This window comes from Castor canadensis, chromosome 14 (genome assembly GCF_047511655.1).
Source record: "Castor canadensis chromosome 14, mCasCan1.hap1v2, whole genome shotgun sequence".
Taxonomy (NCBI): Eukaryota; Metazoa; Chordata; class Mammalia; order Rodentia; family Castoridae; genus Castor; species Castor canadensis.
Window position 1 is genome coordinate 10,733,454 of NC_133399.1, and position 144,179 is coordinate 10,877,632.

The window sequence follows — 144,179 nt, forward strand, 5'->3', positions numbered from 1 at the left end:
CCCACCACTGACAAATGGATTAAGAAAATGTGGTATTTATACACAATGGAATTTTATGTAGGCATGAAGAAGAATGAAATGTTATCATTTGTTGGTAAATGGATGGAATTGGAGAGCATCATTCTGAGTGAGATTATCCTGGCCCAAAAGACCAAAAATTGTATGTTCTCCCTCATATGTGGACATTAGATCAAGAGCAAACACAACAAGGGGATTGGACTTTGATCACAAGATAACAGCGAGTACACACAAGGGAGATATGAGGATAGGTAAGACACCTAGAAAACTAGATAGCATTTGTTGTCCTCAATGCAGAGAAACTAAAGCAGATACTTTAAAGCAACTGAGGCCAACAGGAGAAGGGGACCAGGAACTAGAGAAAAGGTTAGTTCAAGAATTAATTTAAAAGATAACACACATATACAGGAAATCAATGCGAGTCAACTCCCTGTATAGCTATCCTTATCTCAACTAGCAAAAACCCTTGTTCCTTCCTATTATTGCTTATACTCTCTCTACAACAAAACTAGAGATAAGGGCAGAACAGTTTCTACTGGGTAGCAAGGGATAAGGGGGTTAAGGGATGGCAGGGGGGTAAGGCAGTGGGCAGGGGGAAGGGGGAGAAATGGCCTAAACATTGTATGCACATATGAATAAAATAAAAATTAACAAAATAAAATAAAATGTGGGAAATAAGGGAGGGATGGTAAGAATGAGTAATAGACGGGATAAAAGTACATATGTGCTTGCGTAGTAAAAGTGTAATGAAACCTCCTTGAACAATAAATACATGTTAAAACTCAAGTTGAAAATCACGTAAGTGTAGGTTATATATGTTAATGAAACACAAAAGAGAGAAATAAAGAATCCAAGTTTGAGCCTGGACGTGTTTCTCAAGTGGTAGAGAGTGTGCCTAGCAAAGTGTGAATCCCTGAGTTTAAACCTCGATACCCCCCCAAAATTTAAATAAATAAATAAAAACCCATCCTAACTTAAGTAGAAAAGACAATGTATTGATCAGGACAACATGTAATTCGTTCCTCCATTGCTAAATTAATACCTGGCTAAATTATGATAGCACAAACTTTTTTTTCCAGGTAGGTACTTTACTACTTGATCCATGCCTACAGCCCCACAAACTTGGTAAAAATAGTGATTTCAGATGACAGCATAAGAGGTTACTGAGATGTGGTAAGAAGCAGGTGTCTGTTCTGGAACGTCTGGACTGGTTCGGCTAAATGCAATTAGACCCAAGGCTTGGCCAGGTCGGATTAAGGGGAGGAAGCCTGGACTGGGCAGATCAGTGAGTGGAACCTGTCATTTGTGTTCCGCAGTCAGGGAGCCGACAGGTCTTCTGTCACTCAGGCTTGAATAGGGAGGGGCCTGGACCATCAGCCAATCAGGAACGCTGATCTGTGAGGCGCTGTCCAATGAGGAGCGCGGATATATGGAGACATCGCGGCGCAGAGCAGGACAGTCTTTACTCCGAGCCACCATGGTTGAGTCCGGCTTTCGTGGTGGCAGTTCCCAGGTGTCCCAGCTTCTTTGGTTCTGCGTTATTTGAGCACAGGAGCCTGGGGACGATGCTGTGAAGATGGGACATGGTGAGATTTAGGTCGGCGTCGTGCGGCAGCACCGCGGGAAGGCAGCAGAGGTGGCGGACGCGGCCTTCTGTGCAGCCCCGGGCTGAAGTCCACATCCGCCGCTGGATCCGCTTGGCCCTCGCTCCTGTGGGCCGCAGGGTGGGGCTGGGCCAGAACCGCGGCTGGCGTTGTCCCCTTTGGGATGCGAGCGGCCACCTCAGCCGCCCAGAGCCCTGTGCACAGCTCGGCCCTGCGTGTCCCCAGGGGCGCAGCGAGGGTGGTCACGGTGGCTCCCGCCTCGTGCGGGTCTCTGCTGGGGAGTTGGGAGCGTGTCCCCGGGTCTCTTCCTTATTGGTGCCCGGTTTTCTTGAATCTGCAGGGTTGGGGAAGCATGTGAATTCCAAGACCAGTCCCCAGGCCATGCTTGTGCCCACGGGCTTGAACCCCGATTCCCAAGTCTTCACCACATCCTCCACTGGCCAGGAAATGGTGGTCCCTGTACACCATGGCTGATGGACCCTCTGTGACAAGTTCTCACTGTTTCTAGATGCGATTTTAAAAAGGAAAAGCTGATGGCGGGAGAAGGGACAGTATTGGATGGGATGTGGCAACAGGGGTGCAGCAGCTCGTGTTGGGTCAGACACTGGTAGAAAGGATTTAGGGTGGCGATGGGGTTCCCCCATCAAGGATTATTAAAAGCAAGCCAAAGCTAGGGAGGACACCAGCTAGATGCATTTTGAACCAAGCCAGTGATTTCTGAGGCGGTTCCTACCTAAAATCACAACATTAATTACAGCATGAGGTCTGGGCCTCACGTTTGTGCAGGCTTTAGAACTGGCCCAAAAAGCCAAGGACAGTAGATTCACAAACTGGGTGACCGAATATGTCACGGAGAGGTTAAAACCAGGGCAGGGAAGGTTGTAAAACCTCGAGGTCACTGTCAGTTTATTGTCTGTCTCTAGAGAAGTTTTCAGTCACTTCTGGTTTTGTTGGCTTCAGCTGCTTCTGCTGATCCTGCTTGTCACTGATAATTGTGTGGGGGCGATATGTCCCTTAGAACTTTTAAGTTGAGGGTGAAGTGGCTGTTCTATCTAGGGAAGAGGAAACAGGATTGAGAGATAGTGTGTGTGGAGGGGGGACAGGATGGAGGAATCAATGTCAGTTCCAGGATCAAGAAGGTTATCCCCTGAAGTCAGCCTGTCTTTAAGGGAAGTCCTGTGCTGGCTTAGGCTTATGGTAGGCCAGAGATTCCAGGTTTGGAGAAAGCAAGAACCTTCAGGAAAGTTGGCTTAATTGATTGCATTTTTTAAATGAATTTAGCCAATCATGTTTGCTTGTTTGTCTTTTTAGACAGAGATGTCACTTTTGACCATTGATATGTTTGTTCCTTCTGAAATACATGTTCATTTTCACATATTTTTAAACCTTTGTGTTATGTTCCGGATGCTAAATCTAGGGTAGTCTTTTCAGCAAAGACTTTCATTTATTCCTTTTTCAAATGTTATAGTAAAAGCAGATTAAAAAGGAATGGTTTTAGCAATTAGAAAAAAAAGTACATATTTGGAGTTTGGCCATTAAAAATTAGTTACAACAGTGGGAGAAAAAAGCACAGAAACAAGTTGTTCATTTTACAGACCTCCCTCCCCACCACAAAGCCTGTTGCTTGCTTACCAAGTCAGAAAAGAAACATAGTTGATTCACAAACTGGAGGTTTGAACTTGAGTAAGACACTTATAAAAACCTAGACAGGGACAGTGTCCTCCTCAGCCCGTGTGTGACTAGGCACAGCACAAGAGACTGAAAAAACTCAACAGGGGAAGACTGGACACTCAGGGATTGGGAGTATAAGCACTGCACTTATGGCTCAGGGATTTGGGGAGAAGGATAAATAATACCTACTTGGAAAAGAATTGGAGAAGAAAACCAGCAATGGCAGTGTTGGGGACAAGGAAAGAGGCAGGGCCAGGAACAGGAGCATTTCTCATCACTAACCTAACCTGGGAAACTATAAGGGACCCTCTTCTACTGGCCTTAAGAGGAAGCCCAGATGGCTGGTGGGAGAATCCACAGAGGGAAGAGAAGAGGGGGACAAGAAGCCCCTTCCTTTCTAGGAACAAGAAGGCAGTCTGGACACCAGGTCCAGGCAGTGACCTCACAAGGACATCACCATTTTTGCAACTTAGATCACCCACCTGCCCCCACCACACTTAGTGCTGACTGATGCAGAACCTCTCTCCAGCCCTGTGGGAGTGGATGGCTCTGCACCCTGGGGCCTACCTCTTCTGTGTCTCCTCCTTTGGAGGCAGCAATAGCCTCTGCTCCCTGCACCTGGGATTCCTGCCTCTCAGAAGTACCCACAGCGTACCCTTCCTGGGCAGTGTTCTTGTCACTGCAGATGCTGATATCCCCCGGCTCTTTCTCTTCCTCTGTGGGCGAGGAGACAGAAGAATCACCCAGACCCTCCTTCCTATTTCTTCTGAAGGACAGGCTGCTCAATTTGAAAGGCTTCTTGAAGGAGAATTTCTTCTTCTTCTTAGGGATGTTCTTAGGGGGAACCTTCCCCTTGGCTCAGCGCCCTGGCTTAGGGTTACTGGCTCAATGACATCACCAGTGGCCCCAGCTGCCTCATCTGTTCCATTCACTGGAATGAACCATTGTTTATTCCATTATGTGTCCATAAGTGTCCATTGTTCTTCACCAGGCCATTTGCCCTCTTGGGGGAAGTGCCCGCAGGTTTATCAGCAGTCCTTGTTGCCCTGGGGAGCATTGGAGCTCAGTTTGCCCATGATGGAGGTCTGGTGGGAATGGCAAACACCCAGTGCTGCTCTGGTCTGGGATCACAGTGGATAGTTCAGAGGGTGTGGGGGAGTGTTGGCACCTGAGGTTGAGTGTGTTGGGAAGATACCAAGCTGCAGCTGGGATCCAGTATGTCCTGCTATTTGTCCAGGCTGGCTTTGAATCCAAATCCTCCTGATCTCTGCCTCCCAAGTAGCTAGAATTACAGTCAAGAGCCACAGGCAACTTGTAATATCTTTCTTTTTTGTAGTGATATCAGGTGAATCCCTAGCCCATGTTAATTTTCCATGTTACAGTGAAATGTTCTTAACCTTATTCACTGTTTTATATAACTGATCTCATGAACTCATATTTCCTATTCAATTAAAGTTTTTTGTGGGGATGGTTCAGTTTTTTTTTAATTTAGATTATTTTGTTGTTGTTGAACTCAGAGCCTCACACTTGCTAGGTAGGTACTCTCACCTGTAGAACCACTGTCCCAGTCCTTGTATATGATGGGTTTTTCAAAATAGGGTTTCAGAAACTATTTCCTGGGTGTGGCTTCAAACTGCTATACTCCTGATGTCTGCCTCCTGAGTAGCTGGAATGACACATATAGCCATGGGCATGCTGGCCCAATTGAAGTTTGGATCCTTTGAACATTCTGTCTGCATTTCTCACAAGTCTTTGTACTCAAGAGTGTTTTCTTCCCACCCATCCCAGAATCGAAACTAACCAAAACTAGGAGATCACCTTTATGTACCATACAAAAATCAAACCTAGTTACACTGTCTAGGAGAGTCACTAACTTTATAAGGCTTTCTGTGAGCAAACATAAATTCAGGAAGTTTTCTAGATCTTTAGTGTTGCTTTTTTCTACATGAACAGCATTCTGTGAGCCTGACCTTCTCCTTCTGTAAGCTGACGGCACACTGTGGAACAACCGGAACAAAAATGCACTGTTTGAACATGGATGAAAACCGTGGTAATCTCTGTAGCAACCTGGACATTTTACATTGTTCCAAGATAGGAATTTGGGCTTTGAACTGATATTTTCTTTTTAGGTTTTTTCTTTTCTGCTTCCAAGGACAGATGGAATAAATCTCTAACCAAATGTGTGGCAGTCCTTTTCAAGCCTAGCCGATCTGGATCACTCAAGTGACAGCCATCTAGAGCAAGAAGCACAGGAGCAAATATGGTACTGGGGCTTGAACTCAGGGGACACATTAGTGAAAGCTTTCCCACAAGCCTGAGAGACATAGTGTTTCTCCCCTGTGTGGAGTCTTCCATGTCTTTGAAGGGACTTGGAACAAGCAGAGGTTTTTCTACAATGCTTACATGCATAGGGTTTCTCTCATTTGTGAATTCTTTCATGCATAAGAAGGGAACCAGAATGAGTAAAGGCTTTCCACATTGCTTGCATACATAGGGTTTCTCTCCATTGTGAAGTTGTTCATGTCTTTGGAAGGAACTGGAAGAAATGAAAACTGTTTACATTCCTGTAGTTTCTCTCTAGTATGCATCTTGTCCTGTATCTGACTGGAGCAGAGACATCTAAAGGTGTCATCACAGTGTTTATTGTCACAGACTTTCTCTCCACTGAGGGTCATGTCATGCGTCTGAAGGCACTCAGGAGACCTGGAGATTTGCCCAGGTCATACAACTTCTCTCCATATTCCTAATACTCGTTGGATTTGTGTCACATGACAGATCTGTGGGGGATATTTACTGAATGCAAATATTTGAATATTTGAAACAAAAATAAATTCATACAAAGACTGGTACCAATGTATAATGCATTACGTATCTGTACTGTATTCCATTATAGATATGGAAGTACTTCAAGATGGCAACTTTTGTAAATGTAAAATAGACATTCAGTGTTTTCCAGATACCTGTGTGGGAATCAGTATTACACTACCATTAATGAATGCCACTGTTTAGAACATAGCTGTCTATGTACCATGTTGCAGGGGAACCAGTTGGATCATGATCACAATTTTTTGAGAGATATTGTGTGCATGTGTGTTGTAGTTGTCAGGGTTTGAACTCATGACCTGTGGCTTTCCACACAAGCATCCTACAATGCCATCTGCCTATGTTTAGAAATTGTTACAGATGACAAAACCAACATGTCTTTAGGTGAATCATTAACAAAATCTTTTTTTAATCAATTCTTTTTTATTGGGTTATATCATTATACCTGGGAGATTCTCATGATCATCACAAATGAATGCAAAAGTCATAATCGGACACTTCAGTCCTTTGAAAATCACATCAGATGGAGGACAGGGACCAGGTAGCAATGGAGGGAGTGCAACAACAAAGGCACCAATGAATCACATTAAGGACAGCACAGGTGTATAGTATTTGCCAAAGAGGATTTATTTGGCTCACCTGGACACCTACCTTCTGCATCCAAGTGGTTTCTCAAAGTCATGCAAATGTTTTTTGTAAATGCAGTGCAGCATTCTGTCATTGGTACTGTGATGAGTAGAAACTGACTAAAATTAAGTGTAGTTTACCATCCAATCCTTTCTCTGTACACATCTGATTCAAAATACCCACATGGAGAAGTGTTGGCAGTGAAATTTTTTCTAAGGGGGAAAAATCATCATAGTTCTTATTCTGCCATGTTCTATGAATCCTGTCCCCTGCCTATGTATATCACTACATTATATGGGAACTCATCTTAAATATCCCTTCCTCAGCAAATGTCTTTACTCCTACTTCAATTAGCTTTATTGCTTTCTTGAAGACTTTAGTCATAAGAAAGAAATTGTTCTGAATACTGTCACTGTAGTTTTATCAATTGTTACTCCTTAAATAATGATATTCCCTCTTGCAATGAGATTAGCTTTAATTTCTACACAGCCTCTCTGAGGTGTGGACCTATAAGGTTTGTTCTGAGACCCCTGGTATTTACAAAGGTGACAGTCACTTTAGAATGTTCCGTATGTGTTCTTGATGAGTATGTAGAGTAACAGGTTAGGGAAAAGAGAACCAAAATGATGTCCTCATCCACTATCTGAGTGAATTCTGGAAGACTCTCTCAAATGAATAATTTAAATTGAACAACGTAACAGGGTCTCAGTTGGATTGAAGAAAGGGACAGTTACAGTGCTTGACAAGATAGTCTGCTGGGAAACAATGGCCCATCCCTTTAATCTTGGTTACATAGGAGTTTGATATTGGGAGGCTTCTGCTTCCAAGCAGCTGGGCCAAATAGTTTAAGAGACCCTCCGGAATAGAATAGAATATTGCTGGGTGCCAGTGGCTCATACCTATAATCCCAGCTACTCAGGAAGCAGAGATTAGGAGGATTGCTATTTGAAGCCAGCTTGGCAAAATAGTTCATGAGACCCTGTCATGAAAAACCCTTCACAAAAAAGGGCTGGTGGAGTGACTCAAGGTATAGGGCCTGAGTTCTAACTGTAGTACTGCAAAAAAAATTTCATATTGATCATGGAAACTGGAAACACTGAGCCCCTCTGTCAGTCTAGCTGATGAGGTCCATGCCACCGAAGTTGCAGGCACCATTGTACTTTGTGTTCAAACATTTCTAAGAATACATTGTCTCAGTGTTGCAGGGCACCAAAGCTTTCAGAAAACAAGTTTATTAAGATTGCTGGTAGAAACTCAGCAGACCCGAGTCCAAAGACTGAGGCCTGAGAACAAAGGGGCCTTCCTTATATACCATTTAGAGCAGGTTACAGAAATGGGGAGAACAGCTTGTCCCATGCATAGTCATATGTCATTTCATTGGCTGCTCTAACCTCTGGGGCACGTGACCTTTCTCTAGTCTCCAGCTAACTCCTGTTTTTCTTTGTTTCCTTGTAGCACTTATTAACTCTCATTATCATTTATTATCTCCCTTCCACCTCCATGCCTTCCTGCCACATCAGGAAAAGTGGTTTTTGTTTCTTTTCTTTATTCTATTTTTTTTCCTTGTGGGAGTGTGGTTTCAATCAGGGCATTGCTCCACCACCCCTTGTACTGTTGTCAAATGGCAAGATACAGAATTAGCCTCCATACTGTACAACCAATGTACCAATAAGAAAATGGAATATATATATATAATTTTATATATGTATTATATATAACATATATTATATATATTTTATATATTACATATATATTATATATATTACACATATTACATATATATTATATATAATATGTGTAATATATATACATTAATATTATTCATCCATAAAGAAAAATGGAATTATGTAATGTGCAGGAAAATGGAAGGAGATAGAGATCTTCATGTTAAGTAAAATGAACAAGTCTCAGAAAGAAATACCATATGTTTTACATAAGCATAATCTTGAATTTTTACATGAATGTGCAAGGGGGAATTTTTGAGGTGGAATCCACTGGGAAAGATAGAAAAGGCATCATGAGAGGGTGAGGATGAAGGGGTGCATTATACACATCCATGGAAATAGCACAATGAAGCCCATTGATCTAAAAGGCAGTGAGGGAGGTGAGGGAGGAGAAGAAAGTGTAATAGGCATGATGAAAGTACATTTTGGGATTGTATGGTACAATCACACTGAACCCTCCTGTATAGCAATGTACACTAGTAAACACATATTGAATATCAAATGGAAATCCAGAACATATGTATAGATGGTATATGTTAACAATAAACAAAAAAGAAGGGATGAATAATTCAGCTTGGTCCTGGAAGTTTGACTCAAGCAATACAAGCATGGCTAGCAGCAGGAGGAAAATGTAATTCATTCCTTTTGGCTAAATTATTACCCAGTTCATTTATGGTAGCACATTTTTCCCAAGGCAGACACTTTATCACATGAGCCATTCCTCCAAAACCACAAACTTCATAAAAGTAGTGATTTGAAAGAAATCAAAAGATGGTAAGACACATGCTAAGAAGCAGGTGCCTTGTCTGGAACTTCTGGACTGGTTCATCTCAATGCAATTATACCCAAGGCTGGACCAGCTTTGCCCAAGGGGAGGAATGCTGGACTAGGAGGAACAACGAGTGTAGTCTGTCCAAAAAGCAATCTATAAACTCATTAGTAACTATCCCTCAGAGAGCTCTTACACACACAAGCAAGATGAGTGTCCAGAATATGCAGAGAACCTGTGTAAATATAAGAAATGTGGCAAGCCTCCAGGAATTTCACGTGCCTTCAGAATCATGATTGTAGACAAACTCCATGACAATAAACAGTGATGATGACTTTGGGAGTCACAGTTCCCATCAGATAAACAAAAGGACTCCTGTTAGAGATAAGCCACAGAAATGAAAACACTGTGGGAAAGCCTTTAGTACTTCTAGTTACATTGAAACATACGAAAGAATCAACACTGAAGAGACACCTTACATATTTAAGCACTGTGGAAAAGCCTTGTTGTCTTTGACTCAAGTTCAAAATGGGAAAAAACTCACAAGGGACATAAACCCTATCACTGCAAGCAATGTGGGAAAACCTTCATTAATTGACATTCGAGCATGTAAATGATGTCACAGTGGAGAGAGGCTCTTTGTATGTGAGCAATGTGGCAAACTTTATTTGGCACAATAGGATTTGAAGACATGAGTGAATACACCCTGGAGAGAAAATATAAATGCAAACAATATGAAAATTACTAACCTTGTTCTGGTTACCTTAATAGGCATGGGTGGACTCATACAGGAGGCAATCCCTAAACAGAGAATGTGGGAAGGCCTATCATCACATGAACTTTCTAGCAGATATGGCACTGGTTAGGAAAGGGATGTAGGTACCATGCAAAATGGGAATGCCTCTAGTAATCTCTGTTGACTTGAAGAATATGAAATAACATACTGTGGTGAGAAATCCTCACTAGAAGGGATGTTACAAAGTCTTCATGTAAGAACACACCCAAGATGAAAACCTTTTTAATGTTAAAAAGACAGGAAAGTTGCCATTTAAAACAAATACTTGTTGTATTTTTTTTAACAGGAAAAGGCAACCACCAAATGCTCTCATGTGCCAGGCATGGGTGATTCACTCTTGTTATCCTAGCTACTCAGGAGGCAGAGATCAGGAGGATGGCAGTTCCAAGCCAGCAAATAATTCAAGTGATATCATCTCAAAAATTCCATTATAAAAAATGGCTGACAGAGTTACTCAAATGGTGGAGGGTAGAGCGCCTGCCTAACAAGCCTGAGACCCACAGTTTAAACCCCACTACCACCCGAAAAAATTCTCAGAGGTACAGTTTTAACTTAATTACTAATAAGTGCCTGCCTTGGTCAGTGATTCAAGTTTATCCTGTTGTGTTTTGTTCTCTTGCACACCACCATGCTCCTCAACTCTCTGTCACTGGAATGAGAGATGGAGTCTTTGAGAAGTAGACATGCAGCTTCTCAGATGTCCCACAAAGACAGGAAAGACCCAGAAGGCCAACACGATTTCCATTCTCAAAGCCGTGTTGAGAGATGCATTATTCTCTACTATGAGCAGATTCTGGTTCTCAGGCACATATTCTGTGTTGTTCATAAATAGCTTAGAGAATGTGTTCAGGGATGGGGACTTTTTTTGATGGCAGTAGGTGTGAGTTGTATACCTGAGGTTTATCAGGTAGCCACATCTACTACTTGAGTCACTCTGCCATCCTTTCTTGTTTTTGTTTTGAGATAGGGTCTCCTGAACTATTTGCATGGGTCTGGCTTTTCACCAAATTCCTCCTGGTCTCTACCTCCTGAGTAGCTAGCATTACATGCATCAGCCACCAGTGCCAGGCAGGTGGGTCCTTTGATCAGTATTGAAGTGATGAGGTCTAGGCCTCAAGGATGAATGCCCCTCTTTATAGGGACTGGTGTAATGAGCTTCAGTTGTGTTATCCAATCACATTCTGATGGAAGGATTCGACATAAAGACCCTCACCAAGTCCTGGTGCCATGTCCCTGGACTTTCCAAATCTGAAAATTAAGAGAACACATTTCTAGAGTTTCCTCCTATAAGAGTAGGCACCTTTCGGCATGCACCATACTGCCTGACATTTCTAGATGTATTTATTGAGTGCTTTGGCAGATCTGGTAAAGATCTAATACATTTCTTTTTGCCCAGGTAGAGCCACATGACATTTCTGTATGACTGTACACTCCTACAGTTCCTTGGATCGCTGCATAGCTATAGTAATGATCATGCTCGGGAGTTATTAAAGCTATATTTTCTTTTAGATTAATTCTCTTGGTTATGGAAAATCAATTAGGGGTCCAGAAATTTAGAAAAACTGAAAATTTATCAAGCTGTAGAATCCTATATATACAACTCTTAATAGATCTTCAATTTGTAGAATGCTGAGGAAATTACATAATCTGAAGGAAATGTCATAAGTGCTCTATGTATTGTTTTACTACCAACTGATGTTTTAGGGGTAATATTATGGTTTTTCTCAGGAACTTACACTTCCTATGTTGGCACTCTACCATTTTCACAGCTGTAGCAGCTCTATTTTTGTTCTTGTGTGTGTGGCGGGGGTGGAATTCAGGGCTTCCAGGTTGCAAGGCAGGCCCTAAAGCCTCATCTCCAGTCCATTTTGGTGTGGTTATTTTGAAGTTGGGTTCTCTGGAACTATTGGGCTGGTCTGCCATTGAACGCCAATCCTTACTGATCTCAGCCTCCCACATAGCTAGGATTTCATCTGTGAACCCCTGGCACCTGTCACTAGTGGCTCATTCTTAAAGTGAGTCTCTAGACTACTTGTTTTCTCCCTTAAAAAGAAATGTTGAGGTGACAAAATCTTGTCCTTTTATTCAAAATAGTTTAATAGTTTTATTGAGGTTTTTTCTTCTTTCATTTTGAACCATGTTGGTCAATGTGTAACTGGACTTGCAAGTGGTTTTAGAAATGGGTTATGGACAGATGCTGGGGCAGATTTGATATGATTACAGGAGAAGACTTTTTTTCTCTGAATCAAACTTGAAGGGCAGTTCTGATGAGAACCTGGGCAGAACAGCTGTCAAGATAGTCTGGGAACTCATACACAAGTGGCTTTGAATAGCATGTGTGTAGAGATACAGACAGAAGAGGCCACTTTTATGAGGCCTCAGAAGTGAGGAGGTCTTGTTGCAGACTGGGATAGAAATGGTCATCATTATTACCATGTGGGAAAGCATTTGGCTGAAACATTTCCGGGTCCTAGAACTTTATGGAGTGGAGAACATCTGAGTGATGAAGGGGGATAATTGGCTGAAGAAACCCAAGCTACAGTGTTGGTTGGATGATGGCTTCTATTTTTGGCTTCTAGAAAAAGGTAAAAAGAGAGAAACTACATAAAGACATGTTATGCTATGTGTAGTGATGCTTGCCTGTGACTTCAGCACTTTGAGTTCATCCAGGTTTGCACTGAAATGCCCTGCCCACCTCCAAAAATTCTGATATTCAAGGAGAAGAAGAAAGTAAAGATCTGAAAACTCTAAGCCTAGCTATGTATCATAACAAGTATTGTAGCCAAGAAACATCCGTAAGGTGATTTTCATGGATGGAAAGAAATCAAAGGTTCTTACATCATGCAGTGGAGGAAGAGTTTTCTTTTTATTTCTTATCACACTTTGCCATTTAGGACTGAGAAGAAAATATAACTGTTGTCCTCTACCCTGTGCTTCTCTTACCTCAAAATTCTCCTCCTTCCTTCTTTCTTGTGTCTTTGAGATTTAGTTATTTCTCATCAACCATTAACTTCCTGTGAGCATTGTTTTCAGACCACTTCCTGGCCACTTGTTTTTCTTTCATTAAATTTTGACCTCAAAACACACACACACACACACACACACACATACACATATATACAAAATTGACCTCAATATCTCCAATTCCTTCTTCAATCCTGTAAGTTTCAGGGGTCAGAGGGTTTTGGTTTCTCAGTCACTTCCTTTCACAGTAAATTTTTCGTCTCTACCCACTCCAAATCCCACATGCATATACACTTCTTTTCCACCACACCTTCCCAGTGTTTTGGTACTTCGCACTGCAGGATGTCTGGTCCTTAGATCCCATTCTTACTCATCAGACATCAGCTCATTTATCCTAACACTTCCCTTCCTTTCCAGCTTACATTTTCTGATCCACTATTACAGTTTCTGCCTTCCAAAAATACTCAATGTTCTTTCACTCTTTCTCGCCATGTTGTATGTTTTGTAAAATTTAATCGATGGTGTGACTTTTCTTGCCATTTCCATGAAAGGCAACCTATGTGATGACAAAATGTAACCACAAATGGTTTCTCAACACAACTCCATCATTCCACATGTTTTTGAAACCTTTTACAAACTTCTCCTTTCCTCCTCATTTCAGCTGACTACCCAGTGTCATGAACACTGAAATCAAAGGACAGCATATTCCCTTCGTCCTCAAAATTAAAGATACAAACCTATTTGGAACAGTACTAATTCCCCTCTTTCTCACTATTAAAGTGAAAGAAATATTTCTTCCTTGTTGACATGTTACTATCTCCATCCATCAAGATGTCAGCCCCTCTCACTTCAAAATGCCTTTGCTGGATTCCTCCTACTCTTTCTCCATATCAGTGTTTCCCTAATTTAGCTTTGTTTTCCACCTCTACACATCCTTACCTCCAGAGCCCTTCCTCTTCCCCTCCCCTAGTCAGTGCAGAGCCCACAGGTGGCTTGTTAATGCTGTCTCCACATTGTCATTGAATTCATGCATTGTTCTCAAATCAATTGTACTCAGGCCACTTCACCAAAACTCCTTTTGTCAAGACCACCAACTTCATGCTCCTAATAGCAAACATTAATGTTAAATTTTTTACTGAACACCTAACAGCATCTTGTGGCATCTTTAATACAATAGGAACCCAGTTGTCTACAGTTGCCCAATGCAGAGTATCTCTAACTGGGAGAACCATGTTAGCACCTGCAGACTTCCTGTCAGTTCCCTAGACACACATTTCTGTTGGAGATGTCCAAGTAACCTCAGGCCAGCACAAAAGCCTCTACTCTTCCCTGGCCTACTTCATACATGGACTTGTGCCTCACTTCTACTAACTGAGATGTAAACTTAACACTCTTGATGATCTATCAGCATAGGGGATAGATGTAAATAATCTTAGCTAAAAGCTCAGTAATAACTAAAGAAAATGAACTCATAACCATTCCAGCAAGCCAATATTCTCATGTGTGGACATGAATCATCAGTAGCTCAAATTCCCAAAGTTTATCCTTAAGGAATGGTTTGTAGTCTCACTTTGCCCATTAGGGATCTCCTTTAGGCAGATAATGACATGAAAACATAAGTGCTTTCTTTAATTCTTAAGAATTAATAGTGAGGCATTTCTCCAACTTTCATTCTTACGTGTGTCTAAGTGATATACACATCATAGATGAGACAACTCAGTTGGGTTATTCATTTGGTTTTGTGTAATATCAGTATTAAGGTGGTGTTCATAAATTGAAATGATTAAATAGATTCTGTCACAGGACATTGTTCTACAAATGTCAGTCACAGTGTATGGTGTATTGTAACATTGCATATGATGATAACAACCAAGCAAATAAATATAATAGTATTATCAGGTGTACATGGAAGAGAAAGTGGTCTTTGGCTTGCATAAGAACTTAACATGTGAAACACTGGAGGGCCACTGGGCTCATTTTATCTTCATGGGCAGGACATCACCTCAGCATCATCTTTAAATAGTAATTCTCAAAGCTAGGCATAGAGGACAGTCCTTTTTTTCTTTAGGAAGTACTGGACCTTGAATTTATTACCTAGTGCTTGTTAGGCAGGCATTCTATTCTTGAGCCACTCCACCAGCAAATATAGTCTTTGAGTTCAAGTTTGAAATTGAATCCTTGATACTGGACCTCCTGTACTTGGGGTCTTTTTGTCCTGCGCTTGTAGTTTAAGAACAGAGCATTAGCCTGGCACTGGTCTTCATGCCTGTAGTCCTAGCTTACCAAGAGGCAGAGATCAGGAGGATAACTGTCCAAAGTCAGCCAGAGAAAATAGTTGGTAAGACTCTATCTTGAAAATACTAACACAAAATAGGCAGGTATTTGGCTTATGTGGTAGAGTTCCTGCCTAGCAAGCAGGAGGCCATGACTTCAAATCCCAGTACTACAAAAAAAAAAACCAATAAAACAAAAACCTGAGGTCATGCTCAGAGTGACTGTTATCACAGCAGTGGAAGAAGATATGCTCTCTCATGTTCATGCTGATATAGATGGGGTAGCAGGTTGTGGTGATTCAGAGTCCTTTGGATTGCAGGAACAAGGAAGGTTTAAGAAGTATGTGAGTAGCTCTTTCTACCATCTTTCCATGCCATCGTGTGGTGACCATGGTTGTCCTGGCTGATGGTTTGAAGAGCATCACTCTTCTGAAAAAAGAGGTAAAAGCCTGGTCCTAACTGGGACACATTCTAACATCACTGTCTGGTTTCTGTGATGCTGAAGGATGGTTAGATATCATATTTCAAATCATTGATGATCACAGAGCTGGGAAAATTGTTGTCAACCCCATAGGAGGATTAAGCTCATGATCACCACCCATTTGAAGTGCTGCTCAAATCTAGAAAAATGGCAGAATCATCTGCTTCCTTCTTGTTGGTCTGGTTGCATTGAACAGACCACCTCAGCTGGCACAGAATGTAGAAGGAAGGTGAAAACAAACCACAGGGGAAATTCTGGGACTCTTTTTTGGGATGTAAAACATGAATGCAAATAAAATGCCTGAAGGGTTAAAAAAATGGGGGTGTAACATAGATTTACTAACTTTTTCTATTATGCCAATTCAGGAAAACAAAAAAACAATTAAAACCTACTGCTAGAAGAATATTTATGATAATAAGAGTGAGAATATAATCTGAGAATGAAAAAGGAAAATTTACTATACATATTTCAAATGTGAAAATCTTTCTCCAGGTTATTCTTTTCCATGTTGCACTGTGCACCAATAATCACTCCATCAGAGTTTTGTTATGCCACATGGAATCAATGCTCCATCACACAGCTTTGTAAAGCTGTGCTGGCCAGGAATCTGTGGCTTCCACCTGTAATCCTAGCTACTTGGGAGGCAGAGCTCAGCCCAGGCAAATAGTTCATGAGACCTGATCTCAGAAAAAAAAAAATCACAAAAAGGGGCTGGTGGAGGTGCTCAAGGTGAAGGCCCTTAGTTCAATGCAGGAGGAGGGGGGGTGAGGGGGAGGAGGAATCTCTGACTCCTAAGTAAAGATAGTTTACAAGTTCTTGAATCATCTCATTAAAAAAGAGGACTTTGAAGTCTGGACCAAGAACACCTCTTGAACCAGAGTTATGGAAGCTATGATAGCGTTTTAGAGATTTGTGGGAAAACATAAACATCATAGAAGAGAATTTTGGATAATAGTCCAGATTGTTCAAGTATGGATGTCTCCTTCCACTATCTACTGGAGGTGTGTAAGGGAATTGGGAGTTTATGTAATAGAGCTCCCCCTCCTCCTGGAATGCTTTTTTGGGGAGCCTTGAAAAACAGAAAAGAGTATCCCACACTGTACAAGCTGGAGAGGAGTTCCTGGAAAACTCCAGCCTCTCTCCACTTGTATCAAGTGTGCATGGAAACACATTGGTGTTATCCGCTAGGATGTGATGTGGGTGTCAGTGAAGGGGAAGTGGTTGTTCTTGGCATTTATCACACTGAGGTGCTTGGCCATCTTTCTGCCAGGGTCCTGGAGCTGTGCCTACTTCAGGTGTGGTTGCAGTCAACAGCTGGTACATATAATCATGTAAGAAGCTCTGTGTTCCCCTGCCTGCAGGAGCCTGGGGATGAAGCTGGATGGCCCAGAAAGCTGGGAAATGGTGATATTTTGGCTGGGGTTGTGGAGCAGCTGCAGGGGACTGAAAGAAGCAGTGGTGGACTCCCCTCCTGCACTGCCTTGGTATGCAGTCCGCCTTCGAAGCTGACTCTGGTAGACCCTTATTCCTCTGGAGTACATTGTGGGGCTGGGCTTGAATCAGGACTTGTATCTGTCCCATTGTGAATGCATGTGGCCACCTTGACTCCTGGAGCCCTGTGGGCAACTCAGCATCTCAGCTCCCAGTCCCTAAATGCACTGAAATGGCCGTTGGCACTGTGATGTCGATGACATGCAGCTCCTGCCTCATGTGCAGCTGGGGGATGGGGCTCTGTGCAGTGGATTCCCTGTGTCCTTGCCTTGGTGGCACCAGGTTTTCCTGAGTCTTCAGGCCACACTCTAGGCCACACTCTGACACTGGCCGTGAACACAGAGTCTCAGGTCCTCCCCATGTAGCCCAATGCCCTAGAAAGTACACAATAGCCAGAGTAAGAAGGGAGGGGATGTTGTGACCGTTTGGGTTGTCAAGGTCACTGGTCCACATTGTTTCTAGACCTGGTTTTAGAAAGGAAAAGCTGGTGAAGGGACAGAGACCCCTATTTGAATAGTGTGTGGCAGCAGGGGAGGCAGAGATTCTAGGTTCCCAAGTCTCTAGGGTGAAGCAGAGGAGGGCTGTGCTTTCCAGAGAGGAGCAAACAGGAGGTGGGTAGAAATCAGGTGGGTGGAGGAGGAGGGTGGAGGGGAGCATCAGATTCTGGACCAGAGGACTTTGAACCCTGAGTTCAGCATAATGGACAGGTTTTCAACTGCCTGAAGCTAATGTAGGGCTAGAAGAAGTAGAAAGTTAGGCTAAGTTTGTTTCTTAATTCTTGATTCTTGTCAGCATTCAAGAATTGGAAATCCAGAAGTCATGTCTGCCCATGTGGTAGTTATGACAAAAAAAAAAAAAAAAAAGGTTTGGCTCTCTGAGTTCAAAACAGGAAGGGCATTTCACTGTACTTTCTGCTGCTCCTCAGCAGAAATTCCTGGCATTGAAACTTCTTTAATCACTACTTTTTGCCAGGATTACAGACTTTGGGTTATGTGGACATCTCCAGCTCTTGTCTTTGCAAACACTGAGTTAGTGTCATCAGAGTGTGATTTGTGCCAGTTGAGACTGATAGAGAGAATATACTTTTGGACTCTACCAAGTGGAGAAAAGGCTTTGTGTATTTGGCCATTGATGTTTCCATGCAGTATCAAGTATTTGTTCTTTGTCCCACTTTTAGGCACAGAGTTCTTACCTTCTGGAGCTTCCCAGTAAAAGGGGTGTCTTTGGCTATTCTTTTTTTTCCCTAGTACTGGGGCATGAACTCAGGGCCTAAACATTGAGCCCCTATACCAGCTCTTTTTTTGTGATGGATTTTTTTCAAGATAGGGTCTCACGAACTACTTCCTGGGCTGGATTCCAACCATGGTGCAACTGCTCTATGCCCCTGAGTAGCTAGGATTACAGATGTGAAACACTGGTACGCAGGCTTTAGTTTTTCTTAATAAATTTTCTTAATAAATTCCCAACCAACAGTGTTTGATTCTTTATTGAAGAGCAAGGGTGGTGTCTCACCCTAAGCTTAGCATGTGATGTGTCTAACTTCTGAATGTGCATTCACTGGGAAATTTGTCTGAATGTCTGGCTTCTGCTCTTTATTTTTTTGTCCAATTTTTTTCTATGACATATCAGTCTGCTTAAACATTTCAGAATTTCTGTCATTACTTACTGTAAGATGGAGATTTTCTTCTTTTGAGCTTGAGTATATATATTATTGAGGACTGAAAAGGCAAAGAGAATTATTGAAATACATGATTTGTTTTATAGGAAGATGAAGCGAGAACATAAACATCAATATAAACACAGGTGAATAAATACATCATGTGTCACTTCTGGCGTGTCTCCTTGATGTCATCTCCGTTTGCACCAAGGTGAGACCAACAGATGAATATTTGAACTTTCCTTATCACTTTACCTTGTGTTTATCACTAACAGGAATTTTTTAGTTGTTTTTACCTTTTGAATTTTGAATTGCCATTCACATAGCATTTGTGTGATGCCAGAAGTTTTTTGGTATTCGTTTTACCTTAGTCTCACATGTATGATGTAAGAAATGACACTTTTAATGTGCCAACTGAAATTGAATACATTCGTAATGTGCAGCAAATTTTGAAAATATTATGGAGTCACTAAATTCAGCCAACAAGATAATTAGTATTTCCTACACCTGTGATTTCATCATGGAGAGAATACTTATCGTTAGTGTTTAAGTGATTAGCTTTTTACATACAGTTTCACATGATTTTTTGTATTCTAATTTTAATTTTTTTTTGGTGACAGTGAAGTCTGTACTGAGAGCTTCACACTTGCTGGGCAAGTGGTCTTACCTTTTGAGCCTCTCCACCAGCCCTGTATTCCCATTTTAATTGGGCATTTTGTGCAATATTCTTATCTCCTGTCCATGCAGACATCAAGTATACTTGCTTCTTAAATTGCTTTAGTGATTCCCCAGTCACAGGACAATGCATTTACAACTTATCTAAACCCAGGTTAAAATAACACTGTGGTCTATCAGGATGAGGGCAGCAACCTAAGAGTTCCCACTCCTCCTTTCCACTCTCCACAATCATTACTAGCTTTTTGTATTGTGTTATATCCTGACTTAATTATATTTTGGCCATTTTTCAATACTATTTTGATTATTTTTACTCTGTATACTAGTACATTTATATGGGATATATTACAAATATTTTTGTTCTACTTTATTATTTGTCTTTTAGTGCCAGTAATTTTTATACAATTAAATCTCTCTATTTCTCATGGATTATTTTTCTCCTCATGAAGAAACTGTTATTACACCCAAAGTGCATTTGAAACTTCCTTCTTGTAGAGTTTAAGTTTTATCTTTCTGATGTCTATTTATAATTTGATTAATGTCCATGGAGTAGATGGGTATACTCTTTGTTCCCATTAAGTACCAGTTCATAGTTACATCATGTGTTAAAGTGATTGTAATTTCTATCACCAGTGTTCCCTGCCTGCTCTGTTTTGAATCAACTGTGTACATGTGTGACAGCTGGAGAAAGTGCTTTACTTATGCATGTTATATTCTTTAATGTGTTAGTACTGTAGTGTCTGAATACCAGAGTTTCAACATCTTTTATGTAAATGGAATTCACCCTCACTCTCTGGCCCAAGGATTTTTTTTTTGGTGGAACTGGGGTTTGAACTCCTGGCTTCATTCTGTCCAGGCACTGGACTGCTTGAACCACTCCTCCAGCTCATTTTGTCTTGCATATTTTCAAGATGAGATCTCAGGAACCATTTGTCCAGGGCTGGCATCAAACCAAGATTCCCCTGATTTCTGCTTCCTGAGTAGCTAGGATTACAGGCATGAGCCTCCAGTGCCAGTTAGGTCCTACAATTTTAAATGGTGTTAGGCATTATTTTGTCTGCAAAATTCAGGAAGTTAGTGGAGTGGGAAGGAGGAGTGGGGAACTCTATAATGTCACTGCCCTCTCCCAAACAGGGCACTGTATCATCTTAACTTGTATTTAGGTTAGTTGGAAATGCATACTCCTATGACTGGGGAATCACGGAAACAACATAGGAAGCAAGTATACTTGATGTCCGCATTAATGGGAGATAAGAGAATCACATAAAATGCCCAATTAAAAAGTCAAAATTTTTGTGAGGGAATTAGAGCATTTTCTTGATATGTGTGAGGGGTGATGTCTTCATGTCATTGTGTTGTGGCAATATAGTCAGAGGAGAAACCAAGCAACACTTGGAGGAGTGGAGAACTCAAATTTTAATTTTATGCTAGCGGGCTCAGACATATACCTGTGTCTGAGCCCCGAACAAAGGATTCACAGGATATTTAAAAGGCAGTGCAGGGTATCAGGTTACAAGGAATGTGCTCTCCCATAAAGTAGGGCTAGTAGTGGGTTAGAGACCTAAGGTTTAGATAAGAACAGCAGGGGAGGCCTGCTTTGGAAAGTTTATTTACAAGTGGAGACAAAGGAAGGCAGGAATGGGTGCTTATCTCTGCATGGTGCCTTTCATCTTGGTCCCAAACTTTTGCATGGCTCTAATGGGCAATTCCTCACAGCTCTGTCCGAGGTTACAGCTTTTAATTGACAGTTTACCATGTTTTACAACCCTCTTCAGTTGAGATCTTCCTGAGGACATGTGCCATCATTCCTCTTACTTCATTGTATTTTGACATTCTGTAATAAAAATTCTAACATATTTCTTTTCCCAGAATGAATTAGTCTTCATGAGTTATATCATATTTACATTTGATCCTTAAGAAGCCACTTAGAAGGTTTCAAGTGTCACTGTTAATCCCATCACAGTGAATTCACTGGACTTCCTATGTAACAGGTTGTGATAAGAGGTGTCACATTGCAGCTGTCAGATTAGATCATTAGAGACACATAACATTTGTTGGTCTCATGTTCTATATCAATGTTTCTCACTATTCAGCCTTGAGATAAATGTAAAACAATGAAAGGGAAAGAAATGAAATCCTAAGGACTTTGAGGGCTGAGGGATGGTTCAAGCAGTAGAACATGTGCTTAGCATGTGTGAAGCCCTGAGGTCAAACCCCAGGTGCACATGAACAAATGAACAATAAAGTACTTGTTAATCAATGGTGATCACAAACTTCAGGTTAGAAACATCACAGATTCAAATAAATCCAAACAAAACATAAGTTGTGCTTTATAAATACCTGGCCAGGGCTGGGGGCATGGCTCAAGTGGTAGAGTGCGTGCGTAACAAGCCTGAGGCACTGAGTTCAAATTCCAGTAAAAGTAAAAACAAAACTAAAATTAAATGTAAGATGAATACCTAACCAGAGTTACTGAAATCAGTCCCTGGGTCAAGACCCAAAACAACTCAAGATCAAACTATAAAATTCTACAGAGTACCCTTCCTAGAGGCCCCTCGTGAGAAAAATAGAAGTTCAAACTACATAAACATGAACACACATCTTATCAAAATTCATGCAATTCACAGAATGCAGTGTTAGGAGAATTCTGTACGAGGAAATGAATATACAAGCGAGAAGGAAGATCTAAATTAAATAAGAACAAGGAAGAAAGAAGAACAAGATAGTGCTGCATCATATAGTGGGAAGTAATGATTAACAAAGACACCAATAACATTATAGACAGAAAAAAAAAAGAAAATGAAAAGTTGGTTGCCTGAAAACAGCAAATGATGAAGCAAGATATTAAAAAAAGAGTATGACAGAATATAACTAATGTGCTCAAGAAGGCTGATGGTAAGATGAGTTGGAAAAGCACCATAAAGGGACCTCATGAACAATTCCATGGTCACAAATTTGATGACCTGGATGAAATGAAACAATTCATAGAGAATCAATCTACCACAACTTATGCAAGGAGGAAGAACACCGGTAGCAGGGTAGGTATTGAATATATTGGCTCAGTGAGCAATAATTGTCCAAGGCAGAAAGCAGTAGGCCTGGGTTGTCCCAGTGGTTTAGTTGCACAACATTTAAAGCAGAACAGACACAAATTCTTCACAGTATCTTCTAGGAAATAGAAACCTAGCTGAATCACAACTACAGGAGCAAAACTGAACAAAGACCTTACTCAACAAAAGAGTAAGAGCTCTCATGAACAGAGAAACAAAAATTCTCATCAAATAGTAGCATATATCAAGACTGATACAACAGACCCAAGTGAGATTTAAAGTAGGAATGGGAGACTAGCCTGACACAGATGACTCACAACTGTAATCACTGCTATGTGGGAGTCTGAAATTAGGAGTATGAAGTTTTGAGGCCAGCCCTGGACAACAGTTTGAGAGAAACCATGTCCAAAATAAGCACAGCAAAATGGATTAGAGATGTGGCTCAAGCAATAGGCTGCCTGATTTGCAACTGCAAAGCCCCGATTTCAAACCCTAGAGCGGCGGGAGGAATTTGTCCTCTGTGTTCTGCAGAACCTGGCAGAAAACGCTCTCCTCTCACCCCGTCGTCAAGGGGCGGGGCCTGGATCATTATCCAATCAGAATGGAGTGCGTAGGAACTGTCCAATGAGGAGCGCGGATCTTAGGACGTACCCGCTGCCCAAAGCACTGCCTTCCTTTCAGGAACCGCCATACTTGGTCGCAGCGTCTATGGCGGGAGAAGCCCCAGGTTTCCCAGCCTTGGCCGCTCTGTGTCCCCTGACTGCAGGAGCCTAAGGACGACGCCGGGTGTCTCGGGAAATGGTGAGATTTCAGCCGGGGTGGCAGAGCCGCGGCGGGGACCGGCCAGATGCTGCGGTGGCCCCTGTGTGCTGTGCGTCCTCCCCCGGCTCTGCTCGTCCTCGCTCCTCTGGGCCGCAGGGTGGGGCTGGGCCGGAGCCGGGACTGGCGTTTGCCCCTTTGCTCAGGTGAGCGGCTACCTTGGGTTTGGCCCCGCGTGTCCCCAACAGTGACGGCGGTCATGGCGACTCCTGCCCCTTCGTGGGAGGGGGTGTTCCGCGGGGTTGGGGTCCCCGTGTCTCCTCGCTGGCGCCCCGCTGAGTCTTTAGGGTTGGGAAGGGTCGTGTGAACCCCACGACCTGTCACCAGGCCATGTTTGTGACGCTGGCCACGCACCCCATGACCAAAACTCTGAGAAGGACGGTCCCTGTGCCTAGTGGCTAGAGGGGGAGGGGAGGGGACACCGCTACCCTCTATGACGTCACATTAACTGTGCTCCACTGTTTCTAGACTGGGTTTTACAAAGGAAAGACTCTGGTTGAGTATGAAGGGATACTCTTTGAACAGGGTGCAGCAGGTAGCCCAGGTCAGATCAGACACTGGGAGCCAATTCTTGTCTCACAGAAGAAAGACTTAGGAGGACACTGGGGACCATCGAGGATCATTAAATGCCAGCCAAAAGTAGTGTGGACCCTGTCTTGCAAGGTCCATTGGAAGCAATGTGGCAATTTGTGAGGGTTTCCTACATAAACCCACAATGTTAATTACATGTTAATGAGGTCTGGACCTCATCTTTATATTGACCATTTGCAGACTTTTTGCAGAATTTATGTAGAACTGGGCCAAAAAGCTGCAGGGTAGGAGATTCACCAAAGTGGGTGATAATATGTCACAGAGGGGTTAACCTTGGGGCAGAATGGGTATAAAGTGCACAAGTGTGTCTTGTGGATTTTTTGGCTGCTTGTGGTTGTGCCTGTCACTGCTGCTTCTGCTAAGCCTGCTTGTCCCTGACTGTCGTACTGGTGGCGGTTGATTCTACTTAGCTGACCCCTAGCTAAGACTCTATCCTGTGGAAAGCCAGAGTGTTAGGTCCCTAAACTCATCTGTGGCAAGGCAGATAAGGGCTGTTCTTTGTAGGGAGGACACAGGAGGAAAAGAAGGTGGTGGTGGTGGGGGAGAACTTTAGAGGGAACAACCTCAATGAAGGACCAGAGCACATGGTCAGCCTGCCCTTTGGGTCACAGTTGAGGTGAAGTGGTTTACAGGCTCAGGCCAGAGTTGGTCAGAGGTCTCAGGCCTGGAAGAATGAGAGAAAGTTAATTTTTACAGTCAGCACAGTAAACCATGTTTCTCTTTCTTTGGCGGTCCTGGGGATTAAACCCAGGCCCTGACACTTGCTAGGCAGGTGCTCTGCAATTGAGCCATCCTGCTGTCCCACTTTTGTGTTGGGTATTTTGGAGGACTAGTCTTGGGAACAGTTGGCCCATTCTGGCCTCCATCCTGCCAATCTCAGCCTCCCAAATACCAAGGATTACAGGTTTTTTCTGTTTTGTTTCTTAATATCAGTTCAGTTAACCAAAGCAAAACATTGGAACTTGAAAAGTGTGTATGTAATGTTGTATATTATTAAGAAAAAAAAAAAGTGGGAGGACTGGGGCAAGTGTAACAGGATGGGGTTTGCTTGCACTTGGATCCTTTTTTCTTAGGAAAAAGTTCTGGCCCTTGGGACTTTTTTTTGGTGATGCTTGCATTTGAACTTAGGGCCTGGTAGTCAAGTGCTCTATCACTGGAGGCACTCCAGGAGCCCTGTTTTGTGGTGGGTATTTTTGAGATAGCATATGGTCAATGGTTTGAACGGGCTGGCTGTGATCCTTCTTATCTGTGCCTCCTAAGAAGCTAGAATTGTAGGCTTAGCCACAATTGCCTGGCTTCAGTGAGAGTTGTTTTTTTGTTTGTTTATACATTTGTTTATATGTGTATACATTGTTTGGGCCTCTTCTCCCCCCTCCCCATCCCCCTCGCTTCCAGGCAGAACCTGTTCTGCCCTCTTCTCCAATTTTATTGAAGAGAAAACATAAGAGATAATATGAAAGACATAGCATTTTTGCTAGTTTGAGATAAAAGATAGCTATACAGAGAGATTCCTAGCATTGCTTCCATGCACATGTGTATTACAACCTGCATTCATTCTTCTCTACCAGACCTCTTTACTTCTTCTAAGTCACCTTCCCATAGTGGCGTCTGCCAGTTTAAGCTTACTTTGTCCACTCCTCTACAGTGGGCCCATCAACCACTTTCAAGTTTTAGGTTTCCTTCCCTTTCCTTATTCCTCCTGTACGTGTTCTCCCCTTAGTGTGTGACTCATGTCCAATAATATTACTGCATTTGTTTTAGGTCTATAAGCTGCATGTGAGGGAGAACTCTTCTTTAATCACCACTGTTTTCCAGGATGACAACCTTTGGGGTAGATTTGGACATAGTTCTTTGTTTTGCAACACTGAGTTAGTGTCCTCAGAGTGTAATTTGTGGTAATTGAGAAAGCCAAGGGCAGTGTGAGAGGACACCCTTGGGTTCTTCCATGTGGAGAAAAGGCTTTGTGTGGATGTGTAGTACATAGAATATTTGATCTTTGTCCCAGTTTCAGGCACGGGGATGCTAACTTCCCTGGAAGTCTTGGGGAATGGGGTGACTTTGGTTGTTTGTCACAAGCCTTTTGGAGATAATGTCTCAGTCTCTTCAGAAGAGACTTGTGTGTAAGATTAGCATGTTTTTAACCTTGTGAATGTGGATTCTCCAGTGTAAAGTAAGTGAAGCAGGCATCTTCCCCTGGCTGCTGCCTCTTTTTTCCTGTGTAGACTCTCATTTCTATAAAATACAACGTGTCTTAATTATTCCAGAAATTTCCTTCAGGATTTGAGTGCAAGAAGATGGTTTCCTTGTTTGGAACCTGAGTGGGTACAATGATGATCTGAAGAATCAAGAGTCAATTGTTTTAGTAAGTCATTTGTTTCACACTAAGAAGTAATGATGATGGGATCATGATGTATGTCTCCTGATGGGTTCCCTGATTTATTACCAACAAATCATAGAGTGGAATTGTAGGAAATTACAGTTTAGATCAGTAAGAAAAATATTTCTTGGTTTCATGAAATTTGTATTTATTAATATTGTAACTCATATACCATTATTATATTATGCTGGAAGACATTTCTGTTTTATCTGTTGACATTCCCATCTAAAAGCTATAATATTTATTGGTGGGCCTTTGAATGATCATTTATGAATCCTCTCTAGTTTTTCATTAGTAATAGTTTATAAGAAGACAAGTACAAACATCCAATTTTTGTCTTTCAGTTATTGCCTGAGGATGGACTCAGTTCCCCAAAGAGCAAGTTCTTTCTGTCTTTTTTTTTTTTTTGATGATACTGGGACTTGAAGTCAGTGCCTTACACTTGCTAGACAGGTGCTCAACCATTTGAGCCACTCACCACCAGTTTTTTGTGTTGGGTATTTTCTTTTTTTTTTTAATCTTATAAATTTTTAAGTTGTTTGTTGGAAATATGTTTTTTTAAACCTACAATTACTTTTCCATACTAAAACAAAAGTGAAATAATATAAATACTTAGCATTTTGCTGTAAAATTAATTAACCAAGATGTCAAAAGTTTTTGACAAAAACTCTGTGTTCAGCCATCTTTTACTTGAGGGATCCTTCAGGCTAATTGTTCAACCTCCCTTTGCTGACTTTTTTTTTTTTTTTTTTTTTTAAGATAGCCCTACAGTGGAGCACCAAAAGATTTTCCTTCCTTTTCAAAAGGCTAGGACACTTCTAATTGCCAATGTACTTCTCAGTACCTTAATTCTGATGAAGCATAATGTGACAACTCCCGTCTTATAAAAACAGGAACTGCCATTATATTTCATTTAAATTCAAACCTATTCCATTCTATTCCAAGAAAAAATAGAAAAGATGAACACAGATCCAGAGAATTCTATTAAGAAATAACTTTTACAAAGATATTACTGTAAAGAAGATAATTTTGATGCCCAAGAGTTATTGATGTTTTCAACCAGTGGCAAATTTTAACTGTTCCAAGAATAGATACAGAGCATATAGGTAGACCAATGGTAAACAGGTCTTCAAGAATCAACTATAAAGATTAATTATAAACCTGTATTGTCAAAAGGCCTTTGTTTTGTACAGTTTTTAAAAGTGATAGAAATTTATAAAGCTCTAACATCCTGAATGTATTGTAAAAGTAACTACATTTTAAATGTTTGTCACTGTAGTTGTGTTAGCTACTTGAGTCAAGAATAGATTGTTTTAGACACTACGGCTTTGATTTAATACTCCAAATTTAAAATCTGAACTTGGAAGAAAATACTGTGGTTTATGATGTTGGAAAGGGATAGGTTAATTGTAGGAATGAGTACCATTACTTAAATACTAATATTGTATAAATTATGGAGAAAAGAGAGTTTTCATGGATTTTTGGTTTGTGTCTGTGCCTTTCTAGGTGAGTGCTGTGTTGCTGTGGGACTGAGCTAAACCCCCAGCCTTATCTTTCCTTTTGAAGTCTCCTCCGTTATCATATTCCTCTGTACAAACAATTTTCAAACAACTACATTTAATACAAATCTGTATTTAACATTTAAAATCCAATTTAAAACTCATCAAATTAAAATTGGTTTGTTATTGGAATGAACACTAGTTTCTCTCTAGAGAAGGACCCCGTGGACAAAAAATGGAATTTTTTCTGTCATTTTCTAATAGTAGAGAAAATACATTATGTTCCAGGTGGAGCAGAGCTAATGACATTTTTTCAAGTTTCACTTAAAATACTATCTAGGTAAGTAGTTACATGGATATGACCATTAATTATTCAGCTGTTTATAGTGAAAATACAGGCAGTTTCCTGCTCTCCTTCCTAAAACAAGAGACTTTTTGCAGATTCCTGTACTTTGTCCTCTGGCAATGCTTCCACACCCTCACTACCTCCACCAAGTGCTCTTTAGCAAAAACAAACTGGAATACCTGGACTAAACTTAAATTTCTTTCTTTCAAATGCTGTACTATGCATTCACTTGATATTTTCCAAAAGTGGTTATTCTAACACCAAGGTTTGTTAATAATTTCTTCCCACCTCAAATGTACCGGTGACATTAAATGAGAGTAGAGTTTTGGATGAGTTGTGTTTTCACTCATAATATCTTAAATTTTAAACAATGAATTCCTTGACGTGAATTTAGACCATGAATTAGATGTTTCATTGCATAGCTCCAATGATCAAAGAAATATTTTAATAGATTGGGCTTTCAGAAGGTCTTTGTCTTCCATATTCATTTTACATAGTATATAGACAAACATTCAAATGTTTTTCATCCAGGTTTGGTTCAGTGTCATGAAAACATCACAGTGTTACAGTTCCAATAGACAAATGCAGCCCTGTAAGGATATGTGTTCTTTTAGGTCAGTTTGCAAAGGAGAACTATCTTAATGATTCTACAGTGTATTTGAACAAAATACCCCTTTGAAAAACTTTTTAGAGTAGAATCTGTAGCATCCTTTCAAAGGTGCACATGGACTAGAATATCCGTGTTTGGGTAATTTAGGGAAAAAAATTAGCTAGAAGTGAGGATCAAGTAGCAGTGCACTTAACTAGCAACCTCAAGGCCCAAGTTAAAGTCACAGTAGTGAAAACATAAAAACAAAACAATGAATGTCCTAGTATTTTCTTCCCTAATAGTTTTCAGTTTGGGAAAGTCCAGGATCAGGGATCATCACTTCAGGGGGTCTTCTTGCTCACTCCTCACTTCAGAACGAGGTTGTACACGAGAACTCAGGCTCACTACCACAAGCCCTGTGTACAGGGGAATTAATACAGAAGGGCCAGACCTCATCACCTAAAATACTTCTCAGAAGTTCCCAGGTCTCAACACTGTTTGTAAGATATTAATGAACAATGCAGAATATGTGTCTGAAAAGCAAAGTCAGGTATTACTAAGGCAAAAATGCATCACTCAAAATGGGTTTCAGATTGGAAACTCATCTCTCACTTTCAACCTTCTCACTCTGTGGGTTTTATAATTAACTATTACCTAGTTCTAGCATAATGTATGCTTCCCCAGAATGAGCCATGTAGACTCGGTGCTGAAAAAAGGGAAATTATTCATGGTAAGTTAGAGATGACTCATTCATAAAGAGGTATGAAGAAGAGATGCTTGTGCCACATGTTCAGATTCTGACCCTGTGGTATTTAGAATTACTATGATTTGTTTCTTTCTCATTCTGTATACAGGCCCAAAAATGAGCAATGGAGTGAGCAATGCTGTAATTCAGCAAGACATTGCTGATTCTTTCTACAATGTTACTCTTAAATTGCTTCTGCAGTTCAATTGGGCAAATGGCTCTGGTCCACATGCCAAATTCTTGATGAGAGTTGATGAAATATTTATGCATATGCCAAATCTCATAGAGTACTATCAAGAATTAGAACAAGTATGTGCTCAAGACTTTTGGATAGGTCATGTTCATCGTGGTGCCACTGCCATACTGAGTAAAATCAGCAAATACAATCTTTAATATGAAATGTACCAGCCACCAACTTACCCAGACTATGGGGCCAGCACTGCCTATGTCATCTCCAGTGTCATAGTATCCAAAGTCTATGGGGTGTCACATACACAGAATTCCAGTCTTTACATAGATGATCGGTTCATGGGCCTCTGTGCCAACAAAATGGGGGTAGTACCACAGTACCATGTGTTTCTTTTTTCCTGGGGAATGTAAAGATCCTTATCATCCCTGCATCAATGAAAAGCTGGTGACATCTTATGGATCTTCAGCACCTTTGGAAGGATGCTACAGATTCTGATGTAAAAAGTAGTTCAAAAGGGTGTTTGTTCAAATAAACTGCAGGGTCATTAAGACAGTTCTCTGCAAATTGTCCTACAATGTCATATATCCTTACAGGACTCCATTTGTCTATGGGACTGAAATTCTGTGATGTTTTCATGACACTGAGGCAAATCTGGATGAAAAACCTTTAAATGCTTGTCTATATACTAAATGAAAAGACGAAAACAAACCTGAAAGCCCAATCTATCAAAATATTTCTTTGATCATGGAATCTATGCAATGTAACATCTAATTCATGGCCTACAATCATGTAAAGGAATTCATACTTTAAAATTTATGATATTGTGAGTGAAAAAACAAATGCAAAACTCTAGCTCTTAATTAATGCCTCAGATATATTTGAGGTGTGGACAAATTTTAACAAATCTTGGTGTTAGAATAAATGTTTTTTGGAAAATGTGAAGGAGATCCATAGTATAGCATTACAAAGAAAGAAATGTAACTTTAGTCCAGGTATTCCACCTTGTTTTTTCTAAAGAGCACTTGGTGAAGTAGTGGGGGTGTGCATTGCCAGAGGACAAAGTACATGAATCTTGTAAAAGTCTCTTGTCGTAGGAGGGAGAGCAAGAAACTATCTGCACTTTCATTATAAACAACTGAGTCATTAATGGTCACACCCATGTAACTATTTACCTAGATCGTATTAGAATCATTTAAAATATATTATGTCTATTTCTCAAAGTTGAATGTGCAATTTGAAAAAATGTTATTAGGTCTGCTCTAACGAGAACATTATGTGCATTCCTCGAATATTACAAAATGATACAAAACATGGGGCGTTTCTTGTCTACAGGATCCTTCTCTAGGGAGAAATAATTGTTCATTCCAATAAGAAACCAATTTTAATGAGTTTTAAATTGGATTTTAAATATTAAATTCTGGTTTGCATTTAAAGTAGTTGTTTGAAAACTGTTTGCAGAGAGGAATATGATAATGGAGGAGACTTCAAAAGGAAAGATAGGGCTGGCGGAGAAGCTCAGTCTCAGAGCAAAACAGCACTTGCCTAGACACACACACACACACACACAACCACGAAAACTCTCTATTCTCTATAACTTGTACAATATTAGTATTTAAATAATTGTATTCATTCCTACAATTAACCTATCCCTTTCCGACATCATAACAGTATTTGGTTCCAAGTTCAGAGTTTTAAATTTAGAGTATTAAAACAAAGCTGTAGTGTCTAAAAACTGAATTTTTGACTCAAATAGCTATCAAGACTACAGTGTCAAACATTTAAAATGTGGTTACTTTTACAACAGATTCAGGAATGTAGATCATTATAAATTTTCTATCACTTTTAAAAAATGTTGAGAACAAACGACTTGAAAAAGGTTTACAATTAATCTTTATAAGTTGATTCTTGAATACCTATTTGCCTTCAGTCTGTTTATACCCTGTGGATCTATTCTTGGAACTGTTAAAATTTGCTACAGGTTGACAACATCAGCAGCACTCTGGGCACTGAAATGACCTTGTTTACAGTAATGTTTTTGTGAAAGTTATTTCTTGATAGAGCTCTCTGGATCTGTGTTCATCTTTTCTCTCTCTCTCTTTCTCTCTCTCTCTCTCTGCAGAAGTAATTTAAGACTAAGATTATAGAAAGAATCGGCAAAGTCTTGCTGAATTATAGCATTATTCACTCCACTGCTCAGTTTTGGGCCTGCATACAGAATGACAAAGAAACAAGTCAAAGTCATTCTAAAAACCACAGGGTCAGAATGTGAGCATGTTGCACAAGCATCCCTTCTTCATAGCTCTTTGTGAATGAGTCATCTTTAACCTACCATAAACAATTTGCCTCTTTTCAGCACTGAGTCTACATGGCTCATTCTGGGAAAGCGTACATTATGCTAGAACTAGGGAATAGTTAATTATAAAACCCACAGAATGAGAAAGCTGAAATTGAGACATGAGTTTCCAATCTGAAACCCATTTTGAGTGACACATTTTTTGCTTTAGTAATACCTGACTTTGCTTCTCAGACACATATTCTGCATTGTTCATTAATAGCTTACAAATGGTGTTGAGAGCTGGGAATTTCTGAGAAGTATTTTAGGTGATAAGGTCTGGCCCTTCTGTATTAATATCCCTATACACAGGGCTTGTGGTAGTGAGCCTGAGTTCTCGTGTACAACCTCGTTCTGAAGTGAGGAGTGAGCAAGAAGACCCCCTGAAGTGATGATGCCCTGATCCAGGACTTCCCCAACCTGAAACTATTAGGGAAGAAAATACTAGGACATTCTTTGTTTTGTTTTTATGTTTTCACTATTGTGACTTTAAATTGGACCTTGGGGTTGTTTGTTAAGTGCACTGCTACTTGATCCTCACTTCTAGCTAATCTTTTTCCTAAATTACCCAAACTTGGATATTCTATTACATGCACACAATATGGATTAACAAAATCTGCGTGTTCGAAAGAGAGGTGGGGTGTTGCTAGAACAAGCACTCTGACATGGCAGTGGCTTTGGAACTGGGTTATGGAGACATGTAGGAGCAGTTTTGATATGATTATGGGAGAAGCCTTTGTATCTGAAATGAAACAGGAAGGGGAGTTCTGATGAGGGCCTGTGGAGAACAGCTGTCAGGGAAACTGAGTGCTCGTACATAAGTGGCTTTGAATAGAATGTTGGTAGAGACACAGGCAGCATAGGCTACTCCCAGGAAGCCTCAAAAGTGGGGAGGTTTTTTTGTAAATTGAGATGGAATTGCTATTCTTATTACTATGTGGCAAAGAATTTAGCTGAGTGATTTTTGTGTCTCAGAACTTTACGGATTGGAGAAGTTCCAAGTGATGAAGGAGGCTATTTGGCAGAAGAAATCTGAGGTGCATTATTGAGTGGGTGATGGCTTCTCTTTCTGGCTTCTAGGAAAAGGTAGAAAGAGAGAAACCTCATAAAGACTAATACTGTTCTGTGTCTAGTGATCACTCCTGTGATTTCAGCACTCCAGAATTTGAAATCATCCTGGGCTACATTGAAATACCCTTTTCCCCCACAACAAATTCTCATATCTAAGGGAAAGTAGAAGGTAAAGATCTGAAAAACTCTCAGCTGTGTCAGATACCAAGTATTGTGTTCAGGATAAATTATTAAGGTGATTTTCATGTATGCAAGTAAATTACATGTTCTTACACCTGTGCAGTGGAGGAAATAGTGAAGTGTTGATTTTCAAAGCCGCTTAGCCAATGACTAGCTAAGACATAAACATACAAAGTTTAAACAGTGTGTTATGTGCCAGTGGCTTATGTCTGTGATGCTTTCCACTTTACAGTGTATAATGGAGATGATCTCAGTTCAGGGTAGCCTGAGCATAGTTCACAAGACCCCATCTCAAAAATAAACAAAGCAAAGTGGAATGAAGGTGTGGCTCAAATAGAAGTATACCTGTTTTGCAAGCATGAAATCCCAAGTTCAAACCCAACATCCATCAAAAAAATGTGTGTATATGTATGTATATATGTATGTGTGTATATACATAATCACATAAACATACATATATGTTTGTCCATACACACATGCACACACATGCAGAAAGGAGGTGGCATCAATTTCAATTATGTGGGAATGCCTCTAGTCAGTCCTGGTGTATTTGATATAAATTAGCATGCTAATTATTTTGAGAACTCCTAAGTAGATGACATGTTGCAGAGTCTTCACTTAGCCAACATCTAAGATTACACCAAAGATCCTAATCTTGCTAATGTAGCCAGGCAACAATGGCTCTCACAATTCTAGCTAGTTTGGAGGTGATATCGGGAACATCTCAGTTCAATGCCAAATGGGCTAATGGTTCATGAGACCCCATCTTCAAAATTTCTAGGCAAATATGGGCTGTAATTATGGCTCTAGTGGTAGATTCTTTTCAAATACCTGTAAACAATTTTTTAAAAAATTACTGGAGCTAAAAGGCAAATATAGGAGAACAAAAATATCTCTACTATATCCTATATTAAAGTAGTAGTGTATAGAGTAGGAATGCATCAAAATAGAATTGAAAAATGACCAAAACATAAGGAAGCCAAGTTGAAGCTTGGAGGCATTACTCATGAAGTAGAGAGCCTGCCTAGCAATTGTGAATCCCTGAGTTCAAATGTCAATACCCCCACACCCCCCAAAGAAAAATGCATCCTAACTTAAGTGGGAAAGACAGTGTAATCAGTAGAAAGAAAGACATGTAATTCATTCGTCCATTGCTAAATTAATACCTGATTAATTTATGATTGCACAATTTTTTTCAGGCAGGCACTTCAGTACTTGATCCACACCTAGAGCCCCATGAAATAATAAAAGTACTGATTTCAAATGACCACATAATACATCACTGAGACGTGGTAAGAAGCAGGTGCTTGGTATGGAATGTCCAGAATGGTTCGGGTCAATGCAATTACACCCAAGGCTGGGTCAGTTTGGCCCAAGTGGAGGAAGCCTGGACTGGGGAATGGTGATTGGAATCTTTCACTTGCATTTGGCAGAGTCAGGTAGCTGATGGGTCTTCTGTCACTCAGGCTTGAGTAGGGAGGGGCCTTTATCACTAACCAATGAGGAACACTGATCTTAGGTAGGAGCTGTGCAATGGAGACCCTGAATATGTGGAGCTCTTCACTGCCCAGAGCAGGACACTCCACTTAGTACCTACCATATTTGAAAGTCCGGTTTTGTTTTGAGAAGCTCCAGGTGTCCCAGGCTTGGATGTTCTGTGTCCTCTCACTGCAGCAGCCTAGGGATGATACCGGAAACCGGGAAATGGTAAGATTTCAGCTGGGGTCACAGAGCAGTGGCCGGGGAACTGCTGGAAGCAGCAGCCTTCACTACTCTGGGCCCAAGGATGGGGTTGGGCCTGAGCAGATCCAGCGTCTGTCCCATTTGTGACTTGAGTGGCTTCCTTGGACACCTGGTGCCCTGTGGACAGCTTGACCCCACATGGCACAAACACCACAGTGACAGCAGTCCTGGCTGCTTCTGCCTCGTGCTCGGCTCCTGTGCGTGGCCGCTGTGGGTGGGATCCCCGTGTCTCTCCATGGCGCCAATTTTCCTGAGTCTTCAGGATCCCGGGAAGGGAACCTGAAGTGCAAACCACTGTGATGTCATGGTTACCATTCTTACTGATTCTTGACCTGGTTTAAGAAGCAAGAAATGAATGGGGAGAAGGGACAGTATTTAAATGGAGTGTGGCAGCTTTTTGTGTGACAGAAGAAAGCACTTAAGGGGTCACTGGAGTTTCCTCAGGGAGGATCATTAAAAGCAAGTCAAAGCTAAAGAGGACACTGCCTTACAAGATCCCTTTGGAACCGCTGCAATAATTTGTGAGGAAGTCCTACATAAAAGTGACAACTTTATTTACATCCTCATGAACTTTGGGACTCGCCTTTGTACAGCCTTTAGAACTGAGTGACAAAACAACAGGGCAGGAGATTCACACAACTGGTGACAGAATATGTCACAGAGAGGTTAAAACAAGGGCAAGAAAGGATGTAAAGATTAGAGGTCACTGTCAGTTTATTGTGTGTCTCTTGTGGATTTTTCAGCCAGTGGTGATTTTGTCTGTCAAAATTGCTTTCCCGGTGAAGTCAGTCTGTCCTTAAGGTGATGGTAGAGGAGAAATGGTGTGCCTGGTCAGGCTAAGGGTGGGTCAGAGATCCCAGGTCTGGTACTAGTGAGAGACTTAAAAAGAGTTGGGTTAATTGGTTTTTTACAATCAGCTAAACTAACCATGTTTGTTTGTTTGTCTTATACAGTGTTGTCGCTTTTAACCTTTGACATGTTTGTTCCTTTTAAATATGTATTCATTTTCACATGCTTTTGAACCATATTTTGTGTTGTTTCTTGCTGAATCTAGGATCTCTTATATAATGTTAGACAGTCTATAGCTTACTTAGAATAAAGCTCTTCAGTGTTTTTAGGAATTTGATATAACTAGGACATTAGATTGTTTGGACATGTAAAGGTGTAATTTGGAAAATACAGAAATTTTTTTTTTTTTTTGGTAGTACTAGGGTTTGAACTCAGGGCCACAAGCTTTCTAAGCAGGAGCTCTTACTACCTGATCTACTTTGCCAGCCCTTTTCTTATGATGGTTTTTTCCAGATAGGGTTTCTTTCCAGGTTGGATTCCAGCCAAAATCCTCCTGATCTCTGCTTCCTGAGTAGCTAGGAATACAGGCATGAGTCACTGACTCCAGACTGAAATTGTAGAATTTTATGTCTGTTTAGCCCAAAAATGTTGGTGACAGCGAGTTCTTTCTAACGATTTGTGCCATCCCTCTCCTTCTTTTATCTTGACTTTCCCAAATAAGAGGTATAACTTTGATTTATGTGCACACTGAATTATCCTTCCTGAGTCCTGTACAGTTTTTCTTTCCGAGTAGTCAACAAGAATGCAATTACAAACATCTGATGTCTGTCTGTTTAGTTACAGGAGATGCACTCACTTCCCTGAAAAGCAACTTGGTTAAGGTTACAAGAAGTAGTTTCATTAATTGTTATTACTCCTTAAATAATGATCTTGCCCCCTGCAGTGAGATTAGCTTTAATTTCCCTCAACTTCATTAAGTGTGGGTATATAAGTATTGTGTTGAGACTCTTGCTATTTACAAAGGTGACAGTCAGTATAGAATGTTCCATATTTGTTTTCAATGAACACATACTGTGACAGGTTAGGGAAAAGAATCAAAACTTTATTCTCCATCCACAGCATGAGTGAATTATGGAAGACAGTTTCAAGTGAATAGTTTAAACTGAACAATATAAGAGAGTCTCAGTTTGATTGAAGAAAGGGAGAGTTGCATGGTTTAAAAGAGGCTGCTTGGAAACAGTGACCCATTCCTTCAATTCTGGCTACATAAGACTTTGATATTGGGAGCTTCTGCTTCCAAACAGCTAGGCCAAATGGTTGAAGAGACCCCCATCTCCAATATTAGCAGAGCTAAATGGATTGGGGGTATGGCTCAAGTGGTAGAGAGGCTACTTTACAAGGAAAAAGTCCTGAATCAAACCCCAGTACCACCAGAAAAAAGGAGGCAGGGATTAGGAGGATCATGATTAAAAGCTAGCTTCTCAAATAGTTCATGGGACCCATGGAAAACCCTTTTCAAAAAAATGACTGGTGGAGTGGCTTAAGGCATAGGGCCTGAGTTCAAACTCCAGTACCAGAAAAAAAATTGCATGTTGATCATGGAAACGGTTTGGGAACACTCAGCTGCTCTTTAAGTCTAGCTGATGAGGTGCATGCCACCAAAGTTCCAGGCATGACTGAACTTTGTGTTCAGACATTTCTAAGGATATATAGTCTTAGGACAAGTGATTTTTGTTTTTTGTTTTTTTTTCCCTTGTGGGAGTGTAGTTTGAACTCAGGGCATACTTACCACCCCTAGTCATGTTAATTGTCTTGTGCCAGGTGAATCGCAGTTCATCATTATGACAGATATTATAGACCCACTCTTTAGCAAGGATTTGGAGTCATTCAGTTTGTTCTGCTGTTGTTTTCACATTTATTTTCTGGCTAACATTAAAAGTGCTGTGTGAATGAGTGTGGATTTGCATGAAGAGTACGTATTTAATGCCCAAGACATAGAATGAACACTTTGAGAACATAGCGTCATGTGAACACTTGAAGTCTAGATCTTCAGTTCTATCAGTCTGACCTTCCTCCTTGAAATACACTTGTTATATTTTAGGCATCTGTGACCTTTGATGATGTGTGTGTCAAGTTCACCCAGGAAGAGTGGGCTTTGCTGGATCCTTCACAACAGAAGATGTACAGGGATGTGATGGTAGAAACCTTCAGGAACCTGGCCTCTGTTGGTAAGGATGGCTTCATTCCCTTAGTCAATGGGAGAACCAGTGTTTGTTGCTCTTTAATGCTTTGGAATAATTTGGAATGTGGAAACCGTAAATCGAGTGAACGTAGCAGGTTGGCACATTATACCGTAAACCTACTTAGAATCTTGTAGATTTTCTATAGTAATATTTTTCAAAATGTTTTCTTTTTCTGTCTCTCTTTCATTTAAAAAAAAACAAAACAAAAACAGGGGAAGATCAGACCGTTGAAGAGGTTTACAAAAATTCCAGAAGAAGTCTAAGGTAATTTTCACTTACAACAGAAAGCAACTTAAACACTGAAGGAAAGGAATGTGAAACAGATCATGTGAAGGGGAGGTCAGTAGTGAGAGAGGAGAGGGTAAATGAAGAGGGCAAAGCAGGGTATGGTTGCTTTACCTTTATTGGTGGGGGAGAAGGAGTTGTGGTTTGCACTGTGCCCTTGTAACTGCAAGGCAAACATTCTAACACTTGCAGCATCCCTCTAGTCTCTTTTGCTCTAGGTTTGTTGGGCATGGAGTCTTAGGAAATATTTCCCATGGTTGACATTGAACCTGAATCTTCTGACTCTCGTTCTCCCTAGTAGCTAGGAATAGAAGCATAGCCACTCTCCCCACTGTGTTTTATGTTCTTTCTGTACATGCACTTATATGGAACAGTAAAACCTATTCACGTATTTTAAGACAGGGAATGGGGGAGGAAGAATATTGATGGAGAGAATGAAAGAAACTAGGATATAATATATGTATATATGGATTGGTGCCTATAATCTTCAGTATAGGTTTGTAGGATTATGCGCATACTTCAAAATCTAAATGATTTTGGTCATAGTTTTTCCATGTACAATACTCAAATGCACTTAGATGTAAAGTAGATAGTCAGTGTTTGCAAAATACTGGGATGGAATCTATAGATACCTGTAACAATACCACTGGTTTGATAATATGTTTCCGGGAACCATCCTCATTGTCAGAAATTCTTTCAGGCCATAAAACTTACTTCTCATGGTCCTTATTTAAAAATATAGCTTAGTAATGTGTTTCTCATTATTTCTAGAAGTCAAATTGTAGGGAGATTCTGTAAACACAAAGAAGATAATCAGTTTGGAGAAGTCTTCAGCCATACTCCAGATCTTATTATGAGCAATAATATTCCTACTGGAGTGGGAACAAATGACAACTGTGTGTGCACAGAAGTCTTCATCAGGCATCCATCCGTGAGTCTGTCCTTCAGAACTCAGAGTGGACCTGAGCCACATGAGTATCAGGAATATGGAAAAAAGCCACTTAAATGGAAGGATTATGGGAAAACCATTCCTGACTCCAGATTTCTTAAATGGCATGAAAGAAGTCACCCTGGAGAGACACCCTTTCTATGTAAGTGGTCTGGAAAAGCCTGCTTTCATTTAAGTGGCCTTTGCATATATGAGCTGGCTCATGATAGAGAACAACCCTATGTTTATAAGCCACGTGAGAAACCCATCTCACATTTGTGTGCTGTTGAAAAACGTGAAAGAACTTACAGTACAGAAAAACCCCATGTATGCCAGCAATGTGGAAAAGCCTTTAGTTTTTCCAGGTACCTCAAAACACATGAAAAAACTCACACTGGAGAGAAGCCCTTTGCATGTAAGCAATGTGGAAAAGCCTTTCGTTCTTCCAGTTACCTCAAAACACATGAAAGAAGTCACACTGGAGCAAACCCTTATGCATGTAAACAATGTGGAAAAGCCTTCTGTTCGCCCAGTAAACTTGAGAGACATGTAAAAACTCACAGTGGTGAAAAACCCTATATGTGTGAGCAGTGTGGAAAAGCTCTTAGTTCTTCCAGTTACCTCAAAATACATGAAAGAACTCACACTGGAGAGAAGCCCTTTGCATGTAAGCAATGTGGAAAAGCTTTTAATTTTTCCTGTTACCTCAAAGCACATGAAAGAACTCACACTGGACAGAAGCCCTTTGCATGTAAGCAATGTGAAAAAGCCTTTACTTTTTCCAGTTCCCTCAAAAAACATGAAAGAATTCACACAGAAGCAAAACATTATGCATGTAAACAATGTGGAAAAGCCTTCTATTGGTCCAGTGATCTCCTAATACATGTAAAAACTCACAGTAGTGAAAAACTCTATGTATGTGAGCAGTGTGGAAAAGCTGTTAGTTCTTCCAGTTACCTCAAAATACATGAAAGAACTCACACTGGAGGGAATCCCTTTGCATGTAAGCAATGTGGAAAAGCTTTTATTTCTTTCAGTTACCTCAAAACACATGAAAGAAGGCACACTGGAGAGGAGCCCTTTGCATGTAAGCAATGTGGAAAAGCCTTTAGTTCTTCCAGTTACCTCAAAAGACATGAAGGAATTCACACAGGAGCAAAACCTTATGCATGTAAACAATGTGGAAAATCCTTTTATTGGTCCAGTGTCCTCCAAAAACATGTAAAAACTCACAGTGGTGAAAAATCATGTATGTGAATAGTGTAAAAAAGCTTTTAGTACTACCAGTTGCCTCAAAACACATGAAAGAAATGCACACTGGAGAGAAGTCCTTTGCATGTCAGCAATGTGGGAAAGCCTTCTATTCATGTAGTGCCTTTAAGATACATGAACACAGACATTGTGGTAAGAAACCTATGTATATTAGCAATGTGGAAAAGCTTTTAGTGCTTCCAGGTACTTGAAATTACATGAAGGAATTCATATTGGAGCAAAACCTTATGCATATAAACAATGTGAGAAAGCCTTCTATTGATTCAATGCCCTCAGGAAACATGAAAAAGCAGTGGTGAGAAACCATGTATATATAAATAATGTGGAAAACATTTAGTTCTTTCAGTGGCCTCAAACACATCATGAATTCACATTGAAGAGAAGACCTTTGCATGTAAGCAATTTGGAAATGCCTTTACTTCATCCTGGTACTTCAAAGCACATGAACAAATTCATGAATCCTTATGAATGTAAACAATGTAGAAACCCTTCTTTCTTCCAGTGACCTTCGAAGACATACAAACTCACTCTGGGGCAAAACCTATATATGTTACCTGTGTGTGAAAGCCTGCTTCAGTTGAGTGTCCTTGAAAGGCAAGTAACATAGAAAGAAAATAAGAAGAGTCAATTCCTTGCATGGGCACAGTCACTTAGTTGCACAAGTTTGTTATGCATGTGATTGAATTAGCACTATTTCCATGCCAGACATGGAACACATAATCATCCTGTTTCTTTGCTTAAAACTCAATGCTTGAGCTTGTATAATATAATTTCTAAATGGTGGAAGAGTGGACCATGTGGTAACAGTGCCAGCCTGACAAGAGAGAAGGGCCTATGAAGTGGCTAATGTGGTAGAAGGTCTTTGTAGCAAACTAGGAATCCTGCATTCAAACTCTAGTACACCAAAAAAGTCCCAGTAATGATAGAAATGCTATGTGCTTGCTCCTGCTCTACCTTTCCTGGGCATACACAGGAAGACATTATAATACCTGGTTTATAACAGTACTATGGACAATAGACAAGCTATGGATTCAGCCTCCATGCCATACAGCCAATATACCAATATAGAAAATGTACTGTATATCTGTAGTGTAAAGAAAAGCGGAATTATGTAATTTCCAGGAAAATGGATGGAGTTAGAGAGCTTCATGTTAAGCAAAATGAACAAGTCTCAGATAAATACCATGTTTTATATAATATGCATAATCTAGAACTTTTACATGAATGTGCAGGGGGATTTTTTGAGGTGGAATCCACTGGGAAAGGGATAGAAAAGGCAATACCATGAGAGGATGAGGGGTGCATTGTACACATCCATGCAGTCAGCACAATGAAGCCTATTGATCTAAAAGGCAGGGAGAGGAGAGAGAGAAGAAAGTGTAATTGGCAGGATGAAAGAACATTATAGGATTGTATGGTAAAAGCATACCATACTGGTGTACAGTAGTGTATACCAGTAAACACATGATAAAATTTAAGTGGAAATCCAGTAAATATGTATAGTTGACATATGTTAACAAATAAATAAAAGAAGGGATGAATAATTCAATTTAGTCCTGGATGTTTCACTCAAACAATACAAGCATGGCTAGCAGCAGGAGGAAAACATAATTCATTCCATTCAACAAAATTATTACCCAGTTCATTTACGGTAGCACATTATTTCCTGAGACAGAGACTTTACCACTGGAACAATTCCTCTTAAACCAAAAGCTTTAAATAAGTAGTTATTTCAAAAGACAGCAGAAAATGACAAGACACATGCTAAGGAGCAGGTGCCTGGTGTGGAACATCTGGACTGGTTCAGCTGAATGCAATTATACCCAAGGCTGGGCCAAGTTCAACCAAGACAGGGAAGCCTGAGTAAGGGGAGCATGTCAATAATCTGTCCAGTATGCCATCTATGAACCCATTAGTGACTACTTCAGAGAAACCTTACAGGACACAAGTGAGATGAGTGTCCAGAGTAATGCAGAGAACCTGTATGAACATAAGAAATGTGCAAAATCCTCCAGGTCTCTCATTTACCTTCAGAAGAATGCCCTGGTTCTCAATCTTGAGAGACTCTATGATAATAACCCCTGATGATGCCTTAGGGTGTCACACTTCCCATTAGATACACAAAAGGACTACTGATAGAGATAAACCACAGAAATTTAAACAGTATGGGAATGCTTTAGTACTTCTAGTTACACTAAAATACATGAAAGAATCAACACTGGAGAGATGTATGTAAGCAGTCGGGAAAAGCCTCCTTGTCTGACTTAAGTTCAAAATGTGAACATAGGTTCATAAGTCCTATCTGCATAAGCAATGTGGGAAAACCTTCATTTCTTTAACTGACATTTGAATACAGAAACAAAGTCACAGTGGAGAGAGGCTCTTTGTATGCAAGCAATGTGGCAAACTATTATTTGGCACAATAACCTTTGAAGACATGAGTGAATATACACTGGTGAGAAAATGTAAATGCAAACAATGGAAACTTCTCCAGTTATTCTGGTTCCCTTAGGAGGCATGGGTGGACTCATATAGGATAGATTTCCTAAATACAGAATGTAGGAAGGCCCCATTATCACATGAATTTTCAAGCAGATACAACAATGGTTAGGAAAGGGAAGTAGCTGCCATGTACAATTTGGGAAAACTTCTTATCATCCCTGTTGAAGTACATAAGATAGTATGTTGTGGTGAGAAAGCCTCACTAGCTTCATTTAAGAACACATCCAAGATGAAAACCTTTTTATGTTAAGAAAAAAAAGAGCAAAGTTGTCATTTAAAACAAATCTGGTTCTAACAGGAAAAGACAACCACAAAATGCTCAGAGATGTGAAGCACTGGTGACTCACTGCAGTAATCCTAGCTACACAGGAGGCAGAGATCAGGAGGACAGCATTTCCAGTGCAGCACAGAATAATAATTAAAGTGACATAATCTCAAAAATTCCATTACACAAAAAGGCTGGCAGTGTTCCTCAAGTGGTAGATGGTGAAATGCCTGCCTAACAAGCCTGAGGCCCTCAGTTTATATCCTAGTCCCACCAAAAACAGGTTCTCACAGGTATAATTTTAGCTCAATTACTCATGACTGCCTAGTCTTGCTCAGAAGTTAAAGTTTATCCTGCCCTTCTTTTTGTCCTCTTTCATACCACCATGCTCCTCAACTCTTTTTCAGTGCAAAGAGAGATGGAGCCTTTGGGAAGTAGCCATGCAGCTTCTGAGGTGTCCCAGTGAGCCAGGAAAGACTCAGAAGCCCAACAAAACTTTCCATTCTTAAAGCCATTTTGAGTGATGCATCAGACTCTAGAATGAGCAGGTTCTGCTTCTCAGGCACATGTTCTGTGTTGTTCATTATTAGCTTGTAGAATATTTTGGGAAGTGGGGAACTTTTTCTGGCACTGGGTTTGAATTCACTTCCTCAGGCTTCGTAGGCAGCCACAGCTACTGCTAGAGATTATATACATGAGCCACCAGACCTACAAATTTCAAGAACAGACAAGGCAGGGATGAAGTAGTTCTTACATGGGCACATGCATTGTATTCTCATCTATCTCCTGACCCTTAGACAAAGTATACGTTGTGATGGGAAAGATAAAATTAAAACAGTTTCAGAAAGCAGTCTCAAATCAATTTTGGATGTAATAAAATTTTCTTCCTTAGGAAAAAGTTAAGGATAACACGTGGATGGAGAAATAAAATGTTTAAAAATTACTGGAGGTAAAGGCAACAACAAGGTAGAATGAGAATACCTGCAATACATGCAGTGTAAAAGTATTAGTTAGCCAGGCACCAGTGGCTCACCCCTGTACTGCTAGCAACTTGAGAGGCTGAGATCCACAGAGTAGAGGTTTGAAACCAGTCCAGGCAAATTGCTGGACAGACCACGTCTCGAATATAACCAGAGCAAAATGTACTGGAGGTGTGGCTCTAGACTGTTTTGCAGTCTAGAAGCCCTGAGCTTAAACTCCACACACACAAAAGGTATTAGCTTACAGAGTAAGCTATATGAATGGAATTATGAGAAATGGCCAAAACATAACTTACTCAAGATACAACACCATGCAAATAAACAGTACTGATTTTGAATGGGGGTAGGTGAGAGGAAGAGGATTTGGGAACATTCTATGGTCTTCCCTGCTGTGAATGCAGCACAGTGGTGTCTTCTTCTGAATTTTGATAGGTGTAGATGATCCCTGCAACCACTTGGAAATAGTTCCAACCATTCAGGACTTGAGACAAGGAAATCCTATGAAATGCTGAATTATATAAAATGACAATGGAAAAACACATGGGGTACTTAAACAAAAGCCCTGAAAAAGTAAGTTCAACAGGCAAGTAGCTGTCCCCAGACTCGCAAGATAAAGAAATCAACCCAGGAAATCATAACTTCCTGGAACAGAAACTCATAAGCAGAACAAGGAAAGGAACAGTTGAACTGCAGCTGATGAACTGCTGAAGTCTTAAGTGTCCAGTAATTTGAGAGGTAAATTCTAGAAGAAATTCAGGTTTAGAGGATCTCATACATTTGGAGTTTCACTTCCAAAATCTCTACCAGCTTCTCACAGTAAATTTCAGCCACCAGGTGTTTCAATGAAAAACATTAGAAGGGTTGGAAACATGGTTCAAATGGTTGACACCTGCTTAGCAAGCATGAAGCCCTCAGCTCAAACCCCAGTACCTCAAATAAAATAAACAGCTACAATGTGTTACTTATTAATCTATCAATTATATCGAGATGCAAATTATTTATACACCAATTAAACAACAGTAATAACAGTTGATTAGTAAAGAAGAACCAATTCTGTTGTTTTCATGAGAAATCATTTTACACTTAAAGACATGAGTATTTGAAGAGATACTAGTCAAAGTATTCAAAATATCACTTGCAAGATTGGTACTAGTCCCTCACATCTGTAAATCCTAGTTACTCAGGAGGCAGAAAGCAGGAGAATTGCTTTTTGAAGCCAGCCCAGGTAAATAGAGACCTTATATCAAAAACACCCTACATAAGGGTTGTTGGAGTGATTCAAGTGGTAAGAGTGCCTGCCTAGTAAGCCTGAGGGCCTGAGTTCAAACCCAGTGCTGTGACACAGAAAAAAAAAAGTCGCCATATCCTAATACTCCTTATAAGCTATTAATGAGCAATATGGAATATTTGCCTGTGCTGACTTTGAATTTTATCCTCCTGATCTCTGCCTCCTGAGAAGCTAGTATGAAAGTGTGAACCACTGATGTTCAGCTTCAATGTAGGTATTCTAATTACAATGAAATAATTATAGGTATGAAAGGCAGTGTATCCCATTAGTAGCCTAATTTCACCCCTGTGTAATGTATTCATTTTTCAGAGCATCATGTTCTAAGTTATGATTCATTACCTTTTGATTAACATATAAATATTTGTAAAATCAAAGTAATGGCAAAAATAGGTGACATATGAAGTTATGGAGAGAGATTCTAACATCTCAAACCTGGAGAAGCTATAATTCTCTTCCAATCTGGAATTAGCAGATAGGTATGTGCACTTACATCCTGAGTCATTCTGCCTGACATGTTTAGATGTACTTATTGTGTGTTCGTACAGCTCTGGTAGAGATGCAGTTCATTTCCTTTTGCCCAGGTAGAGCCACAGGGCATTTCTGTATGACTATATCCTGTGTTTTAATGATTACCTCTGCAATTGAGCATTTTTCCTACCTGGGTTTTCACGGATGGAGAACACTGTTTCTTGTCCCTCCTTTTCTCTCTCCTTCCTTCTCTATGTTATATAAGGGTTTTCTGTTTTTATTTCAAGTCCAGTTTTTATAGTATATAATAAGATCATGAATATTTTTTCAAATGTCAGGCTACTAATATTCAAATGTTAATGGGTCAAATCAGAGTGCAGACACAGACTCTTCTCTGTGCCACAGACCAATACAAGTGTGACATAACCACACCCTCAAGGCCTCTAGGTGTGGTATAGAGGTCTTTGATATTTAGTGAAAATTATTCGTCTATTGATGTGTTCCTACTTTCCTCACTCCTCCTCCCGTCTCGGATCCTTTTGTTGCTTTGTTTCTTATTGATGGTCCTGGGTGTTGAACTCAGGGCCTTGCTCATACTACCAGGTGCTTTACCACTTGAGCCACTCTACCAACTTCTTCCCTTATCTTTTTGCCACAAATATGTCATTTCACGTTCCATTGTTTATAAAAGATATGACAAAATTATGGAGTTCTGTAAGCTCCTATTGCACCATCTTGCTACATTGCATTATTAGTTCCAGAAATGTTTTCTGGTTCATTTACAATTTTCTTTGTAGACCATGATATGACTTGTGATCTTTGGAAGATTTGTTTGAACATGTTCCTTCATGTTTACTTATTTGAAACCATTTGTGTTTTCTGTTGCCAGGTGCATTACCTAGTTGATATAAAGATATGAGCTTTCTCACTGTTCATACTCATTTTTGCTAGAAGCCCACATGATAATGAAGTTTCCACATTCTTTATCAGGATTAGTCACCCATGTGAGTTCTTTATACATGATATAGGGAATGGTGTGTATGGCTCATGTCTGTAAGCCTAGCTATTTGGGAGGCTGATATTAGGAGGATCACACTTTGAAGCTAACCTAAGCAAAGAATTCTTATCATCCCTATCTTGAAAATACCCAGAGCCAAATGGGCTGGAGGTGTGGGTCAAGGTTTAGAGCATGTGGTTCGCAAACATGAAGCCCTGCTTTCAAGCCCCAGTTTTACCAGAAAAAATAAAAGGGAAATGAATAAGGTTTGACTGCATGCCTCCACACTTTATGTACACCAGAGGTGTATTGGTTACTTTTCTCAGATGCTTTGACAAATGTGTGACATACACAATTTAAATGGGAGATTTATTTATCTAATTAATATTTTGTTTTTGTACAAGATTTACACCAGTATCCTGGGTGGGCCTCTGACTTTCAAACCTTGAACATGTAATCCTTCAGCCTAGCCTAAATAGAAGAATTTTTCATTTTGGAACACAGTTTTATAAATAGTTAATAGAAATTCACATGTTAACACCATCAAATGGGAACCAAGCATTCAACACATGAGTCTATGGGAGACATTTCATACTCAACCCAAAACATAGGGTTTCTGCTCAGTAAATGTTCAAGTCTTTGTAAGGCACTTAATGAAAGTAGAGATTTGCACAAGGCTCATGTAGGGTTTCTTTTCAATGTGTGTTTGTGCATGTCCTCAAGCATTGCTTAAAGTAAAGAAGGCTTTGTCACATTGCTGACACATGTAGGGTTTCTATCCCATATGAATTTTTTTGTGGATTTTCCTGTAACTGGAGGAACTGGAGGGTTTTCCACATGGCTTACACACAAAAGCTTCCCTCCACTGTGAAATGGTTCCTGTTATTGAATATTACTCAAAGGAAAGAAGACTTTCCCACATCGATTACATACATATGCCTTTTCGTTTGCATAAGAATTACAAGTTCAACAGATCTATTGCACAGTATAGTGTCTACAAATAGTAACAATGTACTACTGATATGTCAGAACATAACCATAGGATTTGTATGTAGGTATTCATTTTTTTTTTTTTGAGGTACTGGGGTTTGAACTCAGGGCCTGCACCTTGAGCCCCTTCAGCAGCCCCTTTTAGTAATGGAGTTTGTTATGAGATAATATCTCATGAACCATTTGTCTGGAATGTGATTGAACCACAAGACTGCTGATCTCCTAGCTTCCTGAGAAGCTAGGAGTGTATATGTGAGCCACTGAGGTTCTGCTACAATATAGCTATTCTAATCATAATGAAATTATAGGTATCAGAAGTAGTGTATTTGGTGAAGAACCTAATTGCATCACTCTGTAATGTATACATTTTTTTAAAAAATCATGTTTAATTTATGCCTTTATTACAAGTTGATTGGTATGTAAATATTTTTTCAATAACAGTAATGGCAAGAATAGTTGACATATGAAGTTATGCAGAGATATAGACTTCTAACAACTCAAACTTGGAGAAGGTATAATTCCAGCCCAATCAGGAAGTAGTAGCTCATGAAAAATAGAAGGAATACAGAGATGCAATAATGATAAAGCAGGCAGTTCTCCAAGAAGACACAACAATCTCTAACATGTATTCATGTAAACAGGGAACAAATTACATGACTCAAAAACACACAGAATTGAACATTAAAGTTGAGCAACACTATTTGGAGATCTCAATGCCCAAATGTCAGGCATTGATAGATGAAGACAGAAAATCAACATTGATATAGTGGAAAAGAACATCATCATACATCAGATGGAGTCATTTGGTGTTACAGTATAACATACTCAACAGCTGAAGAATACATGTTGCTTTCAAGATCATGGGGCACATCCCCCCCCCACACACCCATGCTCTCAGCTATAATATACACCTTGAAAAATCTAAAGGAATAGAAGTCACATAAAATATTCTCCCAGACAATACTAAAATTTAATGAATAGTTGGAAAACCTCCAAACAACTGGAGATTAAAGCAGAAAATTGTACATAATGCATATGTCAAAGAGATAACCCCTTGTAATTTATTATATACTGGTAGAACAGCTAAGTGGAAGCCAACTGACCTGAGAAGCACTGGGCCCTGATGGCAAAACCTACTCTTGCCAGAGGAAAAATATCACTGAGACTACATAAAAATGAGCACAGATCTTCTCAAAATTCAGAGGATTCAGAGAACACAGTGCTAGTGACATATGTGAGGAAAGAAACTGGTATGCTAGAAAAGAAGGAAGACCTAAAATATTCTACTTTAGGGAAACTGAAAGAAGCAGCAGACAATGCTACAACAAGTAGAGAGAAATAATGATTTGTTAAGATGTCAAAAACATCACAGAAAGTCAATAGAACAAAAAGATTCTTTACTCAAAAGACCATCTGATGAGGCAAGACAAGTTTAGAAAAAAAACAAGACACAAACTACTAATTGTGCTCATGAAAGAGAGGCACTGATAATAATAGCATGGCATTGTAAATGACCAGAAAAGGACACCATGAACAATTCCATACCCATAAATTTAATGACCTGGAGAAAAGAAACAGTGAATACCATTGTTTTGAACATGGCTGTCCATGAGCCATACTGTAGGACTGTCAGCTCAGATGAGCTGAATGTTCAAAAATTCTCTAGTGTGTGTGTTTGTCCTTCTTAGTTACTGGGGTTTGAACTCAGAGTTACCCACTTGCTATGCCAGTGTCTTACTACCCCCAGCCCATGTTCAAAAGTTCCTACAGAGCATAAAACCAAAATTTCTTAGGTAAGTCATTAAGAAAGAAAAACCATCTTTTCCTCTTTGGTAAGACTGGGATTTGAACTCAGGGCTTCACACTTGCAAAACAGTTGCTCTACCTACCTCTTGATCCATACCTCCAGTCCATTTTGGTCTAAATGTTTTGGAGATGTGACTATTTGTGCGTCTGACCTCAAGGCATGAACCCTAGAAGCCAGAGTAATAAACACAATCTTATTGAATTCCTAATTTTTTTACAGAAGTCAAGTGTTGGAGACACTCTTTGAACATATCAAAGATAGTCCTTGTGGAGAATTCATCTGTCAGACTTCAGAGCATATTGTGAACCAAAAAACTCATCCAGAAGAAACATGTGACAGCCGGGACTGGAAATGTCCTCTTTGGTCATTCATCCCTAGTTGTCCCCACAGAATTCCCAGTGGACACATAGCATTCCATATGAAGAATATAAAGACAAGCTATATAATCATAAGAAATATGGGGAAGGCCCACCTCTCAAGACTTGAGTGAAAGGGTAGGGATCCTATATGTAACTGAGTGATTTCAAATGGCAGAATCCTTCATTAGTAGTTGCCAGATCCCTTTTACTTACATGGAGACCAGTATCAGTTTGAGTGGAAGCAATAATTGCTGCACAACCTGTCCTTGTCTTGCAAACCAGGCACTTCTTTTTTGTCATGCTCTTTGGGACCTTCTTGCTCATTCCTGCTGAAACTGAGACAACAGGTCTGCTCAGAGAACTTCAAACTCGATATTCCATGTCAAAAACTCATGTTAGTTAAGGAGGAGATACACAGGAATGCTAGGCCACAGGAAGTCAATGTAGGTTTGATGCTCTAACTCTAGATATCAGAATGAAGCAGATGGCCAGGACTTCCTCCCAGCTCATGTTTCAAACTGTCAATGTTCAACAGAAATTAAAACATGAAAAACATGAAATAAACCACTAGTTTCATGTATGGAGAAAAATATATTTTTATGGCAATTATATTTCACAAAAATTTAAGAGTAATGAAGAGGAGATATGGCTGGAGGGCAGGGTGTATTCTGTGGAAGCTTGAAATAAAGCCCTGTCAAAGCAAAAAAAAGAAAAATGGGGAAGTCTTCCATTCTCCCCAGCTCTCCCCAGCACCATCAGAAGCATGACCTGGCTCTCACTGGAGAGAAACCACAGGAATGTAAGCACTGTGTGAAGGGTTTCATTTCTTCTAGTTCCTTCCAAAGGCATGAATGTGCATGCAAGCATTGTGGAAAAACCTTTGCTCATTCTAGTTCCCTTCTGATATGTGAAAGGATCCACACAGCGGAGAAGCCCCTTGTATGTAAGTCTTGTGGGAAAGCTTTCATTGATTCCAGTTCCCTTTGATATCACAAAATGATGCAGAGTGGAGAGAAACCCTATAGGTGTAAGCAATGTGGAAAAGCCTTTGCTTGTTCCAGTTCTCTAAGAAAGAATGAACTAACTTACAGTGAAGATAACCCTATATGTGTATGCAATGTGGAAAGGTTTGCAGTTGTGACATTCACCTTAGAAAACAAAATTATTCATACTGGGGAGACCCCTTATGTATGTAAGTGCTGTGGGAAAGCATTTAAATATCCCAGTTACATTGAAATACATGGAAGATTCCACACTGGGGAGAAACCCTATGTATAAAAGAAATGTGGAAGATCCTTCATTTGTCCTGGTTCCCTTAAGAAACATTGGGAGACTCACTCTGGAGGTAATTCCTAAATACAGAATGTGGAAAGGCCTTTTTATCGCCTGATCTTTCCAGCAAATATGATAATGTAGGCAAGGGAAGTAACTTCAATGTAAATTGCATGGGAATGCCTCGTGTCAGCCTGGTTCATCTCAAGAACATAAACTTGTGTATGTACTATGGTGGGAAATCCTGAGTACAGGGATTTTGCAGAGTCTCTTTTCAGGCTACAAGTAATAATGCATTCGGGATCCAAACTTTGCTAACGTAGCAGGGCGCCAGTGACTCACACCTGTAATCATTGCTACTTGGCAGGCTGACATCTGGAGGATCTCAGTTTGATGCCAGCCCAGTGAAATGGTCTGCAAGACCCCATCTCCAAAATAAGCAGAGCAAAATGGACTGGAGGTATGGTTCAAGTACAGCATCTGCTTTGCAAGCACCAAGCCCTAAGTTCAAACTCCAGTCACATACACACACACACACACACACACACACACACACATAAACACAAACAGAAAACTTGTCAATGTAAAAATTATTGCATATTTGTCATTTAAAGGCAGTACTTTCTGTTTTTGTGGGGTCAGAAAAGGCAGACCTGGTGATGAACAGATCCAAAACATACAGCATGATGTAAAGACTAGCTGAGAGAGATAAGATCTGAACCTTCCCCAGAATGCCCTGAAAATGCCTGGCAAACATTAACACTATAGTTCCTGTGGTTCCTTGCATCCTGCACAGATGAGAAGGGGGAATAATCCATTACAATGCGTTCTGAAGGTCTGCTCAGTGTGGTCCACCTGTCACCTTCTTTAACCTTTCAGGGGGTTTACCCTACTTAAGACTTAGTAAATATTACTTGGATCTCATTACAGTTTTACCAATGAATTGTTAGTAGGGATATTTGTATTTCAAAAAGTTTTATAACATCTGGCTGTTAAGAAGAACTGCCAATCATCCTAACCTACATGCAAAGAACCCAAGGTTTTCTTCTCCAACCCAAACCCAAACCACATTTTTCTGAATAGAAACCAGAGAACTGGACTCTTGAGGTGCTTGGCTGAAGCCTGCCTTTTCCTTTTATGGTGTTATTTTACTTTCTGCTTTCAATAAAGCTTGCTGCTTTGCTCCTCACCTTTTGTTTCTGGGACTAAATCCTTGATTGAGACCCCAGGCTACAACCTGACAGGAATCCTGGATCCCTTCTACCCCAACAACACTGCATGGTCACTGGAGAATGATGGGAGGGGACACTGGCACCCTTTGCGCTTCCTTATGTTAGGTAGTGGTTAGGCATGGGTGATGAGGAAATCCACAGTGTACCTGTATGGAGAACTCTTCAAAGTCTCTGAGTTAAAACATTGTCATTCAAGTTTCCAACTCTTAACAGCCTCTGTTAGTATCTTAGTAGCCCACCAAGCAAGCATCACCTGATGATTTTAAGTGCTCCACTTGTTACTGGATGGTGATCTAAGGAGACCCTTGTCCAGATGATTGCAGGCACAAAAACTCGGGCAGTACATGAGATGTACTGAAAATGATAATAAAATTTATTGCAGGGAAGAAGAAGGCACTGTAAAAGAAAGAGCCATGGGCCTCAGCCAGGTGGAATAGAAGTGAGAACATGTTTTTGAAAGTTTTTTTTTTATATAAATTGAATATTAAAGGAAATGTAGAAGTCTGGGTGGTCATTGCAGGATGGGCTAGGGTGACCAACAGCTTGGAGTAACAGAGTCTCTGGGAACTTGACACTGTAGCCATGTTGAGCAGGAATGAGGGAATCTTGCACACCCACTTCTTTGGCATCTGATCTGTGGGCTCTCTTGGGGGACTGAGCCATTATACCTGTGGAGTCCAGGTAGTGTCAGAATTCACTGGAAATTTTGGGCATGTACTTCATGTCTGGAGAGGGAGAGAACTGGTTGTAGGTCTAGAGAGATCTTGTGTGATGTCAGAAGTCTGAAGGTTAGGAAGTGTGCACTTTCTCCTGTGACATATGTGACATGATTTCACCTACAAAGTCAATTCAGGTGGGAATGTAAACTAGTACAACCACTCAAAAAAAAATTTGGAGGCTACTTAAAAGGCTAATCATTGGTCTACCATTTGATCCAGCAATACCACTCTTGGGGATATACCCAAAAGACTGTGACACAGGTTACATCAGAGGCACCTGCACACCCATGTTTATTGCAGCACTATTGACAATAGCCAAGTTATGGAAACAGCCAAGATGCCCCACTACTGACGAATGGAGTAAGAAAATGTGGTATTTATCCACAATGGAATTTTATGCAGCCATGAAGAAGAACGAAATGTTATCATTTGCTGGTAAATGGATGGAATTGGAGAACTTCATTCTGAGTGAGGTTAGCCTGGCCCAAAAGACCAATAGTCGTATGATCTCTCTCATATGCGGACATTAGATCAAAGCAAACACAACAAGGGGATTAGACTTTGAGCACATAATAAAGCAAGAGCACACAAGGGAGGTATGAGGATAGATAAGACACCTAAAAATCTGGATAGCATTTGTTGCCCTCAATGCAGAGAAACTAAAGCAGATACTTTGAAGCAACTGAAGCCAATAGGAGACGGGAACCAGGAACTAGAGAAAAGTTGAGTTCGAGAAGAATTAACCTAGAAGGTAACACATATGCACAGGAAATCAATGCGAGTCAATTCCCTGTATAGCTATCCTTATCGCAACTAGCAAAAACCCTTGGTCCTTCCTATTATTGCTTTTACTCTCTCTTCAACAAAATTAGAGATAAGGGCTGCCCTGCTAGGTAGTAAGGGGATGCGGGGGAGGAATGGGTGGGGCGGTAACGGAGGGGGTGGAGGAAGTGGGTAGAAATGACCCAAACATTGTATGCTCATATGAATAAAATAAAAATAATTAAAAATATAAAAATCACATCAGATGGAGGACAGGGACCAGGTAACAATGGAAACAACAATGCCTCCTCCAAGAGTCACATTGAAGGACAGCTGCATGGTATTTGCCAAGCAGAGTGTTTTTGGCTCAGTCTGAAGTGTTCTGTCTTCATGCAAGTGGTTTCTCAAACTCATGCAATTGGTTTGGTAAAGGAAGTGCAGCATTTTGTCATTGGTTCTGTTCTGAGTTGAAACTGACTAAAATTATTTACAATTTGCCATCCAATCCTTTTCCTTAAAATGAGAACCCTTCAGTAGACTCCTGAGCCTTGAAATACCCACTTGGCAGAGGGGTGGCCAATGAAATTTTTTCTGAGGGGGAGTAAAATAATCAGACTTCTTATTCTGCCACGTACTCTGAATCCTATCCCTTTCCTTTGTAAATTAATACATTATCTTGGGACTCAACTTAAATGTCCCTTCCTCAGCAAGTGTCGGTACTCCTATTAGCTTTATTGCTTTCTTGAAGAGTTCAGTCATAAGAAAGAAATTCTTGTTATAGTGTGTTACCTGTAGTTTTATCAATTGTTGCTCCTTAAAAAGTGATATTCCTTCTCGCACTGAGATTGCCTTTAATTCTAAACAGCTTCTTTGAAGTGTGGATTTATAATGGTTGTGCTGAGACTCCTGGTATTTATAAAGGTGACAGTCAGTTTAGAATGTTCCATATGCATTCTTAGTGAGCACGTAGTGTGACAGGTTAGGGAGAAGAGAATCAAAATGTTGTACTCCTCCCACAATATGAGTGAATTCTGGAAGACAGTTTCAAATTAATAATTTAAATTGAACACCATAGGAGAGTCTTAGTTGGATTGAAGAAAGGGACAGTTACAGTGCTTGACAAGATAGGCTACTGGAAAACAATGTCCCTTCCCTTTAATCCTGGCTCCATAGGATTTTGATATTGGGATACTTCTGCTTCCAAGTACCTGGGCCAAGTAGTTTAAGAGACCCCCATCTCCAGTATTTCCAGAGCTGAATAGACTGGATGTATGGCTCAAGTGGTAGAGAGGCTACTTTATAAGGAAGAAGCCTTGAATTCAAACCCCAGTACCACAAATAAAAGGCAGCAGAGATTAGGAGGATCGTGATTCAAAGCCAGCTTGACAGATAGTTCATGAGACCCTATAATGAAAGATCATTCACAAAAAAAGGACCAGTGGAGTGACTCAAGGTATAGATCTTGAGTTCAAACTCTAGGACCACAAAAGAAAAAAAAGTGCATGTTGATCATGGAAACTGTTTGGAAACATCTGTTCCTCTTTCATTTTAGCTGATGAGGTGAATTACACCAATTTTCTAGACACGGTTGAACTTTGTCTTCAGACATTTCCAGGAATACAGTCTCAGGATAAGTGATTTTTGTTTGTTTTCTTTTTCTTTCCTTGTGGAAGTGTGATTTGAACTCAGGGCCTCACTTCCCCAGCCCTAGTGATGTTAATTGTCTTGTGCAAGCTGAATTCCATTTCATCATTATGACAGAAATTACAGACCCACTCTTTAATAAGAAATTGTGGAAGAAAAAAAATAAATAAAATAAAAGATTTTTTAAATAGCAAAATAAATAAATAAATAAAGATTATTCCAAAAGGAATTAATTTTGGAATCCAAGATGATTCCAAAGGAAAAAAAAAGAAATTGTGGTGATTCAGGAGTATTCATTTTGTTCTGCTACTTCTGTTGTTTTCACAATCATTTTCAGGCTAGTATTAAAAGTGCTATATAAGAGATTGTGGGTTTTCATGAAGAGCACGTGTTTAATCGCCAAGACATGGAATCAGCTCTTTAAGAACACAGGATCATGTGAACACTTGAAGTCTAGATTTTCAGAAGTACTAGATTTTCAGTACTGTCAGCCTGACCTTCCTCCTTGAAATATAGTTGTCATGTTTTAGGCACCTATGACCTTTGATGACGTGTGTGTCAAGTTCACCCAGGAAGAGTGGGCCTTGCTGGATCCTTCACAATAGAAGCTGTACGGGGAAGTGATGGTAGAAACCTTCAGGAACCTGGCCTCTGTTGGTAAGGATGACTTCATTCCCTTAGTCAATGGGAGAACCAGTGTTGGTTGCTCTTAAATGCTTTAGAATAATTTGGAATGTGGAAACCATAAATTCAGTGAATATACCAGGTCTTGGCTCATTATAACATAAGCCTACTTAGAATCTAGTAATTAATCTCTAGTAATATTATTCAAAATGTCTTCTTTTTCTGTCTCCATTTTATAAAAAAAAGAGGAAGATCAGATCATTGAAGAGGTTTGCAGAAATTCCAGAATAAGTCTAAGGTAATTTGCACTCACAAGAGAAATGAGCTTAAACACTGAAGGAAAGGAATGTGAAACAGGTCATGTGAAGGAGAGGTCAGTAGTGAGAGTGGAGAGGGTAAATGAAGAGGGTCAAGAGGGTATGGTTGATTTACCTTTACTGGTTGGGGGAAGGAGTTGTGGTTTGAACTCTGCCCTTGGAACTGGCAAGGCCAGCATTCTAACACTTGTGTCATACCTCCAGTCTCCTTTTCTCTGGGTTTGTGAGACATGGGGTCATGAGAAATATTTCCCCTGGTGGGCCTTGAACCTGGATCCTGTCTGTCTCCCCCTCCCTAGTAGCTACAATTGCAGGAGTCAGCCACTGTCCCCACCATATTTGATGTACTTTCTGTATATGCCTTTAAATGGAGCACTGAAACCTTTTGAAGTTATTTTAAGGCACGGAATGGGGTAGGAGAAAGAATATTGGAAGGGGATGAAACAAACTAGGAATTAATGCATGTATATATGGAAATCTCAGAATAAAATTCCATGTACAAATACCATATAGTAATAAAAATGTTCAAAAAGGAAGCAGAGAGAGCATGAAGTGTCATTTAAGAATCAAAGAGGATTATGGGTGTATCCCAAGTGATAGAGCACATGCTGAATTGCAAGTGTGAAATGCTGAGTTCAAACCCAAGTCCACAAAAAAGAAGAATCAAAAGAGTCAGGGTGAAATTGTATTTTTTTCTGCTGTGCTCAGGATTAAACCCTGGGCCTCCAGCTTGCTACACAGGCGCTCTACCACTTGAGCCACTCCAACAACCCAGAGTAAAATTTTCAGAAAGAAGAGGATGTTGTGGGCTGGTAGACTTTCTAAGTGAAGCAGTATACTGCTAACCTAGCCAGTGTGAGGGCTGCTTTTCAAGCAGTGTGCCTTATGTTAAACCTTACCCTTAACCAAAAAACAAAAACAAACAACCCCCAAAACCTAGCCAGCTGCTGGTGGCTCACACCTATAATCATAGGTACTTGGGAGGCATAGTTCAGGCAAATCAAAATTTGAAACCATCTTCAGTCAAATAATTCTTAAAACCCTAACTCAAAACTCCCTAATGTTAAAGTGCTGGTAGACTGGCGCAGGTAGTAGAGCCACTGTCTAGCTACTGTGAGGCCTTCAGTTCAAACACCAGTACTACAAAAGAAACCCAAATGAAATGCAAACTCCAGATTTTCCATTATCAGAAACATGTAGTACCCACATGATGCCCCAAGAGATAATCTGTTGTGTTAATGTACAAAAACTTTCATGCAATAACTTGTGAAAAGAGTTATGTGAACTTTCCTTCAGGGTGTGAGTATATGGTACATTTGAAGAAAATGAATTCTGGTTTGGATTGGGGCCTGTAATCTTCAATATAGCTTTTTAGGATTATGCACATACTTCAAAAGCTAAATGATTTTGCTCACACCTCTTCCATATACAACCCTCAAATGCATTTAAATGTAGTCAGTAGTCAGTGTTTGCAAAATATTGGAATGGATTCTTTACTTACCTGTAACAGTACCACTGGTGTGATAATAATGTTCCTGGAATCATCCTGCATGTTCACAGTTTACAGGACATAAAACCAGTACTCCTCCTGGTAAGTATTTGAAAAAACGGCTTAGTAATGTGTTTCTTATTATTTCTAGAGGTCAGTGGTAGGGAGATTCTGTGAACACAAAGAAGATATTCAGTGTGGAGAAGCCTTCAACCATGCTCCAAATCATATTATGAGAAATAATACTCATACTGGAGTGGGAACAAATGAAAACTGCGTGTGTACTGAAATCTTCATCCAGTATCCATCCCTCAGTCTGTCTGTCAGAACTCAGAGTGGACCTGAGCCATGTGAGTATCAAGAATATGGAGAAAACCCATTTAAGTGGTAGGATTCTGGGAAAACCTTTCCTTCTTCTAGATTTCTTCAAAGGCATGAAAGAAGTCACCCTGGAAAGACACCCATTGTATGTAGAGCAGTGTGGAAAAGCCACCTTTCATTTTAGTGGCCTTTGCAAACTTGAACTGACTTGCAGTGGAGAAAAACCCTGTTTGTAAGCCATGTGGGAAATCCTTCTCACATTTGTGTGCTGTTTAAAAACATGAAAGAACTTACAGTACAGAGAAACCCTATGAAAGCAAACAGTGTGGAAAAGCCTTTAGTTCTTCCAGTTACCTGAAACACTCAGGATTTCACCCTGAGTGCAGACCACTTGGAAGCAATGTGGAAAAGCGTTCAGGTCATCCAGTTACCTCAAAAAAAAAAAAAAAAAGAAATTCACACTGGAGCAAAACATGCATGTAAACAATGTGGGAAAGCCTTCCATTGGACTAGTAATCTTTGAAGACATGTAAAATCTCAGAGTGGTGAGAAACCCTATGTATTTGAGCAGTGTGGAAAAGCTTGTAGTTCTTCCAGTTACCTCAAAACATATGAAAGAACTCACACTGGATGAAAGACCTTTGCATATAAGCAATGTGGAAAAGCTTTTACCTCATCGATGTACCTCAAAACACATGAATGAATTCACACTGGAGTAAAACTTTATGAATGCAAACACTGTAGGAAAGACTTCCGTTCTCCCAGCAACCTTCAGAGACATACACAAACTAACCCTGGAGCAAAACATGTTAGCAGTGTGGGAAAGCCTCCTTTAGTTGAGTGTCCTTCAAAGACATGAACCAAGTCACAGTCAACAGGAGTCCTTTATATGTAAGCCATGTGGGAAAGCCTTTTTTTCCTTACATGTTGTTAAAATGTGTGATCATACTACCACCAAAGAAAAAAAGGAAAAAAAATGGTTACAGTATGGTACAATTTACTGTAACTTTGTCAGCTATCTCTAAATGTATAAAATGTAAACGTGCCAACTAAAAGACAGTGATAGAGTTAATTAGAAAACAAGCAACTTTATGTACGAATTATGAAAAATTATTGTACATATAAAGGTATAAAAATATCAGGTATGGAGGAGGCACAAGTTGAATTGAACTTTTGTAAAATATGGTGAAAACATAATAGCAATGTAATAACACTTATCCAGAAAATCAGGAAAGGATTAGATTTTTAGGTGTTCTAATCACAATGAAATTGTAAGGCTCAGAAGTACTGTATCTGGTGGGTAGCCTAATTTAACCACACTGTAATGTATGTATATTTCAAAACATTTTACATTATTAATTTTTTTAGCCTATATGTAAAAATGAGAAAAATAGACCTGTAAATCAACCCAAACTCTTAGACCCTTCTTACCTTTGAAAGAAGGTGCCAAAAACATTGGAGAAAGATAGTCTCTTCAACAAATGGTTTGGAAAACTGCATACATACATATACAATTCTGCAACCAGACACCTGTCACCTGGCAACAGTATGAATTCATAATACCTCAAGCTACTGTCTGCGTATTTGGAATTATAACAGTGAAATCTTGTTTTGTGAGTGTATGCTAGTTCAAAAATAAAATTTCACACACACACACACACACACACACACACACATGGTAGAGGGGAATAGGCCATTCTGAGAGGCCTAGTCATGAAATGTAGAAAGAAAATAAGGCGAGGAAATCCCGTCCATGGGCACAGTCACGTGTTGCACAATTTAGTCATGCATGTGATTGATTTAGCAGATTCCTTGCCAGACATGGAACACCTAATCATCCTTTTTCTGGGCTTAAAACTCGCTTTTTGAGCTTGTATAATATAATTTCTAAAGGCTGGTGAAGTGGATCATGTGGCAACTGTGCCATCGTAAAAAGTGTGAAGGCCCTGAGTTCAAGCCCCAGTGCTGCCCCACCCCCCAAGAAAACAAAGTAAAATTAATTTCAAAGGTCAAATCAGACAGAAATGGCAAATGTTGGTTTATATTCAAATCACTGAAATTTTCATAATTGATATCTGGGCACCATTGTACTCACCTGTAATCCTTCCTGTTTGATAGCAGAGGCCATGAAGATCACAGTTTCAAGCCAGTGGGGGCAAATAGCTGTAAAAGTATCTTGAAAATACTCAGTACTATTCAGGGCCTATGAAGTGACTCAAGTGGTAGAAGGTCTTTCTAGCAAGCCAGGGCTCCTGAGTTCAAACTCCAGTACTGCCAAAAAAATCCCAGTTCCAATAGAACTGCTAATGCTTGTTCTTTCTGTACTTTCCTTGGGCATACGTGGAAGGGATGTAATGCCTGTGTTTATGGGTGCACTATTGACCATCGGGAAGCTATGAAATCAGCCTCTGTGTTGAACAACAAATGTACCAATAAAGAAAATTTCATATATATATATATATATATACACACACACACACACATGCATAGATGTAGTGTAATATTCATCCATAAAGAAAAACGGAATTATGTAATGTGCAGGAAATTGGATGGAGCTAGAGATCTTCATGTCAAGCAATATGAACAAGTCTCAGGAAGACAAATGCTGCATGTTTTATATAATAAGCATAATCTAGAACTTTACATGAATGTGTAAGGGGACTTTTTGGGGTGGAAACCACTGGGAAAGATAGACAAGGCAATACCATGAGAGGGTGAGGATGAAGGGGTGCATTATACGCATCCATGGAAACAGCACAATGAAACCCATTGATCTAAAAGGCAGGGAGGGAGGAGAGGGATGAGAAGAAAGAGTAATAGGCAGGATGAAAGTTATGAAAGTACATTATGGGATTGTATGGTAGCAGCACAGTGAACATCCTTGTACAGTAATGTACACTAGGAAACGCATGTGAAAACTCAAGCAGACATCCAGAAAATATGTGTAGATGATATGTATTAATTAAAAAAAAGAAATGAATAATCCAACTTGGTCCTGGAGGTTTGACTCGAGCAATACAAGTATGGCCAGCATCAGGAGGAAAATGTAATTCATTCCTTTCTGCTAAATTATTACCCAGTTTATTTATGGTAGCACATTTTTTCCCAAGGCAGACATTTACCACTTCAGCAATTTCTCCACAACCACAACCTTCATGAAAGTAGTGATTTCAAAGGACAGCAGTAGATGATAATATACATGTTAAGAAGCAGGTGTCTGGTCTAGAAAGTCTGGACTGGTTCAGCAAAATGCAGTCATACCCAAGGCTGGGCCAGGTTTGTCCAGTGGTAAGAAGCTTGGTCTGGAGGGAGCAGTGAAGGTAATTTGTCCAGGAAGCAACCTATGAACTTATGACTGTCCCTCAGACAACCCTTACAGGACACAAATGAGATGACTATCCATAATATGCAGAGAACCTGTATGAACATAAGAAACATGAGCAAGCATCCAGGTCTCCATTGCCTTCAGAAGCATGACATGGCTGTCACTGTAGAAAGACTGTATGACAGTGAACTATAATGACACCTTTGGATGTCAGAGTTCTGGTGAAACACACAAAAGAACTGCTAGAGAGAAACCACAGAAATGTAAACAGTGTGGGAAAGCCTCCAGTACTTCTGGTTACATTGAAATACATGAAAGAATCAACACTGGAGAGACATCTTATGTATATAAGCATAGGGGAAAAGCCTTGTCTTTGACTCAAGTTCGAAGCATGAACATATTCACAGCGGGTAGAAACCTTATTTATATAAGCAACGTGGGAAATCCTTCATTTCTTTAATTGACATTTGAGTACAGAAACAGTGTCACAGTGCAGAGAGGCTCTTTGTATGCGAGCAATGTGGCAAACCTTTATTTGGCAGAATAACCTTTGAAGACATGAATGAATACACGCTGGTGAGAAAATATAAATGCAAACAATGTGGAAAGTCCTTCATTTGTTCTGGTTCCCTTAAGAGGCATGGTTGGACTCATACAGGAGACAATTCCTAAGTACAGAATGTGGGAAGTCCCCATTATCACATGAACTTTCTAGCAGATAGGACAATGGTTAGGAAAAGAAGATACCATGTAAACTTTGCGAAAGTCTCTAGTCATCCCTGTTGAATTGAGGAACATAAAATTGCATACTGTGGTGAGAAGTCCACACTAGAAGAGGTGTTACAAAGTCTTCATGTAAGAACGCACCCAAGATGAAAACTTTTTAATGTAAAAAAGACAGCAAAGTTGTCATTTAAAACAAATACTTTGATCTCCCTGTTGTAACAGGAAAAGACAACCACAAAATGCTCACAGATGCCTGGCACTGGTGACACACTCCAGTAATCATAGCAGCTGAGGAGGTAGAGATCAGGAGAATAGCAGTTCCAAGCCAGCACAGGCAAATAATTCAAGTGACAGAATCTGGAAAAGTCCATTACAAAAAATGGCTGGCAGAGTTGCTCAAATGGTAGAGGCTACAGTGCCTGCCTAACAAGCCTGAGGCCCTTAGTTTAAACCCTAGTACCACCCCAAAAATATTCTCACAGGTACAATTTCAGTTTAATTACTAATGACTGCCCAGCCTTGCTCAGTGATTCAAGCTTATCCTGTCCTTTTGTTGTAGTTGTTGGTCTCTTCCACACCACAATGCTTCTTATCACTCTGTCACTGAAAGGAGAGAGGAACCTTTGGGAAGTAGATGGAATGTACTGAGATATCCTAGTATGCCAGGAAAGACCCAGAAGGCCAACACAAGTTTCCATTCTTAAGGCCATTCTGAGTGATGCATCTTTCCCTAGCATGAGACTGGGTTAGGAGGTGGGGACTTTTGTTCTGAAGGCACTGTTTTTGAATTCACTTCCTTAGGATAGGTAGGTAGCCAAACCTACTGCTACAGATTACATGCATGAGCCACCAGTGCTAGGCAGTTAGGGAACTTTGAGCAGTATTTAAGTGATGAAGTCTGGGCCTGAAGCATGAATGCCCATCTATATAGGGCCTGGGGTAAGGAGCTGGAGTTGTGCTGCCCAATCACATTCTGATTGGAGGATTCAACATGAAGACCCTTGCAAAGTCCTGGTGCAGTGTCCTAGGACTTTCCAAATCTGCAAATTGAGATTTCTAGAGTTTCTAGAAATCTCACACACATTTCTAGAGTTTCCTTTGGTTTTAAGGCATTACTGATGTTTGTGAGCGCTGGCTATGAACCCCAGAGTCCCACGTCCTTCCAGTGTAGCAGGGTATCTGTGGTTGGAGAGGAGGGGACACTGCCACACTCTGTTGTCACAGCTGTGATACTCCACTGTTTGTAGACCAGATTTTACAAAGGAAAAGCTAATGAAAAGAGACAGGACCCTATTTGAGTGGGGTGTTGCAGTAGGGGAGCCTCAGGTGCTGAGTCCCCAAGTCCCTCATGATGCAAAGGAGCACTTTTGCTTTCTAGGAAGAGCAAACATTAGAAAGAAGGTGGGAGGAGGGGAATGGAAGGACAGCATCATATGGACCAGGAGACTTTCAGTGCTGTGGTCACTTTGTCCTTAGGGTGAGCTGCCTGTGTGAGGCTAAAGCGGGTAAAGATCCCAGGCCAGGAGGAAAAAAGAAAGGTATGTTAAGTTTGCTTCTGAAGTCTTGATTCAACTCATGAGTTAAAGCTAACCAATTTTGAGAAGTAGGAAAGGGTTTGTGTGATCCTGATGTAGTTTTGTTTAAAAAAAAAGTGGAGCTGGTGGTATGGCTCAAGCTGTAAAGCAAATTCAGGAGTTCAAATCCTAGTGCAGCAAAGAAAAAATAAAATTGAGGGGTGAGTGGGTTTGGTGTCCTGTAAGTGAACGGGAAAGACATCTGCTGTCACAGCAGAAAATCCTAGGACTTCTTTAATCAACCCTGTTTACCAGGATTGCAAGCTCTGGGGTAAAAGTGGGGATCTCCAGCTCTTTTGTGCAAATACTGAAATAATGTCATCAAAGTATGATTTGTACCATCTGAGAAAGTGGAGAGAAGACATTTTTGGATTCTGCCAAATGGAGGAAAGGCTTTGTGTATCTGGCCGTTGATGTGGGCGTGCAGAATCATCAGGTATTTGTTCTTTGTTCCGCAAGCCCCTATCCAGTAGTGTATGAATCCTTACTGATGACCACGGGTGGTGTCTCACCCTCATCTTAGTAGGTGTGTAACCTTCTGAATGTGGAGTCCCTGGAAAATGTTGCCGAATGCCTGGCTTTTTCTCTTTGTTTTCTTTATGGAATATTTTTCCTATATTATATCAGTTGTCTTAAGCATTTCAACTTTTCTTGCATTACTCATTGCATATGGTGATTTTATTTATTTATTTTTTGTGGTAATTGAGTTTGAACTCAGGGTCTCAAACTTGGTAGGAAAGCATTCTGAACACTCGAGACATTCTGCCTGTGTATGATGGTGATTTTCTCATTTGGAACCTGAGTGGATAGAATGTTGAGGTGTGAAAAGCAAAAAGAATTCTTGAAAGAAGTCAATTGTTTAATACATAGATGAAATAAGAATATAAACATGAAGGAATCACCACACGTGAATGAATACACCATTTGCCACTTCTTGGGTATCTCCCTGATGTCATCTACCTGTGCATCAAGAGGAGACCAAAGGATGGATTATTTGGACATTCCTTATCATTTTACCTTGTGTTTATCACTAAGGAGAATTTTAGTTGTTTTTACCTTTTGAATTTTGAACTAATTGATGTAACCACTGATATCATTAGTGTCATGCTAGAAATTTTCTTGTGTCTTATTGTTTGTTGGTGGTTCTGGGGTTTGAACTCATGACCTCTGACTTTCTAGGCAGGCCGATGCTCTGTAACTACAGCCACTTTACCAGCCCAGAATTTTTTTATTCTAATACTAAAGTAATTGTTTGTTTGTTCATTATTGATAAATTCAAATTTAGTTGGATGTTTTCATAATATATGAATTTATGAACTGAGCTTTCATGGGAGTATTTGTTATATGATTTGACAGCTCTTGGAATTAACCAAAGTGTTTTGTTTATCAAGGGTGAAGTGGTTTTTCTATATGATTATATCTTGCCTTACCTCTATTGTTATTCTTTCGTTCTTTTTTTGTGGTACTAGTGTTTGAACTTAGGGCCCTACACCTTGAGCCACTCTACCTGCCTTTTTTGAGATGGGTTTTTCCAAGATAGGGTCTCATGAACTAGTTGCCTGGGCGGGCTTTGAACTGTGATCCTCGTGATCTCTCCCTTCTGAGTAGCCAGAATTGCAGGGGTGATCCCCTGCACCCAGCTCATCATTACTACTTGTGTTGAATATTTCATATATTGCTGTTTTATTTCTAAGTGGGATGAAATTTGAACTCAGGACTTCATGATTGCAAAGCACGTTCTCAATTGCTTGAACCAGACCTCCAGTCCATTTTGTACTGGTTGTTTTAGAGATGGGGTCTTGGGAACAGTGCCTGGTCTGGCCTCAAACCTCAATTCTTCTGATCTTAGCCTCCCACGTAGCTAAGATTACAGGCTTGAGCCACTGACACCTGCCTCATACATGGTCTTTTATTTTATGTGAAACTGTTTCTCTGTATCTCTTCTCTTTATGCTGTATAAATTGTATTCTGTTTTGATTTTATTTTATTTTTTTTATGGTACTGGGGTTTGAACTTAGGGCCTCCACTTGTTCAGGCTGGCGCTTTATTGCTTAAGCCACTACACCAGCCCTCGGCATTTGTTTTTGAGTGCATTTTTTTGTCTTCGCTTTTTTAGTGCTGGGGATCAAACCCAGGGTCTCAGGCCTGCTAGGCAAGCATTCTACCACTGAGTTACAATCTAACCCTATTTTCCAGTGCATTTTATAGTAAAAATGTACCAAAATGATGAGTTTTTGAAAACTAATTGAGTGCTCGCCAACCGTTTTTCATCCTTTTTTTTTTTTTTTGGCAGTACTGGGGTTTGAATTCAGGGATTACACCTTGAGCCCTCTTCCACCCCCACTTTTTTTGGTGATAGATGAGCCACCAGTGCACACCACTTTAATCCTTTGTTATCTCAAGTTTTTTTGTGGGAACTTTTGGATCTTTTACATCGACAGTTATGCCACTTGTGAAGTAAGTCTGTTTTATTTGTTTCTTCTCAAAATGTTCTTTCTATTTCTCAAATATAGTGCCTTGCATATGGTAGGCAAGAGCTCTACCACTGAGCTAAGTCTTAAGTCTACCTACCCTGTGTTATCTTTCTTTTTCATTTCCCTCTTTTTCTGTGTGTGGTACTGCAGTGTGAAGTCAAGGACTACACTTAGAGCCACTCTGCCAGCCCATCCTCTTTTTTGGGGGGTATAAGAATTTTTTTGAGATGGGGTCTAGTGAACTCTTTTCCCAGGCTGGATTCAAACCATGAACATTCTGATCTCTGCCTCCCTAGGATTATAGGTGAGAGCCACAGGCACCTGCAAATACCTTTTATTTTTGTGGTCAAATCAGGTAAAGTCCTATCCTCTGTTAATTTTCCAGGGTACAATAAAAGATTATTAACCTTATTTATTCACTGTATTGCATATTATATCTCATAAACTAATTTTTCCTGTCCAACTGACTTTTTTTGTGGCCCTAGGGTTGAACTCAGCTTCACACTTGCTAGGCAGGTGCTCCAGCTTATTGAGCCACTCTACCAGTACATTTTTGTGATTTTTTTTTTCGAAATAGGGTCTCACCTTCCACGGCTGGCTTTGAAACGAGATCCTCCTGATCTGTGCCTCTTGAGTAACTAGGATTACAGTCATGAGCCATTGGCACCGGCCCAATTGAAGTTTTGATTCCTTTGAATATTATGTCTGTACTTCCCTCAAGCCTTTGTATTTAGTATGTTTTTTCCCCCAGAAACAAAACGTTACTGAAAAGCTATCAGAAAGAAGGAGATTGTTGTTGTGTACCTTACAAAATCAAACATAATTATCTTATCTTGGCTGAACTTATAAGGCTTCTTGTGAGCAAACATAAATTCAGGAAGTTTTGTAGATTACTGTTGGTTTCTTCTAAATGAACAACCTTCTGTGAGCCTGACATCTCATCCTGTAGGCTGATACAGCATTATTAAGCGATGTGCACAATAAAGCACCACTTGAATGTGACTGAAAACCATGGTAATCTTGTAGCAACATTTTGCACCTGTAAAATAGGAATTTGTACTTTGTACTAATCTTTTCTTTTTATGTTTTTTTCTTTTTATGTTTTTTTCTTTTCTTCCTCTAAGAGATTTAGTAAATCTCTCACCAAAGACATGGTTATCCTCTGGCAAGCCTATTTCTTCTGGATTACTCAGGTGACAGTCACCTGAAGTAAGCAGCACAGGAGATAAGAAAACTGTGTGTAGAAAATGTATTTGTCTCCAGAAACTGATGACATCCTTTACCCTGTCATGGCTAAGCTTGCTTGAATGACAAGTGAACCCCACCATAGTGTCACTTTACCTGCTCTGATTTTTTTATCCCAGCCTGTTCCCACTGACCCTTCAACTACTGTCCATTATCCTGGATGGTTGATTCTTCAGTTTCTATTCTGGCAAGTTGATTATCAAAGATACCAGAACAGGAGTCAAGAGTAAAGCAAGCACAAAGTTTATTGAAAAGGTAGCAAAGCTCTCTCATGTAGATGGGAGGGACATAGAGAAGAGTTAACCCATAGTACAAATGGAGCTCAGGAGTGATATAGGGTGCTGCCTGGTTTAGGTCCAACTATTCTATCTTGATACTATATTTATGATTGGTTAGCACTAAGTCAGCTTCTCACTGAACTTGGCCACCTTTCTGTCCCTCTCCTTATCAAACAGGTCTTTCTGAGAAGGCCTGGTCAGTTCATCTTTGCCTTGGAAGTCTGCTCAACTCATCCTGATGTTAGATGCTATTGCCCATCTTATGCAGCTGTATTTTGTCATTTTGCTGAGAAGCTTGTTATTTCTGTGAGAAGCCTGTTGTTTCCCACACCCTTTTAGATAATCAGCTTTGCAAGGGTCTCTCTATCCAATATGGAGTCACCTCTGTCATTGCTTCCCTTCCAGTCCCACTTTCTGTTTCAAGTTCTGGTAAATCCATCCTTACTATAAATGAACTTCCTAGGCATACCAGGCTGAGAGGTTCTGCTGTGCCTTCTGTACCAAGGCTGTCTGGGGATATGTGACATAGGGATAGCCTGGAGTAAGACATAAAAAGAATGAGTGGAAAAATGACCTCAGATGTTCTACTTCAGTGTGAATATAGTTGTACTGGGGGTACATTGTGACACTTGCAAAAGTGTTCACAGTATATCTTAGTTAGATTCACCCCCTCCATCTTTCTTCTTTATCCTCCCTCTCCCCTTAGAATCATTTCAACAGGCCTCATTTTTCAATTTTCATACATGAGTATGTATTTCCACCATATCCATCCTACACCTTTTCCTTTTGTCTTCCCTACTCCCTATATTGGCTATTTTTGAGATAGGGTCTTTTGAGCTATTTGCCCAGGGTTGCCTTCAAATTGTGATTCTCCTGATCTCTGCCTGAGAACCTAGGATTATAGCATGTGTCACTAGCACAGGTATTGGCAGTACCTAAATTTTTGATGGATTCTGCAATTTTATTTTGCTTTACTGTGTTTGAACTCACTCCTGGCCTCACACTTACTAGGCAGGCAATCTACCAGTTGAGCCACTCCACCAACTGGATCCTGCATTTTTGTCATACCTGAATTTTTTCACCCAACCAAGGTGAAATAATTTCCCATACTCTTTGAGACCATGTAGTTTAGGTTTTCCATTTAGGTCTAATTCACAATGAAGTAAAACCTATGTATGTAAGCAGTATGGGAAAAGCTTCTTGATTTTGGTGCCATTCAAAGACATGAACCAACTCACAATCTACAGAAGTCCTTTCTATGTAAGCCATGTGTGTAAATCTTCTTTTCTTTGAATACTGCTAAAATGCATGTATGAATGCATGGCAGGGAGAAACCATCTGTACATAAGCAGTGCTTCCTTTTCTCTAGGTCTCAGTCAGTGACATGAACAAATCCATACTAGAACAAAACCCATTATATGTAAGCAGTGTGGAAAAGCCTTCTTGTATTTGAGTGATGTTCAAAGACATTAAACAAATCACATTGGAGAGAAACTCATTGTTTGTAAGCAATGTGGGAAAGCCTTTAATTGTTCTGGTTACATTAAAACTCATGAAAAAATTCACATGAGTGAACTCTTATGTGTGTCACCATTGTGGTAAAGCCTTCTTTGGTTTGAATGTCCCTCAAAAACATGAACAAATTCACAATCAACAGAAGTCCTCTATGTGTACATAATTTGGAAACATCTTCATTTCCTTTTTTGGTGTTCAACACTATTAATGAACTCCAGTGGAGGGAAACTCTTTGCCTGTTATCAATGTAGAAAGACTTTAGTTCTTCCAGTTGCTTCAAAACACATGTAAGAACTCACCAGAGAGAAACCTTGTGCTTGTAAACAATGTGAGAAAGCCACTTTTATTTAAGGGACCTTGGAAAACATGAAAAACTCACAGTGTAGGAAAAAAATCTATGTATGTAAGTAGTATGGGAAAGCATTCTTGCATTTGAGTTTCAGGACATGAACTAACTCACAATCTACATAAGTCCTTTATATGTAAACCATGTGGGAAAGCCTTCTTTTCTTAAATGCTTTTAGAATGCATGATAAAACCCACGGATGGGAGAAAGCGTATGTAATAAGCATTCCTTTTTGTTCTCCATGTCTGTGTTAGTGACATGAACAAACACAATAGAATGAAAACCTTTTTATATAAGCATTGTAGAAAAGTCTTCTTTGATGTTCAGAGACATGCTGTTAAAATGCACAAACAAACCCACAGGAGGGATTAAGGAATATATGTAAGTGTTGGAAAGCCTTCTTATATCTAAGTGATGTTCACAGTGGAGAGAAAGCCTTTGTGTGTAAGCAATGTAGAAAAGCCTTTACTTGTTCCAGTTACATTAAAATTAAAAACAAGAAAGAATCACTTTGTAGAGAAACTCTGTGGATGCACAAAACCTGCTGTATGTAATCAATGTAGAAAATCATTTAGTTCCTCCAGGTACCTTAAATGCATGAAAAGAACTGACATTTCAGAGAAACCTTATATATGAAAGCAATGTGGGAAAGCTTTCTATTCTTTCAGTTCCATAATGAGGAATTTAGGAATACATCATTATCACATGAACTTTCTTGCAAACATGAGAAGAAAGAGTGGAGAGAACTTGTGTCAAGGTGAAGCATGTGGGATTTCATCTTAGCTTAGTATGCAGACATGGAAGAACAGTTTGGAAAGAAACCTGAAAAGAAAAGATGGGCAAAATCTACAGTTGGCCCACATGGAAGAATGCACACTGGATCAAATCCTGTGAATGTGAGAAATACAAGAAGGATGTCATCTGTTACAAGTACTTCCAACATCATTTGGAAAGTCCTTGTGTGGTAGAATCCAATAAACATGAGCCATATGTAGAGAACAGTGCAAAGCAAGTTAGGCAGTCACTTCAGAAATTATACAACTTGATGAATGAGCCCCAATATATATAAACATATTTTATCAACTCTTCTGTTGTTATGTAAGTTGCACTCTTTTTTTCATTGTCTTTTACTACTAGGGATTGTACCCAGGGTGGTACTTTATTTTTTGTCATTGAAAATAAATATAGAGAAAGCATAATTCTCTGTATGTGTAGGTGGCAGTGTATTAATTTTATGGGTACTGTATTTTAATTAAGGGAGATAATAAGATTTTCTCCTTTAATTTCGAACCATATTGGATGCATAGATGAATTGAAATGAATTTACTTCCAATAGGCCAGAAGGCTTAACATATGTTAATTTAAAGTAATGGTTTAAGGACCATTGATAAATGAGATCATTTTCATACAGTTGTTTAGTATATATGTGTTTATTTAATCTATCAGTTTAGGGAACAAATGTCATTTTTACCAGATTTTATATTTTTCACTTTACTATCAGTTCAGGGCTTGAACTTGGGGCTTCACATTGCTAGACAGGCCTTCTAGCACCTGAGATACTTTATCAGTCCTTTTTTTTCTGTATTCAGTATTTTGGAGATAGGGTCTCAAGAACTATTTGCCTGGCATTGTCTTCAAACTATGCTCCTCCTGATCGCTGCCTCCTGAGCAGGATGACAGGTGTGAGCCCTGGTGACTGACTCACCTTTGTGCTTTCTATGTTTCTAAATTTTGGTGGTACTGGGGTTTGAACTCAGGGCCTCACTCCAGCTAGACTGACCCTCTACTACTTGAGCCACTCTGGCAGTCCATGTACATGCTTTTTAGAAAAAGTTTCTTTCATTTTTATTAGGGGGGAGGTGGGACTTGAGCTCAGTGTTCTCTACCCAGCCCATCTACAAAGTGTTTCTTAACTGGTTCAAACACCTTGTAGATTGAGAAATATCTTTTTCCATTTCTCAAAATATTTTGGCAAAATATAGTGATGAAGATAATTGAGTATGTTTTTCTTTTGAGTACAAATCTAATGAAAAATGATATTCTCAGAACAATTTTAATAACTGGGAGTTCAAAGTTATAGTTCCCCTATCTTTAATTATTTACCAAATTCACCCATACAAACCATTCTAATCTCATGGGCCATGCCAAACCCAATCACCACATATGTCCTACATACTCTAGTTTGATGACTAAGATTTTTTATTGGTGCTGTTGATAAGTTAAAAAGAAGAAAGTAGGCATAAGCAGTAATAGATGTTGGAATTCACATTTTTTTCTTAACATTTTATATGTTTCCTTATTTCACATTACATTTCACTAGGGAAGGAAAAGTACTAGTTTTATAAAACTGGACAATTTATTCTTAGTTATCAACCATCAATTTTTTTCACATCCTAATAATACCAAAGAATGGAAATCAGGAGGATGATATGTTCCTGAAAATACTATTTATGCATCAGAGACAGGATTTACTTTGTGTGGCATCTTTTGTTTGTCTAAGTGAAACATGGAGTGATCAGAATATCCTTTTTTGTTTTATTTTTTGCATTGCTGGAGATTGCATTCAGAACCTCACTGTTGGTAGGCCAGTACTTTACCACTGAGTAACAAGACTGATAGTTACCTGTTTTTGATAAAAACTTGCAATCCTTCTGCCTCAGCTTCCCTAATGCCTGGATTACAGGCATGGATTGGCACACAATTTATCAGTTGTACAATGGACTGATTTATGCAATGGGAGTTCTTACTGCCTTTGTGAGAAGTGAGTTGGCCATAGGAGTGTGGATTTCCTTATTAGCTATTTTGTGTGCATTGATCCAGGTGTCAGTTTTTCTGTCATTGTCATGCTGTAGTTTTATTTCAGGTTGGAAGTATATTTTGAAGTCAAGTAGTGTAATGATTTGGGGGGTGGGGGCTGGTGTGCTGTTTGAATAGAGGCCTTCACACTTGCAAAGTAGGTTGTGTACTGTTTGAACCAAACATCCAGTCCATTTTGCACTGATCATTTTGGAGATGAGGTCTTGCAATCTATTAGCCCAAGCTGTCCTTGAGCCAGGATCCTCCTGATCTAGCTAGGTTTGTAGGCATGAGCCTCTGCCACCCAGCTCCTGGTTTGTTCTTTTTGCCCAAAATGACTTTGGCCATTCAGGATTTTTTGTGGTTATTTATAAATTTCATAATTGTTTTTTCTGTTTTTCTCCAGAGTGCTTTTTTTTTATTGTACTGGGGCTTGAACTCAGGGCCTCATGCTTGTGAAGCAAGCATTCTACCACTTGATCCACTCCACCAGTGAAGATGATGATTTTAATGGGGATTGCAGTAAATCTGTTAATTTCATGGTATGTTGTGGATATTTTAACCATGCTCTTTCTTTCAGTGCATGAGCATGAAGTGTTTTTCCAAACTTTCTGTCTTCCTCAGTTTCTTTATCAAAGGTTTATAATTTTCATTGTAAAAATCTTTTACCTCTTGGGTTAAATTTATTCCTATACATTTTCTTTTCTACTATTAATGTAAAGCTTTCTTGATTTCTGTTTCAAGTGCTACACTATTGGCATATAGCAGTAGTATATACGTATATGTGTGTGGGGTGGGGGTGGGGGAGGCTCTGAACCCAGGGCTTTATGCTTGCAAAGCTCTTACTCTACAACTTGAGCCACACCTCCGGTCCATTTTTTGTTAGATTATTTTGGGGATATGGTCTGCTTTGTATCCTGCTTTTGATTATCTTCACTTTTCTAAATCCATATGCTTGTTCCAACCGTTTTTTGGTGCAACTTTTCCTGTTTCATCTATGTAGGATCATGTCATCTCCAAACAGATTTTACTCCTTTTTGAATTTGGCTCCCCTTCTTTCTTTCTTTTTCTTAACTGCTCTGACTAAGACTTCCAACACACAGTTTTGAATTAAAGGGGTGAAAGTCAACATCCTTGTCTTCTTCCAGATCTTACAGAGTAAGCTTTCAGAGTCTCCCCTTTCAATATAAGTTACCTTGTGACGTAGTATACCATACAGTATGTTAAAGTATTTCCTAACACCTAATTATTTCCGTGTTTCTATCATGATGGGAATTTGAAATTGAACAATATCTTTTCTGCATCATTTGAGATGATATTTCTTTTTTGAGTTTTCTTTTTTTGAATGGCATTGTTATCTTTGTTCTGTTGATATGCTGTATCTTGTTTATACTTTTGTCCTTACTGACTTGTGAATCACTCTTGCGTTTCTGGCATGAATTCCAGTTGATCAAGGTAAATATTCTTTTTAATGAACAGTTTGTTACAATTTTATGAATTTTGTTGAGCAATTTTAAGTCTGTGTTCATCAAGGATATTTTCCTATGTGTGTGTACATGTGTGTGTGTGTGTGTGTGTGTGTGTGTGTGTGTGTGTGTGTGTTTCCTTATTTGGTTTGGGCATCAGAGAAAGCTGGTCCCATTGAATGTGTGTGAAATAATTGAATTTCTTTTTTTGAATCACTTAAAGGGAATTGTTTAAATGGTTGGTTGAGTTCTGTAATAGGTATGAATTCTGTAGCACAATAACCTGATCCTGAGCTTTTCTTTACTGGAAGGATTTTCTTACTGATTACTTCTTATTTGATGTTATCCATCTGTTCAGGTTTGCTATGTTTACTTTTATAATTCAGTCTTGACAAGCATGTGTGTCTATGAATTTGTCCATTTCTTCTAGATAATGAAATCTGGTAGCATATTATTGTTGATAGTCTGTTCATTGCTGAAATTGGAGTATTGAAGTCTTTAAGTATTTTTCTGTTGGAACGTATCACTCCATTTTTGTCTACTAATGTTTGCTGTATATATTTGAGTGGTCTCATATGGGGAACATATATGTTTATAGTTATTTCTTATTGCAGAATTGACCTCTGTGCCTTACTATTCTGCTTTTACTGCTTTTGGTTTAAAGTCTATTTCATCTTACCTTGGCATGGCTACTCCTGCATTTTTTTTCACTGCAGTGTATTGGACATTGTTCTTCTTTAATATGCTTCTCAACTTCTGATGCTGCTGCCTTCTGATAATTCCATACATGATAAATGCATTTAAAGCAACTGAGTGAGCATCAAAGCCCAGCCTTGTCTACTTACTATATACACATTGCCCTACTGTTGAGTAAAATCATCTAATACAGTGTTTCAGTTCATCAAATACAGTACACTGTAGAGCATAGCATCAAAAAACACTACCAGCACGAGGTCACACAGAAAATGCAAGACATTTCTCTCAAGTACAGTCACTTTCCTACTGTTGTAACATCAAGAAAATAACATGAGACATAGCATAAATCATTGTCCTTCCTTATCTCAATTAAAATATATAAATGCATATTCTCCTTGGGAAACTGTATAGTACTTCTCTTTAAATCTCTCTGAGTCCAAGTAGATCAATGTATTTAGGTAAATTGTCCAGCTACAGACTTATGAAGGAAGTCAGCACCACTATTCCCCTCAAACTCCTTAGAGAATATGGTTCTGGCTGAAGTCTTTGTTTTGAGACAAGGTCTTACACTGTAGCTCAGACCAGTCTTGAACTTACAATCATATGACCCCAGGCTCTCATGGGATGGGATTACAGATGTGCACTGTCATGACCACATCTCTGATAATATTTTTTATGTTCTCATGAGCATCCTTTTTATTCTGTAGACACTTATTTGAGAACTAATCTTGATGCTTTTTACTCTTGTCAAAGAGGAATGATTAAAGCAGTGCTTCCTGTGCTGATGCTTCTATGCTTGTGAGAGAAGTTACGGGTCAAACAGTGAAAGTTCATTTAGAGTTAAAAATAAGGTGTACAAGGAAAAGAGATCATGGCATGGGGTATAGCATAGAAGCTGGTGTGGGTGTTCATCTTCACTTTAGAAAGTCACAGTGTGAGTCTGCATGTCTTCATTGATATCTTTCCACATTCAGTGCCCCATCATCCTTGTATGAACATCTGCTACTGACAGTGGGAACCACTGCATGGTGCATCCTTTTTTTTTGTACTTTCACATTTAACTTCCTATTGTATATGGCCTGGAGTTTGGTGTTTTACATGTAATAAAAGTTTATTCATAAGAAAAAATTAAGGATAAAAATTGGATGGGGAAAATTTAAATCTTATAAATAATGGAGGTGAAAGACAACAAAGTAGAGCAAAATATCTACAATACATGCAATATAAAACTGTTAGCTTATCTGGGTACTCATGGCTCAAACCTGTAATCCTACCTACTTAGGAGGCAGAGATCACAAGGATTGTAGTTCAGAGATGGTCCAGGCTAATAGTTCACAAGACTCTATCTGGAAAATTCCCAACAAAACAAGGACTGGCAGAGTGGCTCAACTGGTAGAGCATCTGCCTAGCAAGTGTAAGGCCCTGAGTTCAAAACTCTAGTACCTCCAAAAACTTAAAAGAATGTATTACCTTGGCCAAGTGACAGTGGATTACACTTGTAATCCTAGTTACTTGGGAAGTTGAGATTGGGAGATTTGAGACCAAGCAGATAGTTTGAGACCCCATCTCCAAAATAAAGCAGAACAAAATGGGTTGGAACTGTCCTCAAGGGGTAAGGCACCTGCTCTGGATGCTCAAAGTCCTTAGCAGAAACACCAGTCCCAACCCCCCAAAAAGGATTATCTTACAGAATGAAGCAAATGAATCAAAATACAATGAAAATGGCACAAATATAATTAACTCAAGATACAATACTAAACACAAAACCAATGTGGTGGGAAGGAGGAGTCAGGAACATTCTATGGCTTTTGCCTGCTGCTGACACAGCACAGTATTATTTTAACCTGGATTTAGGGGCATTGTAAATGACTACTGCTACCACTGGGGAATCACCAAAATAATTTAGGAGGGAGGTATACTTCATATCCTAATGGAGCAGAGAAAAGGGAATAATAAAAAAAGTCCAAGTCCATAAGATATAAATACATAAAAACATGGGGAGCTTAACAAATATCAAGGACAAACTAAGGTCACTAGGCAAGGAACTGTCCCCTAAGTAATGAGGTAAAGAGATCATCTCAGGGAGTCACAGCTTACTGGATCAGAAATCCACAAGGACAAGAAGGAAAGGAAAATTTGAACTGTGCTTGATGAAACTGCTCATGTCTAATGGGAGGTAAAAACTAGAGGAGATCTAGTTTCAGAAGACACCATAATTTGAAAGTTTCACCTCCAGAAACCCAAACAGTAAACATCAGACAGCAATTGTTTCAATAAACAGCAATGGAAGGGCTGGAAGCCTGGATCAAATGGCATTCACCTGCACAGCAACCATGAAGTCCTCAGTTCAAACCACAGTATCTGAAAAACAGAAAAAGTTGGTCCTGGTGGCCACACCTGTAATCCTAGCTACTCAGGAGGCGACATTAGGAGGATCAAGATTCAAAGCTAATCCCAGGCAAACAGTTTGGGAATCACTCTCTTGAAAATATCCAACACAAAAAGGACTGGCAGAGTGGCTGAAGTGGCAGAGTTCCTGCCTAACCAAGCATGGAATACTGAGTTCAAAATTCATAGTATTCAGAGTCAAAGTTTATTGTAACTAGTGAAAATTCCTAGTGTTCAGAAAATACAGTGTTTGGGGAAATCTAAATCAAGAAATGAATATTGTAGAAGAGAGAAAAGAACAAAGTGTAATAATGTAAACTTCTTTAAGAGAAACTGTGAAAGAAGATGGAGACAATGGTAAATCAAGTTCCTTGAAATAATGATTAGCAAACATATCAATAACTTTGCAGATTGGAAATCAATAAATCCAAAAGCTGACTTTCTATAAATACTAACTGCTTAGGCAAGATCAGTAAAAAAGAACAGAACACACAAATTATTAATAGTGCTCATGAAGGGAAGGCTGCTGGTAATGATAGCATGGGCTTGAAAAAGACCCTAAGGGGACATCATGAACAATTCCATGCTCATAAACCTGGAGAAAATGAACAAATTCAAGGGAAGAAGCCATCTGCCAAAACTACCAGGAGAGAGAATACAAATAGAAGGGTTGGTAGAAAATACATTGACTTGGTGTGCAGAGTGGCTCAAGTATTTATAGCACCTGCCAAGAAACCGTGAGGCCCTGAGTTCAAACCCCACAAAAGAAATTAAAGAATACAGAGCAAAATGATAAGATCACCCAACCAGGTTTACGAAGGGGCAAAATTTGTGCAATGACAGTGGCTATATTACTAAAAGGGATCTACAGTTTTCATGCAACTCCATTGAAATCCCAATGATATTCCTCATAGGAATAGAAAAAAATCATCCTAAGATTTCTATGGAAGTACAAAAAGCCCCAAGCAGACAAACCAATCCTGAACAAATAGCAATGCTACTAAAAAAAAATGCTGCAAGTATCACAATACCTGTCTCTCAATGCTATATAAATGTCTTCTGCTTTTATTTCAAGTTTAGGGGCTGTTGGAGTGGCTTAAGTTATAGAGTGCCTTCCTAGCTATTGGGAGGTCCTAAGTTCAAACACCATGGGTGCCAAAAAATTTATTTCAAGATTAGCTGTTTATAGTGGATAATAACAAATCCATGATTTTTTTTAATTTGGCGGTACTGGTGTTTCAACTCACACTTACTAGGCAAGCACTGTAGTCCTCGAGGCACTCTACCAGCCTATTTTTCTGTGTTTGATATTTTTTCCACATAGGATCTGTTGAAGTATTTGCTTGAGTTGACTTTGAACTTCCCTGCTTCTGATCTCTGCTTCCAGAGAAGCTACAATTACAGGCCCAGTCTAATGGTGACTGGCTAAAACCATGGATTTTTGTAAATTAAGCTCAGAAATTCTAGGACTGTTTTGTGGGTCCTCTGCGATTTTCTTCTTGTACACAGTTTTGTCACTTTTGACCATTGACATGGGTTTTGTTCTTCTTGTTCCTTCTAAATACATGTGTTCATATACTGTGAAACCTTATTTGTTTTATGTTCCTGGGTACTGAACCCAGGGTAGTGTTTTATTGATTTTTACAATAGCTAACACTTCTTTTTGTGGTACTGGAGCTTGAACCCAGGGACTTCATCTGGAGCTACTCCACCAGCCCTATTTTTGTGAAGGGTTTTTGAAGATAGGGTCTAGTGGAACTATTTGCCCAGGCTGGCTTTGAAACAAAATCCTTCTGATCTCTGCCTCCTGAGTAGCTAGTATACAGGCATGAGCCACTGGCACATAGCTAGAAAACACTTTCTTATTCTAAGGATTTTCAGTGTTAATCAGGCATTTATTATACATAGTAAGTTTGATAAAGTTTTTTGTTTTATTGGTTAGTTTTTTGTTTTTTATTTTTTGGACTGTTGAAAGCTGTGTTACAGAATTTCATATACCTGTGTAGCTGACAAATCTTGGTAATAGTGAGCTCTTTCTAAGAAAATGTGCCATCACTCCACTTGTTTTATCTGTTGACATTCCCAAATAAAAACTATAATTTTTATTTATGAGCATAGTGACTTGTCCTTCAGTAGTCCTGTCTAGCTTTTCATTAAAAGTAGTTTATAAGAAGATACATACAAAGGTCCAATTTATATCTTTCAGTTTAGTCCCAGAAGATGTACTCAGTTCCTTTAGAAGCAAGTTGTTTCATTTTTAGTTGTTTTGTTCTTGTTTTGGGCAGTACTGGCTGTTGAACTCAGGGTCTCATGCTTTCTAGACAGACACTGTACCAATTAAGCCACTCCACCTGTGCTTTTCTGTATTTGTTATTTTTGAAATAGAGTCTCCCAAACTATTTACCCAGGATGATTTCACACTTTGATCCTACTGATCTCTGTCTACTGAGTAGCTAGAATTAAATGTGTGAGCCCCTAGTGCCAGGCTTTAAGAAACAAGTTACAAGGATGCATTAAATAATATCTGTTAAACCAGCATGGTATTTCATCATAAAGAGGTTATTGGTGCTTTAACCAGTAGACTGTATCTAATGAGCAAGTGAGAATAGTGCAAACATTCAGAGGGAGAATAGGTGGAGAACAAACAACATCTTCTTTGCTCGACTCTGAGAAAATCATGCCACCTTTATAGGTAGGCCAGTGAATTATCCATCCAAACAAGGTTTCCCAGATATCAGGAATAATGAAACTTTTCTCTCTAGCACATGTAAGAATATGCAGTCTCAAGACAGTTAGTGTTCCCTCTGTGTGTGCTCTAAGTGATAGGAATTTGTTATAGCGTTCCTAGAGTCCCAGGATACAAAGAGAAACTGGAGTGACCCATGAGCACAGAGGGCTTCCCTGTTTTGATTTTGGAGTCTTGGAAATGTATGTGGGGTGTGTTAAGAGTCTGTGACCTTTAAGGATGTGACTGAATTTCACCCTGGAAGGGAGTGGGCTCTGTGGAATCCTTCCCAGAAGAAGCTCTACAAGGATTTGATGCTGGAAGCCTTCAGGAGCCTGGCTTCTGTAATTAAGGACATTACCATTCCCTTACTTTGTCACTCAGAAAGCAAGTGTTTCTTGGTTATCAGTGCTGTTGCATGATTTGAAATACAGAAAAGGAACATTTTGGTGAATATCCAGCAGGCAAGATGGCTTTATAGATGATTATGGCAGGAATTTAGGAGTTATCCTTCAATAATGAATAATTCACAATGGGTTTTCTGGGTCTAAATTTTAGGAAAAGCCCAGGAAAAGAGAAACTCTAAACTTGGGCACAAAACCTTCAGGACAAATGTAAGGTAAATTGTACTCACAGTAGACAGCAATGTTTCATCATAATTTTGTTGTTATAGGATATTTGTAAAATAAGGAATTGATATAAATATATCTAGCGTCAAATTGATGTCATCTCAGAAACTTTAACTGCCAAATACCACCGTGGGAGACAGTATTACAGTACCAAACATGAATATCGCTGTTTAGAACACAGCTGCTTATGTGCCGTGTCTCAGAATTCAGTCTGATCATGATCAGAATTTTTCAGGGAGGAAGAGGTGGGCAGGGGAGAGACAGGGAAAGGGAGAGGTACTTGCTGTGGTTTGAACTCACGATCTCCTGCTTGTTACCCAGGCATCCTATCATGCCCCCAGCCCATGTTCAAAACTTCTTACAGGACATAAAACCAACACTTTTTCAGGAAAATTATTAACAAACAAAATTGTAACAATATATTCCTGCCAGGCACGCATGACTCAGGGTTTTAATGCTTGTTGTTCAAGAGACAGAATCAGGAGGATTGTGGATCTAGGCCATTCTGGGCAAATTGTTCAGGAAACCCAATCTTGCAAATACACAACATAAAACTGGCCTGGTAGCATGGCTCAAGTATTGGAGTGCCTACATAGAATACCTAGCAAGCATGAGGCTCTGAGTTAAACCCTAGTAACACCTAAATAAATGAATAAATGAATAAATGAATAAATAAATAAATAATGCTGTCCTCATTTTTTACAGAAGTGCAGTGTTGGAGAAATTCTTTGAATGTAATGCAAGTAGTCGTCGTGTTTAGTTTCTCAACCAGACTTCAGTGCATATTGTGAAACAGAAAACTTATCTAGGAGGAACACCATGTAAAAACCACCTATGTGAAAAAGTCCTCATTGCTCATTCATCAGTAAATGTCCCCCACAGAACTCTTATGGGACACAAACCAGATGAGTGTCAGGAATATGGAGAGAAGCTGTGTGAACATAAGATATGTGAGCAAGCCTCCACATCTCCCAAGTTCCTCCAGAAGTGTGACATGGCTCTCCCTGTAGAGAAACCCTATGACAATAAACTGTGTGATGACACTTTTAGATGACTCAGTTCCAGTCATATACAGGACAGGATTCACACTAGGGAGAAACCACAGGAATGTCAGCAGAGTGAGGAAGCGTTCGTGTCTTCCAAAGGCATCAACAAGATCTCAACAGAGGGAACAGAGGGAAACCCTGTGTATGTAAGGAATGCAGGAATGCCTTTATTCATTCTGATTCCCTTCAGACACATGAAAGAATTCACACAGGAGTGAAGCCCTTTGCCTGTAAACATTGTGGAAAAGCTATTACTGATTCCAGGTCCCTTCTAACACATGAAAGAATCCACACAGTATAGAAGCACTATGTCATCTTGTGGGAAGGCTTTTACTGATTCCAGTTCCCTCTGATTTCATGCAGTGATGCACAGTGGAAAGAAACCCTACAGTTGTAAGCAATGTGGAAAAGTCTGTGTTTGTTCCAGTTCTCTACAAAAGCATGACATAACTCACAGAAGAAATCCTATATGTGTATGCAATGTGGAAAGTTTTCAGTTGTGTCAGTCACTTAAAAAAGCATAAAATTATTCACACTGGAGAGAAACCTTGGCTATGTAAGCAGTGTGGTAAAGCATTCCTTTATTGCATTTCCCTTAACTCACATGCAATGACTCGCAGTGGGGACAAACCCTATGTATGTATGCACTGTGGAAAAGCCTTTACTTCCTCTAATGACATTGAGATGCATGAAAGACTAAACACTGGAGAGAAACCCTGTGTAAGTAAGGAATGTGGGAATGCCTTCTTGTCTTTGACTCAAGTTTGAAAACATGAAAAAATTCACAGTGGGGAGAAACCCTATGTTTGTAAGCTACGTGGGAAAGCCTTCATTCTTTAAGTGATATTTGAGCACATGAATGACAGTTGGGAGATGCCCTATGTATGTGAGAAATGTGGCAAAGCTTTCATTTGGCAGAGTAATCTTCAAACACATGAATGCTCACACACTGGTGAAAAACCCTATGAATGCAAGCAATGTGGAAAATCCTTCATTTGTTCTGGTTCCCTTAAGAAACATGTGAGGACCCATGCAGGAGACAATTCTTAAAGACAGAATGTGGAAAGGCCTCATTATGACATGATCTTTCTAGCAAATTGACACTGCATAGGGAATGGAAGTGGCTATCATGTAAACTGTGGGAAAGCCTCCAGTCAGCACTGTTGAATTCAAGCACATAAAATAGCATAGTGTGTTGAGAAATCCTCAGTAGAAGGGATGTTGCAAAATCTTCACTTAGCAAATTGTAAGAATGCACTCAGATCAAAAGTTTTTAATGAACAATTATGACAAAGTTGTCATTTAAAACAAATACTTTGATGTCCCAGTTGTAAAGGGAAAAGATTTCCATGAATGTTCAGGATGCCAGGCACTGGTGTGTCACTTCTATAATTCTCGTTACTCTGGAGTATGAGATCAAGAGGATGGAGGTTCCAAGCCAACACAATCAAATAATTCAAGAGATCCTATCTTGAAAATACCCAATATGAAAAAGGACTGGCAGAGAGGCTCAAGTTTTAGAGCACCTACCTAACAAGCCCGAGGCCCTGAGTTTCAGTCCCAGTAACTCCAAAAAAAATTCTGCCAAGTATAATTTTAGCTTATTTCCTAATTATTAGCCAGCATTACTCAGTGAATCATGCTTATCATACCCTTTTTGGTTTTCTTCTGCATCACCATGCTCCTCCTCTCAATATGAGGAAAGACTGAGCCTTTGGGAACTAGGCATGTAGTTTCTGAGAAGTGACAGTAATCCAGGAAAGACTCAGAAGCCCAAATTCCTGGGCTTTCCCAAAAACTAGAATTCCCTTTGGTTTACTGCATCGCTGCAGTCATGAGTGTACCTGCCGAATTAATAAAGCTTTATTTCCCTTTCTCCATAAACTGTATTCTTGGTATCTAGGCCAGGTTAGTAATTCAGTAACACTAAAAATCCCTCATCATTTAGAGTCACAAGTCTTAGAGCTAGAATTATTTAGAATGTTGTAGAAATTGTACAAGCAAAATGAAATGCTATAAAAGCTCTAAGTGTATTGCTGAATGTTTTTTGGTCCTACTGGGATTATTTTACTTGGAGCCTCATGCTTGCTGTGTATGCACTGTACCTCTTCAGCCATGTTTGCAGCCTAGTAGCTCTTAATTGATTTAGTTATTTTTGCAGTACTTGAGTTTGAACTCAGGTCCCTGCACTTGCTAGGGAGTCACCCTCCTACTTGAGCCACTCAAGTTGTGGTTGTTGTTGGCTCAGAGGTTTGAATTCAGGGCTTCAGCTTGCAAACCATGAGCTTGAGCCACTCCTCCAGTCCATTTTGGTCTGGTTGTTTTGGAGATGGAGTCCTGGAAACTATTTTCTTGAGCTTTCCTTGAACCTTGATCCTCCTGGACTAGCTAAGACATAAACATACAACATTTTAACAGTGTGTTACGTGCCAGTGGCTTATGCCTGTAATGCTTTCCACTTTACAGTGTGTAATGGAGATGATCTCAGTTCAGGGTAGCCTGAGCATAGTTCACAAGACCCCATCTCAAAAATAAACAGAGCAAAGTGGAATAGAGGTGTGGCTCAAATAGAAGCATACCTGTTTTACAAGCATGAGGTCCCAAGTTCAAACCCAACATCCATCAAGAAAAAGTGTTTGTGTATATGTATGTATATATGTGTGTATGTATACACACAACCATAAAAACATACATATATGTTTGTCCATACACACATGCACACACATGCAGAAAGGAGGTGGCATCAATTTCAATTATGTGGGAATGCTTCTAGTCACCCCTGGTGAACTTGATATAATTTAGCATGCTTATTATTTTGAGAAATCCTGAGTAGATGACATGTTGCAGAGTCTTCACTTAGCCAACATCTAAAATTGCACCTAAGATCCTAATCTTGCTAATGTAGCCAGGCAACAGTGGCTCTCATAATTCTAGCTAGTTTGGAGGCTGATAGCGGGAACATCTCAGTTCAACGCCAAATGGGCTAATGGTTCATGAGACTTCATCTTCAAAATTTGTAGAAAAATATGGACTGGAATTATGTCTGTAGTAGTAGATTCCTTCAAACACCTGTACAGAATTTTAAAAAAATTCCTGGAGGTAAAAGGCAAATAAAGGAGAACAAAAATACCTCTAATATATCCTATATAAAAGTAGTAGTGTACAGAGTAAGAAGGAATCAAAATAGAATTGAAAAATGGCAAAAGCATAAAGAAGCCAAGTTGGAGCTTGGAGGCATTACTCAAGAAGTAGAGAGCCTGCCTAGCAATTGTGAATCCCTGAGTTCAAACGTCAATACCCCACACCCCCAAAGAAAAATGCATCCTAACTTAAGTGGGAAAGACAGTGTAATCAGTAGAAAGAAAGACATGTAATTCATTCCTCCGTTGCTAAATTAATGCCCGATTAATTTATGATAGCCCAATTTTTTTCAGGCAGGCACTTCAGTACTTGAACCACACGTAGAGCCCCACGAAATAATAAAAGTACTGATTTCAAATGACCACATAATACATCACTGAGACGTGGTAAGAAGCAGGTGCTTGGTATGGAATGTCCAGAATGGTTCGGGTCAATGCAATTAGACCCAAGGCTGGGTCAGTTTGGCCCAAGTGGAGGAAGCCTGGACTGGGGAATGGTGATTGGAATCTTTCACCTGCATTTGGCAGAGTCAGGTAGCTGATGGGTCTTCTGTCACTCAGGCTTGAGTAGGGAGGGGCCTTTATCACTAACCAATGAGGAACCCTGATCTTAGGTAGGAGCTGTGCAATGGAGACCCTGAATATGTGGAGCTCTTCACTGCCCAGAGCAGGACACTCCACTTAGTACCTACCATATTTGAAAGTCCGGTTTTGTTTTGAGAAGCTCCAGGTGTCCCAGGCTTGGATGTTTTTGTGTCCTCTCAATGCAGAGGCCTAGGGATGACACCGGAAACCGGGAAATGGTAAGATTTCAGCTGGGATCACAGAGCAGTGGCCGGGGAACCGCTGGAAGCAGCAGCCTTCACTACTCTGGGCCTAAGGATGGGGTTGGGCCTGAGCAAAACCAGCGTCTGTCCCCTTTGTGATGTGAGTGGCTTCCTTGGACACTTGGTGCCCTGTGGACAGCTTGACCCCACATGGCACAAACACCACAGTGACAGCAGTCCTTGCTGCTCCTGCCTTGTGCTCGGCTCCTGTGCGTGGACGCTGTGGGTGGGATCCCCGTGTCTCTCCATGGCGCCAATTTTCCTGAGTCTTCAGGATCCCGGGAAGGGAACCTGAAGTGCAAACCACTGTGATGTCATGGTTACCATTCTTACTGATTCTGGACCTGGTTTAAGAAGCAAGAAATGAATGGGGAGAAGGGACAGTATTTAAATGGAGTAAATGGAGTATGGCAGCTTTTTGTGTGACAGAAGAAAGCATTTAGGGGGTCACTGGAGTTTCCTCAGGGAGGATCATTAAAAGCAAGTCAAAGCTGAAGAGGACACTGCCTTACAAGATCCCTTTGGAACCGCTGCAATAATTTGTGAGGAAGTCACAACTTTATTTACATCCTCATGAACTTTGGGACTCGCCTTTGTACAGCCTTTAGAACTGAGTGACAAAACAACAGGGCAGGAGATTCACACAACTGGTGACAGAATATGTCACAGGTTAAAACCAGGGCAAGAAAGGATGTAAAGACTAGAGGTCACTGTCAGTTTATTGTGTGTCTCTTGTGGATTTTTCAGCCAGTGGTGATTTTGTCTGTCAAAACTGCTTTCCCTGTGCCTGGGTGTCAAGGTTGTGTTAGTGGCTGCTGCCTCTTCTGAGCTGACCTTGTCTAAGACTCTCTTGTAGAAAGCTAAGGTTTTAGGTTCCTTAGCTCCTCTAAAGTGAGGGCCAAAGGGCTGTTCACTCTAGGCAGGAGCTAACAGGATTCATAAATAGTATGTGTGTGGGGAAGACGTGATGGAGGGAGCAAAATCAATTCTGGGATCATAGAACATAGGCCTCCTGAAGTCAGTCTGTTTTAAGGTAATGGTACAGAAGAAACGGTGTTCAGGCCAAGGGTGGGTCAGAGATACAACGTCTGGTAGAAGTGAGAAACTTAAGAGTTGGGTTAATTGGTTTTTTACAATCAGCACAGCTAACCTTGTTTGTTTGTTTGTCTTCTTGTACACTGTTGTCACTTTTGACCATTGACTTTGTTTCTTTTAAATATGTACGTTCATTTTCACTTGCTTTTGAACTTTATTTTGTGTTGTTTCTTGCTGAACCTAGGATCTCTTATATAGTATTAGATAATCTATAGCTTACTTAGCAACTGACCTTTTTTTTTTTTGTAGGTACTAGGGTTTGATCTCAGGGCTTCATGCTTGCAGGGCCGGTGCTCTCCACTTGAGCCACTCCACAGGCCTATAGTTTACTTAGTCCAAAGGTCTTCAGTGTTTTTAGGAATTTGATATAACTAGGACATGTAGTTTTTTGGATGTTTAAAGCTGTAATTTCAAAAATAGAGAATTTTTTTTTGGTGGTATCAGGGTTTGAACTCAGGGCCACAAGCTTTCTAAGCAGGAGCTCTTGCTACCTGATCCACATTGCCAGCCCTTTTCTAATGATGGTTTTTTCCAGATAGGGTTTTGCAAACTGTCCATGTTGGCTTCCAGCCCAAATCCCGATCTCTGCTTCCTGAATAGCTAGGAATACAGGCATGAGTCACTGACTTCAGACTGAAATTGTAGAAATTTATATGTCTGTTTAGCCCACAAATCTTGGTGACAATGAGTTCTTTCTAAGGATATATGCCATCTCTTTCCTTCATTTACCTGTTGAAATGTCAAAATAAAAGGTAGAAGTTTGATTTATGTGCATACTGAATTATCCTTCCTGACTCCTGTTTAGTTTTTCTTTCTGAGCAGTCTACAAGAATGCAATTACAAACATCTGATGTCTATCTCTCTTTTTAGTCACAGGGAATGCTCTCACTTCACTGAGAAGCAATTGTTTTTTTTCCCTGTGTCACTGGGTCTTAAAGTCAAGGCCTGGTGCTTCCTAGGCAGGCACTCTAATCCTTAAGCCATTACATCAAGTGGTTTTTGTGAAGATTTTTGAGATACCATTGAGCAAACTGTTTCCCCGGATTGGCTTCCAGCCCTGATCCTTGTGATGTCTGCCTTCCTGTCCAATTAAAGTGGTTTTTTTCTAGTTATCTAGTTTTGTTTTGTTAGAATTTTTTGTTGTTGTTTTGAACTCAGGTTCTCACACTTGGTATCCAGGTGTTCTCACTTCTTGAGACACTGTCCCCGTTCTTTTCTGTGATGGGATTTTTGAGATAAGGTCTCATGAACTATTTGTCCAGGTCTGGTTTTAAACTGCTCCCCTCCTGCTGTGTGACTACACACATGAGCCACCAGTGTCGTGCCTGGAAAAATTGAAGTTTTGATTCCTTTTAGTATTATGTTTGCATTTCCCCCAAGACTTTGTATTCAAGATTGTTTTCCTTTTATTTTTTTTCCAGAATCAAAATGTTACTGAAAAAGTAACAGAAAATACGGGTCATTTTTTATGCCTCACAAAATCAAATATATTTGCATTATCTTGGAGAGTCACTAAATTATAAGGCTTTCTGTGAGAAAACATAAATTCAGGAAGTTTTAAACATTAGTAGTTCTGCTTTCTCCCAGACAAGCAACCTTCCATGAGCCTGGCTTTTCCTCCTGTAGGCTGACACTGCACTGTTGAACATCCTGTACAAAGAAGCACTGTTTGCACATGGCTGAAAGCTGTGGTAATCTTGTAGCCACCTGAACATTTTACATCCATAAAATACGAATTTGGACTTTGAAATAATGATTTTTCTAAAATTTTTTCTTTTCCTCTTGCAAGGAAAGGTGTAGAAATCCCTATTCAAACGCATGTTTAGTCCTTTGGCAAGGGTAATGTGTCTTGATCACTCAGGTAACAGCCACCTCCAGGAAGCTGCATGTAGGCTAAGATTTTTTTTTTTTGTATAGAAAACAGTGAGTAGAAATTATATCTGTGTCCAGCACCTGAGGACATCCTTTACCATAATATTTCTTGGTTGCTTGAATAGCAAGAAAGTGAACCCCATCCAAGTGTCACTTTACCTGCCCTGACTTTTCATCCCAGCCTGTTTCCACTGACCCTTAAACTCCTGGTCCCACTCTCACTCTCACATGCGGGTACTCCCATCCTTAGAATAGCTACACTTCCTAGGCATACCAGGCTGAGAGTTTCTGCATGCCTTCGGCTTTGAGGCTGTCTGGGGATATGTGACATAGTGATGGAGCAGAGAGTTTTGAACTCAGGGCCTCCTGCTTGCTAGACAGCCAGTCTTTCTCCTTGAGCTATTCCACCAATCCTGTGTTAAGTTGATTTTGAGATAAGTTCTCTTGACATATTTCCTCATGATCTCCGTTCCTGTGAGGTAGGAAAAGCAGGCATGGTTCACCCAAGCCAGCAACCTGCAATATCTAAATCTTTGGCGGATCCTGCATTTTTGTCATACCAGAATTCCTTTATATAGCCAAGGTACAAGATAGAATAATTTCCCATTTCCTTAGAGACTAGGAAGTTTAGGTTTTTAGGTGTTCCATTTAGGTCTGTGATCCAAATAGACAAAATAAATTCTAGGCATGAGTAGCTGTGCATGGCTCATTTTGTTGTTGTTGTTATTTATTTTAATATGACAGGGTGACGTATCAATAAAGTTTTTTTTGTCTGTTTATTCATATGTGCATACAATATTTGGGTCATTTCTCCCCCATCCCTCACCCCCTCCCTCTTCCTCCTACCCCTTCCATTTCCCCTCCTACCCTCTCACTTCCAGGCAGAAACTGATTTGCCCTTATCTCTAATTTTGTTGAAGACAGTATAAAAAATAATAAGGACAAAGCGTTTTTGCTAGTTGAGATAAGGATAGATATACAGGCAGATTCCTTGGGTTGTTTTCATGTACATATGTGTTACATTCTAAATTGATTCTTTTTGAACTGACCTTTCATCTAGTTCCTGGTCCCCTTCACTTAGTGGCCTCTGTTGCTTTAAAGTTTCTGCATTAGTTCCTTTGCATTGAGGACATCAAATGCTATCATGTTTTTTGGGTTTCTTGCCTATCCTCATACCTCCCTTGTGTGCTCTCACCTTATCATGTGAGCAAAGTCCAGTCCCCTTGGTGTATTTGCCCTTGATCTAAAGTTCACATATGAGGGAAAACAGACGATTATGGTCTTCTGAGCCTGGCTAACCTCGCTCAGGATGATGTTCTCCAGTTCCATCCATTTACTTGCAAATGATAATATTTCATTCTTCTTCATGGCTGCATAAAATTCCATTGTGTATAAATACCACATTTTCTTAATCCATTCGTCAGTGGTGGGGCATCTTGGCTATTTCCATAACTTGGCTATTGTGAATAGTGCTGCAATAAACATGGGTGTGCAGGTGCCTCTGGAGTAACCTGTGTCACATTCCTTTGGATATATCCCCAGGAGTGGGATTGCTGGATCATATGGCAGATCTATATTTATTGCCAAGTAAGTTCAATTTTTGGAGTACCAAAGTTTTGAACTCAGTACCTCATGTTTGATAGGCAGGTGCTCGACTACTTGAGCCACTCAGCCAGCCCTACAGATCTATATTTAGATTTTTAAGAAGTCTCCAAATTTTTTTTCCAGAGTGGTTGTACTAGTTTGCATTCCCACCAGCAGTGTATGAGGGTTCCTTTTTCCCCACATCCTCTCCAACTCCTGTTGTTGGTGGTGTTTCTAATGATGGCTATTCTAAAGGGGTGAGGTGGAATCTTAGTGTAGTTTTGATTTTCATTTCCTTTATGGCTACAGATGGTGACCAGTTTTTCCTGTGTTTTTTGGCCATTTGAATTTCTTCTTTTGAGAAAGTTCTGTTCACTTGCCCATTTCTTTATTGGTTCATTAATTTTGGAAGAGTTTAGTTTTTTGAGTTCCCTATATGTTCTGGTTATCAGTCTTTTGTCTGATGTGTAGCTGGCAAATATTTTCTCCTACTCTGTGGGTGTTCTCTTCAGTTTAGAGACCATTTCTTTTGTTGAGGAGAAGCTTTTTAGTTTTATGAAGTCCCATTTGTCTATACTTTCTCTTAATTGCTGAGTTGCTGGGGTTCTATTGAGGAAGTCCTTGTCTATACCTATTGCTTCCAAAGTCTTTGCTACTCTTTCCCGTACCAACTTTAGAGTTTGGGGTCTGATATTAAGGTCCTTGATCCATGTTGAGTTGATACTAGTGCAGGGTGATAAACATGGATCTAGTTTCAGTTTTTTGCAGACTGCTAACCAGTTTTCCCAACAGCTTTTGTTGAAGAGGCTGTCTTTTCTCCATTATATATTTTTAGCACCTTTGTCAAAAATAAGGTGGGTATAGTTGTGTGGATTCATATCTGGGTCCTCTGTTCTGCTCCACAGTCTTCATGTCTATTTTTGTGCCAGTATCATGCTGTTTTTATTGCTGTTGGTTTGTAATAAGTCGAATATTGTGATACCTCCAGTATTGTTCTTTTTCCTGAGTACTGCCTTGGCTATTCACGGTCTCTTGTGTTTCCTAATAAATTTTAGGGTAGATTTTTCAATCTTTTTGATGAATATCATTGGGATTTTGATGGGAATTGCATTAAACATGTAGATTGCTTTTAGTAGTATAGCCATTTTTACTATGATGATTCTACCAATCCATGAGCATGGGAGATCTGTCCTCCTTCTGTAGTCTTCCTCAGTCGTTCTTCAGGGGTTTATAGTTGTCCTTGTAGAGGTCATTCACATCCTGTGTTAAGTTTACTCCTAGGTATTTGATGTTTTGAGGCTATTGTAAGTGGAATTGTTTTCATATATTCTTTCTCATTTTGTTTGTTATTAATGTATAGAAAAGCTAATTATTTTTTATGTTGATTTTATATCCTGCCACGTTGCTATAGCTGTTGATGGTGTCTAGTTTTTGGGTCTTTAAGGTATAGGATCATATCATCTGCAAACAGGGATATTTTGAGAATTTCTTTACCTATTCGTATTCATTTTATTCCTTTTTCTTGCCTAATTGCACTGGCTAGGAATTCCAGTACTATGTTGAATAGGAGTGGAGATAGTGGGCACCCTTGTCTCATTCCTAATTTTAGGGGAAATGGTTTCAGTTTTTCACCATTAAATATGATGTTGGCTGTAGGTTTGTCATATGTAGCTTTTATAATGTTGAGGTACTTTCCTTCTATTCCCAGTTTTCTTAGAGCTTTTATCATGAAATGGTGTTAGATCTTGTCGAAGGCTTTTTCTGCATCTATTCAGATTATCAAGTGTTTTTTGTCTTTGCTTCTATTAATGTGCTGTATTACATTTATTGATTTTCATATGTTGAACCACCCCTGCATTCCTGGATGATGCCAACTTGGTCGTGGTGAATGATCTTTTTGATGTGTTGTTGAATTCGGTTTGCCAGTATTTTATTGAGGATTTTTGCATCGATGTTTATTCAGGAGATTGGCCTATAGTTCTCTTTTTTGGAGGTGTCTTTGCCTGGTTTGGGATAAGTGTAAAACTGGCAGTTTCCCTTCCCTTTCTATTTCATGGAACAGTTTAAGGAGAGTTGTCTGATGGAATTCAGCAGAGGATCCATCAGGTCCTGACTTTTCTTTTTCGGGAGACTCTTGATTGCTGCTTCAACATCATTTCATGTTATAGATCTATTCAGGTGATTAATGTCCTCTTGGTTCAGTTTTGGAGGATCAGAGTATCTAGTAATCTGTCCATTTCTGTAAGATTTTCAAATTTATTAGAATATAGGTTCTCAAGGTAGTCTCTGATGATTTCCTGGATTTCTGTGGTGTTTCTTGTTATCTCCCCTTTTGCATTTCTGATCTTACTGATTTGTATTTTTTCTCTCCTCATTTTAGTCAGGTTTGCCAGTGGTCTGTCAGACTTTATTTTTTCAAAGAACCAACTTTTTGGTTCATTAATTCTTTGTATTTTTTTGTTTCTATTTCATTGATTTCAGCTCTTATTTTGATTATTTCTCTCCTGTTTGTTTTGGGATTTGTTTGTTCTTGTATTTCTAGGAGTTTGAGATGTAGCATTAGGTCATTGATTTGAGATCTTTCTGTCCTTTTAATGTATGCACTCATGGCTACAAACTTTCCTCTTATCAGTAAAGGTTTTAGCTAGCAAAAGAAAGAAATATTTTCTGTCCCCACCCAGGACATGAAACAAAAACTCCTGTTTTTCTTTCCCTTTTGATACAGAATTTCCCTAAGTAGCCCAGAATGACAGTGAACTCACAGTCCTTCTTTTGCCTCCCATCTGCTGGGTTGAGTGGCTGGAGTGAAGTTTTTATGGGCTGCATTCACATATTCTTTTGTATATTTTCTGTTGATGTACCAAATTGTCAATGAACAGAACATATTTAAGAAGAAAAACAAGAACAACAACAAAATCATTTGATGGGCTAGGAATGTGTGGCTTAATGGTAGAGCATTTGCTTAGCAAGCAAAACACCCTGGGTCCAATCTCAGCACCACATACAAACACAAAAAAAGCTGAGAAATTTTGGCTGGCCAAAATGCATTGATGGATTCAAACTTAAAATAGTCTACTGAGAGGTGCTTGAACTGTGGAAGTTAGCTTCTACTTGGAGGCATACTTTGCAGTTGGTTTTTGCAAAGGAAGTGAAGGATTTTTTTCATTGGTACAGAATACCATCTGTGCTAAGAGTTGAAATTGAGTAAAATTAAGTACAATTTATCATCTAATCCTTTCTCTGAAAATTCCCAGCCTTCAACTTTAATATCGTCTACAGGGAGGTGGTTGAGCTGTGGAAGGTAGTGCCTACTGGGGACATAGTTTGAAAAGATATACCTTGTCCCTGCTCCTTCCTGTCACACTGTCTTCTTCCTTTCCCCATAGGATTAGCTGCTTTAATAGGATTACAGGTAGTAGCCACCTACACCCAGCTGCTGGCTTGCTTTTTATGTTGTTCATTATTGTGGAATATTTTTGTGCAGTGAAAACAGCAGGAAATGAAAATTAGGGCCCATTTCCCTGGGTGTTTATAGTGACTTTCTCATTTTCTGCATTCCTTTGGTTAAGGTTACATGAAATGGTATTCATTGTCTGGATAGCAGAAGGGAGAAAAGAAAAATGAATGTAAAAGTCATGACTGTTGTCTTCAGTTCCTTGAAAATCACATCAGATGGAGGACAGGGACCAGGTAACAGTGGAGGGAGTGCAACAACAATGGCCCCCAACAAGAGTCACATTAAAGGAGAGCTGCACAATATTTGCCAAATAGAGTCTTTTTTTTGGTTCACCCTGAAATCTACCCTCTGCATCCAAGTGCTTTCTCAAACTCATGCAATTGGTTTTTGCAGAAGAAGTGCAGCATTCTGTCATTTGTACTGTGCTGAGTTGAAACTCACTAATATTAAGTACAATTTACCATCCAATCCTTTTTCAGAAAATGAAAACCCTTCAGTAGACTCCTGAGTCTTGAAATACCCACGTGGGAGAGAAGTTAGCAGTGAAATTTTTACTTAGGAGGTATAAATTCAACATATTCCTCATTCTACCTTGTTTTCTGTATCCTATTCCCTGCCGAGGTGATAATTCACGTTATCACATTATTTTGGTACTCAGCTTACATTATTACATTATTATTACATTATTTTGGTACTCAGCTTAAATGTCCCATCCTCAGCAAGCCCTCTTACTCCCACTTCAATTACCTTTGTTGCTTTCTTGAATAGTTCAGTCATAAGAAAGAAATTCTTCTGAATAGTGACACCTGTAGTTTTATCAATTGTTACTCCATAAATAAGGACCCCCCCTCTTTCATGGAGATTAGCTTTTAAGTGTGGATTTATAAGGGTTGTGTTGAGACTCTTGGTATTTACAAAGGTGACAGTCAGTTTAGAATGTTACGTGTGTGTTCTCAATGAACACATATTGTGACAGGTTAGGGAAAAGAGAATCAAAACATTATCCTCCATCCACAACATGAGTGAATTCTGGAAAACAGTTTCAAATGAATAATTTAAATTGAACAACATCAGAGCATCTCAGTTGGATTGAAGAAAGGGAGAATTACAGTGCTTAAAAAAGGCTGCTGGGAAACAATGGCCCATCTCTTTAATCCTGGCTACATAAGAGTTTGATATTGGGAGCTTCTGCTTCCAAACAGCCAGGCCAAATAGTTTAAGAGACCCCCATCTCCAATATTAGCAGAGCTAAATGGATTGGGGGTATGGCTCAAGTGGTAGAGAGGCTACTTTGCAAGGAAAAAGTCCTGAATCCAAACCCCAGTACCACCAGAAAAAAGGAGGCAGGGATTAGGAGGATCATGATTAAAAGCCAGCTTCTCAAATAGTTCATGGGACCCTATCGTGAAAAACCCTTCTCAAAAAAATGACTGGTGGAGTGGCTTAAGGCATAGGGCCTGAGTTCAAACTCCAGTACCAGAAAAAAAATTGCATGTTGATCATGGAAACTGTTTGGGAACACTCAGCTCCTCTTTAAGTCTAGCTGATGAGGTGCATGCCACCAAAGTTCCAGGCATGACTGAACTTTGTGTTCAGACATTTCTAAGAATACATAGTCTTAGGACAAGTGGTTTTTGCTTTTCTTTTTATTTCCCTGTGGGAGTGTAGTTTGAACTCAGGGCATACTTACCACCCCTAGTCATGTTAATTGTCTTGTGCCAGGTGAATTGCAATTCATCATTATGACAGAAATTATAGACCCACTCTTTAGCAAGAAATTGGAGTCATTCAGTTTGTTCTGCTACTGCTGTTGTTTTCACGTTTATTTTTTTGGCTAGTATTAAAAGTGCTGTGTGAAAGAGTGTGGGTTTGCATGAAGAGCAAGTGTTTAATACCCAATAAAATGGAATGAACACTTTGAGAACATAACATCATGTGAACACTTGAAATCTAGATCTTCAGTTCTATCAGTCTGGCATTCCTTCTTGAAATACACTTGTTATATTTTAGGCATCTGTGACCTTTGATGATGTGTGTGTCAACTCCACCCAGGAAGAGTTGGCTTTGCTGGATCCTTCACAACAGAAGCTGTACAGGGATGTGATGGTGGAAACCTTCAGAAACCTGGCCTCTGTTGGTAAGGATGACTTCATTCCCTTAGTCAATGAGAGAACCAGCGTTTGTTGCTCTTCAATGCTTTGGAATAATTTGGAAGGTGGAAACCATAAATTCAGTCAACATACCAGGTGTTGGCACATTATAAAGTAAGCCTACATAGAATCTAGTAGATTTTCTATAGTAATATTTTTCAAAATGTTTTCTTTTTCTGTCTCTATTTCATTAAACAAAAAACAGGGGAAGATCAGACCATGGAAGAGGTTTACAGAAATTCCAGAAGAAATCTAAGGTAATTTGCACTTACAACAGAAAGCAACTTAAACACTGAAGGAAAGGAATGTGGAACATATCATGTGAAAGGGACGTCAGTAGTAAGAGGGGAGAGGGTAAATGAAGAGGGTAATGTAGGGTATGGTTGATTTACCTTTATTGGTGTTGGGGGGAGGAGTTGTGGTTGATTTTTGCCCTTGTAACTGCAAGGCAAACATTCTAACACTTGCAGCACACCTCTAGTCTCGTTCTCCCTAGTACTTTCTGTACATGCATTTATATGGAACAGGGAATGGGGGAGGAGGAATACTGATGGAGGGGATGAAACAACCTAGGGTATAATGTATGTATATATGGATTGGTGCCATTGAAAACCATGAAAGAACATCCAGTACAGAGAAACCCTATGTATGCAAGCAATGTGGAAAAGCCTTTAGTTCTTCCAGGTACCTGAAAACACATGAAGGATTTCACACTGGAGTGAAGTCCTTTACATGGACGCAATATGGAAAAGCCTTTAGTTCATCTAGTTACCTCAAAAAACATGAACGTATTCACATGGGAGCAAAACATTATGCATGTAAACAATGTGGAAAAGTCTTCACTTGGTCCAGTAATCTTCAAAGACATGTAAAAACTCACAGTGGTGAAAAACCCTATGTATGTGAGCAGTTTGGAAAAGCCTTTAGTTCTTCCAGTTACCTTAAAACACATGAAAGAAATCACACTGGAGAGAAGTCCTTTGCATGTAAGCAATGTAGAAAAGCCTTTAGTTCTTCCTGTTACCTCCAAAGACATGAACGAATTCATACAGGAGCAAAATGTTATGTGTGTAAACAATGTGGAAAAGTCTCCTATTGTTCTGGTAACCTTCGAAGACATGTAAAAATTCACAGTGGTGAAAAACCCTATGTATGTGAGCAGTGTGGAAAAGCTTTTAGTTGTTCCAGTTACCTCGTAACACATGAAAGAATTCACACTGGAACAAAACGTTATGCATGTAAACAATGTGGAAAAGCCTTCTATTGTTCCAGTAAGCTTCAAAGACATCTAAAAACTCAAAGTGGTGAAAAACCCTATGTGTGTGAGCAGTGTAGAAAAGCTTTTAATTCTTCTAGTTACCTCAAAATACATGAAAGAACTCACACTAGAAGCCCTTTGCATGTAAGCAATGTGGAAAAGCCTTTAGTTCCTCTTGTTACCTCAAAAAATATGAAAGAATTCACACTGGAGCAAAACATTATGCATGTAAACAATTTGGAAAAGCCTTCTATTGTTCTGGTAAACTTCAAAGACATGTAAAAACTCACAGTGATGAAAAACCCTATGTATGTGAGTAGTGTGGAAAAGCTTTTAGTTGTTCCAGTTACCTGAAAACACATGAAAGAACTCACACTGGAGAGAAGCACTTTGCATGTAAGCAATGTGGAAAAGCCTTTAGTTCCTCTTGTTACCTCAAAAAACATGAGAGAAATCACACTGGAGCAAAATGTTACGTATGTAAACAATGTGGAAAATCCTTCTGTTGGTCCAGTAACCTTGGAATGCATCTAAAAACTCACAGTGTAAAATCCCTATGTATGTGAGCAGTGTGGAAAAGCTTTTAGTTCTTCCAGTTACCTTAAAACACATGAAAGAATTCACACTGGAGCAAAACCTTATGCATGTAAACAATGTGGGAAAACCTTCTGTTGGTCCAGTGACTTTAGAATACATGAACAAAGTCATTGTGGTGAGAAACCATATGTGTGTACACAATGTGGAAAAGCTTTTAGTTCTTCCAGTTACCTCAAAGTACATGAAGGAATTCACAATGGAGGAAGTCGTTATGCATGTAAACAATGTGGAAAAGCCTTTTATTGGTCCAGTAAGCTTCAAAGACATGTAAAAACTCACAGTGGCGAAAAATCCTATGTATGTGAATAGTGTAGAAAAGCTTTTAGTTCTTCCAGTTACCTCAAAACACATGAAAGAATGCACACTGACTAGAAGCCCTTTGCATGTCACCAATGTAGGTAAGTCTTTATTCATCCAGCCTTTAAGGTACATGAACACAGACATTGTGGTAAGAAACCTATGTATATAAGCAATGTGAAAAAGCTTTTAGTTCTTCCAGTTACTTCAAAGCAGATGAAGATATTCACACTGGGGCAAAACGTTATGCATGCAAACAATGTGGAAAAGCTTACTATTGTTCCAGTAAACTTCAAAGACATGTAAAAACTCATAGTGCTATGAAACCCTATGTATGTGAGCAGTGTAGAAAACCTTTTACTTTTATCAGTTACCTCAGAACACATGAAGGCATTCACACTGGAGAGAAGACCTTTGCGTGAAGCAAATTCACACTGGAGTGAAATCTTATGAATGTAAACAATGTGGAAAGCCTTCTATTAGTCCAGTGGCCTTAGAACACATGAACAAATTCATTGTAGTGAGAAAACCTATGTATGCAAGCAATGTGGAAAAGCTTTTACTTCATCCAGGTACTTTAAAACATATGAACACATGAACGAATTCACTGGGGAGAATCCTGATGAATGTAAACAATGGAAAAACCCTTCTATTCTTCCAGTGACCTTTGAAGACATACAAACTCACTCTGGGGCAAAAACCTACGTATATTACCTGTGTGGAAAAGCCTACTTCAGTTGAGTGTCCTTGAATGACATGAACCAAGTCACACTCATGTAATGTAGAAAGAAAATAAGGAGAGGCAATCCTTTGCATGGGCACAGTCACTTAGTTGCACAAGTTTGTCATGCATGTGATTGAATTACCACTGTTTCCTTGCCAGACATGGAACACGTAATCATCCTGTTTCTGGGCTCACTTCTTGAACTTGTATAATATAACTTCTGTAGGCTGGCAGAGTGGATCGTGTGGTAATAGTGACAGCATGACAAGAGAGAAGGCCCTGAGTTCAAGCCCTAGTGCTGCCCTACCCCACAAAAAAACAGTAATATTTTTTTAGTTCAAAGATGACTTCAGAATAGAAATGGAAAATTCTTGTTTGTTGTGTATTCAAATCAGTAATTGAAATATATTTATAATTGATATTTGGGTGCCATTGGGCTTATCTGTAATGCTAGCTGTTTGGGAGCAGAGACCTGGAAGATCAGAGGTTGAAGCCAGTGGGGTCAAATAGCTGTGAGAAACTATCTTGAAAATACTAACATTCAGGGCCTATGAAGTGGCTAAAGTGGTAGGTCTTTGTAGCAAACTGGGAATCCTGGTTTCAAACTCCAGTACCACCAAAAAAATCCCAGTAACAATAGAAATGCTATGTGCTTGCTCTTGCTCTACCTTTCCTGGGCATATGTGGGAAGGAATATAATACCTATGTTTATAACTGCTATGGACAATAGGAAAGCTATGGATTCAGCCTCCATGCCATACAGCCAGTATACCAGTATAGAAAATGTACTGTGTGATAGCAAAGTTATGGGAACAGCCAAGATGCCCCACTACTGACGAATGGATCAAGAAAATGTGGTATTTATACACAATGGAATTTAATGCAGCCATGAAGAAGAATGAAATGTTATCATTCGCTGGTAAATGGATGGAATTGGAGAACATCATTCTGAGTGAGGTTAGCCTGGCCCAAAAGACCAAAAATCATATGTTCTTCCTCATATGAGGATATTAGATCAAGGGCAAACACAACAATGGGATTGGACTTTGATCACATGACAAAGCGAGAGCACACAAGGGAGGTATGAGGATAGGTGAGACAGCTAAAAAACTAGATAGTATTTGTTGCCCTCAATGCAGAGAAACTAAAGCAGATACTTTAAAGCAACTGAGGCCAATAGGAGAAGGGGACCAGGAGCTAGAGAAAAGGTTAGATCAAGAAGAGCTAACTTAGAAGGTAACACACATGCACAGGAAATCAATGTGAGTCAACTCCCTGTATAGCTATCCTTATCTCAACTAGCAAAAACCCATGGTCCTTCCTATTATTGCTTATACTCTCTCTACAACAAAATTAGAGATAAGGGCAAAATAGTTTCTGCCAGGTATGGATGGGGGGTGGGGGAAGAGGGAGGGGAGGAGGGGTAAGGGAGGGGTGGGGGAAAGGGGGAGAAATGACCCAAACATTGTATGCACATATGAGTAAAAAAAAAAGAAAATGTAATGTATGTAGTGTAATATTATTCATCCATAAAGAAAAATGGAATTATGTTATTGGCAGGAAAATAGATGAAGCTAGAGATCTTCATGTTAAGCCAAATGAACAAGTCTCAGACAAATACAATGTGCATAATCTATAACTTCATGAATGTGCAAGGGGACTTTTGGAGGTGGGATCCACTGGGAAAGGGATACAAAAGGCAGTACCATGAGAGGATGACTACGAGGGGTGCATTATCCACATCCATGCAAATAACACGATGAAGCTGAGTGTCCTAAAAGGGAGTTAGAAGAGGGATGAGAAGAACGTGTAATAGGCATGATGAAAGTACATTATGGGATTGTGTGGTAAAAGCACACTGAAATCTCCTTGTAGTGTAGTGTACACTAGTAAACACATGTTAAAATTCAAGAGACTATCTAGGAAATATGTATAGTTGATTGACATATGTTAACGAATGAAAAAAAAAGGAAGGGATGAATAATCTAACTTGATCCTGGATGTTTGATTCAAACAGTACAAGCATGACTAGCACCAGGAGGAAAATATCATTCATTCCTTTCGACAAAATTATTATCCCATTCATTTATGGTACACATTATTTCCTGATGCAGAAACTTTGCCACTTGAGCCATTGCTTCAAAACCACAAACTTCAAAAATGTAGTGATTTCAAGGGCAGCAGAAAATGAGAAGAAACATGCTACGAAGCAGGTTGTGCCTGGTCTGGAAAGTCTGGATGGGTTCAGCTAAATGCAAATATACCCATGGCTGGGCCACGTTCATCCAAGTGGAGGAAGCCTGAGTAAGGGGAGCATGTCGGTAATCTGTCCAGGAAGCAACCTATAAACTCACCAGCGACTACTTCAGAGAAACCTTACAGGACACAAGTGAGATGAGTGTCCAGAGTATGGAGAGAACGCGTATGAACATAAGAAATGGGCACAATGCTCCAGGTCTCTCACTTGCTTTCAGAAGCATGCCCTGGCTCTCACTGTTGAAGGACTTTATGGCAATAAACCTTGATGATTCCTTAGGGAAACTATGTATTTGAGCACTGGGAAAAAGCCTTGTCTGACTTAAGTTTGAAATGTGAACATAGGTTCATAAATACTATCTCTATAAGCAATGTGGGAAAACCTTCATTTCTTTAATTAACATTTGAATACAGAAACAAAGTCACAGTGGAGAGAGGCTCTGTATGCATGCAATGTGGAAACCATTACTTGGCACAATAATCTTTGAAGAGATGAATGAATACACACTGGTGAGAAAATATAAATGCAAACTGGAAAATTCTTCACTTATTCTGGTTCCCTTAAGAGGCATGAGTGGGCTCATACAGGAAGCAATTCCTAAATACAGAATGTAGGAAGGCCCCATTATTACATGAATTTTCCAGCAGATACAACAATGGTTAGGAAAGGGAAGTAGCCAATGAAGGCATGAATAAATGATCAACAAACTTATCCCTAAAGGGAATACAAATCAAAAGGACATTGAGATTCCATGTCACTCCTTCAGAATGGTGATGATCAACGAAACAACAAATGCTGGCGAGGATGTGTGGAAATTGGAATCCTTTCACAATGCGTGGGAGTATAAATTAGTGCAACCACTATGGAAATCATAATGAGACTCAAAACTAAGAATAAGAATCAGTATGCAATCGTGCTCTTCTTTTCCTGGGCAATATGCCAAGGAGCATAACACGAGCACCCCTGGCAAGCAGGAGTAAAACACGTATTCAGTCCCCTATTGCCACATTAATACCCACCTCCTTTGAAATAGCAGAAGCTTTGTTTTTCTGGTACGGGGGTTTGAACTTGGGGTGTCATGCTTGCTAGGCAGGAGATCTATCACTTGATCATTCCTCCAGCACCACAATCTTAACAAAAGTACTAACTTCAAATGACAGTATAAGTTGTTCATGTGACATGGTAAGAAGCATTTGCCTCATCTGCAAACTGGACCAGTTTGTCTCAATGCAAGTAGACCCCAGGTTGGCCAGGATTGACCAAGGGGAGGAAGCCTGGACTGGGTGGAACAGTGAGTGGAATGTGTCATTTGGTTCTGCAGAGTCAGGTAGCTTAGTTCTGTCTTCTGTCACTCAGGCTTCTGATGTACATCTTCTGATTTGTTCCCCAATTTATTACCAACAAATCACAGACCAGAACACTATAGTTTTAATCACTCAGAACAATATTACTTCATTTCCTGATGTTTGTATTAATTAATATTGCAATTCATATACCATTACTGTTATGCTGGAAAACCTTTTGGTTTTATCTGTTGAAATTCCCAAATAAAAGCTGTATTTATTGGTGGGCATAGTGAATTATTATTCATGAGTCCTGAGTAGATTTTCATTAGAAATTTAAAAGAAGACAAGAACAAACATCCAAGTTCTATCCCTCAGTTTATTCAGAGGATTGGCTCAGTTCCCCAGGGAGAAAGTTGTTACTTTTTCTTTTGTTCTTTTCTTTTTTTGGATGTACCTGGGCTTGAACTCAGGGCCTTACACATTCTAGACAAGCACTCTACCACTTGAGGCACTCCACCACCGCTTTTTTGTGTTGGGTATTTTCTTTTTCTCTTTGTGAATTTTAAAGTTCTGTGTGTTGGAAATCATAGATGTTTTTTAAAACCCTACTAGTTACATTTTCATGTAAGAGCAAAGTCAAATAATAATTTCTATAAAATTAACCAAGAGAAAAAAGGTTTTTGACGTTAACACTGTGTACAGCCATCTGTTAAGTGACCCTCCAAGCTAATTGTTCATCTTCCTTTTATTAACATTTTTTAAAGACAGCACCAAAAAAGTGTTTCCTTACTTTTAAAAAGCCTAGGGCACTTCTAATTACAAATGGTCTTCTCAGTTCTTTAACTCTGATGAAGGAATCATCTGGCAACTCCCTTCTTAAAAAACAGGAAGTGCCATCATATTCCCTTTAAAATCAAACCTATTTCATTCTAGTCGAAGCAAAAATAGAAAAGATGAACACAGTTCCAGAGAGCTCTATTAAGAAATAACTTTCACAAAAATATTATTGTAAGTAAAATCATTTCAATGCCCAGAGTGTTACTGCTGTTTTCAACTAATGACAAATTTTAACAGCTCCAACTACAGATACACAGGGTATAGAATAGACAGCCCAAAGGCAAACACGTATACAAGAATCAACTAATAAATTTTAAACCCACTTTTTCAAAAGTTCTTTGTGCTCTACAGATTTTAAATGTGATCAGAAAATTTAAACTGTAATCGAAAACCCTGAATCTATTCTCAAAGTAGTTAAGTTTTAAATGCTTGACACTGTAGTGTCAATAGTTAAAATACTAAATTACCTACACAATGTAAATAAGCATCAAATTTCAAAATAGAAAAAACTTAGCAAAAGATTTCTGTAAACATTAACGGTCTACCTGCAGCCGGGCACTGGTGGCTGATGTCTACAAATATAGCTACTCAACAGGCAGGGTTCAGGAAGATGGCAGTTTGAAGACAGCCCTGGCAAATATTTTAGAGACCATATGTTAAAAAAAATCACAAAAAATAAAAACACTTGTGGAGTGGCTGAAGTGGTAAGAATGCCTGCCTAGGAGGCATGAGGCCATGTATTCAACCTCCAGTACTGCCAAAAAAAAATCTACCTGGTAAAATTACAACTGTGTTAATGGAGGCATATATACTGAGAAATCTTTGTTAGTTTTGTTTTGCATGTTTGGGACATCATCTGATAGATGAGACATCTGAGTTTTTTCTAACTGGTACCTGTGGAACCAGCAGTTTTATAATCGTTTCAATTGTTTTTGCTCAAGTCACTTTTTTATCATTGGAAGATTATATAATGTCCCTAGAAACAGTCATCACCTAATTTTTTCTGTAGAATAGGGTGTTGTTTGCATCATGGCCACATTTTATCTGTTTTGTAAAGTAAGTGTACCTTATTTATAGATCTCAGGCATAACTCTTTGATTACCAAGGATATGCAGCTTTACCATTGTTTTTAGTCTCTGGCAATTTCTCCATCACTTTATGCTACTTTCAAGTTTGACATGTTTAAAAGATAAGATCATCTCTGATAGTTACTTGAACAAAGAATAGATTGTTTTAAATACTACAGCTTTCATTAATACTCTAAATTTAAAACTCTGAAGTTGGGAAAAATTACTATGATTTATGATGTTGGAAAGGGATGGGCTAATGTTAGTAATTAGTACAAGTATTTAACCACTAATATTATATAAATTAAAAGAGAAAGAGGCCTTTAATGTTCTTTTTGTGTGTGTGGTCTGGGCCTCACTAGGCAAGAGCTCAATTGTTGTGTGGCTGAGCTACACCCCAGCCCTATCTTTCCTTTTGAAGTCTCCAATATCATATTCCTCTATGCAAGCAATATTCAAACAACTACCTTACATACACACTAGTATTCAACATTTAAAAACCAATTTAAAATTCATGAATTTGAAATCAAGTTGTTATTGGAAAGAACAATCATTTCTCTATTGAGAAGGGCCTAGTGGGCATCAGATAGCCCATGTTTTGTGTCATTTTTCTAACATTAAATTCCAGTTAAAGCAGAGCTAATGACTTTTTTCAAATTTCACACTCACCTTTGAGAAAAAGACACAAATATATTTTAAATAATGCCAATACTTTCTAGGTAAATAGTTACATGGTTGTAACCATTGATGATTCAACTGTTTATTATGAAAGTGTTGACAGTTTCCTGCACTCCGTCCTCAGACCAGAGATTTTTACCAGATTTTGCACTTTGTACTCTGGCAATGCTTACTCCCCCACTTACTCCACAAAGTGCTCTTTAGAAAAAACCAGGGTACATTAATTTCTTTGAAATGCTGTAGTACACATTCATTTGGTATTTTTCAAAAGCTGTTATTCTAACACCAAGGTTTCTTAATAGTATCTCCACACCTCATATATATATATATATATATATATGGAATTAAATAAGAACTTGAGTATTGCATTTGTTCTTTCACTCATTATATCATCCCTTTTAAAATTTGAATTCTTCTGAAATGAGTTTAGGCCATGAATTAGATGTTACATTGAATAGCTTCCATTATGAAAGACAAATTTTGATAGATTGTGCTTTCAGATTCTCTCTTTGTCCTTCGCATTCATTTTACGTATAGACAAACATGTAAATGTTTTCATCCAGTATTGGCTCAGTGACATTGATAACATCACAGTGATCATGTACTATTATACAAACACAGCCCTGGCAAGGATATGTGTACATACAGGTCAATTTGCATATGAGAACTACCTCAGTGAATCTGTAGTATTTTGGACCAAAAAAATAAAAGCCCTTAGAAAAATTTTTTCCTTACAATCTGTAGCATCCTTCCAAAAGTACAGAAGATATTGTACATGTCTATGAGATGTCATCATTTTTCGTAGATACAGGGATTATCAAAAGCTTTACGTTCATCAGAGACAAACACATGGTACAGTGGTACTATCCCCATTTTTTTTGCACAGAGGTGCATGAACACATCATCTATGTAAAGACTAGAACTCAGTGTCTGTGACACCTCATGGACTTTGTCAGCCACATCACTGGAGATGACATAGGCAGTGCCAGCCCCATAATCAGCATAACTTGGCCACTGGTTCATTTCCTAGCAAACATAGTATCTGATGCTTTTAACCCCAATGGGAGGAGCACCAAGATGAATATGACCAATCCAAAAGTCTTGAACACCAGTTTGTTTTAACCCATGATGGTATTCAGTAATATTTGGCATGTGAATAAATGTGTCATCAGCAACCGTCATCAAGAATTTGTCATGTGGACAAGAGGAATTTGCACAATTGAACTATGGAAGTCTTAAGAGTAAGATTATAGAAAGAATTGGTAAAATTTTGCTGAATTATATCACTGTACACTAGGTCTTCCCAAACAGGTTTTCTTTGCAGTTCTTCCTGGAGTGAAGGAGGAGTACCTAAGGCAACCAGAGTTTTGAAGCAGGCATTTTAAGACTGAACAAAGTTCTAGTTGCCCCACATTCTTCTAATTGCAGAGAATCATAATTCTCAGGAAGAGTCTTTACAAACAGTAAAAGGAGGACATCTTGATCTTGACATTTCTCCTTTTGGTTAATCAAGTATGGGTAGCAATCTTCCTCTGAGCTGTTGTAGGAGATGGGTATCATTCACAAAATCATAGGTATTTACAAGAGTAGGACTTCATATTTCTCATAATTGGATTATGAATTGGTCCCCTACAAAGCACCAAGCTTAGTATGAAACAAGTGGATAATAAATGAAAAAACTGGCAACTTTTAGTCTTCTGCCACTAACCAACATCCCATGTCCACTTGCAGGTATTTCTTTTCAAGATCCATAATAAACAGACTCTTGCTTCTTCAAGAACATAGAACTTTCTATTTTGCAGAACTTGTATGTGTAGTCATTTAAAATGGAAAAGGATCTTCTACCATGCATAAATTTCTTTTAATGTCATTATCTCTGAGATTGCAAAAGCTTGAACACACTGTAGAATGAGGACATTGGCACACAGCATCCTTCCACTCTGATATTCTTGTGGAGTTTTGTGTGTGGACTCTGCTCTTTCTATGAACATGAACTGCTATTGTGTAGTGCACTACAGGCAGGATGCTGGGAAGGCTTCAGAGATGGTCCAGGTATAGATCCTCCATCAAAGAATCTTTAAGTGTTTTGCTGCATGGTGGAAACTGGACCAAATTCAAGTCTTGCTCTCCAGAGGTCAGCTTTTCTCCCTGAGGCAGAGAGCAAGTCACTGATGTCAAGAACAAAAGCTTTGGGTTATAAGTGCCAGGTGAGGCCTGGACAGCCAGAGCCCGCTGGAATTCCTTCTTGTAGGGAGCCAGCTGCAGTGGCAAAGTAGAGAAGGCCAAATGGGACCTGGCCAAGGCAGGGGCACTATTTGTCACTACTGGCTTCACACCATGATCCTCTTGATCTCTGCCTCCTGAGTAGCTAGGATTACAGACATGATCCACTGTCACCAGGCTTTAAGAAGGAACTTGTGGGCAGGTGTTAAATAGTAGCCATCAAACCAGCTTCTCAGAGTTCCATCATTCAGGGGGTATTGTAGTTTCTTCTAATCAGTAGACTTCCATCTAATGAGCATGCAAGAATACAGCAAAAACATTCAGAGGGAAAACAGGTGTTGAACAAATTGCTTATTGTTTCCTCAACTCTTTGAAAAACTCAAGCCATCTTTCCATTTAGGCCAGTGAGGTGGCCATCCCAGTATTTCCCAGATGCCAGAAGAAGAGAAACTTCTCTTCAGCATGTGTCAGGACAGTTGGTGTGAACTCTGTTTTGGGGTCTAGGTGGTAGGAATTGTTACAGAGTTGCTAGAGTCCCAGCTACAAATAGAAATTAGAGTCATTCATCCACACACTGAGCATCCATGTTCTTTTGATGCTTTGCCAAATCATTCCAATGTAATGTCATTGAAGTGTGATAACATGTGAGAATGGATGCAGTGTAAAAGTGTGGAATCCATAAGTGGAATGATCATTTGGGAAATAGCATTGAGTCAATTTGTTATTAAATGAGTCTAGAGCTCCAGTGTGTGAGTCTCACTCTTCCACCTAGAAATGTATGTGAGGTGTTTTAGGAGTTAATGACCTTTGAGGATGTGAACTTCACCCTGGAGGAGTGGGCTTTGCTGGATTCTTCCCAGAAGAAGCTCTACAAAGACATGATGCTGGAAAACTTCAGGAGCCTGGCTGCTGTAGGTAAAAACATTACCATTCCCTTACTTAGTCAATCAGAAAGCAAGTATTTCTTTGATATTGGTGCTGTTGAATCATTTGGTTTATGACAAATGAACATTTTCATGAAAACAGCAGTAGGCAAATGGCTTCATACCACGAATACTACAGGTTTAGTAATTTTTCTATAATGTAATAATTAATAATGATTTTCCTGGGTCTAAATTTTAGGAAAGCATTGGGAAAAAAACACTGAAGATGACTACCGAAAAACTGTACAGAGGTTTATGCAGTTAGTTATAAAAGTTTAAAGTAAACAACACGTGGTCCCAAAAAAAAAAAAAAAAAACTAATTCTATCTGGGGGCACTAACACTGTCTCTTTAAGCTTGTAAGAGGTCTACAATCTTTGCCAAATCTTACTCTAAAGGTAAAATTTTAAATTAACAGCCCTAGTAAGGAAAAAGCATTGCAAGCAATTGTTTCCTATGGGGAAGCAAAACCTAAAACCTGTTTTAGGGAAAAAGACATTCAAGGCTTTGGAGGCATTCCTTTTCCTTCTAAGTGCCTGTAAGTTTATCGCAGATATGAGAAAAAGTATTTAAAGAGCTATAATTCTAAAAGCATCATTTGCTTACAATAAAGATAAAATTTCATTGTATTTGATCACAAGGCTAGTACCGTAACTTTTTGGAATATAACCTTTCCTTATGGATCAGTTTCTCTAAAATCATGAGTTCAGTCTCACTTCTGTTCATCCCTTAGGCAACAGAGACTGCTGGCCCAGACTCTGCCACACTGGAAGATTACATCCTGATCCGGACTTGGAGTGAAGAGAATCTTGAGCCATCCTGGGAGGAACTTTATCAGGTGTTACTACTGAAACAGAAGTACATACCTCTGAGAAGGGAGGCACCCTTCATACCTGAATAAAATGAGCTCCCAAGGAGGAACAATGGACTCCAGAGCCTGGCAATATCAAAGTAACTTTAAAAAGTCTATAGTCGGACTATTTTCCCTTTTTCACTTTGGGTGACTCGATGTCACCCCAAGCTTCTTGTTTGACTGTTAAGTTTGATGCATGCCTTGTACTCCCCTGTGGTGATTCCCAGGGATAACATCAATTCTGGGCTAAGACCATATATCTATATCTATCTGTAATCATCTGTATCTATATTTATGTATAGGTATATATGTGTATATATATATATATATATATATATATATATATATATATATATGCTACACCCTGACTCCAGAGAGGACTATCTGATGAGTTTGATAAAAACTTAGATTGGGTCATGTAAAGGCTATTCAGATGTGGAGTGGACTACGCTGTATCAGGGTTGGCCCTTATCAGCCTAGGAGAAGGGAAAATGGAAACAATTATAGAGAAAGATACAAATTTGTAGAGTTCTCTCTCCCCAACTGCCAACCCTATCAGTGCAATCCCCTTTTGTTTGTCATAGATTACCCACATACCATGACCATGGAGCCTTCCATATTGATGCAGTATGGATTGGGAGCTGATCTCTCCAAAAGAGACCCCAAAATTACATCATCTCCTAACAACAGGTCCCTATCTCCAGTGCCACCTCTCAAACCTAATACTGATCAAACCAAGGTAACTGTAGTGGAGGTTTAGTATTTAAAAACTGATCCCGTGTATTAAAACCGGTGATGGGTAAAGTAGTGCCTGGTTGAAATGGATTAAATGGTCTGTCTGGACCTTATACAAAAGCAAAGTTACAAGTGCGCGACTGGAAGGCCAGAGCCTCAAGTTGCCACTTTCCCTTTGGAATGAACCTCAGACTCTGCTAAAGTGAAATATATAATAGCACTCTTACTAAAAAAAAAAAAAAGGATAGCCTGGAGCAAGGCGTCTTCTATGACATTGTCACTACTATTTCCCATGGTCAATGATTCTGGGGGGCAAAAGCCACTCTACTGGATTAGACCCCCATCCTAAAGCTCTCAGGGTTGGGGGAAGAATTAGAGTTCCTGGGAAATGCATTCTGGTGCAGTGAAGGCCGATCTTTTGGAGATCAGTCAGTCCACTCTGACTGTTGCCCAAGCAAATGTCTGGTGGTATATAGATGGACCTGTAGTTGAGACTCTTCTGGTCAAATGGAGTGGGACTTGTACTTTAGTCCTATTGGGTATCATGTTGACCCTGGAATTCTGTTAACCAAAATCTTCCTTAACCATGTCTACATAGATGCCAATGGGGTCCCATGGGGTTGGGGGCGAAGGTTGCACATTCATCTCCAGTAATACAGCTCTGGATGGGACCATAACCAAGGCACTCCGAGGCCTAGCAGTCCTGTCAAACAACTGGCTAAAAACTCAGGGACAAGTGACCCCTTGGTAACTAGCTGGAAGAATGGTTTGGAAAATGGAAAGAAGTAATAGCCTCAATTTTAACATCCTTCATTGATATATTTGGAATCATGACCTTAATTGGTGCTGAATTATTCCCTGTGTATGAGGATTGACTGTTTGACTCATAGAAACTACTTTAACTGAACAAACTCCTGTGTCACACCAGCTGTTGTTAAGGACAGCTGAAATAGAAAGTCAATTAATGGTAAATGTGTTTGAAGAAAAGAATATAAATTAAAGAGGGGTAATTGTGAGAAAGCAGTCTTTTTTATCAAAGTGTGTGTCACCGTTTTAATTACCTGTATTGTCTGTAGTTCTGGGTTCTTCTTCTTGATTCATGCTAAGTTCCTCTGCCCGTGAAAATTGTCATCCATGCTGTGTACCTTAACCCCTCCCCTGAATTAGTATAGAATTGTATCCAATTGAGAAAATTGTGAACATTTAACCTGGTCCAATCCAGGTCAAGAGGCAGGATCAGTCATATCAGGAATATAAGGAGGGCAGACTGCCCTGCCCGTTTGTACAGGCTGTGCCCATGTGCCCGTGCACCCTTCTACAGAAGTAAATTTTGCCTTGCCAAGACAATTTTCTATTTCTGTGTCTTCAATTGTGACTCTCATGGTCTTTGGGAGTCTTATTTCCAACAGTACCACAAAAAAATTAAAATTTAAACACACACAAATGAGAGAGAGAGAGAGAAAGAACAGACTAGCATAGTACAATCTGTGATGAGAGAGAGAGAGAGAGAAAACAGAGGAGAATAGTCCAGTTTGAAATGATCAGTCATGTAATATAGAGATAAAATATGGTGGCGCCATCCCTTGCATCAGCACCATCCTTTTTCTTAGTTGCAGGAGTTAGTCATGCATATGATTAGCTCAGAACTGATTCCTTGCCAGCCTAGTCATCTGTTTCCAAATGTACAACTTAATATTGTAGCTTGTAGATAAATGTAAAAATAATGCAACATAAAAATAGTAATAGAAGTAAACTGTACAAAAAATAAGTCAAGAATTCCTGCAAAGAAGATGCATATGTTCCCTCTCTCAACTCTTGTTGAATATGTTGCTTGAATTTCTGACCAGAGCAATAAGGCGAGAGAAACCAATGAAAGTGATACAAATCAGAAAGGACACAGTCATGTTATCCCTATTTGCAGGTAAAATAAATGTTCATGTGACCCTATTCTTAAATGACTCTAAAGAGTGTACCATAGCCAGGTGCTGTAGTCTAGTACCTGTAATCCTCACTAGTCAGGATGCAGATATTAGGAGGATTGAGATGCAAAGCAGGCCTGGCATATACTTTGCAAGACCCTATCTCGAAAACACCCATTATAAAAAAGGGTTAGTGGAGTGGTTAAACCATTAATTGTGCCTGCCTGGCTAGCATGAGGCACTGAGTTTAAACCTCAGAACAACAACAACAAAAAGGATAGCAATGCTGTAAGTATCACAATACTTGACTATGAATTATACTATGGATCCAAGTAACAGAAACAACAGCAATGATAAAGAAAACCCAGCAAGATTATCAGGAGGATCTCTGTTCAAAGCCAGCCAGAGCAAATAGTTCCCATGAACCTATTGTTTAAGAAATCAACACAACAACAGAGTTAGTGGAGTGGCTGAAGTGGTATAGCATCTGCCCTGCAAGTGTGAGGCTGTGAGTTCAAACCCCAGTATTATCAAAAAAACATGTATAATATTACATTACTTCCAGTCTGGATACAAGATTCATATGAGAGAAAGATGAATTTCTATGTGGACAGGTACCAATCTTCCATGTATTTCATTACAGATATGCAAGTACTTCAGAATGCAACATGCTTCCTGTGGTCTCTGTTATTGGCAGTCAGGACACCCAGCCTTGCTAACTTGATGTAAATATACTTTGTTTGCCAAATATCTGTGTGGGAGAGAGTATCACAGAATACAGTGAATACCACTGTTTTGAACATGGCTCTCCATGAGACATACTGCAGGACTGTCAGCTCAGATGAGCTGAATGTTCAGAAATTCTCTAGTGTGTGTGTTTGTCCCTCTTAGTTACTGAGGTTTGAATTCAAAGCCACCCACTTGCTGTGCCAGTATTATACTGCCCCCAGCCCATGTTCAAAAGTTCTTACAGTGCATAAAACCAAAATTTCTTAAGATAAGTCATTAAGAAAGAAAAAAACTTTATTTTCCTCTTTGGTAAGACTGGGGTTTGAACTCAGGGCTTCACACTTGCAAAGCAGTTGCTCTACCTACCTCTTGATCCATACCTCCAGTCCATTTTGGGCTGTATGTTTTGGAGATGTGACTATTTGTGGGTCTGACCTCAAGGCATGAACCCTAGAAGCCAGACTAATAAACACAATCTTATTGAATTCCTCATTTTTTTACAGAAGTCAATGTTGGAGACACTCTTTGAACATATCAAAGATAGACCTTGTGGAGAATTCATCAGTCAGACTTCAGAGCACATTGTGAGCTAAAAACCTCATCCAGGAGAAACATGTGACAGCTGGGGCTGGAAATGTCCTCTTTGGTCAACCATCCCTAGTTGTCCCTGACAGAACTCCTACTGGACAAAAAGAATTCCATATGAGGAATATAAAGACAAGCTATTTAATCATAAGAAATATGGGGACGCTTTCCATTCTCCCAAGTACCATTGGAAGCATGACCTGGCTCTCACTGGAGAGAAACCACAGGAATGTAAGCACTGTGGGAAGGGTTTCATTTCTTCTAGTTCCTTCCAAAGGCATGAATGTGCATGTAAGCATTGTGGAAAAACCTTTGCTCATTCTAGTTCCCTTCTGATATGTGAAAGGGTCCACACAGGAGAGAAACCCTATGTATGTAAGTCTTCTGGGAAAGCGTTTATTGATTCCAGTTCCCTTTGAGATCACAGACTGATGCAGAGTGGAGAGAAATCCTATAGGTGTAAGCAATGTGGAAAAGCCTTTGCTTGTTCCAGTTCTCTAAGAAAGAATGAACTAACTTATAGTGAAGAGAAGCCCTATATGTGTATGCAATGTGGAAAGGTTTGCAGTTGTGACACTCACCTTAGAAAACAAAATTATTCACACTGGGGAGACCCCTTATGTATGTAAGTGCTGTGGGAAAGCATTGAAATGTCCTAGTTACATTGAAATACAAGGAAGAATCCACACTGGGGAGAAACCCTATGTAAGAAATGTGGAAGATCCTTCATTTGTTCTGGTTCCCTTAAGAGACATTAGGAGACTCACTCTAGAGGTAATTCCTAAATACAAAGGGTGGGGAGAATTCCAAGATGGCGGCTAGAGGTAGGAAGCAGAAAGCGACCCTCCTATAGTGAAATCTTGGAGAGACGCTGGAGACACACTTTGCAGGCATAATCACCGAGAAAAGGCATAACTTTGACTCCTCCACATCTCCAGCCTGCGCAGAGAAGCTCCACTTCACGTTAAACGGAGAACCGAGGAGGCCCCCGGGGCCACCAGTGGCCCGCGCCCATACGGCTTGGGAAGACGCGGACCAGGTGAGCTTCGCGGTACTGCGGTAGCCCCACAGACAAGCCTGGGCCAGAGCAGCATAGCCCCCTGGACAGACTGACCTCCACCCGGGAAAAAAAGAGAAACTGAGTACTAAGCAATAAGAACAGTTAAGACACGCTGGAAAGAGGGTGGGGCGCCCTGAGCACTGAAGATCGGGGGAAGGGAATCCTTCCCGGGACTGTAAATAAACAAGCCGGGCGGGCCGGAGAGGCTCTGGCGGGAGCGGGGCGCGCCCAGCAACCAGGAGCGGGGACGCTTGTGAGAGGAGGGAAGACCCACTTCCCATGTGAACTGTAAATAAACACGCAGGCCTGACAACGCGGGGCAGTGTCACCTTTCCCAGTGCTTGGAAAGGGGAAAGCCTGTAGCAGAGGACCCCGCACAGGAGAACTCTGAGCAAACAAAGCCTGTGGGACCAGGTGAGTGCTAAGCTCACCCCAGAGACCTGCATAAATAACGCCGCCAGCTACAGGCTGAGAGCAGCAGGCAGGCAAGCCACAGTTGCAGATACCACTCTCAGAACTGTCTCCAGACGCTTTTTTTTCTGTTTCTCCCTACCTTTGATGAGAGAACAACCGAATTACACCTGCAAGCTGAAAAACTTACTGAAACTGTATTGCATTTGAACTGGGGACACTTGGTGGGGCTTTTTTTTTTTTTCTTCTGTGTGTGTGTGAGTGTAATTTTGTTCTACTTTATGCATCCCCTTTGATGAGACAACTACAGAACAACATCTGAGGCACCAACTCCAGGACTGGAGATTGAGACGGACATCCAAATTATTAAGACTGAAATTGCATTGCATATAAACTTGGAAGTTTTTTGGTTTTTTTTTTTAATTTTCTATTTTCCCTTTTATTTTAATTCATTTTTATAAATAGATATTACTTTCATATACTTATTTTTTATTTTTTTCTCTTTGATTTTCAATCCTCTCTCTGTCTCTCTATTGTCTGTTCAGCTTACTGTCGATTAGGACACTAACACTCCCTGTTTATACCTTTGAAACTCTCTTGTCTGATACCTTGTTCTGCTTTCTCCCTCTTGTCTGTATACTTGTTTTCCCCTTTTCTTTAACTTCTTGCTTTCCATCTCAGCTCACTCTTCCATTCTCAATATTACCATTGTTATTATTACAAGCTAGAAAATACTTAATTACACACAGTACAGGGACAGTAACAACACCAAGGACAATGACAGGAAGACAGAAAAAACAAGGAAACCAGTTTCCCCACAGCAAAAAATTAGTACAGGAACCAGAGGGGAATGAAGAGAACAGAAACTCAGATCCAGACTCCAACAAAATGAAGATAAACTATGCCAAAGGACCCAATGAAGCCCACAAGAATAATTTAAAAGAAGACATACTACAAGTACTCAATGAGAATTTTATAGAGATGATACTGGATAGGGTCAACCAAAATGTACAGGAGACACTCAAGAAATTCCAAGACAATAAAAATAGAGAATTTGAAAAAGCAAAAGAAGAAATAAAGGAAACCATAGAAGCACTGTATAAACACCAAAGTGAAAGAGAGAACACAATGAATAAATGGATAAATGAACTCAGGACAAAAATAGACAACAATAAAGAAGAAAACAGCCAGGATATGGAAAACCTCAGAAAAAAGAACGAAACAGAACTGCAAAACAAAACGGAAGGCCAATCCAGCAGACTAGAACAAACAGAAGACAGAATCTCAGAACTTGAAGATGAAATGGTAATTAAAGGAAAAACTGAAGAACTATTAATTAAACAACTCAAGACCTGTGAAAAGAAAATGCAAGAACTCACTGACTCCGTCAAAAGACCAAACTTGAGAATCATGGGCATCGAAGAAGGAGAAGAGGTGCAAGCGAAGGGAATGCGTAATATATTCAACAAAATAATAATGGAAAATTTCCCAAATCTAGAGAAAGATATTCCCATACAAATGCAAGAGGCCTCCAGGACACCAAACAGACCAGATCAAAATAGAACTACTCCATGACATATCATCATTAAAACAACAAGTTCAGAAACTAAGGAAAGAATATTGAAGGCTGTAAGAGAGAAAAAACAAGTAACATACAAAGGTAAACCCATCAAAATAACAGCAGACTTCTCAACAGAAACATTAAAAGCAAGAAGAGCGTGGGGTGAGATCTTCCGGGCACTGAATGAAAATAACTTCAACCCCAGGATACTCTACCCAGCAAAGCTATCATTCAAAATAGATGGAGCAATAAAAGTCTTCCATGATAAGCAGAAACTAAAACAATATGTGACCACAAAGCCACCATTACAAAAGATTCTGCAAGGGATCCTGCACACAGAAAGTGACACCCAACTTAACCATGAAAAGGCAGGCAGCACCAAACCACAGGATAAGAAAAAGCAAGACAGTAGAGAGTAACATCAAGTTAGGTACACACAATCAAACCTTCAAACAACTAAGATAACTAAATGGCAGGAATCACCACATACCTATCAGTACTAACGCTTAATGTTAATGGACTTAATTCACCCATCAAAAGACACCGTTTGACAAAATGGATTAAAAAAGAAGATCCAACAATTTGTTGCTTACAGGAGACTCATCTCACCGACAGAAATAAGCATATGCTTAGGATGAAAGGCTGGAAGAAGATTTACCAAGCCAATGGCCCCCGAAAACAAGCAGGAGTAGCAATACTTATCTCTGAAAAAGTAGACTTCAAACCTACATTGATCAAACGAGATAAAGAAGGACATTCCATACTAATAAAAGGGGAAATAGACCAAAAGGAAATAATAATCATCAATCTGTACGCACCCAATGTCAACGCACCCAATTTCATCAAACATACCCTGAAAGACCTAAAAGCATATATAAACGCCAACACAGTGGTTGTGGGAGACTTTAACACTCCATTATCATCAATAGATAGGTCATCCAAACAAAAACTCAATAAAGAAATCCAAGATCTAAAATATGCAATAGATCAAGTGGACCTAGTAGATGTCTACAGAACATTTCATCCAACCTCTACACAATATACATTCTTCTCAGCAGCCCATGGAACCTTCTCCAAAATAGATCATATCCTAGGGCACAAAGCAAGCCTCAGCAAATATAAGAAAATAGAAATAATACCATACATACTATCTGACCACAATGCAGTAAAAGTAGAACTCAACAACAAAAGTAAAGACAAAAAACATGCAAACAGCTGGAAACTAAATAACTCATTACTTAATGAAGAATGGATCATCGATGCAATAAAAGAGGAAATTAAAAAGTTCCTAGAAGTCAATGAAAATGAAAACACAACCTACCAGAACCTATGGGACACAGCTAAGGCAGTCTTGAGAGGAAAGTTTATAGCCATGAGTGCATATATTAAAAAGATTGAAAGATCCCAAATCAATGACATAATGATACATCTCAAACTCCTAGAAAAACAAGAACAAGCAAACCCAAAACAAATAGAAGGAGAGAAATAATAAAAATAAGAGCTGAAATCAACGAAATAGAAACCAAAAAAACCATACAAAGAATTAATGAAACAAAAAGTTGGTTCTTTGAAAAAATAAACAAGATCGATAGACCCCTGGCAAACCTGACTAAAATGAGGAGAGAAAAAACCCAAATTAGTAGAATTAGGAATGCAAAAGGGGAGATAACAACAAACACCATGGAAGTCCAGGAAATCATCAGAGACTACTTTGAGAACCTATATTCAAATAAATTTAAAAATCTTAAAGAAATGGACAGATTTCTAGATACATATGATCATCCAAAACTGAACCAAGAGGAAATTAATCACCTGAATAGACCTATAACACAAAATGAAATTGAAGCAGCAATCAAGAGTCTCCCCAAAAAGAAAAGTCCAGGACCTGATGGATTCTCTGCTGAATTCTATCAGACCTTTAAAGAAGAACTGATACCAACCCTCCTTAAACTGTTCCATGAAATAGAAAGGGAAGGAAAACTGCCAAACACATTTTATGAAGCCAGTATTACACTTATCCCAAAACCAGGCACAGACACCTATAAAAAAGGAGAACTATATGCCAATCTCCTTAATGAACATTGATGCAAAAATCCTCAATAAAATAATGGCAAATCGAATTCAGCAACACATCAAAAAGATTATTCACCACGACCAGGTAGGCTTCATCCCAGGGATGCAGGGGTGGTTCAACATACGAAAATCAATAAACGTAATAAACCACATTAACAGAAGCAAAGACAAAAACCACTTGATCATCTCAATAGATGCAGAAAAAGCCTTTGATAAGATCCAACATCATTTCATGATAAAAGCTCTAAGAAAACTAGGAATAGAAGGAAAGTTCCTCAACATTATAAAAGCTATATATGACAAACCTACAGCCAGCATTATACTTAATGGAGAAAAATTAAAACCATTCCCTCTAAAATCAGGAACCAGACAAGGATGCCCACTATCTCCACTCCTATTCAACATAGTACTGGAATTCCTAGCCAGAGCAATTAGGCAAGAAGAAGGAATAAAAGGAATACAAATAGGTAAAGAAACTGTCAAAATATCCCTATTTGCAGACGACATGATCCTATACCTTAAAGACCCAAAAAACTCTACTCAGAAGCTTCTAGACATCATCAATAGCTATAGCAAGGTAGCAGGATATAAAATCAACATAGAAAAATCATTAGCATTTCTATACACTAACAATGAGCAAACAGAAAAAGAATGTATGAAAACAATTCCATTTACAATAGCCTCAAAAAAATCAAATACCTAGGTGTAAACCTAACAAAAGATGTGAAAGACCTCTACAAGGAAAACTATACATTTCTGAAGAAAGAGATTGAGGAAGACTATAGAAAGTGGAGAGATCGCCCATGCTCATGGATTGGTAGAATCAACATAGTAAAAATGTCGATACTCCCCAAAGTAATCTACATGTTTAATGCAATTCCCATCAAAATTCCAATGACATTCATTAAAGAGATTGAAAAATCTACTGTGAAATTTATATGGAAACACAAGAGGCCACGAATAGCCAAGGCAATACTCAGTCAAAAGAACAATGCAGGAGGTATCACAATACCTGACTTCAAGCTATATTACAAAGCAATAACAATAAAAACAGCATGGTACTGGCACAAAAACAGACATGAAGACCAGTGGAACAGAATAGAGGATCCAGATATGAAGCCACACAACTATGAGCAACTTATCTTTGACAAAGGAGCTAAAAATATACGATGGAGAAATAGCAGCCTCTTCAACAAAAACTGCTGGGAAAACTGGTTAGCAGTCTGCAAAAAACTGAAACTAGATCCATGTATATCACCCTATACCAAGATTAACTCAAAATGGATCAAGGATCTTAATATCAGACTCCAAACTCTTAAGTTGATACAAGAAAGAGTAGGAAATACTCTGGAGTTAGTAGGTATAGGTAAGAACTTTCTCAATGAAACCCCAGCAGCACAGCAACTAAGAGATAGCATAGATAAATGGGACCTCATAAAACTAAAAAGCTTCTGTTCATCAAAAGAAATGGTCTCTAAACTGAAGAGAACACCCACAGAGTGGGAGAAAATATTTTCCAATTATACATCAGACAAAGGACTGATAACCAAAATATACAGGGAACTTAAAAAACTAAATTCTCCCAAAACTAATGAACCAATAAAGAAATGGGCATGTGAACTAAACAGAACTTTCTCAAAAGAAGAAATTCAAATGGTCAGAAAACACATGAAAAAATGCTCACCATCTCTAGCAATAAAGGAAATGCAAATTAAAACCACACTAAGATTCCACCTCACCCCTGTTAGAATAGCCATCATCAGCAACACCACCACCAACAGGTGTTGGCGAGGATGCGGGGAAAAAGGAACCCTCTTACACTGTTGGTGGGAATGTAGACTAGTACAACCACTCTGGAAAAAAATTTGGAGGCTACTTAAAAAGCTGGACATCGATCTACCATTTGATCCAGCAATACCACTCTTGGGGATATACCCAAAAGACTGTTACTCCAGAGGCACCTGCACATCCATGTTTATTGCGGCACTATTCACAATAGCCAAGTTATGGAAACAGCCAAGATGCCCCAGCACTGATGAATGGATTAAGAAAATGTGGTATCTATACACAATGGAATTTTATGCAGCCATGAAGAAGAACGAAATGTTATCATTCGCTGGTAAATGGATGGAATTGGAGAACATCATTCTGAGTGAGGTTAGTCTGGCCCAAAAGACCAAAAATCGTATGTTCTCCCTCATATGTGGACATTAGATCAAGGGCAAACACAACAAGGGGATTGGACTATGAGCACATGATAAAAGCGAGAGCACACAAGGGAGGGGTGAGGATAGGTAAGACACCTAAAAAACTAGCTAGCATTTGTTGCCCTTAACGCAGAGAAACTAAAGCAGATACCTTAAAAGCAACTGAGGCCAATAGGAAAAGGGGACCAGGTACTAGAGAAAAGGTTAGATCAAAAAGAATTATCCTAGAAGGTAACACACACTCACAGGAAATCAATGTGAGTCAATGCCCTGTATAGCTATCCTTATCTCAACCAGCAAAACCCCTTGTTCCTTCCTATTATTGCTTATACTCTCTCTACAACAAAATTAGAGATAAGGGCAAAATAGTTTCTGCTAGGTATTGAGGAGGGGAGCGGGAGGGGGTGGAGTGGGTGGTAAGGGAGGGGGTGGGGGCAGCCAAACCACATTTTTCTGAATAGAAACCAGAGAACTGGACTCTTGGGGTGCTTGGCTGAAGCCTGCCTTTTCCTTTTATGGTGTTATTTTACTTTCTGCTTTCGATAAAGCTTGCTGCTTTGCTCCTCACCTTTTGTTCCTGGGGCCAAATCTTTGATTGAGACCCCAGGCTATAACTTGACAGGAATCCCAGCTCCCTTCCACCCCAACAACCATGCATGGTGGCTGGAGAAGGAGCGAGGGGAAACTGGCACCCTTTGTGCTTCCCTAAGTTAGGTAGTGGTTAGGCATGGGTGGTGAGGAAATCCACAGCATAACTGTATGGAGAACTCTTCAATGTCTCTGAATTAAAGCATTGTAATTGAAGATTCCAAGTCTTACCAGCCTCTGTTAGTATCTTCATAGCCCACCAAGCAAGCATCACCTGATGATTTGAAGTGCTCCACTTGTTACTGGATGGTGTTCCATCGTGACCCTGGTCCAGAAGATTTCAGGGGCATGAACTCAGTCAGGACACAGAGATGTACTGAAAATAATAGTAAAGTTTATTGCAGAGAAGAAGGCACTGCAAAAGAAAGAGTCATGGGCCCCAGCTAGGTGGGATAGAAGCAACTCTTTTTTTGAAGGTTTTTTATAAATTGAAGCTCAAATGAGGTATAGAATTCTGGCTTGTTTTTGCAGGATGGGCTAGGGTGACCAACAGCTTTGAGTAACAGGGTCTTGTCATACAATATGGGGCACTCTGCACATGCACCTGTGCTAGCTCTCAGGTATTTTACTTGCATGTAGAGGTATGACCAACATTCATGTTTTAGGTAGAGGTAGAGGGCTTTTACCTGAGAGGAAGAAATCAGGCAGGAATTACCACAAGGCTTCCTTTCTCTTTACATGTTTGAAACTCTCTCCATTCCTTCCTCATCAACAACATCCATCCACTTATCCCTTATAGTAAATCCTAAGCATTCGAGAAACACCTTGCCTTTTCCACAGTCTAAGACAGCCCAGGATGAACACTCCTGAGGCTTCCTCACTCTGCCATTTAAATGATTCTTGAGCAAGGCATAAGTGGCTCACACCTGTAATTTTACCTGCTCAGGAGACAGAGGTCAGGGGGATCATGGTTTGATGCCATCCCTTGCCATATAGTTCATGAGACCCTATCTCGAGCAAAGTGTTGGGAGTGTGGCTTAAGCGGTAACAGTGCCTAGCAAGCATGAGATCCTGAGTTCAAACCTCAGTGATGTCAAAAAATTAAAATAAATTATCCACATGAAATTGTGGTACAGGATAGATGGTGATGTTTTGGGTGAGTCCTAAGGACATTCACTTCTGCTACAATCTATAGTCTGTCACACCACCTGCTGAGGACACTCACACACATACACACACAAACACACACACACACACAAATACAATTTGGGAGGTCTTGGTCTAGTGTATTCAACCCAAGAACTTCTAAGACCTCTGGAGTGAAAAGACTGTCCATTTCTCATTAATGAGATCACTGGTGGCTGGGGAGCCCTAGTTAGCTTCAAGATAGGGAAAGATCAGGTGGCCAGAAAGAACAAAGTTGGGCTAAAGGAAGGAGATTTTAAAACTTACATAGTTTTGTAAATGTCACCGAGTGCTGGTGGCTCATGCCTGTAATCCTAGCTACTCTGGAGGCAGAGATTAGAAGGATCTCTGGTTCAAAGCCAGACCGTGCAAATAGTTCATGAAACCCTATCTTGAAAATCCGCAAAAATAGGGCTTGTGAGGTGGCTTAAGGTGAAGACTCTGAGTTCAAGCCCCAGTAAGGCAATCAATCACTCAATAAATAAATCAATATTTGTCAGAATTCAAATGTCATACCATGCCCAAGAAACTTCTGGTCACAAAGAGGCTGGAGACTGAGTTAATTATTACTGGCCACTGAGCTTATCAACCACATTAATATAGCCAAACCCTGGATGAAAACCCAAGATGATGGGCTCAGGGGAACATCGGGGTTGGGGAAAACAGGAAAGTTGTGTCCACACAGGCCATGAAAGGTCCACACATCGCCTTCATCATCCATTGTCTTGTGCAGTTACATTTGTTTGTTCCTGGGATGCAAATTTTATCATAAGTTGGAAATAGTTAGGAAACTTACTGTTACTTATTCCTGTGAGACATTTTAGGATATTAGCAAACATGAAGGGAAGGAGACTCTGGGAACTTGACACTGTAGCCATGTTGAGCAGGAATGAGGGAATCTTGCACACCCACTTCTTTGGCATCTGATCTGTGGGCTCTCTTGGGGGACTGAGCCATTATACCTGTGGAGTCCAGGTAGTGTCAGAATTCACTGGAAATTTTGGGCATGTACTTCATGTCTGGAGAGGGAGAGAACTGGTTGTACGTCTAGAGAGATCTTGTGTGCTGTCAGAAGTCTGATGGGTAGGAAGTGTGCACTTTCTCCTGTGACATATGTAACACGATTTCACCTACAAAGTCAATTCCAAATCCTATCACAGTCTCCATTCCAGGAATCAATCCTCATCATTCCTGACCTTTGCTGTGTCTACCCAAGTCCACACGTGCCCTCTACAGCCTCCACTGGCAACAAGACCTCTTGGCGTTCAGGATTCTGATGATGGCACTCATGCAGAAAAGAAACCCCAGTACTGCCCCAAAGAAAAAAACCCAAATAATTTCTATTACCTCTTAAGATACTTTTTCGGGGCTGGGGTCTGGTGGAATGGGATTTGACTCAGGGCTTCATGCTTGAAGGCATGAGGTCAATCACTTGTGCTACATCTCCAGTCCATTTTTCTTTGGTTGTTTTGGAGACGGGGTCTCACAAAGTATTTGCCCATTCTGGCCTCCAACTCCTGATATCAGCACCATAAGAATTTAGGATTCCAGTTGGTTGCCACTGGTGCACAGTTCAATATTCATAAAATACTTCTCTTCAAATCTCTATGAAATTGGGTGTGGTAGCACACATCTGCAATCACAGCACTTAGGAGACCAAGGCAGGAGAATTTTGAGTTCAATGGAAGCCTGGGGTACAGAGCAAGATCCTATTTCAAAATAAAAAAGGGTTGAGGTGTAGGTCAAGTGATACAGGATTTGCTGAGTAAGCACCAAGCCCTCCCTCCATTCCAAGTACTCCAAAAAACCAAAATAGCAATAAATCAGGAATACCCCTGCTCCATGTCAGTGTGTTCACATGAAGTGAATAGTCTGCTGGAATCTTTCCATTCTGAAGGATTGCTTATGTGGCAATTTAAGATCCATATAAAGTATCTTGGAGTCTTCTTTATCTACATTATAAGTCAATGTGCAATGGAAGTGGGAACTCTCATGGTATCTAATTCAAAGATTTGGATTCAGCATCATTGTCTCATTTACCTCCTCAATGTTGGAATGACACTACTCAGTAACCAAGAGGGAGCAGAGCGTGGAGGTGAGTGACTCCAAGCTGTGACCTTTCTTGAGCTATGGTGCTTCCTGGACATCTTTTCTCCCCTGCATGTGGGCTCCCACTGTAAAAAAACAGCTACATGGTGGTCACTGAGAAGCTGCAGAGGAGGAGGAGGAAAGTAGGAGGGCCAGGTGTGGATGTGATTGGGGCTGTGGTCCATTTTCAGGTCTGTTTTTCGTGACATTTTCTGAATGGTGTATCTGTTTCTGTATGAATAGAGTTGCCGGTGTCAACATGTAACTTGTATATATGAGGAAAATCTGTGGCATTCACACAAAGATGCACTTGGGTAATCTTCTCTAGAAAGAGTTTCTGCATTACAGGTTATTCTCACCTCAAAAGTGACCCAGGTGAGAAAGTCTCTTAAGGTGTGCAAACAGTTTTCACACCGGGATTGGGGCCAGCAAGGGATGGTGGACTTCCTCAGGTAAACCCTTAGGTGTTCCTTCCTAATAACTAGAGAGTGATTCACTCTTGGGCTGTCAGCAGTCAGTGTGGCCCTGCAGCTTGGGTATGTGTTTAACCTGTGCTTGCGCGTTTTGTTGTGACCTTGGTTTAAGCAGCCTGCTGTCTGAGTAGTTCAAAGTTTTGCTTTCTGTTTCTTCTTTATTACTGTAGAATATTGCTGCCATATTACTCTATTTTTGCATGCATTGAAGAGTGTATTCCCTAATTAGTTTTTATTTTCTTGGTTGAAAATGGATAGCTTGATGGAGAAGGTTTGAGAAGTCATTGGTCATGTGCCTCATTTCATATTCCTGATGTGTGACATCACGTCCTCTTCCTGTTTCAGTGGGCCTGGTCTGCTCTAGGCACTTACCTTCTCTGTAATTCTGGAATGTCTCCTGGGACACTGTGTGTGGAATGTCATAAGGATATTGTGATCCCATTTTGAGAAGGAGGAGAATCACTGAGCATGGTAAGAAGCAGGTGCCTGGTCTGGAGATCCAGGACAAGTTCTGCTAAATGTATTCATCCCCCAGCTGGGCCAGGTCCCCAGGCATGGATGACTGGGCTGGAAAGGGCTGTGAGCAGAATCTGATTTTGGTTCCTCTCAGCCAGATAGTTCATGGTTTTGTCTTCACTTGAGCCTTAAAGGGCGGGTCCCAGACCATTCACCCATCAGGATTGGGGTTTGTTGGTTCGGGAACTGTGTGCTGGGGAGAGTGAATCTCAGGGTATTTGCAACCCACAGCAGGATCTTCCATTTGGGTCCACCGTGTTTTACACCTGCACCTGAGCTTTGAGACTCCAGTTGGCCCATTCAATACGTTTATAATAGCACACACTTTTATTTTTGTGTTTTCAGGAAGGGGTTTAAACTCAGGCCGGGAGCTTGCTAGGCAGGTGCTGTACCAGTTCAACACCGCCTCCAGCTCCACTAACTTAATAAAAGAAGTGACGTCAGATGGTAGCATGAGATGGTAGATGGTTACCTGGCATGGTAAGAAGCAGGAGCCTGGTCTGGAAAGTGCAGAATCGCCATGAGCCCCCTAGTCCCAAGCCCTTCCCCTGTGGCCAAACTCCCCGGAATCCTTATGTAGAGTGTCTGTGGTTGGAGAGGAGGGGACCGCGACACTCTGTGACGTCACAATTGTGATCCTCCACCGTTTCTAGACCTGATTTAAGGAAGGAAAAGCTGATGACGGGAGACAGGGCCCTACTTGAATGCGGTGTTGCAGTAGGGGAGCCTCAGGTGCTGGGTCCCCAAGTCCCCTAAGGTGAGGCAGAGGAGGGTTTGCTTTCTCAGGAAGCCCGGAGTTCAAGTCCTAGTACAGCAAAGAACAAATAAAATGTGTGTGTGTGTTGGGGGAACCTGTCCCGTAAATGAACGGGAAAGACATTTGATTTCACTTGGCTGCTGCTCCACAGCAGAAAGTCCCGGACTTCTTTAATCAGCCCTGTTTACCAGGATTACAAGCTCTGGGGTAAAAGTCGGCATTCCAGCTCTTTTTCCCCAAATACTGAGATAGTGTCATCAGAGTGTGATCTGTGCCAATTGAGAAAGTGGAGAGAAGACACTTTTGGATTCTCCCAAATGGAGGAAAGGCTTTGTGTATCTGGCCGTTGATGTGGGCGTGCAGAATCACGCAAGCCCCTATCCGGTAGTGTATGAATCCTTCTGATGACCACGGGTGGTGTCTCATCCTCATCTTAGCAGGTGTGTAACCTTCTGAATGTGGAGTCCCTGGAAAATGTTGCTGAATGCCTGGCCTTTTCTCTTTGTTTTCTTTGTGGAATATTTTTCCTATATTATATCAGTTGACTTAAAGATTTGAGAATTTCTTACATTACTGATTGTATTATGGTGATTTTATTTCTTTCTTCTGTGTGTGTGAGGCATTGGGTTTTGAACTCAGGGTCTCAAACTTGGTAGGCAAGCGTTCTTACCACTCAAGCCACCACACCAGGGTAAGATAAAGATTTTCTTGTTTGGAACCTGAGTGGGTAGAATGTTGAGGTCTGAAGAACAAAATGAATTCGTGAAATAAGTCAGTTGTTTAATAGGTAGATGAAGAATATAAACATGAAGGAATCACCATACAGGTGAATGAATACACCATTTGTCACTTCTTGGGTATCTCCCTGATGTCATCTACCTTTGCACCAAAAGGAGACCAAAGGATGGATTATTTGGACATTCCTTATCACTTTACATTGTGTTTACCACTGAGGAGACTTTTAGTTGTTTTTACCTTTTGAATTTTGAATCGATGTTGCCACTCATACCGTTAGTGTTATGCTAGAATTTTTGTGTCGTTTTGTTTGTTTGGTGGTTCAGGAGTTTGAACTCAGGACCTCCGAGTTGGAGGCAAGCAGGCACTCTGCCACTGTATGATCCCCAGAAATTTTTTAATCAAATGCTAAATTAATGCTGGTTTGTTCATTATAGATAAATTCAAATTTAGTGGGAAGTTTCATAGTATATGAATTTATGAACTGAGCTTTTGTTGATGTGTTTATTATGTAATTTGACAGCTCTTGGAAATAACCAGTGTTTTGTCCATCTAGGGTGAAGTGGTTTTTCTGTATGATTGTATCTTGCATTATCTCTCTCTCTCTCTCTCCTCTTTTTTTTTTTTACAGTACTAGGGTTTGAATTTAGGGTCTACACATTGAACTACTCCACCAGCCCCTTTTTTGTGATTTTTTTTTCGAAGTAGGGTCTTGTGAACTTTTTGTCTGGGCTGGCTTTGAACTGCAACCTTCTGATCTCTTCCTTCTGAGTAGCCAGGATTGCAGGGATGATCCCCTGCACCTGGCTTATCATTAACTCTTGTGTTGAACGTTTCATACATTGCCATTTTTTAAAGTGGGACTGAAGTTTAAAGTCAGGACTTCATGATTGCAAAGCAGGCTCTCATTTTCTTGAACCAGACCTCCAGTCCATTTTGCTCTAGTTATTTTGTAGATGGGGCTTATGAACTATTTGTCTGGTCTGACCTCAAACCTCAGTTCTCCTGATCATAGCCTCACGTGTTGCTAAGATTACAGGCTTGAGCCACTGACACCTGCCTCATACATGGTCTTTTATTTTATGTGAAACTGTTTCTGTTTGTTTTCATCTGTTTCTCCCCCTGTCTCTTTATGCTGTATAAATTGTATTCTGTTTTTTTTTTTTCTGATGGTACTGGGGTTCGAAATTAGGGCCTAACACTTGCCAGGCAAGTGCTCTGTCACTTGAGCCATTCCACCAACCCTCTATTTTTGTTTTCTTTTTTTTTTTCATGCTGGGGATCAAAGCCAGGGTCTTACACTTGGAAGGCAGTACTTAACCACTGAGCTACATCCCAACACTATTTTCCAGTGCATTTTATAGTAAAAATATAACAAAATGATGAACTTTTATAATCTAATTTGGTGCTCTCCAATCTTTCTTTGATCTTTTTTTCTTTTGGTGGAACTGAGTGGGGTTTGAACAAATGATATCTTCTTCCGTTTCTCAAAATATTTTGGTAAAATACGATGATAAAGATAATTGTGTATGTTTATCTTTTGAATACAGATCTACTAATGAAAAATGAAATTCTCAGAACAATTCACATAACTGGGAGTTCAAAGTTAGAGTTCCTCTATCATTAAATTACTTACCAAATTCATCTGTATAAACCATTCTTACCTCAAGGGCCATGCAAAACCAATCACCAGATATGTCTTAGAGACTCTAGCTTGATGACTAAGAATTTTTATTGTTGCTATTGATTAGTTAAAAAACAGAAAGTAAATATGAGCAGTAATAAACATTGGAATTCATATTTTGTCTTAACTTTTGTTTTGCTTCCTTATTTCACATTACATTTCACTGGGGAAGGAAAGGTGCTAGATTTACAAAACTTGACAATTTATCCTTGGTTATTGACTACCATTTTTTTCCACATCCTAGTAATAGTAAAAACTTGCAATCAGGAGGATGACATGTTCCTGAAAATGTATTTATACATCAGGAGGAGTCAGGTTTTATTTCATGTGGCATTCTTTTATTTTTCTAAGTGAAACATGGAGGGTTCAGAATATCCTTTTTGTTTTATTTTTTGCATTACTGGGTATTGATTTCAGAACCTCTTGGTTGCCAGGCTAGTGCTGTACCACTAAGCAGAAAGACTGCTAAAGTTATATTTTTTTGATAAAAACTTTCAATCCTTCTGCCTCAGCCTCCCTACTGCCTGGATTCCAGGCATGGATAACCACACAATTTACAATTTATCAGTTGTTCAATAGACTGACTTCTGCAATGCGAGTTCTTGCTGCCTTTGTCAGAAATAAGCTGGCCATAGGGTGTGGTTGCTTGTTAGCTATTTTGTTCATTGATCCAGGTGTCAATTTTTCTGTCATTGTCATGCTGTTGTTTTATTATAGGTTGGAAGTATATTTTGAAGTCAAGTAGTATAATGCTTCCTGATTTGGAGGCTGGGAGTGGTGTGCTGTTTGAACGGAGGCGATCACACTTGAAAATTAGGTTGTGTACCGTTTGAGCCAAACCTCCAGTCTATTTTGCTCTGATCATTTTGGAGATGGGGTGTTGCTATCTATTAGCCCACACTGGCTTTGAGCCACAATCCTCCTGATCTAGCTAGGATTATAGACATGAGCCTCTGATGCCCATCATGGTTTGTTCTTTTTGCTCAAAATGACTTTGGCCTTTCAGGATTTTTTGTGATTATTTATAAATTTCAAAATATTTTTTTCTGTTTTTCTCCAGTGTCTTTTTTTCATGGTATTGGTACTTGAACTCAGGGCCTCATGCTTGGTAAGCAGGCATTCTACTGCTTGAGCCACTCCACCATGGAGATTACCATTTTGATGGGGATTGCACTAAGTCTCTTAATCTCATTGTGTATGAGGGATATTTTAACTATTCTCTTTCATTCAAGGTGTGAGCACAAGATGTCTCAATTTTGTGTCTTCCTCAGTTTCTTTCATCAAAGGTTTATCATTTTCATTGTAAAAATCTTTTACCTCTTGGGTTAAACTTATTCCTACACATTTTCTTTTGTATTATAAATAGTACAAGCATAATTGATTTCCCTATCTTGATTTCTGTTTCCAAAGCTACACATATTGGAAAATATGTATATGTGTGTGGACAGACAGATGGATAGATAGATAGATAGGGTTGGGATTTGAAACAGGGATTTATGCTTGCAAAGGACTCGCTCTAACACTTGAGCCACAAATCCAGTCCATTTTGGTTTGGTTATTTTCAAGATATGGTCTGTTGAACTACACCCCACTACTTAGTATCCTGCTTTTGAGGCTCTTAACTGTTCTAAATCCATATGCTTGTTTTTTGGTGCATCTTTTACTGTTTCATCTATGTAAGATCATGTCATCTGCAAACAGATTTTACTACTTTTTTGAATTTTGATCCCCTTCTTTTTTTCTTTTTCTTAATTGCTCTGGCTAAGACTTCTACCATACAGTTTTGATCAAAATGGTGAAAGTCAACATTCTTGTCTTTTTCCAGATCTTCTAGAGTATGCTTTCAGAGTCTCTCCCTTGCAATATAAGTTTCCTAGTACCTTATATAGCATCCAGTATGTTAAGGTATTTTCCTAGTATGCCTAATCATGTCTGTGTTTTTTTCATGATGGGAATTTGAAATTGATCAATAGCTTTTCTATGTCATTTGAGATGATCATTTCTTTTTTGATTTTTCTTTTTTTGAATGGTATTTTGATCTTAGTTCTGTTGATATATGTTATCTTGTTTATTCATTTGTCCTTACTGATTTGTCCTTACTACATTCCTGGCATGAATTCTGGTTGATCATAGTAAATAATTTTTTAATGCACTAATACATTCAGTTTGTTGCAATTTTATGAAGTTTGTTGAGTACTTTTAAGTCTGATTTCCTCAAGGATATTTTCCTCTGTGTATGTGTGTGTGTGTCTGTTTCCTTATTTGATTTTGGCTTCAGGGTAAACTGGCCTTATTGAATGTGTATGGAATAATTCCATTTCTTTTTTGGAATCATTTAAAGAGAATTGATATTAATTCTTTTAATGCTTGGTTGATTTCTGTAACAGGATTGAACTCTGCAGCAGAATCATCTGATCCTGGCCTTTTCTTTAATGAGAGGCTTTTCTTACTTATTATATCATATTTCTTGTTATACATCTATTCAGGTTTGCTATGTTTATTTTTATGATTCAGTCTTGACAAGGATGTGTGTCCATGAATTTGTCCATATCTTCTAGATAATGAAATCTGGTGGTATATTATTATTCATCATCTGTCCATTGCTGAAATTGGAGGATTGATTTTTTTTTAATTTTTATTTTATTCATATATGCATACAATGTTTGGATCATTTCTCCCCCCTTCCCCCTCCCCCTCACCCCTTCCTTCTCCACCCCCATCCCCTCACTACTTGGCAGAACTATTTTGCCCTTATCTCTAATTTTGTTGAAGAGAGAGTGTAAGCAATAATAGGAAGGAACAAAGGTTTTTGCTAGTTGAGATAAGGATATCTATACAGGGAGTTGATTCGCATTGATATCCTGTGCATGTGTGTTACCTTCTAAGTTAATTTTCTTGAACTAACCTTTTCTGAAGTTCCTGGTCCCCTTCTCCTATTGGCCTCAGTTCTTTAAAGTATCTGCTTTAGCTTCTCTGCATTGAGGGCAACAAATGCTATCTAGTTTTTTAGGTGTCTTACCTATCCTCATACCTCCCTTGTGTGCTCTCACTTTATCATATGATCAAAGTCCAATCCCCTTGTTGTGTTTGCCTTTGATCTAATGTCCGCATATGGGGGAGAACATATGATTTTTGGTCTTTTGGGCCAGGCTAACCTCACTCAGAATGATGTTCTCCAATTCCATCCATTTACCAGCAAATGATAACATTTCGTTCTTCTTTGTGGCTGCATAAAATTCCATTGTGTATAGATACCACATTTTCTTACTCCGTTCGTCAGTGGTGGGGCATCTTGGCTGTTTCCATAACTTGGCTATTGTCAATAGTGTTGCAATAAACATGGGTGTGCAGGTGCCTCTGGAGTAACCTGTGTCACAGTGTTTGGGGTATATCCCCATAGTGGTATTGCTGGATCAAATGGTAAATCAATGTTTAGCTTTTAAGTAGCCTCCAAATTTTTTTCCAGAGTGGTTGTACTAGTTTACATTCCCACCAGTAGTGTAAGAGGGTTCCTTTTTCCCCCGCATCCTCACCAATACCTGTTGTTAGTGGTGTTGCTAATGATGGCTATCCTAACAGGGGTGAGATGGAATCTTAGTGTGGTTTTAATTTGCATTTCCTTTATTGCTAGAGATGATGAGCATTTTTTCATGTGCTTTTTGACCATTTGGGTTTCTTCTTCTGAGAAAATTCTGTTTAGTTCATTTGCCCATTTCTTTATTGGTTCATTAGTTTTGGGAGAATTTAGTTTTTTAAGTTCCCTATATATTCTGATTATCAGTCCTTTGTTGTGTAGCTGGCAAATATTTTCTCCCACTCTGTGGGTGTTCTCTTCAGTTTAGAGACCATTTCTTTTGTTGAGCAGAAGCTTTTTAGTTTTATGAAGTCTCATTTATCTATGCTATCTCTTAGTTGCTGTGCTGCTGGGGTTCCTTTGAGAAAGTTCTTGCCTATACCTATTAATTCCAGAGTATTTCCTACTCTTTCCTGTACCAACTTTAGAGTTTGTGGTCTGATATTAAGATCCTTGATCCATTTTGAGTTAATATTGGTATAGGGTGATAGAGTATTGATGTTTTTGAGTATTATTGTAGTGGAGTCAGTCACTCCATTTATGTCTAATAATGCTTGCTATATATATTTGGGTGGTCTTATATGGAGATCATGTATATTTACAATTATTTCTTCTTGCAGAATTGACCCCTGTGCCTTACTAGTCTGCTTTTACTGCTCTTGGCTTAAAGACTTTTTCACCTTTTCTTGGCATGGCTACTCCTGCCTTTTGTTTCACTGCAATGTATTGTACATAGTTCTTCATTAACATGCTTCTCAGCTTCTGATGCTGCTGCCTTCTGATAAACCCATACATGGCAAATGCATTTGAGGCAACTGAGTGAGCATCAAAGCCCAGCCTTGTCTACTTTCACTGTACACACATTGTATAGCAAATTTACTATACAATTTACTATTGAGTGAAATCATCTAATACAGTGTTTCAATTCACTAAATATATACACGGTAGAGCATAGCATCAAAAAGCATCACACCACACATCACTAGCAGAATGAGCTCAGGTAGAAAATGTAAGACCTTTTCTCTCAAGCATATTCATTCCCACTTTTGTATCATCAGAAAAATCATGAGTCACAGCATAAATCATTGTCCCTCATATCTCAATTAAAATATATAAATTCATGTACTCCTTAGGAAGCTTTATAATAATTCTCTTTAATTCTCTGTCAGTCCAAGTAGATTAGTGTGTTTAGGTAAATTGCCCAGCTACAAACTTATGCCCCTCAAACTTTCACTCCTCAGAGAATATATTTTTGGCTGCAGTCTTTGTTTTGAGACAAGGTCTTACACTGAAGCTCAGACCAGTCTTGAACTTACAATCATATGACCCCAGTCTCTCATGGGATGGGATTGCAGATCTGCACTGTCATGACCACATCCCTGATAATATTTTTACATCCTCATGAGCCTCCTTTTAAGGCTGTAGAAACTTATTTGAGAACTCATCTTCACACTTTTCACTCTGGTCATAGAAGAATGGTTAAACCAGTGATTCCTGTGCCAGCGTTTCTATTTTTGTGAGACAAGTTATGGGTCAAACAGCAAAAGTTCCATTTAAGAGTTAAAAATAACATGCATAAAGGAGAGAAATCCTGGCATGGGGCATAGCATAGAAGCTGGTGTGGATGTTTATCTTCTCTGTGGAAAGTCACAGTGTGAGTCCCGATGTCTTTATTGATGTCTTTCCATATCCAGTACCCCATCATCCTACTCATCTGTGGCTATTGACTGTGGGAACCACTGCATCGAGTTCTGCCTTCATGGATCTGATACTGTAAAGGGAAACAGCAGAGATAGTACATCCATTTTGTACTTTTACACTTAATTGCCTATTGCATATGGTCTGGAGTTTGGTCTTTCAGAACTTATAAAAATTTCTTTATAAGAAAAGAAATAAGGATAAGAATTGGATGGGGAAAATTTAAATCTCAAAGCTACTGGAGGTAAAAGACGACAAAGACCAAAATTATCTACAATATATGCAATATGAAACTATTAGCTTAGTTGTGCACTGATTGCTCATGCTTGTAATCCTAGCTACTCTGGAGGCAGAGATTGTGAGGAATTTTACTTTGAAGCCAGCAAAGGCTGATAGTTAGATGCTATCTGGAAAATTCCCAACAAAAAAGGACTGACAGAGTCACTAAGATGATAGCATCTGCCTATCAAGTGTGAGAACCTAAGTCTAAAACTCCAGTACCTCCAAAAATGTAACCCAAAATATTAACTTGGCCAGGTGACAGTGGACCTGTAATCCTAGTTATTTGTGAGGCTGAGATTGGGAGGTTTGAGATTATGCTAGGCAGATAGTTTGAGACCTCCCATCTCCAAAATGAAGCAGAGCAAAATGGACTGGAAGTGTCATTAAGGGTTAGGGTGCCTTCCCTGGATGCTCAAAACCATTAGTTCAAACACCAGTCCCAAACCTCCAAAAAAGTGTTAGATCACAGAAAACAGCAAACGAACTAAAATACAATGAAAAGTGCCCCAAATATAATTAACTCAAGCTACAACACTAAACACAAAACCAATGTGTTGGGAAGGAAGAGTTGGGAAGATTCTATGGTTACTGTCCTGCCGCTGACACAGCACAGTGTTATTTTAACCTGCATTTAGAGTAGTTGTAAATGACCACTGCCATGACTGGGGAATCCCTACAACAACTTATGAGGGAGGTGTACTTTATATTCTAATGGAGCAGAGAAAATGAATAATAAAAATAAGTATAAGTATATAAGATGTGAGTACAGAAAAATATGGGGGGCTTAAATATCAAGGACAACTAAGGTCACTAGGCAAGGAACTGTCCCCCAACTGGTGAGTTAAAGAGATCATCCCAGGGAATCATAGCTTATTGGATCAGAAATCCACAAGGACAAGAAGGAAAGGAAAATTTGACTGTGCCTGATGAACTGCTGATGTCTAATAGGAGGTAAAAACTAGAGGAGATCTAGTTTCAGAAGACATAATTTGAACGTTTTACCTCCAGAAACCCAAGTAGGTTCTCACAGTAAATATCAGATAACAATTTTCTCAATAAAAAACACTGGAAGGGCTGGAAGCCTGGTTCAAATGGTAGTCACCTGCTCAGCAACCATGAAGGCCTCAGCTCAAACCACAGTACCTAAAAATAGGATTACTGGTGGCCACACCTGTAATTCTAGGCACTCACAAGGCAGTCAGTAGGACCAAGATTCAAAGCCAGTCCCAGGCAAATAGTTTTGGAATCACTCTCTTGATAATATCCAACACAAAAAGAGTAGTAGTGTGGGTGAAGTGGTAGAGTTCCTTCCTAACCAAGCATGGAGCCCTGAGTTCAAAATTCATAGTATTCAGAGTCAAAATTCATTGTAATTGTGTCAACATTCCTAGTATTCAGAGAACACAGTGTGTGGAGAAACCTAACCCAAGAAATGAATATAGTAGAAGAAAACAAAGAACTAAGTGTAATAATGTAAACTTCTATTTTAAGAGAAACTGTGAAAGAAATGTAGATGATGGTAAACCAAGTACTCTGAAATAATGATTGCCAAAGATATCAATAACTTTGCAGGCAGAAAATCAATAAATGTAAAAGCTTGTTATCTAGAAATACCAACTGATTAGGCAAGATAAGTAAAAAAGAACAGACCACACAAATTACTAATACTGCTCATGAAAGAAGGCCACTGGTAAAGATAGCATGGGCTTGAAAAGGACCCTAAGGGGACATCATGAGCAATCTCATGCTCATAAACTTGATGACCTGGAGGAAATAAACAAATTCAAGGGAGAAGCCATCTACCAAACTACAGGAGAGAGAATACATTTGGAAGGGTTTGTAGTAAATACATTGACTCAGGGTTTGCAGAGTGGCTCAAGTATTTAGAGCACCTGCCAAGATACCACGAGGCCCTGAGTTCAAACCCCACAAAAGAAGAAATTAAAGAATACAGAGCAAAATGATAAGATCACCCACCCCATGTTCATGGAGGGGCAAAATTTGTGCAGTGAAAATGGCTATATTACTAAAAGGGATCTACAGTTTCCATGCAACTCCATTGACATCCCAGTGATATTCCTCACAGGAATATAAAAAATAATCCTAAGATTTCTATGGAAGCACAAAACGTCCCATGCAGGCAAACCAATTCTGAACAAATAGCAATGCTACTAAAAAAGTGCTGCAAGTATCACAATACCTGACATTGAATTTATAATATAGAGCCATAGTTACAAAAATAGCAGGTAACAGAAAAACACAAACAAAAAATCAGACCAAAGGAATAGGAGGCCCAGAATATTATATAGAGAGCGTATATAATATTTATCCATAACGAAGAATGCAATTATATACTTTTCAGCAAAAATGGATGTCACACTTTTGTTTGCGTACTGGGATTTGAACTCAGAATGTAAACCTTGAGTCACACCCTTAGCATTTTATGATTTTTTTTAAGGCAGGGTCTCATGATCTATTTACCCAGGCCAATCTCCAACCACAATCCTCCTGATCTCTGTCTCCTGAGTACCTAGGATTACAGACGTGAGCCACCAGTGCCAGGCTCACGATTTATATCATATTTATCTAGAATTTTTACATGAATTACAAGAGGGCCTGTTTGATGTGGAAACCATTGGGAAAGGCTCAGAGAAAGGGAAATTTGGTGAGCGGGTGATTTGAACCAGTGCATTGTATGCATCCATGAAAATAGCACAGTGAAACACCTTAATTCTAAAATGCAGGGAGGAAGGGGAGAGATGGTATGGAGTAGTAATAGAGCAGGTGAAAGTGATGAAAGCACATTATATGCTCTATGATAAAAGTGCAATGAAACCTCCATGAAGAAGTAATGTACATTGATACATATCTAAACTCAAGTTGAAAACCACAGATAAAAATACAGATATATAACTTAAGAAGAGAGGGAATAAGAACAACACCTTGAGAGCAAGAGGTATGACTGGTAATGTAAGCCTGACTACCAGTAGGAGGAAAACATGCAATTAATTCCTCTATAGCTAAATTAATGGCCAGTTCATTTATGATAGCACAAACATTTTTCCCAAGGCAGGAACTAATACATTTCCTTTTGTCCATGTAGGGTTATAGGACATTTCTGTATGGCTGTAGCCTGTGTTACACCAAATGCTTCTGGCATTAAGCAATTTTCCTACTTGGGTTTTTATGGATGGTGAACATACTTGCTCTCTTTGTCTCTTTCCCCTTAATTCCCTCCTTCCTTCCATCTCTCAATGCTATGTCTTCTGCTTTTATTTCAAGTTTAGGGGCTGCTGGAGTGGCTTAAGTTATAGAGTGCCTTCCTAGCAATTGGGAGGCCCAAGTTCAAACACCATGGCAGCCAAAAAATTTTATTTCAAGATTAGTTGTTTATAGTAGATAATAACAAATCCATGATATTTTTAATTTGGCAGTACTGGTGTTTCAACTCATACTTACTAGGCAGGCACTGTAGTCCTTGAGGCTCTCTGCCAGCTCTTTTTTCTGTGTTTGTTCCACATAGGATCTCTTTTTTTTTTTCATTTTTCTTTTATTATTCATATGTGCATACAAGGCTTGGTTCATTTCTCCCCCCTGCCCCCACCCCCTCCCTTACCACCCACTCCGCCCCCTCCCTCTCCCCCCCTCAATACCCAGCAGAAACTATTTTGCCCTTATTTCTAATTTTGTTGTAGAGAGAGTATAAGCAATAATAGGAAGGAACAAGGGTTTTTGCTGGTTGAGATAAGGATAGCTATACAGGGCATTGACTCACATTGATTTCCTGTGCGTGGGTGTTACCTTCTAGGTTAATTCTTTTTGATCTAACCTTTTCTCTAGTACCTGTTCCCCTTTTCCTATTGGCCTCAGTTGCTTTAAGGTATCTGCTTTAGTTTCTCTGCGTTAAGGGCAACAAATGCTTAGCTAACACTTTCTTATTCCAAAGATTTTCAGTGTTAATTAGGCATTTATTTTACATACTAAGTTTCATTGGTTAGGTTTTTTTTAATTTTTTTTGGACTGTTGAAAGCTGTGTTACAGAATTTCATATATCTGTGTAGCTGACAAATCTTGGTAATAGTGAGCTGTTTCTAAAAAATGTGCCATCCCTCCATTTGTTTTATTTGTTGACATTCCAAAATAAAAGCTATAGTTTTTGTTTATGGGCATAATGAATTGTCCTTCAGTAGTCCTGTCTAGCTTTTCATTAAAAGTAGTTTATAAGAAGACACATACAAATGTCCAATTTCTATCTCTCAGTTTAGTCCCAGAAAATGTACTCAGTTCCATTAGAAGCAAGTTGTTTCATTTTTAGTTGTTTTGTTCTTGTTTTGGGCAGTACTGGCTCTTGAACTCAGGGTCTCATGCTTTCTAGACAGACACTGTACCAGTTCCACCAGTCCACCTGTGCTTTTTTGTGTTTGTTATTTTTGAAATAGGGTCTCCCAAACTATTTGCCCAGGGTGATTTCACACTTTGATCCTACTGATCTCTGCCTACTGAGTAGCTAGAATTAAATGTGTGAGCCCCTAGTGCCAGGCTTTAAGAAACAAGTTACAAGGATGCATTAAATAATATCTGTTAAACCAGCATGGTATTTCATCCTACAGAAATTATTAGTGCTCTAACCAGTACGCTGCATCTAATGAGCACGTGAGAACACTGCAAACATTCAGAGGGAGAATAGTTGATGAACAAACAACATCTTCTTTGCTCAACTGAGAAAATCATGCCACCTTTATAGGTAGGCCAATGAGTTATTCATCTAAACAAGGTTTCCCAGATATCAGGAATAATGAAACTTTTCTCTCCAGCACATGGAAGAATATGCAGTCTCAGAACAGTTAGTGTTCCCTCTGTGTGTGCTCTAAGTGATAGGAATTTGTTATAGCGTTCCTAGAGTCCCAGGATACAAAGAGAAACTGGAGTGACCCATGAGCACAGAGGGCTTCCCTGTTTTGATTTTGGAGTCTTGGAAATGTATGTGGGGTGTGTTAAGAGTCTGTGACCTTTAAGGATGTGACTGAATTTCACCCTGGAAGGGAGTGGGCTCTGTGGAATCCTTCCCAGAAGAAGCTCTACAAGGATTTGATGCTGGAAACCTTCAGGAGCCTGGCTTCTGTAATTAAGGACATTACCATTCCCTTACTTTGTCACTCAGAAAGCAAGTGTTTCTTGGTTATCAGTGCTGTTGCATGATTTGAAATACAGAAAAGGAACATTTTGGTGAATATCCAGCAGGCAAGATGGCTTTATAGATGATTATGGCAGGAATTTAGGAGTTATCCTTCAATAATGAATAATTCACAATGGGTTTTCTGGGTCTAAATTTTAGGGAAAGCCCAGGAAAAGAGAAACTCTAAACTTGGGCACAAAACCTTCAGGACAAATGTAAGGTAAATTGTACTCACAGTAGACAGCAATGTTTCATCATAATTTTGTTATAGGATATTTGTAAAATAAAGAATTGATATAAATATATCTAGCATCAAATTGATGTCATCTCAGAAACTTTAACTGCCAAATACCACTGTGGGACACAGTATTACAGTACCAAACATGAATATTGCTGTTTAGAACACAGCTGCTTATGTGCCGTGTCTCGGAATTCAGTCTGATCATGACCAGAATTTTTCAGGGAGGAAGAGGTGGGCAGGGGAGAGACAGGGAAAGGGAGAGGTGCTTGCTGTGGTTTGAACTCACGATCTCCTGCTTGTTACCCAGGCGTCCTATCATGCCCCCAGCCCATGTTCAAAACTTCTTACAGGACATAAAACCAACACTTTTTCAGGAAAATTATTAACAAACAAAATTGTAACAATATATTCCTGCCAGGCACGCATGACTCAGGGTTTTAATCCTTGTTGTTCAAGAGACAGAATCAGGAGGATTGTGGATCTAGGCCAGTCTGGGCAAATTGTTCAGGAAACCCAATCTTGCAAATACACAACATAAAACTGGCCTGGTAGCATGGCTCAAGTATTGGAGTGCCTACATAGAATACCTAGCAAGCATGAGGCTCTGAGTTAAACCCTAGTAACACCTAAATAAATGAATAAATAAATAAATAAATGAATAAATAATGCTGTCCTCATTTTTACAGAAGTGCAGTGTTGGAGAAATTCTTTGAATGTAATGCAAGTAGTCGTCGTGTTCAATTTCTCAACCAGACTTCAGTGCATATTGTGAAACAGAAAACTTATCTAGGAGGAACACCATGTAAAAACCACCTATGTGAAAAAGTCCTCATTGCTCATTCATCAGTAAATGTCCCCCACAGAACTCTTATGGGACACAAACCAGATGAGTGTCAGGAATATGGAGAGAAGTTGTGTGAACATAAGATATGTGAGCAAGCCTCCACATCTCCCAAGTTCCTCCAGAAGTGTGACATGGCTCTCCCTGTAGAGAAACCCTATGACAATAAACTGTGTGATGACACTTTTAGATGACTCAGTTCCAGTCATATACAGGACAGGATTCACACTAGGGAGAAACCACAGGAATGTCAGCAGAGTGAGGAAGTGTTCGTATCTTCCAAAGACATCAACAAGATCTCAACAGAGGGAAACCCTGTGTATGTAAGGAATGCAGGAACGCCTTTATTCATTCTGATTCCCTTCAGACACATGAAAGAATTCACACAGGAGTGAAGCCCTTTGCCTGTAAACATTGTGGAAAAGCTATTACTGATTCCAGGTCCCTTCTAACACATGAAAGAATCCACACAGTATAGAAGCACTATGTCATCTTGTGGGAAGGCTTTTACTGATTCCAGTTCCCTCTGATTTCATGCAGTGATGCACAGTGGAAAGAAACCCTACAGTTGTAAGCAATGTGGAAAAGTCTGTGTTTGTTCCAGTTCTCTACAAAAGCATGACATAACTCACAGAAGAAATCCTATATGTGTATGCAATGTGGAAAGTTTTCAGTTGTGTCAGTCACTTAAAAAAGCATAAAATTATTCACACTGGAGAGAAACCTTGGCTATGTAAGCAGTGTGGTAAAGCATTCCTTTATTGCATTTCCCTTAACTCACATGCAATGACTCCCAGTGGGGACAAACCCTATGTATGTATGCACTGTGGAAAAGCCTTTACTTCCTCTAATGACATTGAGATGCATGAAAGACTAAACACTGCAGAGAAACCCTGTGTAAGTAAGGAATGTGGGAATGCCTTCTTGTCTTTGACTCAAGTTTGAAAACATGAAAAAATTCACAGTGGGGAGAAACCCTATGTTTGTAAGTAACATGGGAAAGCCTTCATTCTTTAAGTGATATTTGAGCACATGAATGACAGTTGGGAGATGCCCTATGTATGTGAGAAATGTGGCAAAGCTTTCATTTGGCAGAGTAATCTTCAAACACATGAATGCTCACACACTGGTGAAAAACCCTATGAATGCAAGCAATGTGGAAAATCCTTCATTTGTTCTGGTTCCCTTAAGAAACATGTGAGGACCCATGCAGGAGACAATTCTTAAAGACAGAATGTGGAAAGGCCTCATTATGACATGATCTTTCTAGCAAATTGACACTGCATAGGGAATGGAAGTGGCTATCATGTAAACTGTGGGAAAGCCTCCAGTCAGCACTGTTGAATTCAAGCACATAAAATAGCATAGTGTGTTGAGAAATCCTCAGTAGAAGGGATGTTGCAAAATCTTCACTTAGCAAATTGTAAGAATGCACTCAGATCAAAAGTTTTTAATGAACAATTATGACAAAGTTGTCATTTAAAACAAATACTTTGATGTCCCAGTTGTAAAGGGAAAAGATTTCCATGAATGTTCAGGATGCCAGGCACTGGTGTGTCACTTCTATAATTCTCGTTACTCTGGAGTATGAGATCAAGAGGATGGAGGTTCCAAGCCAACACAATCAAATAATTCAAGAGATCCTATCTTGAAAATACCCAATATGAAAAAGGACTGGCAGAGAGGCTCAAGTTTTAGAGCACCTACCTAACAAGCCCGAGGCCCTGAGTTTCAGTCCCAGTAACTCCAAAAAAAGTTCTGCCAAGTATAATTTTAGCTTATTTCCTAATTATTAGCCAGCATTACTCAGTGAATCATGCTTATCATACCCTTTTTGGTTTTCTTCTGCATCACCATGCTCCTCCTCTCAATATGAGGAAAGACTGAGCCTTTGGGAACTAGGCATGTAGTTTCTGAGAAGTGACAGTAATCCAGGAAAGACTCAGAAGCCCAAATTCCTGGGCTTTCCCAAAAACTAGAATTCCCTTTGGTTTACTGCATCGCTGCAGTCATGAGTGTACCTGCCGAATTAATAAAGCTTTATTTCCCTTTCTCCATAAACTGTATTCTTGGTATCTAGGCCAGGTTAGTAATTCAGTAACACTAAAAATCCCTCATCATTTAGAGTCACAAGTCTTAGAGCTAGAATTATTTAGAATGTTGTAGAAATTGTACAAGCAAAATGAAATGCTATAAAAGCTCTAAGTGTATTGCTGAATGTTTTTTGGTCCTACTGGGATTATTTTACTTGGAGCCTCATGCTTGCTGTGTATGCACTGTACCTCTTCAGCCATGTTTGCAGCCTAGTAGCTCTTAATTGATTTAGTTATTTTTGCAGTACTTGAGTTTGAACTCAGGTCCCTGCACTTGCTAGGGAGTCACCCTCCTACTTGAGCCACTCAAGTTGTGGTTGTTGTTGGCTCAGAGGTTTGAATTCAGGGCTTCAGCTTGCAAACCATGAGCTTGAGCCACTCCTCCAGTCCATTTTGGTCTGGTTGTTTTGGAGATGGAGTCCTGGAAACTATTTTCTTGAGCTTTCCTTGAACCTTGATCCTCCTGGACTAGCTAAGACATAAACATACAACATTTTAACAGTGTGTTACGTGCCAGTGGCTTATGCCTGTAATGCTTTCCACTTTACAGTGTGTAATGGAGATGATCTCAGTTCAGGGTAGCCTGAGCATAGTTCACAAGACCCCATCTCAAAAATAAACAGAGCAAAGTGGAATAGAGGTGTGGCTCAAATAGAAGCATACCTGTTTTACAAGCATGAGGTCCCAAGTTCAAACCCAACATCCATCAAGAAAAAGTGTTTGTGTATATGTATGTATATATGTGTGTATGTATACACACAACCATAAAAACATACATATATGTTTGTCCATACACACATGCACACACATGCAGAAAGGAGGTGGCATCAATTTCAATTATGTGGGAATGCTTCTAGTCACCCCTGGTGAACTTGATATAATTTAGCATGCTTATTATTTTGAGAAATCCTGAGTAGATGACATGTTGCAGAGTCTTCACTTAGCCAACATCTAAAATTGCACCTAAGATCCTAATCTTGCTAATGTAGCCAGGCAACAGTGGCTCTCATAATTCTAGCTAGTTTGGAGGCTGATAGCGGGAACATCTCAGTTCAACGCCAAATGGGCTAATGGTTCATGAGACTTCATCTTCAAAATTTGTAGAAAAATATGGACTGGAATTATGTCTGTAGTAGTAGATTCCTTCAAACACCTGTACAGAATTTTAAAAAAATTCCTGGAGGTAAAAGGCAAATAAAGGAGAACAAAAATACCTCTAATATATCCTATATAAAAGTAGTAGTGTACAGAGTAAGAAGGAATCAAAATAGAATTGAAAAATGGCAAAAGCATAAAGAAGCCAAGTTGGAGCTTGGAGGCATTACTCAAGAAGTAGAGAGCCTGCCTAGCAATTGTGAATCCCTGAGTTCAAACGTCAATACCCCACACCCCCAAAGAAAAATGCATCCTAACTTAAGTGGGAAAGACAGTGTAATCAGTAGAAAGAAAGACATGTAATTCATTCCTCCGTTGCTAAATTAATGCCCGATTAATTTATGATAGCCCAATTTTTTTCAGGCAGGCACTTCAGTACTTGAACCACACGTAGAGCCCCACGAAATAATAAAAGTACTGATTTCAAATGACCACATAATACATCACTGAGACGTGGTAAGAAGCAGGTGCTTGGTATGGAATGTCCAGAATGGTTCGGGTCAATGCAATTAGACCCAAGGCTGGGTCAGTTTGGCCCAAGTGGAGGAAGCCTGGACTGGGGAATGGTGATTGGAATCTTTCACCTGCATTTGGCAGAGTCAGGTAGCTGATGGGTCTTCTGTCACTCAGGCTTGAGTAGGGAGGGGCCTTTATCACTAACCAATGAGGAACCCTGATCTTAGGTAGGAGCTGTGCAATGGAGACCCTGAATATGTGGAGCTCTTCACTGCCCAGAGCAGGACACTCCACTTAGTACCTACCATATTTGAAAGTCCGGTTTTGTTTTGAGAAGCTCCAGGTG

The 144,179-nt window shown here is 39.6% G+C and overlaps 2 protein-coding genes and 4 pseudogenes across 2 annotated transcripts; 2 read left to right on the forward strand and 4 right to left on the reverse strand.

Moving 5' to 3' along the window:
• Positions 1 to 3,762: 3,762 nt before the first annotated feature.
• Positions 3,763 to 4,350, reverse strand: LOC109678393 (MARCKS-related protein-like; annotated as a pseudogene).
• A 14,709-nt stretch (positions 4,351 to 19,059) lies between these two features.
• Positions 19,060 to 59,114, forward strand: LOC109678395 (uncharacterized). Its single transcript, XM_074053236.1, has 8 exons — positions 19,060 to 19,109; positions 23,288 to 23,588; positions 37,996 to 38,122; positions 38,350 to 38,401; positions 39,194 to 47,129; positions 51,918 to 52,010; positions 56,438 to 56,564; positions 58,489 to 59,114. Exons 1-5 carry the CDS (start codon positions 19,060 to 19,062, stop codon positions 40,605 to 40,607), a joined length of 1,944 nt encoding a protein of 647 aa, XP_073909337.1. The 3' UTR covers positions 40,608 to 47,129; positions 51,918 to 52,010; positions 56,438 to 56,564; positions 58,489 to 59,114.
• Positions 26,406 to 37,983, forward strand: LOC141416649 (lactosylceramide 1,3-N-acetyl-beta-D-glucosaminyltransferase-like; annotated as a pseudogene).
• On the reverse strand, positions 46,456 to 46,579 carry LOC141417142 (small nucleolar RNA SNORA17; annotated as a pseudogene).
• Positions 59,115 to 67,647: 8,533 nt separating the features above from the next.
• LOC141416076 (small ribosomal subunit protein eS27-like) lies at positions 67,648 to 67,910 on the reverse strand (annotated as a pseudogene).
• Positions 67,911 to 88,513: 20,603 nt separating this feature from the next.
• LOC141416077 (small ribosomal subunit protein eS27-like) lies at positions 88,514 to 88,675 on the reverse strand. Its single transcript, XM_074053237.1, has one exon. It carries the CDS (start codon positions 88,673 to 88,675, stop codon positions 88,514 to 88,516), a length of 162 nt encoding a protein of 53 aa, XP_073909338.1.
• Positions 88,676 to 144,179: the final 55,504 nt, after the last annotated feature.

Bases quoted from the DNA above. Each gene is read 5' to 3' on its own strand.
- LOC141416077 (XM_074053237.1), bottom strand. From the start codon at position 88,675: ATGGATGTAAAATGTTCAGGTGGCTACAAGATTACCACAGCTTTCAGC.
- LOC109678395 (XM_074053236.1), top strand. From the start codon at position 19,060: ATGTGTCACTTCTGGCGTGTCTCCTTGATGTCATCTCCGTTTGCACCA. The intron at 19,110-23,287 runs GTGAGACCAACA...CGCTGCCCAAAG, and splicing joins TCATCTCCGTTTGCACCAAG to CACTGCCTTCCTTTCAGGAA. The intron at 38,123-38,349 runs GTAAGGATGGCT...AAACAAAAACAG, and splicing joins CAGGAACCTGGCCTCTGTTG to GGGAAGATCAGACCGTTGAA.